General features: G+C 38.9%; 6 protein-coding genes and 1 long non-coding RNA gene across 19 annotated transcripts; 4 read left to right on the top strand and 3 right to left on the bottom strand.

The window, feature by feature from the left end:
* Positions 1 to 30,072: 30,072 nt before the first annotated feature.
* smim19 (small integral membrane protein 19) lies at positions 30,073 to 33,073 on the bottom strand. Its single transcript, XM_077235828.1, has 3 exons — positions 32,825 to 33,073; positions 32,498 to 32,622; positions 30,073 to 30,637 (listed from the first exon to the last, which is right to left on the bottom strand). Exons 1-3 carry the CDS (start codon positions 32,953 to 32,955, stop codon positions 30,576 to 30,578), a joined length of 318 nt encoding a protein of 105 aa, XP_077091943.1. The 5' UTR covers positions 32,956 to 33,073; the 3' UTR covers positions 30,073 to 30,575.
* A 419-nt stretch (positions 33,074 to 33,492) lies between these two features.
* Positions 33,493 to 36,771, top strand: LOC143744373 (uncharacterized). Its single transcript, XM_077235827.1, has 5 exons — positions 33,493 to 33,620; positions 33,866 to 34,021; positions 34,154 to 34,253; positions 35,204 to 35,334; positions 35,481 to 36,771. Exons 1-5 carry the CDS (start codon positions 33,567 to 33,569, stop codon positions 35,772 to 35,774), a joined length of 735 nt encoding a protein of 244 aa, XP_077091942.1. The 5' UTR covers positions 33,493 to 33,566; the 3' UTR covers positions 35,775 to 36,771.
* A 146-nt stretch (positions 36,772 to 36,917) lies between these two features.
* On the bottom strand, positions 36,918 to 43,239 carry LOC143744370 (uncharacterized). Of its 5 annotated transcripts, XM_077235824.1 has the most exons (9): positions 43,199 to 43,239; positions 42,284 to 42,415; positions 41,581 to 41,676; positions 41,133 to 41,216; positions 40,998 to 41,054; positions 40,830 to 40,910; positions 40,248 to 40,346; positions 39,869 to 40,153; positions 36,918 to 37,096 (listed from the first exon to the last, which is right to left on the bottom strand). In XM_077235824.1, exons 3-9 carry the CDS (start codon positions 41,674 to 41,676, stop codon positions 37,070 to 37,072), a joined length of 729 nt encoding a protein of 242 aa, XP_077091939.1. In that variant the 5' UTR covers positions 42,284 to 42,415; positions 43,199 to 43,239; the 3' UTR covers positions 36,918 to 37,069. The 5 variants fall into 5 exon arrangements, with proteins under 5 accessions (XP_077091939.1, XP_077091936.1, XP_077091938.1 ...); XM_077235821.1 differs by lacking the exon at positions 42,284 to 42,415 and having other exon boundaries at positions 36,918 to 37,460; positions 39,733 to 40,153; XM_077235823.1 differs by lacking the exon at positions 42,284 to 42,415.
* A 1,875-nt stretch (positions 43,240 to 45,114) lies between these two features.
* On the top strand, positions 45,115 to 59,264 carry ppp2r2cb (protein phosphatase 2, regulatory subunit B, gamma b). Its single transcript, XM_077235808.1, has 10 exons — positions 45,115 to 45,530; positions 45,961 to 46,059; positions 47,109 to 47,206; positions 47,742 to 47,883; positions 47,979 to 48,091; positions 48,162 to 48,339; positions 51,920 to 52,084; positions 52,589 to 52,758; positions 54,739 to 54,830; positions 54,943 to 59,264. The coding sequence occupies exons 2-10, from the start codon at positions 46,002 to 46,004 to the stop codon at positions 55,268 to 55,270; spliced, it is 1,344 nt and encodes a 447-aa protein (XP_077091923.1). The 5' UTR covers positions 45,115 to 45,530; positions 45,961 to 46,001; the 3' UTR covers positions 55,271 to 59,264.
* ctbp1 (C-terminal binding protein 1) lies at positions 58,744 to 94,376 on the bottom strand. Of its 9 annotated transcripts, XM_077235799.1 has the most exons (11): positions 94,323 to 94,361; positions 79,708 to 80,126; positions 76,141 to 76,295; positions 69,117 to 69,261; positions 68,818 to 69,024; positions 65,771 to 65,985; positions 65,563 to 65,693; positions 64,357 to 64,484; positions 64,072 to 64,186; positions 61,627 to 61,677; positions 58,744 to 60,028 (listed from the first exon to the last, which is right to left on the bottom strand). In XM_077235799.1, the coding sequence occupies exons 2-11, from the start codon at positions 79,745 to 79,747 to the stop codon at positions 59,842 to 59,844; spliced, it is 1,374 nt and encodes a 457-aa protein (XP_077091914.1). In that variant the 5' UTR covers positions 79,748 to 80,126; positions 94,323 to 94,361; the 3' UTR covers positions 58,744 to 59,841. The 9 variants fall into 9 exon arrangements, with proteins under 9 accessions (XP_077091914.1, XP_077091915.1, XP_077091918.1 ...); XM_077235800.1 differs by lacking the exon at positions 79,708 to 80,126 and having other exon boundaries at positions 94,323 to 94,369; XM_077235803.1 differs by lacking the exon at positions 61,627 to 61,677 and having other exon boundaries at positions 94,323 to 94,365.
* Positions 94,377 to 99,431: 5,055 nt separating this feature from the next.
* Positions 99,432 to 112,558, top strand: maea (macrophage erythroblast attacher, E3 ubiquitin ligase). Its single transcript, XM_077235809.1, has 9 exons — positions 99,432 to 99,798; positions 102,910 to 103,092; positions 103,181 to 103,384; positions 103,462 to 103,584; positions 106,355 to 106,431; positions 106,563 to 106,671; positions 106,807 to 106,940; positions 107,154 to 107,349; positions 110,930 to 112,558. The coding sequence occupies exons 1-9, from the start codon at positions 99,730 to 99,732 to the stop codon at positions 111,023 to 111,025; spliced, it is 1,191 nt and encodes a 396-aa protein (XP_077091924.1). The 5' UTR covers positions 99,432 to 99,729; the 3' UTR covers positions 111,026 to 112,558.
* Positions 112,559 to 127,466: 14,908 nt separating this feature from the next.
* Positions 127,467 to 130,463, top strand: LOC143744203 (uncharacterized). The gene is made up of 3 exons (XR_013205804.1): positions 127,467 to 128,399; positions 128,489 to 128,626; positions 128,740 to 130,463. It is a non-coding gene; the product is annotated as an uncharacterized LOC143744203 (long non-coding RNA).
* The last annotated feature ends 13,716 nt before the right edge of the window (positions 130,464 to 144,179 follow it).

Raw genomic sequence — 144,179 nt, 5'->3', positions numbered from 1 at the left:
TTCCTACAAACATTTATTTTCTCAATCAATGACGATTGGATATGCACCAAGATAAGCAAGTAACAATGAATCCTGATGATAATTGAATGAGTGTGAATCGATTTCCTCTCATCAACATGTCAATCATCTGGTAGGACTTGCCATCGATACATCGACATGGCTTAAATACTCAGATCTCAGTGATTCTGTTTCTTGTCTTCTCTCCCTCTTTTTCAGATTCTCTCTTTCAAGCGTTCACCTCCACAAAGGCTAGAAAATCGACTACTATGTTCTCAGTGCAGTTTAAAAGGTCAGATGCGGCCCTGCACATGAGCTGATAAGGTAAAACAGCCTCATGTAGAAATCCTGAATGAGAACCAACGGCCTGCACAGTCAGAGCTTTCAGAGGCCTTGCTTTACCAAAGTCTTTTATAGCTTAGAAATTTCTTAATATTTATTTTTTAAATACATTTTAAAATACATTAACATGTTTTGTTATTCATGAAGTAGGCTATGTTGTCGCTGTGGGGCAGAAATAAATATTTCGTCTTTTTCTCTTTTTGTTTTCATAAATCATTACTATTAGTCACCCTTAACATCTGTCTGTGGGTTTCACAAATATTTAGCCAATGGAAAGTGTTAAAAGGAACTTGTAACTTGTAACTCCATTGGATCCTCAAACTGTCAATCAAACCTCCACGAAGTTCCACGCGCAGTTTCTGCTGGTTTGCAATGCAATGGTAAATAAAGAACTGGTTCTCTTAATAAGTATTATGAGGTATTATTATACGTTATTATAGTAACATGCATTTCTCATAGCTTCTCGTCTCCGAATATATAAGAATTTCTAGCTTTTTTTAAACTTGCCTTAGAAACAAAGATTACTGTGTGCGTCTTGAGACAAAGCAATGACACTGATATATTTTAAGAAATGTCAGTACAAGTTGCTTTTAGTTAAAACAGCTCAAACATGCATTAGTCTGTGACTAGAGGTTTAAGTCTCGTCTGTGAAACCAGGATAGATATGCTTTAGTATGTTAGTTAACATTTCAAAATAAGTGTACTCTAGAGATTATAAAAACGAAAAAAAAAACGAACCGGATTGGTGCTTGCTACGCGGAGCTGCGACCGCGAATGCCCAGAGCTCCCCTCAGCTAAAACGGCAGTTATGGGGGCATCGACATAAAGAGCGTTTTTGAGCCTCTTAACAGACACAAAATGCAATTAAAATGTCTGTCCAACATGAACAGGGACCCTACATGTGAACAATATGCGTTTAGCAACTTAGCCATTGTTTCAACTCACCTAAATAGTCTTTTAGACGGCGAGCTGTAGTCTCGCGCTGCAGTCCCGTGCTGTAGCCGGAAAAGGTAAACAATGTCCAGGTGGGAGGAGCGTTGATCATGTGCGACGAGTCTTCGTACATGGAATGGCATTTTTCTTCAAACGGCCCCGCTGTGTTGAGTGTGTGTAGTCATCCTTGTCAAAGTGTTCACTGCAAATGCGGTAATCTTTAGCGCGTAGTACTTCTACGGGAGTTTGCACATCAAGTTGAAATACAACTAGCCACAAACTGCAGAATCTCGAGGTCATGGAAAGGAAGACGATGAAAATATAAGCTCTTATATTTTCGCATTCTGTTGTCACAATTCGGAAAGGCACAAACACAAACCATTTCTTCTTCACTTGTAATCAACTCTGATCATAACTCGTCGCACATGATCAACGCTCCTCCCACCTGGACATTGTCTACCTTTTCTGGCTACAGCACGGGACTGCAGCGCGAGACTACAGCTTGCCGTCTAAAATACTATTTAGGTGAGTTGAAACAATGGCTAAGTTGCTAAACGCATATTGTTCACATGTAGGGTCCCTGTTCATGTTGGACAGACATTTTAATTGCATTTTGTGTCTGTTAAGAGGCTCAAAAACGCTCTTTATGTCGATGCCTCCATAGCTGCCGTTTTAGCTGAGTGGGAGTTCTGGGCATTCGCGGTCGCAGCTCCGCGTAGCAAGCACCAATCCGGTTCGTTTTTTTTTCTATAGTCAGTACTCACAAAGGTCTAACGATCAAGATTAACTTAAAAATTGCCCGGAGTTCTCCTTTAAGTGGCCTTTCATTAGCTGCAAATGCAGTTTTTAAAACTATACTTTTAAGATTTGAAGAACACTACAAATGCACATCAAATACATTAAGCACACTTCTTTTTAGCAATGGTATAAAGATATGTTTAGGCTACTTGAGAATAAAAAAAAACATTAATAAGATATTAGTTTTTTAATTTAGAAAAATAAAATAAAAATGTTTAAAATAAGAAAAAAAAATTTGCATTGTTTATTTTTCTGAAAGTTTCTTCTTGTTGAACAAGAAGTTTGAAAACTTTAGAAATCAGTTTCTTTTCTTTGTGTTGTTTCTTTCTTGCATGGACCCATTTACCTTTTGTTCGATTTCTCTGTTTCTGGAGATTGATTGACTGATTGCAAAGGATCCACGGCAGACAAACACAAGTGCCATCTATCTGTGCGTGCAAAGTTTTTATGCTAAATCCAATATTTCATGGTAAATAACAGTGAAAAGTGAAGCACTTTGTGATGACAATGATGATCAATGTCATCCCACAGTTTAGGACGGATTTAATCGATTTTTAGCAATGGAAGAAAATATGCATAATGATAGATTATGCTTAAGTGTCTCAAGTTTCGAATTGATCAATCAAACCTGAATCTGATCATTATATCTAGCCAGACTCCCATGGGATGTTTTACATGCATGAAATACTAGTCTAAGATAAGAGTGTTTTATCAGAAATGCTGGCCAAAATGCACCTCAGGCACGTCTAGCTAGCTGTTCCCTATGACTGTGGGCTATGCTCTTTTAGTTTGTTGAACTTTCCTCATTTAATGTAACAAGTTAGAACAGTTTTGTTTTGTCTTTCATGACATAAAGAAGACGACAAGGAATGTTTGGGTTACGCTCTAAGCCTGAGTGGCTGTTTGAAGGTTTTTTTAAGCATACATAACCACAGTCTGAGCTGTGCGGATTAGCTTAGCCTAGCCAATGTGAGCTGCGTAACAGAGCGATAGGGCTGGAGTGCAGGAGAGCAGGGAGTGGCTTCAGTGTTGAACACACACATAAACACATGCTGTGGCCCGGGCCCTGAAATCTCTCCTCTCCCGCTGCGTGTCATGTGATCCGGGCTCAGGGAACCAACCAGCTAAAGAAATGTGGTCTCTCGCGCCCAGCCAGGAAACCTTTTGTGACCATACAAGGCACTTCCTTCCCCAACTCTTGTCTTCCTGTTGGCTATGTATGGAGTTTCCTGCCCTTTCACTCCCTCCCTTTCACTCTCTTTTTCTCGTCCTCAATACTGGCTGTCTGCCCTGGTAAACTGGCTGAGTGAAATCTTTTTTTCTCTCTCTACGGCAGTTGCCTTTTTTCTGTGTGTGGAAAGCAGGCCAGAGGTTTCTGATTACTGATTGCTGCTGTGTGAAGGAATGGCGGGCGGGCGTGTGTGTGTGTGTGTGTGTGTGTGTGTGTGTGTGTGTGTGTGTGTGTGTGTGTGTGTGTGTGTGTGTGTGTGTGTGTGTGTGTGTGTGTGTGTGTGTGTGTGTGTGTGTGTGTGTGTGTGTGTGTGTGTGTGTGTGTGTGGTTGTATACATGAATGTTATCTTAACGCCTTGTGAGAACAGGGTGTGCGGGTTTAGATCAGACATATGTTGATGTACTGTATATGTTAAGAACTGAACCAAGAACAGTCTTAAAAGTTTAAGAAAATGTAAAAGTTGAAAAAATCCAACATACAAAAAAAACTCCCCTCCGATTTTCCTTACCGTAATGCAAAAAAAAAAAATCTCATTCTCATTACTTTATAGACAAATATTTTTTTTTCTTTAATTTTTCAATAATTTATAAACCATACTAGAAGTTGTTGCACTGCTTTTAGCACTGTAAAGCCTGAAATATGAAATGATAAGTTTTGATAGTTTTTAAATGGAACAGTTTATTGAAACTTTTGACAAAATATTTAAAAAAAAAAACATTTTTTGATATATTGATTTTGATACATGTTTGGTACATCTGGCTTGTATGGCTCATACAGTATATGATATAGTGAGAATATGGAGCTCATAATCCAGGAGGGAAAAAATACTTTATTTTATTCTTATGCCCAAACTGAGCAGAAATATGCAATTTATTGCAGATGCCATTTATATGGCCACAAATATGAAATTCTATAGCTTGTAATGTAAATCAATTACATCTTTATAACAGTATAGCAGACTATTTACATAAAATGCATATAAATATCGATTCTCACTCTATATCTTTCAATAATATGTCAATATTTGAATGCTTAGTTTTATGATCAAAACTATTTTTTTTTTTTTTTTTGTAGGGGGCAAAACATATATAATGCAATGCAATACAATGATGATTGAGAGACAAACAAATGAACGTTCCTCAAAAGCCCTACGGATCATATTTGATACTCACATTTTAACATGACTTTTCTAAAAAAAAAAAAAAAAAAAAAAAAAGATGTATGGATAATCATGTAAATCTAATTCGCTTCTGTCCAGAGAGGGTTCATATTGAAACATTACTAACAATATAAAAGTTTTTCTTATGTTTGCTTTATAAAAATCAGTAAAGATTTCACAGCAAAAAGACCGTTTTTACAATGAGGGCAACACTAAAAGGCCTTTTACTTGCCAAAAAAAAAAAAACGTGTAAACAATAAATCAGATGACAGAAGGCATGTAGTAGAGGTTGTGTGCAACAGGTTTTTCAGCAAAGTTGATAATTAGGAGGCCTTGGAAATGTATCAAATATCATGCATGTTTCATAGGGCTAAGCTGATTACAGTGTTGTATATGTATTGCATTACAGTCTTTTTAGATTTGTATTTTTAGATTTGCATAAAAGCAGTACAATCAATACTAATATGATTTATAAACACTTTAAAATAATGCCACATGTCACAATTTCCCTCCGACCAAATAGGACTATCCTCACGTATGGCCTAGAAGACACACAATTACATCATATGTCCTAACGTGCACTTTCCTGCACCAACGGCTGTACTAATCCATTACTACCACAACCCCCATCTGAGCTACTGACATCATGGCCCGCTGAGCTCTGGACCAATGGCGTTAGGAGATTTAACAGTGACATCACAGACAGGATGAAACTGAATCCTTTGGCCTTGTGTGAAAAGATTAAGTGCAACAAAATACAATTCTTTAGTTATTTATCGATTTCTTATAATTATTATTTTATTATTATTAGATTCATTTAAGTATAAACTTTGTCTCCTATATATTTCCCCCTATAAAGGGCCTAAAAATAACAATAAAATGCAATTTCTGACACAGTAAAAGTGTGGAGCTACTGTTATATTACAAGACTCTCCATATAATCTCATTGCTGTCTAGGAAAAACAACAGAGAACTTAAAGAGATCCCATTGTGTTTTTTTTCTTTCCTATGGGAATACTTTCAACTGCTATGTGACCAATATAAATATATTTACTGAAACAACATAATACGTAATAATCCAGATCATTTCCTGAAAAATAGAAAACTAAAAATGTATTGTTCTATGACACACTAATCAAAATAAAGACTATTTTTTGCATTACTGTACTTTTTTAAGGTTACGTGTCATATGCCTTCCCTTAAAATGATCTGCTGCGCTCGAAATGTGACAGACGCAGTATGGCTGCATACCTGGCATAAATGCAAATGTGGAGTTTGCCTTTTTGTTTATTCGACTCATATCAAAGCATTATCTGCAGAGTAGCTAAACACATCGAGGCTCTGGAGGAAATCAGCTACCAACTCTAGTTCCTGTTGTAATAGGCCTGTTTTAAGTCGACCAATAGATCCCTTAAAACTACCGTTATTTTCAGATTTCAAATGATAAACAAGTTGAAAATTGCTAATAATTCACATTTAAAATACACTTTAGGAATAAATAATCACTATAAGTACATTAGGCTACATTCACACTGTCAGTCCAAATCCTGTTATTTGTGTATCCCACTGGAATCTGATCTAAATTACTGACTGACTGTCCACGTTGTGTAGCGCAACTGTTCAGATCCGATTTGTGTGTCCGTGCGGCTTTTTCGTTTTCCGGAATATCTGCATTGGTTTCTATTGCAATGACATTGCGTTGGTAGGTATAGGCCTACACGAAAAACAACAACAGCTGCAACATGGAGTGGTTTGCAATACAGATGTTGTCTTATTTACAACATGACGTCGTCTCCGCTGGTCTCAAAGCATGTCTCCTATATTGTCATTTTCTTCACGACCGTCTCTTACAACAACACAACCTTGTTTCAGCAACTTCTTTCAGCATGTTTCCTATAACTGACGTTTATAGGAAACGTTTACGTTTTAAATGGCGTGAGAAAGTTACATAAACCACGCGAAAATAAAATCAGGGCTGCGTTTCGCAAAAGCATCGTAGGCCTAAGTAGAAGTAGAAGCATTGCCACCATTGGTCTCTACGATCAGCTTATCTCACAATGCTTTTGAGAAACGCAGCCAAGAGCAGTCAGACTGAAACGGATTTCCAGAAATGTGATTTGAATAGGATTTCAAACAACATATGAATGTAGCTCAAAACTGTTTTGTAAAATAAAATGTATTTCATGTGATTTTTTTGTTGTTGTTGTTGTTGTTGTTTGTTGCCGTTCACACATGCTAAATCTGATCGGATTTCAATTGGTATAGGCACAAATTTGATTCTGACTGACATGTAGCCTTAGAGTATTCACAAACCAACTTGTTGAATAACTGTTAACAAGCTCCCACTAGAGGTTAGGAAGTAAAACAGCAACTGAGGGCTTATGTCAAAGTTAAAGGGATAATTCACCCAAAAATTAACATTTAGTCATTTATTCAACCTCATGTTGTTCCAAACCTGTATGAGTTTCTTTCTTCTGTTGAACACAAAAGATGATATGTGACCCTGGATCACAAAACCAGTCTTAAGTAGCACGGGTATATTTGTGGGAATAGCCAACAATACATTGTATGGGTCAAAGTTATCAATTTTTCTTTTATGCCAAAAATCATTAGGATATTAAGTAAAGATCATGTTCCATGAAGATATTTTGTAAATTTCCTACCGTAAATGTATAAAACATTTATTTTTGTGAGTGAATGCAGCACAATCGCGAACATAAATGGACAACTTTAAAGGCGATTTTCTCAATGTTTCAATGTATATCCTAACAAACCATACATCAATGGAAAGCTTAATTATTCAGCTTTCATGTGATGTATAGATCTCAATTTCACAAAAATGACCCATATGACTGGTTTTGTCATCCAGGGTCACATATTTTAAATAATGTTGGTAAGCAGATAGTTGCTGGTAGCCATTTACTTCCATAGTATTTTTTTCCTACTATGGAAGTCAATGCGTGCTGTCAACTGTCTGCTCTCCAATATATATTATTGTAAATTATATATTAAATTATACTCATCTCACACATCGTTGATCTGCATTCAGAGGTTGTTGTTTTTTTTTGTTGTTTTTTTTGCAACAGGATTATTTTCTATGCTATAATGAATTTCTATAATATAGAAAAATATGATGTATCGTACCTTTCAATTAATGTGGAAGCAAAATGACTACACATAAAAAAATTCAAACAATAAAAACGTATACATGTTATCTTTGCAAGCACAGTTTATGTAGTTTAATCAGTCTTTCTTTTTATAATATAATTAGCCTTAAACAAACAATTCAGTTCTTATTTACAGTGATTAAAGATTATTAAACGATTATTGAAACATGATTGCACAACCACCAAATAGATGGCAATGTGCTCTAAGTATGTAAATCGCCATTGAACAAAAGAAGAAGAAAGTAGTATAGAGTGCTTTTCTTAGTGTCTGTTTCCATGGTGACTCGTCGACTGTTGAGAATGTCTTGTGTGTTAACCGTTAACATACTCTGAGTTGGATGAACCTACTCCCGGACGCGGTTTTGGAACCAGCACACCTCGAGTAAGCAAGGTTTGGTTTAATCAAGCAGGAGTTCAGGATATGTTTGACGGTAAGATAACCTTGCTCTCTGGAACACAGCTGAACTCTGCAAGAAGGTAATATATCTCCAAGAACAGGACTGGGCACCACTATATACTAAAAAATGAAGCACTCACCTTTATTGATCTTGTTTAAAATATGTTTATATGTTAGGTGAACTCTGACTGAGTGTAGTCTTGACTCTATATGAGATTTTTCAGTGTCTGTTTGTGATGGGATGTGCTCGCGGCTCCTGCTGATATGCAGTGTGACCTTCAGGTAAACACCGCGGCTGTCCATGCTAGCACTTCCATAGGAATCTGGCACACATCCACAACGCTCCTCTGCTTTTCCTTCCCTCTCTCTCTCTCTCTTTCTCTCTAAAACACACATGCAGATCCACATACAAGCAAAGAGCAGATGTGGCCATATAAATTATATATTCAGTGTGCAATTTGTTGTGTGAACCTTTCCAGATCTGCTTAAATGCACATCCAGAACATGGTCGTTACACCCAACCCAAAGAGAAGATCCGGATGATTTTTTTTTAATGCACGACATCAGTTAACCCAACATTATAATGCATTACAAATAATGTAAGATACATAAATAGATTACTTTTTACAAGTACTAGTAAAGTCGTGCATTATTTTTAGATCTACAACCAAATATCGGAGTTACTTTTTCAAATAAGTAACGCAAGTTGTTTTCCCATTTATTGACTGACAGCTCTCTTGTCCCCATGTTGAGGGAAACCGTGAGTAAGTACAGAGGTGTTGTGTGTAAACATGATGATTAGTTCTGGACTAAATGTGAACATGCATTTACTCATCTCACTTGCACAAAAACAGAGGAATGTAAACTCAAAATATAACGCAAACCTCCAATAGTTAAATATGTTAAAGAATAAAAAATATACTATCCCCCGGTTTCACAGACCAGGCATAAGTCTAGTCTGTTTTAACTGAAACAAACTTACACTGACATATCTTAAAATATGTCACTGCCATTGTTTTGTTGAACTTTAATCAAACTAAGGCCTAAGCCTGGCTTAATCTAAGCCCTGTCAGTGAAACCAGGCTTTATGTATTTAATCTCACTTTATTACCCAATGTCTTTGCTGCTGATTATCCAGTTCAGCCATATTAATAAGTAAAAATTGTTTTAGATAAACTTCACATTTGTGTTTCAGTTTTTGTTTTTATTGCTGAAATAAATGTTGAACTTTCTTCTTCTGTGTCCTATTCTTCTGTGATCCAGAACTGCAGCACAGCTGAAGGTTTGTTTGAGCGGCGCCCTCTACTGTACAGATGTAATTTTGCATTTCCTTCAGCCTGAGGCTTATTCATTTCACTTTTGGTGTGAAAAAGCCTTTACATTTGCCGAAAATAGAACATTTTATTCTTTTTGTTAAAAGACAAACAAGCAAGCTCCGCCCAGGTATGAAAAAAGTAACTCAAAAGTAACTTAACAATTACTTTCCATAAAAAGGAAACAGTAACACAATTACTTTTTAGGGAGTAATTCAATACGAGAATGTAACGAGTTACTTTTAAAAGTAGTTTTCCCCAACACTAGTTTTAAATGACAGTATAATATAATATAGTGCAGTGGTTTGATAGATATATTACATAGACATATTTTTCATTGATTGATTCATCATTCCTTTAAAAACATGAAAATGTAATTGCGATCATCTTTTTTTGTGTGTGATTATTGTCCTGACCAATTGCTCCAATGAACACGTCATCACAGAAGAGATGTTATTGTGTAGAGGAGTTCATTTATAACAGATAATTCATTTATAATTAACACAGCAATATTCCATAAAAAAATATGAATAGACCATTTTGATTTCATAGCGACTTTTAAATCCTTTAATTTAATATCATCAAATAAGTTGATGAAACTTAAAAAACTTAAAACACACACTGAATGTAAACGAGATTAATTTTATGTAACCAAAATTAAGCTTTAGTTCAGCCATTTATATGAAACTATTTACAAATTGCGCATCAAACAAACGCTCAAACAGCTCTGGTGCTCGCCTTCCAATCCCTTTGATTTGATGTTTTCTTACACAGATATTGTGAAGTATTACTCCATTAATTCAAGAAAGTGTACACACACACACACATACGCTCGCTCTCAGAGAAAGCAGTGAGTTCTCTCATACGGCTGCCTGTCTCACAGCAATTACATGATGTGCGGTAATTGCCGGTCTTTCATGCATCCTCTTCAGACATACTTCAAAGAGATCTGAACACATCCACAGCCGCAATTAGCGAGCGCAGCACAAGCCCCAGAGAAGCAGCTCGGTCGCCGCAACCATCCCATTGTTCTCCATCTCCCCTCTCAATACACACTCACGGTCTGCAGGGGGACACCTGCGCTCCTGCAAACATCCTGGTCAGACAAAGCTCAGATCATCTCAACCTAATCTTCTCTCAACTAGCATGGTTACTCTTACGTGTAACATGATGGTAGCCTACAAATTGTAACATTATTTTAGAACATGTAATGGATGTGTGGTTGAAATTCCCCATACCTGACTTATGAACTTTAGGTTCACCCCTTATGAACACTATCACTTGGGAATAATGTCTCTAGTGCTCCACTAACCTGCTGCGCAGCCGACAGACAGACTCCAGACAATGCCTTTCACTATGCTTTAATCACGGCCGGGAGGATCTCGGATCAATTTTAGAGAGAATCTCCTCGACAGTTTTTATAGAATAGGAGCATGGCAAAGGTGACATGAATCATTACATAATTTTTCTCCAATATGATTGGTTCTTCATATGTATAATTCTCTGTTACTAGGTAATAGCACATTTTGATACCTTGATACTTCAGCTTGTTGCTATACGGAAATGAGGTTATGTATATATATATCACAACTAGACAGCTGCACCCATTTTATTCAAAGACAGAGCCATTGTTTGTTTAATTAAGCTACTTTTTAATTAAAAAAGAAACTTGGTTTTGTTTTTCCCTCTGCTGTTGTACCGAAAACACACCGAACCATTACTTCAAAACCGAGTTACGTAACGATTCCGAACCGTCATTTATTGTACCATTACACCCCTAGTAATGTAAAGTCCCGTTACATGTTAAATTCACGCAAATTTTTATTGTGTTACTTCAAATATGCAATAAATGTTACTTTTCTATTTAGTTGATTTATTTACTGACAAAACCAATTGAAAGCCCAACGCTATCTCACAACCAATTCGTATGAATTCGTACGAATTAGCCACCTCGTAAAATTCGTACCAATTGCCGTGAGAACGGGTTGGAAAGCCTCTCCCTTTACCCTGATGGCAGAAAGAAAAATGTACTTTAAAATGTAATGTATCACATTCCCTAAACTTAAAAATATAACATTATTAAATAGATTCATAGTGTTTAAGGCGCTTTCTTATTAGAAGTTTCCTGGAGTGGAGTTTTGTGTGTTGTTTTTTCAAGCTTTTGTATACTTTCATGTCTAGGTTGTCCAATTCACAGTTCAGCTTTATTCAAGGAGTGCAATAGTCAACACTATAAGAAGAACGCTATAAAATAACTTCAAGGTTCTTTATAAAAGCTGAAACATTAAAGAAAACCTTCCTGCCTTTATCCCATTTGTACAGGTTCAAAATGGCACAGCTGAAGGTTAAACATAGATGATGTTTGTTGAGCGGTGTTTGTGTATTGCTACAAACACAATGAATCATCACAGACGGGCGCACAAAAGTCTCCACAGCAACTCATATGAAGCTTTCAGCAGGTATGACTGATAGTTCTGCGTAATAGTCTCAACCCTGATATTCTACACCAAACAAACATACACAGTACATCCACAGATGTCCAAATGACTGACAGCTGATGATGGCCCCAGAAAACGACCCGCCTGTCATGACCACATCTGGCTCAAAGCATCGCAGCGCCATCCAGACAGACCACATGGTAACACACGGCTCTGCTGACACCTACAGTAAATGTTAGGGGGGAACCTTCAATTCTTCATTCACTGAGATGCTGCAGTTCTGCTTGAAAAATAATGTGAAGCTATGGCCTGGGATATATATCTGAACTGGATAATGAGATTCATCTGGTCTTCAAAAAAAGAACAATTATTAGTTGTAATTATTGGTTGTTCAAACTGAAAATTAGTGATCTGAACAAACCCCTGAGCATTAAACTTTGACGCATAACAAAATCAGGTCCAGCTCCTCCAGAGTTTGTACCGAACCAGCAATGTCACAAGTAAAATGTTAAATTTACATTATATTTTCTTTTGTTACTTTCTCATTAAACTTTGACGCATAACTAAATCAGGTCCGGCTCCACTTGAGTTTGGCACAACCCAAGGAAAGGGAAAATGCAAATCCACTTCGTGGGAATAATTCAATGAATACATTTGAAATTGGTAGAAATAATATATAAAGTATTATAAATAATAACATACAGTATTATTATTTAAATATATTTTAACAACCAGATATCAACACACTCTGATGAGGAAAGTAGCACTTACATAAAAAATTATACTTCTATAATAACATAGATTTGCGTAGAACAAAGTGAAATGTTGCCTGAAATGACGTCTGATTAACAGAAAAATGAGAACTGAACAGACTGTGAATTCTGCAATTCTGCAACAGCAATTTCAAATGTTTTCACCCTTCATACCCACTAAAAACTCCTGCACTCTAATAATAACACATCCAAAGTGTCAAACGTCTCCCTGCAATTTAAAAGAACTCTGAACAGAACGTCTATTCTTATTGAGACCGAATCTTCATTTTGTCAGAAAACATCATGAACTATGTGAATCATTTGTCAGGAGGGAAAGGAATGACTTTGAGGAAAACAGCAGCGACACAGCAGAGCAGTCAGTGGGTTTGCACTTTAATCCGAAAATCACTAAAGATGGACAGATGGAGAAATGGACTTTGAGAAGCGCCGCTGTACTCGCACCCGATGCAGCCTCTTAACACACATTTAGTTCAAAGTACATGCTCAAACGACCAATCGTGATAGCAAATGTTATGAGCGCTGTGAACGGTTTTAAAACACAAGCTGATAGTACAGCAGGTAACAGCGCTTAAAAAGCAGCACGGGGGGAGTGTGTTGTGTGCTATTATAAACCTGTCAATGAGAGTGTGTTATATAAGCCGTCAAGCAGCCGTGCAGGCACAGCAACAGTAGCCTTCTGAGAACATCAGAAATGGAGTGTGTAGAGAAACAGACAGAAACGCCTGGCCCCTGTCTATCTGACCACAGTCTAAGCCCAGCCTAAACCAGCGGGCTCCAGGGAGAAGTGAGACAGGAAGTGTAAAATAACAAGAGCCTCTTGTAAAGACCCCGGTCCAAAGGGCTACACCACAGTTTTGGAATATATATAGATGTATTATTTAAATTAAGCCGGTTAGTAGTAAAGTGGTATTATTTTCTTGTAGAAGAGGCAGCTTGGAAACACTTCACTTTAAACTTGCCACAACAGTATGAATTGGTTACATATTTTAGAGGAGAGTCCCTTGTGAAAAAGAAGTGTACAAATTGAATGTGCACTTAGTGTAATACAAATCTTAAAAGATTTCGTAACAGTTTATTTTTGTTACACGTTACAGGTACTGTGGTAAGAATTATACATTTGTTTAATTACACCCAACTACCTAAACCAAACACCAATCCTAATCTTAATCCTATACATGGACATTATGTACTTCATCATTACAAATGTGTAATTACAAATATTTTAAAATACATGACATGCAAGTTTTCGGTAATGCTTCATTTTACAGTCCTGTTTCCCATGTACATACTTATTATAGTAATCACAATAACTCGGTAATAACTGGGTAGTAACTAGGTACTAACCCTGAAACTACCCCTAAACATAACCTTAACCCATGTACTTACCTTATATTACCCAGTACTCTCTAGGTAAGTACACTGTAAGTACTGTAAAATGAAGCGTTTCCCAAGTTTCAATAGAAATGACATTACTAAAGTATATTTTAGTTTATCATAAATGCTTGTCAGTACATTCGGCAGTATAATTATAAATATAAGTATATAAGAATATAAGAAATTATAAAAAATTACATGTACCTACTTAAGTGGGTCAAAAAAGGACTCTTAAGTTCAATTAATTGCATTTTATATAAATTTAAACTATAAACATTTTATTTATTTGTAAATAACATTCGATTAAGTGTCCGAAAACATGGCATTCAGTTCGCATTTAAAGGGATAGTTCACCCAAAAATGTAAATTCTGTCAGTATTTACTCACCCTCATGTTGTTCGAACCCCGTAAGACCTTCGTTCATCTTCGGAACACGAATTAAGATATTTTTGATGAAATCTGAGAACTGGATCATTCCTCCATAGGCTTCTTCAGGGATTGAAACTTGCAGGCCTCGAAAAGTTATTAAAGACATCGTTAAATAGTCCAAGTGACTACAGTGGCTCAATCTTAAGTTTATCAAACGACGAGAATACTTTTTGTGCACAAAAACAAACAAAAATAACGACTTTATTTCAACTATTCATTTACCTTCTCTGTGGGCCTCGAGTCAGTTAGCGTAGTGTGATCGCGTAGTGCTACGTCACACGTAGGCTCACTATTGGCTGGTCATGTGGGTGATGCGTGTGACGTACAACAACAGAAGGTTACGCTGTTAAACTAGTGAACTGACTCGAGGCACACAGAGAAGGAAATGAATAGTTGAAATAAAGTCGTAATTTTTGTGTGTTTTTTGCGCACCAAAAATATTCTCGTCGTTTGATAAACTTAAGATTGAGCCACTGTAGTCACTTGGACTATTTTAACGATGTCTTTAATAACTTTTCGGGCAACAAGTTTCAATCCCTTAGAAGCCTATGGAGGAGTGATCCAGCTCTCAGATTTCATAAAAAATATCTTAATTCGTGTTCCGAAGATGAACGAAGGGTGAATAAATACTGACAGAATTTACATTTTTGGGTGAACTAACCCTCTAAGTGTATTCTTTAAAAGAATACTATTTCATAATAAGTAGGCTACTCTTTTTAAAAGTTTGCTGAATTGTACTTTTTTCACATGGCAGTGGGGCAAGTTGTCACACAGAATGTTGTGTGTTTTAGCCAAACATCAACTTACATAAAGTTTATGGCATTGATTTTGAATGAAGTTTTCCGACATTTTCAAAATTTTTGTGAATTCTGCCCTTAAAATGTATACAATATTGTCATGTTTTTGTAAAAGCAGTTGGGTAAACAAGTAAACAATAAAATCAATGAAATATTTTGAATAATGGGTCAATTATGTTATATTATTAAATAGAATTGTTGGGCTTACTTTCACAAAAGGTCAACATGTGTCCAATAATCTGTTGCAGTAATGGTAGAAATGTTTTTAAAAAATGTCAAGAATTGAAGTAACATTCCTATACAGAAATATATCTTTTTTAACTATACTTACCCTCAATTTAAAAAAAAAAAAAGGAGTTTGTCGAAACTGTGACTAAAGGCTAATTATATGCTTTGTTTGTGAGATAATCATACAGACATTTCTAAGAAACCAAATTCCAAATGATTATAATAGAACCAGGCATGTTGTACCAAAACATTTTCCAAGAATTCCATGAATTCCCTTCAAAAATAAGGCCTATGTTTCCATACGGATGTGTTTATTCGTCTTCTTCTTCTCTCTCTCTCTCTCTCTCTCTCTCTCTCTCTCTCTCTCTCTCTCTCTCTCTCTCTCTCTCTCTCTTTACAATCACACACAATTCATCTCCAAAGTAGGGCAGAAGTTTATATGTAACATTTAAATAGATAGATGTACTGTAAAACACACACATCTGCTGTCCAAAAGCAATAAATGAGCGCTAGAGTCGAAGAAGTCACTCAGAGCACCATAAATATACTGAGATAATCAGCTAGCAGAAAACCAAAATCAATGGTTTCCAATTCTGGAAATCTTGGCTCTGCGAATCTGATGTTATTAAGTCTGTCTGTCTGTCTGTCTGAAAAAACATGAATTGCAAAAAAGGTTATAGTCTTTAAACTTGTGCAACCGAAAAACAAGTTGTTTTCAAAAGAGACGGCGTTACGTAACACGTTTTAACACGTCTTTTTATTGTTCTAGACAAGTGTTGTGAAAATGGAGTGTTTACATCCTCGATGGCGTGTGTTCATGTGTGTGCGGGGCAGCAGGCAGATAGTTTAGCTCAGCCAGAGTTTAAGAGGCTGGTAATTATGGTTAACCACACACACCCCTCACACTCATATTTATAGAGCGCCATCAGCACGGCCCTGTTTTTTACCGCAAGGGGAATTTTCACCAGATTCCTTCAGTTTTTCTCCTCAAAGTGAAACAAAAGTTATTTCAAAAGCTATGTTTGGTGAATTCCATCTGTATGTAGGGCAGCGCAGTCAAAGAAAAGTACATTGGTATGGCTTTGTGTGTGATCCATGATAGCACACATTCAAGATTTGATGCGCTTGTTTACATATGAAAGATGTCACTTTCAAATGTCAGATGTTAGAACGACAGATCATTGCATGACATTCTATTATTTAGAATGTATGTGAACTGTCTTGTTGGGCTCCGACACATTTCACAGCCATGCTTCAATTGACTTTAGTTTGAGTCCTGATTTAAGGTTCTCTCTTTTTTTAAAAGAAATTAATACTTAATGCCAGTCGAGACAGTAACAATGTTACAAAAGATTAGTTTGTTTTTAAATTTATCTTGTCCTTTTTATACTTTCTATTAATCAAAGTATCGTGAAAAAATATGCATCACAGTTTCCATAAAAATATGAAGCAGCACAAATGTTTTAAACATTGATAATAATTAGAAATGCTTCTTGAGCATTATGGTAATGAGGATGAAATTTCAGCTTTGCCATCACATCAGGAAATAAATTATATTTTAAGTATAAATTGTATTAATATTTAACTATTATTTAAAAAACGCAGCCTTGGTAAGCGCTTCTTATATGTAGAAAAAAATCTTACCGACCCCAAACTTCTGAACAGTAGTGTTTTTGCAATGGGTTTTTCCACATTTTTATCCACTTATTTATTCTTTTAAAGCTTTTAAAAATACTTTTAAAAGTTTAAAATACTTTGCTGTAACAATTCTTTAAATACATGAATAATCTTTTGCTGTTGTTTGGAACTCATCAGGACGCATCAGTATTTGAACACATGCGATTCTCAATACTTCTGAAATACTTCCGTTTAGGACACTGTTTCCCCCTTTTTTTAGCACTGATCAATTGCATTCATCTGTGCATGTGGGACCTTTAAGATGTTCATCAGATGTTTGTAGACAAATATGCCACTTAAAATAGAACATGATGCTTTCCAGATGATGCATTCTTTCACAGATGCCTTGGCAAACGAATGTCTGCTTACTGGGAAAGACAAATTAAAGTCAAAGAACAGCAATGAGTGGGTCCAAGTCAAAACTTCACCAAGTGACTCAGGTCATCTCCTACTCCTTCCCTCATGGCCTCGTTAAAGATTGTGGTTCACATCCTCATTCCTGCCCCCAGACCGAGAAACCAAGTCAGTTCACAGCGTAAACAGCTGAGTGACTGAAAGCACGTTGAGGACCAGGGATGTGCCCTGAGGACAGGATCAATTGTCAAGAAGAGTTGGCTTGAGCTAAACCGTACCGACAGGCCTCATCAAAGAAACATGGCCGTCAGAGTGGCTCTAAATCAAAGTGTGGGCCAAACTGAAAAGTGCCAAGACTGTCCACCCGATCCCCAACCTGCCCTCAACACATTCAGTGGAGTGAAAAACCCTCAAAGACCCTTTTTTTTTACTTTTTTCTCATTCGCCATTTCCAGAAAACAGGTGGAACTGTACAGGAAGTGGACCAACATTTGCTTTTTAATGAGGCACTACAGCTTGTAAAGGCTTCTTAATGGAAGAAAGCTGAATATCAGAAACTGCAACATGTGCACCACAAATGAGGGAAGTGTAAAACATAACTGCAGGATATCCGGATTTGTATGTTAGGGGGTGTGGTGGAAGGGGTTTACCTTTAGATGTGGTCCTTCACTGAGCCATTCAAGTGACATATGCTGCAACTATTGGCAGCAGATATTATTATCACATATGGCATTAGATATAGTACGGGTCTTTTGTTGGCGAAGTGCCCATTCCACCCCAGTAAATCTGGTGGTCTTGGCACTGATACCACTAAAAAAAACACATAAATGTGGCCTTGGCTTGGATCTGCAAACTCAAAAGGTCTCATCCACTAAAGATTTCATACAAAAGTTCTTACTTATGTGCACAGAAAATAATTTGCATTAGCAGTGTATGAACATACATTTGTTATTAATCTCCTTCTAATGTTGATAAATTCAGATTCTAAATTACAGTGTTCACAAAGTTTGTAATTACCATAACACACACCCAAACATGTCCATATAAGGGTTTTCCTTTTCCTCTCTTGAACAGTCATCAGTCTTGAACTCTGTTCATATGTATGCATTATACCAGGGGTATTCAATTAAAGTTCCAAGAGTTCCTGTCTCTATTTTTCCTTCCTAGCGGTAGTCCGACAAAAACTTTTTTTGGAACAGTTATACATTTCCATCGGGGCAGTATTGAAGCTTTTTTAAAGCTTCCATAGGGAAGCCATAGTACTTTGTAAAATGAAAAAAAATCTCAAACAATCAAAATAGTCATCAAAGAAGAGTATTTTCAGCCCCAAGAGCCAAAGCAGTGATGTCTTAGAATTTTTACCAATATTTACCAAAAATATTTCTCCCAACTGGATATGGATATATAGGTTAGATCAGATGTTTTTTCAGGCTTTTTTTTAATTTTTTTTATTTTTTATTTTTTTACATTAAGACACCAACGTGAAGGCCTTGGGACTGAGAAAACATAATGGGGTACAGAGTTTACCTCTTAAAAAAGTATGGACCATTTTTAGTACAGCCAGTTACATTGGTGCCGTGACCCGAATGAAATGAGGTTGACCATTTACTGGTTGACCTAATCCCATACTGGTTGACCTGGTCAACTGCAGAGCGTTGCGAGTGGGACCAGTCGGGAGTGTAGTTTAGAGGGTGAGTTTATTAGAGGCCAGCTTGTAAGAGCAGTTCGACTTTACAAGAGGCACATTAGAACAGTGTTTCTCAACTCAAGTCTTCGGGACCTACCTCCCAGAATGTTTTAAATGTCTTCCTATTCAGCACTCTAGGAAGCTGATAAGTTGAACCAGATGTTTTAATTATTGAAACATCTAAAACGTTATGGAAGGTGGGTCCTCAGGACTGGCGTTAAGAAACACTGACTAGAGCATGTCCACCTCCCACGCCAGTTGATGCTGGCCTGAATCCCAGTCACATACATTTGGCTTGGTATTTTTCTGGATATTGGAGGTCTGTACAACTAGTACTAGTGGCTTTCTTATGTAATTATGCAGAGAACCTACTTTTGAAAAGTGATACAGTTTGATATACACTAGTGCCATGACCTTTTCCTCACCTGCAACTGCCATTAAGTATACCATATATACACTGAACAAAATTATAAACGCAACACTTTTGTTTTTGCCCCCATTTTTCATGAGCTGAACTCAAAGATCTAAGACTTTTTCTATGTACACAAAAGGCCTATTTCTCTCAAATATTGTTCACAAATCTGTCTAAATCTATGTTAGTGAGCACTTCTTCTTTGCCGAGATAATCCATCCACGTCACAGGTGTGGCATATTAAGATGCTGATTAGACAGCATGATTATTGCACAGATGTGCCTTAGGCTGGCCACAATAAAAGGCCACTCTAAAATGTGCAGTTTTATCACACAGCACAATGCCACAGATGTCGCAAGTTTTGAGGGAGCATGGAATTGGCATTCTGACTGCAGGAATGTCCACTAGAGCTGGTGCCCGTAAATGCATGTTCATTTCTCTACCATAAGCCGTCTCCAAAGGCGTTTCAGAGAATTTGGCAGTACATCCAACCGGCCTCACAACCGCAGACCACGTGTAACCACACCAGCCCAGGACCTCCACATCCACCATCTTCACCTCCAAGATCGTCTGAGACCAGCGGCCCGGACAGCTGATGCGACAATAGGTTTGCATAACCAAATAATATCTGCACAAACTGCCAGAAACCGTCTCAGGGAAGCTCATCTGCATTCTCGACCTGACTGCAGTTCGTCGTCGTAACCGACTTGAGTGGGCAAATGCTCACATTCGATGGCGTCTGGAACTTTGTAGAGGTGTTCTCTTCATGGATGAATCCTGGTTTTCACTGTACAGGGCAGATGGCAGACAGCGTGTATGGCATCGTGTGGGTGACCGTTTGCTGATGTCAACGTTGTGGATCGAGTGGCCCATGGTGGCGGTGGGGATATGGTAAGGGCAGGCGTATGTTATGGACAACGAACACAGGTGCATTTTATTGATGGCATTTTGAATGCACAGCGATACCGTGATGAGATCCTGAGGCCCATTTTTGTGCCATTTATCCACGACCATCACCTCATGTTGCAGCATGATAATGCATGGTCCCATGTTGCAAGGATCTGTACACAATTCCTGGAAGCTGAAAACATCCCAGTTCTTGAATGGCCAGCATATCAGCGTCTATCACAGGCGTTTAAAGTCTGTTTAGAAAGAACGGTGTCGTCTTAGCGGCCCCTAATTTAATAACAAATGATCATTTAGACGGAAGTGAATCAATCAAAACTAACTTTAGCTGGAAAAATCATTATTCAAGAACCACTATGAAACCAAACCAATCTCTGTTACCTTAAATTATATGTTTATCTCTGTAAAGCTGCTTTGAAACAATCTACATTGTTAAAAGCACAATATAAATGAAGATGACTTGACTTGACTTGACATACTCACCGAACATGTCACCCATTGAGCATGTTTGGGATGCTCTGGATCGGCGTATACGACAGCGTGTTCCAGGTCCTGCCAATATCCAGCAACTTCTCACAGCCATTAAGGAGGAGTGAACCAACATTCCACAGGCCACAATCAACAACCTGATCAACTCTCTGCGAAGAAGATGTGTTGCACTGCGTGAGGCAAATGGTGGTCACACCAGATACTGACTGGTTTTTGGAGCCCCCCACCCCCCACCCCCCAACCCCCATCCGGACCCCCCAATACAGTAAAACTGCACATTTTAGAGTGGCCTTTTATTGTGGCCAGCCTAAGGCACACCTGTGCAATAATCATGCTGTCTATTCAGCATTTTGATATGCCACACCTGTGAGGTGGTTGGATTATCTTGGCAAAGGAGAAGTGTTCACTAACACAGATTAACACGGATATGTGAACAATATTTGAGAGAAATAGGCCTTTTGTGTACATAGAAAAAGTCTTAGATCTTTGAGTTCAGCTCATGAAAAATGGGGGCAAAAACAAAAGTGTTGCATTTATAATTTTGTATTTAAGATGGACTTTACCCTCTCTGACCATCAGCAGAACCACAAAACCAATTTACAAAAAGCTACTTGCCACTGACGGAAAATTTCCAGTGACAAGTTTGAAAATGTCAACCAAATGTAGTTTCCCTGTCCTGGTACACCTCTGAAACTATCAGATGATTGATTTCGGGGACTGAAAGCCATATGACCACATGACCACCCATCTCTCATCAACTACATCAGTGCCCACAGAAAGAGAAAAGTTTCTTGCTCTTCCTGATATGATTGCAGCTGAGAGAGGTTTATAGCACTGTCCAATGAAATACTTGAGGTTAGAAGAGTAAGCACAGATACCACTAACAACAAACAGACAAGAGGCAGTCTGTCTGTGTCAATACAGTGGACACCACACTTCTGAAAGTAAAGGAGAGAGAGTTCAAACCAAAACTATGGTTAGATGGGACGAAAGGAAAAACAGAGAAAAAATAGTCCTGAGAAGCACTGATGGAGCGAATTATAAGAATCTGCTGAATCTGCATATATTTTTGTTGTTGTTGTGTTATATTCATTTATTTAATTGTCAAAAAGATAGAAAAGACTCAATGTACAATTTTATTTAATTATAATATATAAAAATAATGTTTAATTTAATTTAATTTAATTTGCACTAATTTAATTACCTTTTCGGCATATTCACAGATAGAAAAAACAGGAAAGAAAATGAAGGACTTGATTGGTCAATGATGATGTGAGCAAAACTTGAACTTTACTTAAATGAGCAGCATGCTGCAAGCAATAACCAGTACGCCACAGGTCCAACAGTGGCGTCAGTCATTTAAGGTGTTATATTTACGTTTTATATTTATATTTTTATATTTTTATATTTATTTGTTTAAGTGGTAAAATATTTCATAGTATCATCTCTAGGGTGACAAAAATGTCTGGCTTTTCATCAGATCAAACCGTCCTAAGTTTGTCCTTCTTGTGTCCATTTCACAACTGAGGCAAATATTGACTGAGCTGTCCTCTTGGCTTGCCATAAGCGACGCTGGGTTTTCAATTCTCCTCTTGTTGTTTATTGCAGAAAGCGTGAGGTGAAATGGAGCCTGCGGCCGGGCCATGGCTCACGTCCACACGGAGGTCCATACGTGTGATGACGGGCCCCGTGGATACAGTCTGTGTGGGGCCAGAGAGGAGGTTCAGCCTGGGTCCTTTGTGTTTGTTGTTCAGGTCTTGGCTCCACGAAGGCTGGTGGTCAGACAGAACTCTGGGTCATACCTGGGCTGTTCTCTGCCAATGACCGGAGCTGTCTGCCCCTGCACAGAAGCCCCCGAGGAGCTCTTCTTAAGACAGACCTGAAACCACACACATGACTAATAGCTTCGAGCTTTAGGAGGCTCTGTGGAACTTTGGTGTGAAGACCAGTTGACCTCAGGGAGAAGATGAGATCTGTAGACGCTTTCTCAATCATTTATTTTACAAAAAATCAGACTGTCCCCAAGCAAGGCTCCAAAATGGGCCTCATACACTCTCAATATCTGACAAACCTGACGCTGAAATCCTTATAAAACGCAGGGGATACCACAAGGACACGCACGAGACTACGGCTTCTTTTTTTGTTCAACTCTGTTGGTTTAAAGGGTCTCTGTGTTTGAAAAAAAAAGCAAAACATGGAAACAAGACAGTTGAAAAGGTCTGTGTTCCTCTTTTGATCCTCCAGCTCTGCGAGAAGAAAAAGAAAGCGACCACCAGTCAGCCTCGTTTCCAATCCTCACAGATTAGAGTTCCCTGTTTTAAATGTCTTATTATTCCAGTCTCTTTGTCCCAGTCCCCCTTCCCTAATTAGCGCCTGTTCTCTTTCATTCCCAGTCTTGTCTTGTTTCCACCTGTGACATAAAGAGAAAGTGTAAAAAAAAGAGGAAAGAATGGTGGAATGAAGATGAGAAAGGCAAAGCGCTTGGCCCCACAACGCTAGAGCGGAGGGGAGGATGAAGGAGCTTGTCATGTCTCATCTGCGCTTGGATCCAGAGACTCGCAGCATGGAAACACACACAGACTTGCGCTTCTGTGCAACGCGGTTGCCTTTGAAAGAAGAAAGCGATGTGGAGAAATGAAACGGGGAGGCAGAGAGAAGCACAGGTTTCAGTGCAGTGTTGGGTATTTCACTGTGACCCATATTTGTCCCTGCGTATAATTCAAACACAGAGGTGTCCTAATGAGTCTCAACTTTCTGGTAGGGCATCTGAAATATTTAAAGCACAGCAGCTTTAAAGTCAACATAAAATCAAAATTGACTCTGTTTACTTCCTTAATATATGTTTCTTTTGTTGTTGTGCACCATTCATTCTCGCAATTTATTCCAAATACTTTTTTTTAATAATAATAATAATAATAATAAATCAGAAATGCCTGTCATTACAGCTGACACCACCTAACCCTTGTATTTTTCTACAGCTTCCCTCCAAATACCTTTTAGAGAGCACTTTTCACAGTCCAATCATTTAATAATTTTTTCTTGTAGTAAGTCCTGTTTCAGACAAAAATATACCATATTGCAAAACCTTGGTCTGCTATATTTTCACTAACAACCATTTAGTCACTGTCTAAAGTCATTGTGTGTTCGTACGATTTGCAACACTCCACTGAGGGTTACACTTAAAGATTAGATGATCAATAAGTTATGACAACTTCTGTTTTTACATAACTAATCAAAATATGTTAAGCAATTTTCAACTTTTGTAAGTTAAACAAGATTCGACTCATTTTTGAAAGTCAGTTTAATGTAATAGGTTGAAATAACTTAAACATCCAAGTTGATTGTACTTTAAAATGTAAGGCAGCAACTTTTGTTTCACAGTGTAAGTTAGCATAAAGGACATTTATGCTTTTTTTTCTAAAAAAAATATTTACATACAAAATCAAAACTCAGAAATCACTAATTCTCATGAGATCAGGTTAATAATGCAGCCTTTCTATCCAAAACTTGCATATACTACCATAATTTAATGCCAGTTAATGTGAAGGTTTACAATAATAGCAAATTAATTTTAGACATGGTGAACAGTAAAATTACATGAATTTGTGTATATTTCAATGTAAGACAAATCCTTTCCAAAGACAGAAATAAATGATTAAATAACTCACTGTGTGATCATTCAAATAATAATTCAAATGTGTTGGTCAGGAGTTGGTTTATATGCAGTGTTGAGAAAACAAGCATAACACCAAATTGATAGGAAATGTATGAGTATAAAAATGAGTTTATGTTATACTGCCATTTGTCTTCTTTAAAGTGTGAAACCTGTGTGGGGTAATTTTTTACCCGCACGTGAAATTCCCAATCCGCATGGAATTTTTGTTGAAATGACTAAATGTGACCGGGCTGCACCTTTTCAGTGCAGTTTACTTCTTTTTTTTACACCAGTAAATGGCGGCAAATGACTTTCTTCATGGGTGAGGCAATGAATCATTAACTATCTGATTAATGAAAAATACTGATTAATTCATCAACTTAACAGCTGACAGTATTTATGAGAGAGTCATTGAATCATTCATCCAATCGATTTGTTCAGAACCATTGCTTCATTCAGGAACGCCACTACTGTGTATAGCAATTATGCTGTGGGCTCTTGTGGAACTATTTTCATTGGCTGAGCAAAACTATCTGTCAATATTGTGTCTAAAACGTATGTTTTCAATGTGAATTTTTAGTTTATTGAACTGTTGTATAAACGCAGTCTTACTGTTATATTTACAGTTTTGTACTGATAAGGTTTCCGATTAAATTGTGCAATATAAATTTAGATTTGACTGTCAAGAACTGCTATGACACGGTTGAAGATCCAAATCCAGCTTTATTGGGGCAATCCAGAATCATAATCCATAAAACAGGCAATAGATCAAAACCCAGGGCAGATAAACCAAAGAGACCACAGGGCTGATAAACATAGGGAAATCTGGGAAACTGGGCAGAAAGTCAAAACCAAAACACAGGCCACCAGAGGGAGAGACACTTACAAGACTTCACAACGAATGAGTCAAAACACAGGCCTTAAAGGAGCCGTATGTAAGATTGTGGCCAAAACTGGTACTGCAATCACTTTCAAATTACTGTAGAGCGGTGTATCCCCTCCCCCTCCTCCCTGACTCGAGGTTGCCAGATAGGCTGCAGGATCCAGCAGGAACGTATACAGGCTGCTACAAGAAGCTTTTTCTATTAATTATGTTTATGCTTCAAATGAGAGATGTTTTGCAAAGTAATTATATATCGCAAAAATGTACTAATGGCGATTAGCCAAATATAATCGTAAAGATGTACGCTTGTATGTGACAGTAAATTGTTAGATCAGTAGCTAGTCTAACCTGTAACAGCAGGTATCTGTCACTAACGTAAGTACAAGCACAAGCCTCTGTCACTGTGTGTAACCGATATCAAAGATACAGCTATTCATTTAGCTGACACTATAAGTGAAAGCGACCAGCTGTATTTTTTTACTTACCCTGCAGTACCAGCCCGTTCTCATTCTTTGGCGTCATACATGTGACGCTTTGTACATTTCGTTGAAATCTTACGCACATGGCATCCTTTAGCATCTATATGAGACGCAGAACCCATGGCGTCATACAGGTGATGCTCGTCTAAATCCAACGCACATGGCATCGTTTAGCGTGAATATGAGACGCAGATCCAAAGGCGTCACAACCGTAACCCTACCCCAGACCGAAACCTACCCATAACAGTGCGTGTTATATTGACGCTAACGGATGCCATGTGCGTAAGATTTCGGCGAAATGTCATATGGCGTCACCTATATGACGCCAAAGGATGAGAATGCGTTAGCAGTACACGTCCATAACGCTACAATATCTGATGTGAAAGATTACATGTCATTCTATTATTTTTAGCTGTAGAACTTCCATGATAAACAACAATTGGCGTGCTAATGTTGTTTTCCTCAGCGTCTCAGCATAATAACAGAGAAACGGGCTCTGATAATGCATTGCTAATGTTAGCAATGACGACTCGCCGTTTTTATTACACAAACCATTCCTTACCTTTTCAAGTCGATGACCCACCTCCTCCATATGAGCTAACGTAACGTTACTTTGCATGAACATGCATAACTTTGTTCGACTGTCATGAATATTTGAAATGTCCATTTACATCAAGTACAAGTTAGCCAAACATAGATGAATCTTAGTTACCTGTCCAGATATTCTACTCCGTTTTCAGCCTTCTTCATCTTTCAAAGGCATCTCCTATACAGATCCTTGTTTTATTTCGGACTTTGTCACGAAGTATTTCGGATTCATATTGAGGTTTTTTTTGGTTTCGCAACGTTAGACATTTTTTTATCCGATTCCGACACGTTTGTAGCTGCAGCTGTGGTAACTAGAGCAGAGCTGGCAACCCGGATGCCGCAACACTACTGACTTCGTGATAGGTAGATAGGTGGAGGGTGGCGCATCAGACCAAAACACAACATGACAACATCAAAATCAGTTGAGGGCTGCAACTTCACTTTTTAAATGACAATACAAAATACAAAAATGACACGGGACAGCCACATTAAATAATAATCTCACCGTCTGTACCGAGTAACAGGTCAGAAAGCTGCATAATGCATTCACTGCGGTTTCATAAACTGTTATTTCAAATCAAATGTTGCTGACTCACAGCATTTATAAATGTTTGTACTATTCATAAGCATGTTGTATAAGCAGATCACAACCTCCTTGAGTCATGCCTTTAAATAAAGTGATTCTGTTTAACACTGACCGGTTTGTGGGGCCTTGTGGCAGTGGGCCAGTGTAACTGGGTGTAAAAACCCAAAGAGAGAGAGGGAGTCAGGCCGTGGCACTGACATTCCTGGCTGTTTTTGCCAGCCGCTGGCCTGGGGCCAGAGCATGCGGTCAGGCCATGTTTACATCTGTCTGGGCTTCAAGCAGCCACAGGTCTCAGAACAGCGCAGTGGATCGAGACAGGGCAGGGAACGACAGCCAGACAGTAAACATCAACCATACGCCGATGAACGTGTTGAAATCCAGCGGCCATGGACGTTGCTCCTCAACTTTTCTGGTTTATTTTTCCTCTGGTTTATTGATTATTTTTTCTGGTTTGAGCTTGCAAACAGATGCAGAACGAATGTGTAAGATTTGTGTTGATGCATGTCATGCGTTAATACCTGGAATTCAGTTGTCTGTGTGTTCGTTAAACAATGGAAGGGGTGGGACCGGGGAAAAAAAGAGGAAAGAGAGAGACAGAAGGAAGGATAATGTGTTATTTGTGTGTTAAAGCAACAGTTCACCAAAAAAAGAAAATTCTACAATTACTTACCCTCATGTTGTTCCGAATCCATATGAAACACAAAAAGAGGAATTTGCAGAATCTTCACACAACTCTTTTATATGTTTTTATGTTTGTCAAGATTTTAAAAAGCCCCATAAAATAGTCCATATGACTATTATTCACATCAAATATGGTGCCTTTTGACATTAATGACACCAATAATCACCACTGGTTCTTGCATGTTTTGTAACATTACATAGTTTTTGATTTTGGGGAAAGACTTTCAGATTTTCATTTTGTTTCTTCACAGATTTCAGAAGTATCTTCTTGGAACATAGCGCAAGTCATATGTTAAGATTCTTTTTGGAGCTTGACGGAAATGGAAAAAAGCTGCATGTAGATTCTTCAAAAATTCTCTTTTTTGTTTAACAACAGCATACGGTTTGCTATGACTCTCAGGGTTTAGGATAAAAGGGAAAGCAGATATAAAATAAAATTAGAATTATTGGAGGTTGAAAAATGATTAAAAAAAAAGTTTGTTCATCTTATTTCCATAGAGACCTGAGGGAAAGCGCAAGAGGAAGCGGAGGGAGGGGGGGGGGGGGGGGGGCAGATGACTAAGATGAGGCGAGGCATCATTTCTTTAGCTTTCTGTGATTCATCTGGGGAAATGATGCCACAGTGGATCAGAAGCCAGAGAATGATAGAAGAGCGGCATGAAGGAAAAAAAATAAACGATTAGAACAAAGCCGCAAACACAAAAGCGAGACTGTCCAAGATTGTGATTCTCTCTCACACCTTTTAACTTTTATTTCTCACTCCATGTTTTTCATTTCTCACTTCTGTGTCACTTGGACTTATTTCTTGCACTTTGTTCACTCAGTGTTTTTTGAAACAAGAAAAAAAACTATATTTTAACACTTGAGTGGTACTTATCCATACAAGAGTTGCCAACATGATGTTTTGGTGTGTGTCACAGTATATTATATATATGTTGCCAAGGTGTTATGGAGGCTCTGTGTCTATTCTGCTCTTAACAGTAGCAAGTGTGTTAAATCTAAAGAACCTTTTCCCGCTGTAGATCATGCGCTCGGCCATCTTTAGAATTTTGTCTTTGAACTTCCGTTTTTGCAGTGGCTCTGTATATTTCTATGGCATCGCTGTCGAAGAGTAATTAGCTGGTGAAGTAGATTTACTTATTGTGAGAGTTAACAAAAGTAATCACAAGCATTGTCATTTTTGAAGAGGATGTCATAAATGCTAGTAGACCGGGAAGATTTTAAAATTTGTGGTTCATCCATAAATCCGTAAGATCTTGCCTTCATGCCGTGGGAATAAAAACCGGAACGCAACCAGTGCAGCGCTGAAAAGGGGCGGAGCTAAGTTCTATAAACAATGGAAAGGTTCCAGAGATGTTAAAGGTTCTTCATGGAACATAGGTCCAGATAAGTGAAGTTCACAACGTGATGAGCAGCTCACCTTGCTCTGGCATCAGCTGTTTTGGCCAACAGCGACACCTGCAGGTAAAGTTACAGCGTGATGCCTCGTCTCTCTTGCCTCCCCTGAGCCCATTGACTTTTTAACTGACACCCTAATTGAGATTGGGTAATTGAGAATGAATGTGGGAAAGTCATATGAGAGGAGGCAATGCCTCCATCGCGCTATGATTGGAAGTGATTGGTAATGAATGATGATTGGATATGATTCAATAAATCCTGCCTTTTGTTTTCGTGCGCGTTCTGCATTCGCGTATCAGTCTGAATGAACAAAAATAAACGCGTTAAGGGGACGACTAATTAAAAAGGAAGTAAACAGCTCAGCCACTAAGATATCACAGCTTTATATAACGTCAAAATCAAACTTGAAATGGCCTGAAAACATGATCATCAGCTGTTGAACTGTGTTTTTTTTAGTGAGTAATCCGCTTGGGGAAATTAAAGATACATCTCCGTGTCTGTGACCAGTGTTTACTGAGCTTGATGACTGATGATCCGAAAATAAGTTCATTATTATTAAGGACAGATGAACATCAGTTCACAAATAAATATTGTTTAAATTGTTACCGACTTTAGTTATTATTTTGGAATAAATGTAAAAATGCTTTAAACACTAAATTGAACAGTTTTTTACTCATTTTTTAATAAATAGAACATTAATAACATTGTTAATGTAAAAATACAAAATAGATTTGTATTTGTTTTTTTTTTATGTAATGTTTATTTAACCAGGAAAATGTGACAACTTTAAGTGTAAAATTTAAAAAATTTGCTTTTTTTTTATAAATAAAGAACAGAGGACTTTTCCTCCTCTTTTCAGAACATCGCTGAATTTACACGAAATTAACTCATTAACTTACATTTGTTTAATGTTAAAATCTTTATTTTTGGCAGATTATTCTTTATACAGATCAGCCCAAAACAACTGACATGCATGTACACTAGCAGTAGAGGGCAATATAATACAGTACTGGAGAAAAAGGTACCTTAGCATGCACAACAAAATCAGTTTACAATATTTTCAACAGCTTTACATGGTCAACATTAAATAGCATTTTGTAACAATGATTTTGAGGCGAGTTAAAATGTTGATCTTAATGTTTGGGTGCGGATGACAAACAGTGATCAACATTACGGCACAGAGATGAAAACATGTGAAACATTGAGATATTAGAAGCAATTTCACTTCCAACACCAGAGGCCAAGTTCTTAAACTAACTGTCACTTCTTCTGAATGTTTGAGAGGTAATGAAGAAAAAGAAAGGCTCTTCAAATCAAAAATACCATTCAACAATCCCTTCTCTCTGTGACCCGTTCTGCATTTCTGCACCACATGCGGGTGAAGAGCGCCTCCTCTGGTGACTTCACTCCATCGACAGCTGCACACTGTCCGACTGCGAATGCTGCTGCTGGTCATATTTACGAGCTGGGAAAACAACATACAACAGGGATTTGAAAATATAACCTTGCAAAACTACGATGACAACCTATTCTCTTCAAGACTGAGTTCATCCTTACATAAGGATGCTGAAGACTAATCTATTAAAAATCTGGATTTTTCAATAGTTTAGGAAATGTTTTTGCAGATCGACTTTCGGGCATAGTTCTCATAATACTCACAATTATGACCAAAAAAAAACGTATGCAGCATGTAGATAATTTTAGCATGATCACATTTGTACATCAGAACAATCAACACATCACAGACTTATCGAAATGTTTAGCTTTCCATTAAAACACATGTACATTGACTGATAGAAAATATACAAATATGTCAAAATGGTCAAGATTGATTTTTAGGAATAAATATAAGATTTTTGATGGAGATTGAGGACCTTTTAAGTTGTTCTTAAAACAAGGTGAAGTTGGAGATGTGCACACCGAAGACTAAGAAAAGAGATGATACTGAATATCAATTTAATGAGAAGTGTTTGTGTTGTTACATAGAAATAAATGTACATGTGTTCAGTTAAAGGCACAATATGTAAGATTTTTGGATTCAAATATCCAAAAAAACATTTAAACAATATTTTGTTGACTTCTGTAGGCTACTTACATTAACAATGTTAAAATCCAGAGAAATCAGCTATTCTAACCAGTGTAACGGCCTGTGTCATTGCGTCGCCTGTCAATGAAGTCATATCTGTGTTACCCTCGATTTACGTAGAAACCAATGAAACACCAAGGACGCTTTAATATATTATGCGTTTTATTAGAAAAGTGAGCAACTGTTTGGATGGATACTTTTATCTATTGAAAACTAATATTACTATAATGATATAGTTCAACACGGAAGTCTTATTGTTTGAATCTCTTGTTTTATTGATTTACCGCGAGTGGCGTGTTTGTACCATGCCTCAGCTACTCTGTCAAGTGGCTAACATAACATAATCAGAAAGAGCTTTATTTGTAGTAAAAATAATACAGCATTTTCTCCACCATACAATATATTTTCAAATGAATTGCATTCCATTTAGAAATACAAGTCATCCAGATTTTATTAATATGAAATTTTAATATAAAATCTAGTTTATTGCAGTTTGCAACAAGTGTCTCATACCAGCCACCGAGCAAACACACAGAATAACATTATAAAATAACTTTCACACACTCAAATGTATTTTAGGAGGAGGTGGATGTTAAACTTTAACTTTAATGGTAATTGTAATCATAAAATATGCGTAAACAACAAAGCGAAAGGAGTGGCAGTGGCATATAAGCATAATAAAAACAGAAATGTTAATGTCCAAGGCTCTCGACTCCGCCTTACTTCATAGCACAGTTATGTTAATAAAACTTTAATACATTAGCTCACCAATGAACACGATTTCTGCCTGAGTCCCATCGGACTGCTTTCCATCGGCTGTGGAGGTGAAGACGACAACTCCCATGATTCCACGCTTATTCACGGCATCATCAAGCTACGCCTTTGTTATTGTTTTGAAAAAGCGACTTCTAGTGGCAAAACTTACATATTGTGCCTTTAACATGTAATACAAATAATGATGATAATGGGGGGAAAAACATGTAGCCAACATAATGATAAACAAATGAAAATTTTTGCAACAAATGCAATTTAATGCAGCATTAGCTGAACTGTGAGAGTACTAGACTTTTTTTATTAGTCCTATTAAAGTGGTGAATAATGAATAATATTCAAATATGTATTTTAAGAAAAATAACTAGAGCAACTGCATGTTGCCAGAAACTATAGCGATTACATACCATGGCAACTTTACGAAAGGACAAGATACATAATTATACAGAGAAAATGAGCCCAACCCACCCAATGAATACATTTCCAGTTGTTGTCTCAGCCGGACTTTCTGCAGACTGTCGTAGAAGTTTGGCTCTGGTGAACTGCCGACTGCTGGTGGAAGCGTGAATATACGCATTATCTTCCTCTTATTTCTTAAAAATAAAAAAAATAAAAAATTAATAATAAAAGAAAGATAAAAAGAGAGAGATATTCTTATTTTAGAGACGTATCGCGCTTTGTTGTAAAATATTTCATCGAGACAGCTTTGACGTGTCATTGTGATCATGTTCACAGGTCAATATATTTGCATGATCGTGCGATAATGAATATGAAAAATAATAAATGGAGACTTACTTTCTGGCGTACATAAGCAGGGCGAAACTGACCAAAATAACCAGCAGGTAAACATTAGTTGCCTCATTCCAGGCTTCATGTACTGAATAATCCAGAGATTCCTCATCTGCCATCGCCCCGTACCCAGGCATAATCACGCGTTTATTAAAATGCAAAATATATTTATATATATATGATATCAAATTGATTGTATCTTATCAGAAAACAGCGACCCCAACAATAACATGTATTTCCGGATAAGCAGAGAGCAGTGCAGAGTAAAGTTCAAAATAAAAGTCCCTGTGCAACTGTTTGACAGGATTTCGACTTTTATCACTAGCTAATCAAACACTGGTCATCGTCTTTATAAATGATCACAGAACATATCGTCAGGACTTCAGTGGTAGTTGGAGAATTAGTTGGTAGTGGCGGAAAATTCAGTTACATAAATAATAGAGCCTGGATCACAATATTATTCTAGTTATAATAATAATTTAATAATAATAACTCTCTTGCTCTTCACGCGCACAGAAATACACTTTTACTTTGACACTGTTTTATGTACTCAGTATCATTACTATGCTTTGCTTCATTTCCTTACGTGAAGCAGGAAGTAAAATGTAAGTCCATAGAATGTTTTCATTAGTCGATCTGCAATGAGGCGTGTCAGAACAAGACTCGCTGATTGGCTACCCATGAGAACACGTGACTGTCTTTCCCCAAAATAAACAATGAGAGCACCATTACATGATAAAGTTTAACAATGTCGTTACGAGGCGCTTTTAAGCTTATTCACCACTCTAATTTTGGGATAATGGTAAGTTTTTTTTCATAAATTAATGAGTTTTCTGAACTGTGACGTAACCAAATATTGTTTTAAAGCTTCAATAATTGTACGCAAACATACCTGCACCTTTATGTCTTTCTGTAATTGCTTGTAATCATAAACACATTTAACGTTATCACTCTGTAGTTGCTGAGCTTGGAAAATGACTTCTTCAAGTTTATTATTATTAGGAATTAATGGATGCAACTATATTAACCAAGCCCTGTCCTTTGCAGTGCTCGGTTTCGCCAGCAAGCAGAGTGTGTGTGAAAATAGCAGCTCCTCACACACGACACAGCAGCAGTTCAGAGGACATCAGTCGCTATCCAGTGCCAAACAAGAAGAACCTGCCATTTGATATTGTGGAACTGATGGAGGAGGTTGAACAGAAGGTTTGGCATCAAATTCACGTTTAAAGGGAGAGCCGATCATCATTTACTCGCCCTAATGACATTTCAAAACCATATGGCTCCCCATGAAGCACAAAATATGATGAAATTTGTGTTTCTTGTGTTCATATACAGGGAGGGTTTTTGCCCAATGTCTTCAAGGTTCTTGCCCATCGTCCTGATGAATTTCGGGCTTTCTTCTCTTATTATAATGCCCTCATGAACAAGGAAAATGGTACGACCTATTATTATTGCTTCATAGTAGCAAGTAGCTCCTTTTTTATTTAAGTAATCCACATCTATTCAGCATATACACTGCCGTTCAAAAGTTTGGGGTCGGTAAGATTTTTAATGTTTTTAAAAGAAGTCTCTTCTGCTAACCAATGCAGCATTTATTTGATTAAAAATACAAAACAAACCCAGTAATATTGTGAAATATTAGTTCAATGTAAAACAGCTGTTTTCTATGTGAATATACAGTAAAGTGTAATTTATTCTTGTGATCAAAACTGAATTTTCAGCATCATTACTCCAGTCTTCAGTGATCCTTCAGAAATCATTCTAATATGATGATTTTATGCTCAAGAAACATTTCTCATTATTATCAATGTTGAAAACAGTTATTTAAATTTTATTTTAGGATTCTTTGATGAATAGAAAGTTAAAAAGAACAGCATTTATCTGAAATAGAATCTTTTGTAACATTACACACTACCGTTCAAAACTTTGGGGTCAGTAAGTATTTTTATTTTATTTTTGGGGGGAAATAAATAAAATAAATCAATACTTTTATTCATGAAGAAGGAATTAAATTGATCAAAAGTGACAGTAAAGACAATTATAATGTTACAAAAGATTCTATTTCAAATAAATGCTGTTGTTTTTAACTTTCTGTTCATCAAATATATATATGTGTATATTTCTTTTTTAATTAGGTTTGAACCGGCGCAAGATTGGGATTTACTTGAGTAAATAGTGTTGCATATAGGAAATTAATTCTGGAAAGTTGTCATGTCCTGTAGTTAAACATGCCATATCATCCATCTAAAAAAAGTTTTTAACAGATTTCGGTAGTTCTTTCATCAATATAACTGGAAACCACATGGAATAATTGTATGATAAAACAAACATTTGTCACAGGCACAGTGAAAATTCAGGATGTGTTTTATGGTACTTTTGTAACAGGTGGCCTGTCGAAAGCGGATCGGGAACTGATCGTTGTTGCGACCAGTGCTCACAATCACTGCTTGTATTGTGTGGTATCCCACAGTGCATTGCACCGCATCTATTCCAAAAAACCCATGCTGGCTGATCAGGTACCTAAAATTTGAACAAAACCAAGTAAAACTGTCAGTGTCCTTTTTCTAAGAATCCTATAAATAATATGTAATGATGTTGAAAACTGAAAAGTGAGAATTGGTAGGCTTATAATGGATTTTACTGGTACTGTCCTGACCCACAGGTTGCAGTTAATTACAGGGTTGCCGATCTGACCTCCCGTGAGAAAGCCATGCTGGACTTTGCTCTGACCGTCTGCAGGAGTGAAACAATAACTGAAGAACATTTTAGCACCCTGGAGGCTCATGGTTTTGACCGAGAGGATATTTGGGACATTTCTGCCATTGCTGCCTTCTTCGCCCTGTCTAACCGCATGGCCCACCTGACTGACATGAGACCTAACACAGAGTTTTACAACATGGGTCGAGTGCCGAGAGACAAAGCAAAAGCCTCTGATGGGCAGGTCAAGGGCGAATAGACTCATATCAGACTTTGGATCAAAGATATAATATTTTACAACATTAAAAAAAAAAACTGTAAAATAATCATTAAGATTGTTAAAATCAGGAAAGAAAACATGTTTCACCCTAAGTGGCTTCTCTTACACTTTCACTGATTTATGCACAATTTTGAGTTTTATTAGTCACATTTATTTCAGTGTTAGTCCTCACAATGATATGGAAACTCTTTTCCGACACATAAATAAAAACGGTAAATGCTCGCAATTCTTGCTATTTCATGTTTATATCTCACAATTCAGACTTTATTTCTCACAATAAATATAAACTCGCAGTTTTGAGGAAAAAAAATCTGATTAGCGAGATATAAACTCGCAATTGCAAGTAGAAAAAGTCACAATTACTTTTTTTATTTGATGGCGGAAACATACTGTACATTAAAAAAGTCCTTGTTTATTTAAATTGGTTAGGCTTTGGTTGATCATTTATTAAAAGGAGAGAGAAGATCTGAATATCCAGTTCCACAAATGCATTCACAAAACATACAGTTGTGAGGACAACGTTTGGAAGGAATTAGCGTGAATGGCTGTCTTATACAGATAATCATCTCATCTATAATGTAGTTCTGTGACCATTTTTACTGCCTTTATTATCTGGGTTACTCTTTATTTCGATAATCCACTTTAAACATTATACTAACTATAAGTAACTTTGCAACTACGTGTCAACTAGCTCTCATTAGAGTATTAGTTCGGGTTAGTAGAATTAGTTGACGTAGTTGTAAAGTTACTTATAGTTAGTAGAATTTTTAAAGTGGACTATCGAAATAATATGACTATCGAAATAATAAAATGTGAATCCTGTTAGTATGTTCTTAAAATAATTCTAGAAGTTAATAAATAATCCATTTATATCTTGATTATATCTCCATTATATCTTGATAAACTGCACAAAAACGTACTTTTTACTTTGTCTATGTACACGTTAAAATCAAATTAAATTTGTTTATAAATATAATGAAAGCTCAAGACTCATACATGTTTCTCATCAATGTGTCGTATATCTTTTACTACACTTTTTACTACACTAAAATTAATTTACTACACAAGAATTTCACTGCAGTCTTGTCTGAGACCATAAGACAAAACCCAGTCCATCATGTGTTTGTTTGTCAAAAATAATTTATTTACATTGTAATATTACAATTATTTACAAATGGTTTACAAACTTATAAATATAAGTTTTGGTTTTCCATTCACCATATTTCAATGCCATAAATAGTGTAAACATCAAATTTCTCCTTTTGTGTCTGAGTTCATCTTCTGGCCTGTAAATCTTCGTACTGTAATTGTAAAACACACTGTATCAAAACCGTGCAGTACAGCAATTACAATAGAGTTGCAAGCAAAAAAGTTTATTCATATGATTTTAATAGTTGTAAACCATTATAAAAGAATGTGTTTATGCAGCAGTGTAATCATAAAAAAGAGGCAGACATGGGAGCTCAGCAACTGTATAGTCAACAGAACAGCGCGAGGACAACAACACAACACAAAAGCCATCGACTGCCGATCGCATGATTCATTACATACCGTAACAGAATGTGCTATAACGTCACAGAGAAAAGACATTGTTGGAATCACTTTCAGAACTTTTTTTTCCAGCTGATGAACGACAAAAACATTGACAGCCAATCAGAATTCACCCTGCAGTGTTTCCCCTACCATTGTTTTGGGGGGGCGCCCCGCCCCCCCAAAACGACCCCCCGCCCCCCCTAAAATGCTGACGAAATCCAGTCATAAAAAAGGAATTTAGTGTATAACGCGGAATTTCACGGAATTTGTAAATTTGAGGAAAAAATAGAAAGCAGTTCAGTACACTTGAAATCAAATCGCGATGTAGACTAGTGTGTGTGAATATTAAAACACAAAGACTATTTAAATACGAATCCTGCATGTTCTGTGTGAATGAATGGTGCCGCCGACGCGCAGTTTCATTTACCACACACACACACACACACACACTGAAGCACGTGTGACGCTTGCGCTATTTTTTGGCCTATATGAAGACACAAACGCATGAACTTCCTCTCCAGGCTCTAGATCCACTCTGAAAGTCACTTCGTAATAGGGTTGGGAACCGAGAACCGGTTCTTATGCAGAACCGGTAGTGTTTTTGGTTCTGATGCGATGTGTGGACGAAGTGCTGGGAGCTTATCCTTTAATAGCGACGTCTCACCACATAAATATTAAAATTGTAATGAATGCACTGTCCCTCGCGCTATTCGTATAACAAGTTAAAAAAAATTGCGTCAGATATCAACGCAGAGAGAGAGAATAAGACAGTAGAGCTGCACCATTAATCTTTAAACGATCTCGATTCAAACACCCACGCGATCTTATTCCTAAATGACAAAAACTTCACACCGGGACATTCAAATCTGTTTGCGCTGTCGCTGACATGAAACATCTAACGTTAGCTTTACTTTCTGTCTTTTCAACAACACAGTATCGATATTTCTGTGTTAAAAATATTCAAATGATCACAGAAGTACTGAGATAAAAGTTTATAGTTCGAGAATAAACACTGATGTTAAAACAGTTAATCACCTTTTGAAAGTCGCTTCAAATAACGAAAATTCGCTTCAGAATTTACAAAATGTATATAATGAGCGATTACATCATGAATGCCTTTTTTCAAAACGTGTTTTTGTCTTATCCTGAATCACTACGGTAAGGCTGTAATAAGCGTTTAGACTCAGACTACTTTACACTGGTCGGTTCGGCACTGCTGCGGAGTAGCCCAGTGCCTGCGTGACTCACTCGCGTCATTGACATAAACATAGAGAAGTAGCTCCGGCTACAATGTTCTTCCGCAAGACGCATGCATTTCTGTTTATTAACTGCTAGAGCACTTTAATCCAGTAAGGAAACAAGTGAAGTTTCACAGAAATCAATCATTCAAACCGATTTTAAAAATATTATGTTTCACCTGTCTGGATCTTACATGTGTGTTCAAGCATATTCTACCCCTTCTGAGAGGGTATTCCACTGCTGGATATACAATAAGATATAGGAGAGGTCCCAAATTATCCTTGAGAATGCAACATTTTTTATTTTCCTTCAGAAAAAAATATTGCTAAATAATATGTTGCATTTGTTGACATTGCCAGTCTGTTAAACTCATTTGACAAGTAGGGCCTATCAGAAATAAAACACAAAAAGGATTGTGTATTTTCCCCGTACTACTATTTGTATTAGTTTTAATAATTTTTATTGAATGGGAACCGGAACCGGAATCGTTTGGCGGAACCGGAATCGGAACCGAAAAATTTCTTACGATTCCCAACCATAGACAGTATGTTCCCAACCCTACTTCGTGATCATTTAACCGCTTCATTTGAGAACAACTATCATCATGACATAAACACACAGAAACTCAAAAGGTCTTCACGGCAACCCGTCAAAATAAAAGTTCGGTTTAACTTGACAGAAATATATTACTGTTGTACATTAGAATTTAGATATGTCCCAATGTAATAATACACTAACACTAATCCAAATAAATTATCATCAAAACTGAAATTTTTAAGGAATAATCCATGTTTTAATTTTAACAGTAAAGCTCATTGTGCAGCAAGTTATTTGACAAAAAGTTTATTTAATTTCACATGATTAAAATTGATGATAAATGATACAATTTTTGTTTTATGTCTTCATTTTATTACCAGAAAAAACACAACACAGAATTAGTGTTAGTGTGAATTAGCGCAGAATTAATTAGTGTGACATTTTTTTCATATATTTTAAAAAAAAGTATTGTTTAATGATTCATAATACATGATTTCAATTAATTAGACATGCTTTTTGATTGCAAAAAAATTACACCACGTATCCGTAACACGCCCGCTCCGCAACACTAGCAGTACACCCCCCCCCCCCCCCCCCCCCCCCTAAAAAAGAATCCTAGGGGAAACACTGCCCTGCTTTAAAGAGCTTGAGCATTTGAAGCGGGAGACGACAAACCTTCAGCGTGCTTGTGTGTTGGTGTGGGCACTTATATAGTTATCATTCTTGGTGTGAACGGGCCTTTTCTCAAAAACGCTCATAATTACCTCGTATGCTGGTGGAGGCGCCCTTGTGACTGGACTGTTGTTTAGTTGAAGTGCGGCTGAGACTTGGTCGTAGGTTGGTGGAGGTGTACTTGGTACTGGACTGTAGTTTGGGGGAGATGCATTGGAAAATGGACCACACATTGGCACAAGTGCTTCTGCTCTTGACATCATGTACAGGACTGAACCAACAGGCTGTGCCATTGCAGACGAGTCCGGCTGGCCCATTAGCACAATGTGGTTGACAGGCAAATCTGTATTCAAATAACTGACCGTGACAGGTCTTGACTAAAAGAGAACAAACATCACATTTATTATACATCTATTTCATCTTATTCGGTTTTTCTCAAGATTAATGTTTTAAGCTTTTGATGGTGTTTACCTTTGGTTTGCAACAACACGGACAGAAGGTTGCGGCAACAGCAAGAGAGAAGATGGAGGTCAGAATATCACATGATAATAGGAGAAAGCAGGACACACCCTGATTGAATAATAAAGACACAGTGATTATAATCGAAAATATGAATACAGTATGAATCAAAAACCACCCAGCAAACAAATTTAGGTTCTGGGAACGTTCTGGGAACGTTAGTTTTTGGTTCCCAGAACGTTCCTAGAACTTTCCCTTAACGTTAGGGGAACGCTCCCGGAACGATTTCCTTACGTTATAAAAATGCCTAAAAATAACCTACATGGAACGTTCATATAACGTTCTTGTTTGGTTCCCAAAAAAATAACCTCATGGGACCATTCGGGAACGTTAGGGGAACGTTCTGTGTTTGCTGGGCAGTTGTCATATCTGAACAGTACAAAGGGTGGATTAGAGTACTGCTTTGTTACACTGTTGTATACTATATCAGAGACACAATATATAAACAATTTCATCTAAGTTTGGAAAAACGAGAATTTACAGTAAATCATTTTAATTGAGACACCCATACAGATACTGTATGTAACCACTTACCCAAATGATATGAAAGTGAGAGTGTAGGGAGAAAGCAGCAACTGCAAAATTCACACAGCTGAGTATTTGGGAGTATTTTACCTATAAAGACAACGATAAATAAATAAAATTAATGCCAATTTATTAAAAAGGTGTGCTACTTCTCAAGGCAGTAAAGTTGACACTTACCAGACGTGGTTTACGTGTGTGTGCAGCCAAGACTGTTAGAGCTCCAATTAAAATGAACTGCAGAATAGAAATGGAACAAAATTCAGTATTTATTCATTGCATAATGTTGTACTGATATTAAAATGATTGACTTACAACAATTGGTGACCAGAGAAGAAAAGGCCTATCATTCCAGATTGTCAAACCAAGTCCTAATATACCTATCAAGATTTCCAACATCTGTGATAGAAAAACATTAGATATAATACCTTTTAATTCATACACACTAAACACAGGCGAGGCAAGGACTTTATTTAACTTTACTTTTACTTTATTTAACCAAAAAAAAAAGCTTAACACAGGAGAGGGTAAAACGCAACAGCTTTACTAACAAACATGAATGTAATAGTTGACAGAGAACTGAGGGCATTAAATACAAAGGTAAAGGAAGATTTAAACAAGATAATGATGACATGCAAGGAAACAAACTAGCACAGGAACCCCGGGAACAAAGAAAAACTCGAACTAAACATAGGAAAATAAGAACATACGAACTAAGAGTAACAAAAAAAAAAACAAGCAGAATGTGAAAAGTGTGTTTTACCCCCAAAGCCATTGGCTGGATTTCCAGGAACTGGGAGACGTCATACTGCTGCTGGTAGACTTCAGTGCTCATCATCACATCAGTGGGTTTTGGCATCTTTAAACAGAGAGAGAGTATCTTTACACATCTTCTCTTTCTAATAAGCCAAAGCCTAGTTCCTAGAAACCAAACGTCTCTGATCACGCTTTCGTTCCTAAAGCTGGGAATCAAGATTTACCTGAAGAGTTGCTTTCCAACAATGTGAAAGAGTCACGAATGTTGACGCGTACAACATTATTCTGTCAATCACACTGACAGCCTTTACTTAACCAGTTTCACGTGTTAAAAGAGTGATGGTCTGAATACCAGCACAGTTGTGATTTAGCCACACTGTTTTTACTTTTATTAAACAGCTCAACAAGTTGATTAAATTGAATATAGACCATCTGCATGTTTAACTTTGGATGCATCTATGACCCAGCCAGGGGTTACCAGATTTGAACTTATTTTACATTAAACCTTGAAAACTTCAAAAGTGTGTTTTGAGTTTTTTGACAATCCAGAGGGCCAAAAGTGCCCATAGTTAATCCAGGGTCAATGCCACAAGTCTAGGTTGGTGCTGGCCCATCCAAACAACACTACAAGAATATACTAATGCTCTGGCTAAATAAACCCTGGCAAAAGAGCCTAGCATATAGTTTATAAAGCGTACATTATTTCGCACCTGTAACGAATCTGCTCGGCTCTCGACAGATAAGATGACATTGACTGAAGTGTATGGCACCTCCGCTGATCAGTGCACGTAATTCATTCACATTGTGCGGATTTGACTCACTTTCTGAGTGATTATTTCTTTCTGCAAAATAAATGGATGACAGGGAAATTAAACCAAAGACTTCCAGTAACAAGCTACTTTTTCGGATGATTAGCAAGTAGCACAACGGTCACAGTTTTAATGTCATATATCATAAATAACAACTCTCAGCTCTCTCTTCATTCTAGCGTATCGGTTCTTCCTAAATGAACTTCTCTCTGTTTTACAAAGCATGGAAAGTCTGATTCATCATAGTGGGTCGGTTCGTCCTAAACAGTCCTCACTCTCAATTGTAACTTTGGAAAATCTAATTAGTTCTGGAAAATCGGTTCGTTCAGACAATTTGTTCTTGTAAATTAACAGATTACAAAAAGATGAATTGATTTGAGTCTCTACATGACATTTAAGGTTTGTTTATAGCCAAATATCACACAGTTAATCAGGAACATTTTTTGTAGTTTACACTTTATTTACACGGGAGTTTACAGTTTAAACAACTACTTTGCCTATATTTTGCTTTGAAAGCAGTTCCAATAAAAGCTGAATCAAATCGAGAACCCCTTACTCTAAGCAACACACAGTAGTGGTGTTTTGTTCCTGAATAAATCAGTATTGATAAAGTAATCACAAAGTAAATGATTCAATAAAAGATGTAGGCTAAACATTGTTGTACCTCACATCTCCAGTTCCTCTGCCAACCCAACACAGTCTTTACAACTATTGAGAATAGTGCTCATATATCATTCTAAAGCCCCTTAAGCAGTATGTAAAGGAAACATTTCTGAGCAAAATAATTAATAAAATTGAGATGCTTGCATGCCTTACCTAATGTTGGTGCTGCTCTTGTCTTTGATATCCCAATTGTCATTTTCATTATCATTCAGAAGGCTTATATCTGTGTGAAAACAGACTCCTCCCTCTCTCCCTCCAGGCAGAGAGTGTAAGTGAAACTCATGCTGCAAACATGCCAGAAACCCAGAAATAGCACAGCACAACACAACAAATATATTTAACATGTTTTTCTCTAAGCTTTTTTTCTCACATCAATTACAATATATCAGTATGCCATCAGTACACCACACCGTTTAATCTGTTGTCATTTTGAAGCATTACAGGATGTTGCAAAAGATCAAAATCTGTAAAAGCAGCACGTTAACAAAAAATATATATGCTATCTTTGCAGGTCAGGAAGTGAATTAAGCTCGGTCTACTTTTATCTTCTCAAACACTGAACTTCACTCTCTCATCAATACCTGATGCTCTCTGGCCTTTGCAGCCCCAAAGACAGAACTCAGCTAATGACATTCAATTCAAGCAGTCTTCATTATTAATCATGGACAGGATATGAAATGCTTAATACACTGAGAAAACAAAACGTGCAAAAAATTTAACTTTTAGGGGAAAACAGCTTGTCACTTGGGCAGTCCAAAGGACAACTTTGTACCTGATTTACCCGCAAAAGTTCATAGTAGTACAGTGTCTAGTTTAGTCATTAAACTCTAGATAGCGCAGACTGATAGGTCATTTACATGCAATCTGCAAGCAATCACATCATTAAACTGATTGGTGATCCTGCAGCCAATGAGATTACTTACTTAACATTTAAATGGTCTGATTCAGTGTTGTGCTGTAGGATAGTCTTTTAGATTTACTCTGAAACCCTCCACCTTCCCCAGCTCCACCTGCCAAGATATATATATATTCAAGTAGCAGCAGCAGCATGCCTAAGGCACTAACCAGATTGGATTTAAACTGTATCGACTGAAGACCCAAGTTTGGTTTGAAGACCAAAAACGTACCAAGCATGATGTTCTCTCGCCATTCCTGGTGTCTAACACACACTCACAGCAATCAGTGCTCGGTCTTATGGCTGTCAGAGCAGAAATGAAATCTGAATCTATCCGTTTGTTTTTCGGTCGTCTCCGGTCGTGTTCATTTGTAAATTGCGTGAGCTTATTTCATCAATCAGATCAAAAGATCTGAAAAGGTCCATACATTTACCAACCCATAGACCCCTTGAAGAAATCAGGACAGAAGTGGTCGAAAGTGGACAAAAGGGATGGATTAAAACCCCAGGTGTAAACGGGAATGTTTCTCGCTCGTCTACTTTGATCTGATCCGATCTGATTGACCAAAACACATTTTAATACCAGCTGTAAACGGGGCCTTACATGCTCACAGCAGCATGTCTGTGTATCTATTAGCAGTAGCAAGTCCATACAGTACTTGCTGTGCAGCAACATCAAAGTCTAGTCCGATTAACATTGACACATTAACATTGACACACGCGAAAATTTCGAGAGTCGTCATGATTGAAATAAATGCACCTTTTGGAGGTATATAAGATACAGAGTTGTCCTTTTAAGAGTACTGCCCCAGTGACAAACTGTTGTACCACTAAAGGTAAAAGTTTTGCACTTTTTTCTGCCAGTGCATCATGTACGGTTTCTCAAATCTTTATGTAACCATTGCAATGCCTCATGTTTCCTGCCAGACTCGTGCTGTGCTCTCACAGACAGATGCGGTTACCAGGCAACCGCTCTTGTAGCTGTATCAGTGTGATGCTGTAGTGGGGGGATGCTGCTCTCTGTGATGCTGATCTGCTCTCCCATTGGCTACAACTCCCTGACCAGTGGCCTGATTGGACAAGTGCGTGTCACTCAGCATCTTTGTGTCTCCCACTCTGTGATATGCTTCGGAGGAGGAGTCTATGCAGCAGAATAGGCAGAATGTTTACCCCTCCCTCATTCTTTTGCACAAACATCAGTATGCCTACGCACAAATCCAGCTGTCATATGTTTACTTCTGATTTCAGGAAAACCCAACAGGAGTGAATTGACCGAAAGGGTCCTCTGGGTGTAGATGCGTCCCAACTGAGCCAAGAGATTCCTCATGTGTTTTTTCTTCAGCATTTTTTGTGGAGTTCACATCCTGTAGAGTGTCATCAGTCTCTTCGCATGGACTTACCCCTCGTTTATCCCATGACGCTTTGCAGCAGACCTCGATGCTGATGGATGAAAAATGGATGGTGTGTTGCTCATTCCTCAAACACACACACACCTTCACAGACACCTTTTGTACACACCAACTCAGCAATGGAACTGAATGAATATATCAGCATCTGAACGCGACTGCTAGCACAGCGATGTGACAGAAGGTAAGAGTGTTTTTTCTATGAACGTCTTGTTTTTCATTGCAATTGTCATGCTTGCTTTGCTGTCTGAATGTTTACAAGCAAAAGTGAGCCATGCGATCCTCTTTAATCACCCTAAACTACATCTCAGAGGCCTTTTAAAGCTTTTAGACCAGATGGGGATGTTTATGTGTGGCAGATCTGGGATTCCCTCCCCCACCCCCCTCCCCTCTGATAATCTGTTGTTTATATTGGTGCAAAACAAGATTACATCAAGCACATCAAAACCATCGTGTAGATCTTGTGGTTTATCTCTGCTTGGCTCATGTGACCTGCATTGAATATCAGCCACTGGAACATCTCTCTCTGGCAGACATTAAAACACCGGTAGCATTTTCTAACCATTCCACTCATGCTTTTTTAACGCTAATCATGAAACTCCTCCTCTTTGCAGGATTGGTAGAGCTGCAGCCCCGCCCTTGGTTCCGTCCCAGAATGCTGAGCCCGGTTCTCTGTTCAGACCTCGCAGCCTTGGAGCCAGAGTACACTGAGGGTACACACACACACACACACACCACAAACTCTCGTGGATCTACAGTACCAGTCAAAATTTAAGACACACTGATGTTTCTTGTAAAGGCTTTGCTGAAATACTTGAAATAGTTTTGTTGACATAGATAAATGTCTTTATATGACGCAATCAACAAGTAGTAACAACTTCAATACTGTTTTAAAGCACCTTGTGAAGTCTTTGAGAGAACGAGTATGCATCAGTGTTTTTTTAGTATCATTGAGATACTATTATAGTTTTTATTAATAGTTTAAATTATTTACATATTTTCTGTTTTCATTTTAGTAATTTTGTTATTTTTCATTTTTATTAGGTTATATATATATATATATATATATATATATATATATATATATATATATATATATATATATATATATATATATATATAATGTATACATAAGTCTTTATAGATTTTATTAATTTTCATTTCAGTTTTAGAGTTTTATATTACATCAAGAATGAAAATTAGAAATGTTTCTTTGGCAACTAGTTGAAATAAAATAATTGTAAGGTTTTTTAACATTGTATTGTATTTCAGTTAACTTTTATTTCACGTAACACATTCATTTTTTGTAATAACCCTGGTGTGCAGAACATAATTTCCATATTTCCATTTGTGTTTCCATTTGTGTTATTTCATAGTTTTGATGACTTCCCCATTATTTCAAAATGTGGGAATTAGTCATAACAAAAAGTGTCCAAACTTTTGATGAGTACTTTAACTAGACAGAGACCCTTTTCGACCTTTGTATTGGTTTTTACACATCGAATGTGCACACCTTGACATAAAAAATGTTTGGATCTGTATTCAAATACAAATATTACATTAGTTTACTTTGGCAAAGCAAGGTTTGACTCAGGCACGTCTAATATTGACTGAGCAGATCTGCAGTTTTATTGACAGCACATTACAATAAATAGAGGCCTGTGGATTTACAAAAAAAAAGTGATTCCTTTCTCAGATCAACCAAAAGAGTATTTTGATTCACATACAAATTATTTCTTTTTCAATCGTGTCTGTGTTTCAGCGGATGTCATCTCTACGGTGGAGTTCAACCAGACTGGAGAGTTCTTGGCCACGGGTGATAAGGGTGGGAGGGTTGTCATCTTTCAGAGAGAACCACAGGTGAGAGATATCTCTGACAAACACTCTTTTCGCTCAGTTCTGCCAGCAGCAAAGGTCATACATTGTATCTGGCCCACACACATCAAGCTGGTTTTAGTGTGAGTTGTGGCTTGCTGTGCGTGGCCTTTGTTTGGTTTTACTTTGACGCTGCCAGAACTGAGCCATATGTGCCACAGTTGGCCCAGATGAGGCCCGGATATATATGCTATTGCCAGCCACACTCAGGTTGAGTATGTGGGCCAGAAGAATGTGGGAGATGTGGGCCACAACTGGGCCAGATGTAATTTGCTATCTGAGGTATATTAGCAGATTTGAGAGTTTACGTAAGAATTATTTTATGAATGATTTAAGCAAAAATTCATTCCCCTCATGTTTTAAGAATGAGGCTCAATACATTTTTAATATGCATAGCTTGTTTACTTTTTTGGGTTAACTTTTTATATACAGATGCCCTAAAAGCTAACAGACAATTAACTCATAATTCCTTTATGCTAAAAACAGTTTGTTATCTTGTCCCGCTACCTCTCTCTTTTAGGGCGAATATAATGTTTATAGTACATTTCAGAGTCATGAGCCTGAGTTTGATTACCTGAAAAGTTTGGAGATTGAAGAGAAAATCAATAAGATTCGCTGGCTGCCTCCACACAACCCCGCCCACTTCCTCCTCTCCACCAATGGTAATCGCTAAAACTCTTGATTGCATTAAATCATACAATGCCAAAGCACAGGGATGAATCATTAATAATAACATACCTTTTTTGATTCTTGTCAGATAAGACCGTAAAGCTGTGGAAGGTGAGTGAGAGAGACAAGCGAGCAGAAGGGTATAATCTCAGAGACGAGGAAGGCAGACTGAAGGACCTCTCAACAGTCACCACTCTACAGGTGTGTGGCATTTCTCAGTTCTTCTTTTCTGTTTCTTCTCATTGCCTGATGTGAGTTTCTGCTGGTGCAGGTCCCTGTCCTGCGGCCGATGGATCTGCTGGTGGAGGCGACCCCACGCCGTGTTTTTGCTAACGCACATGCATATCACATCAACTCCATCAGTGTTAACAGCGACTGTGAGACGTACCTGTCTGCTGATGACCTGAGAATTAACCTGTGGCATCTCAGCATCACGGACCGCAGCTTCAGTATCCTCATCATTTTACCGTGAGAGAGAGCTGCAAAGAGATATGGATAAAACTAGATTTGAAAGGTGCTAAGGTGCTTTGAGTGGCTTTTAGCATGTTGCTGAGCACTAAACAACATGGTGATCAATCTTTTTAGCAGATTTAGCACATCAGCTGTGCGTGAGTTTCAAATTAAAGGTGACCTATTATGCCCTTTTACGAAGTCTTGATTTTGTTTTTGGGGTGTACTAGCATATGCTTTCATGCTTAATTGTTAAAAAAAACATTATTTTTCACATATTTTACATTATTACAGCTCCTCTTTTCCCAGTCTAACCCGAATGTGTTGTTTAGTTTCTGTTTTGATGAAACTCCTCCTTCTGAAATGTGGTGTGATTGGTTAGCTGGCCCAGTGCGTTGAGATTGGCACCGCTTGGCGGAGAAGTGAGTGTTCGGGAAATGTCACGTCCCTTACCATAACCGCGAGTTTCATCTGATTAGGTGTAAATATAAAGGATGGCGGCAATTTCAAACCTGGTTCAGACCCTGACAATGTTAACAAACAAGAGGAGCATCCAAAACAGATTTCATGCACAAGAGGAGCATCCAAAACAGATTTCATGCACAAGAGGAGCATCCAAAACAGATTTCATGCACTTTGCAAGCACAGATTTCACAGGACGTTTCAGAGTAGTATGCTTTTTTTGTTGTAATTACATTACTTATAATACAAGCAGTAATCGATCACAAAACCAAGGTTAATTTTCCTTAGGGGAAGTGAACAGTCTTACAAAAGCTACAGTAAACACTATATCAACACTAATATTGGATTGCAGGCGAGCGGAGACAAAGCTTTGCCCTTTGTTTACATTGTTGTTGCAACAACAAAAAACTTATAATTGGAACTGTTAATAGAAAAGGCAACTACAAATAATAAGACATACTTACAAGTTGTGATCCACAAACAACAGATTGTCCAGACAAAGTGGAAAATTTATGTTTTGTGTAAATGTATCTGTTTGGTCCCTTAAAGGTACAATATGCAAGGATTTTTCGCCACCAGGGGTCGCTAACCTCTTACAATAACAAAGGCGTATACTGATGACGTATATTCCACATTAAGCTGAATTATGGATCTTGTCGTCAAGCTGATGGATCTTTTATGGATGAGTGAATACATTAATGTTTTTAACATGACTGTGGTATGAAGCAGGGCGCGATTGCTAGAAGTATACCAGCGCCACACGCAACGCGAGTCCTGCGGATATAAAAGAATAAGGACATTTCATTCTACCGAACTACACGCAAATGCTGAATTAATACTCACACAGGACAGTTTATTATGCCTGGTTCAGATTACACGATTTTAGCCCGATTTTGGCACGATCCGTTTGACGTAGGGTGTCGTGGGGATTCGTAAACGACAACGGGCGTCGGCACGCAAGATTCGATCGTATCATCTCGTATAGTGTGTCATAGTGGGCGACAAGCTACAAAAAAGACTAGCATGTTCAATTTTTTTTACGGTCGTCCACGACGGGTTCCATCACATGTATGAGGTTGACCAATAGGAGCACAGAAGCTTTGCCGTACACAACTTTCAAATGACGAAACGAAAGAGAGACGATGGTGCTATTAGGTGGAGTTATGACATGGAGGAAAGGCTCGTAAAAAAAATTTTTTTACCTCAAGTTCTCTTTGGAGGATTGACAGCCCATACTGTCCTCTTCGAGCAATCCAGGAACGTGTCCATTGTCGGGTTTTCTTTCTTTTTTTCAAGTTTTTCTGAACACAGGACAGCCAATACAACACTCAACGCTTCATCCATTGTTTGTTTACGTTCGTTTCCGGAAGTCACTCGCTAGTGTCGCATTCTCAATGACATCACACGCGTCGTTAAAGACGGCACGCGATGACTGGTCAGGAAGCAACGTGTAGTCTGACATTTTTCTTGTCCACGACACGACAAGATTTTAGGAGTCAAAGTCGCGTAATCTGACACAGTGACTATAGTAACAGACAAAAAAAATCGTGTAATCTGAACCAGGCATTAGACGAATCAAACTTGAGGTAATGCAGCGCTGTTTCACTTGCTCTAACAGTTACACTATCACACTAAACGGCATTTGAGTGTGTTGAATGTTGTTAGTTAGGTTGTGTGTTGGCTGTATGAGACTAAGTACGTTAAGCTAGATCAACATTAGAATAACATACAGATCATCTTCTAACATTTCATCATGTTGAACTAAATAACATAGATTCGTTTTATGTACATTTGCTCACCTGTCTAAAAGTACATGCAACACTCGCATCTCTGTCAAGTCTATGTCTAGGCATACGAGGTCAAACCTGGCGGAAACCGAGGGTAACGCGGATATGACATCATTGACTGTGGACTCCTCACCCCTGCTGACACGCCCCGTTTCCTTGGTTAAAATTGAAATTTTCTCACGATTTACAAATTGTTTGAAACATTTGGGATATTGTAAGTAATCAACTAAACAAAAAATATAACATTGGCCTAGTGGTTTTTTGGTACATAATGTACCTTTAACTAGATGAAGCAAAACTATAGGCAAAGTAAAAAGCAATTTTTTTTTACTTTGCCTATAGTTTTGCTTCACTTAAATCAAAAAGATTCCCATCAAATCTGAATCAAAGACTGTATCACAGAATCAACCTTTGCATCTCTAAACAGCACACAGAAGTGGTATTAGGTTCCTGAATAAATCAATAGTGTTAAACTAATCGCTTGAGTGAATGATTCAATAACTTATTTAAGCCCCTTTCACACAGCACGTTGATCCCGGGAAATTGCCGGGAAATTGCCAGAACACCTTCTGTGTGAACGCAAACACGTCCCGGGATTGATGCAACATTGCCGTGTTCAGTCCCGGAACGCGCGCTGTGTGAACAAAAGCCGTAATCAATGCCGTGTCGTAATGATGGCGCTGAAGCCGGGATCGTTCGCCAGCGTGAAACGGTACGTAATGCGCTAGCTTATGATCGAATCAGCGAAAAAAATTAACAAGTGTGGTTTCAAGAGAGAGAAATCGCAACTCCTAAGCAAACTATAGACGCTGCTGAGACATTACATGTCACATCGATGTCACGTGATTTTTACGGGTTGTGTGTGTGAAATCACTGGCAGTGTGAATGAACCAATGTCAAATGAACCCGGTTCAAATCCCAGGTCACTTTATCCGTGTATTTTCCGGAATCTCTGTGTGAAAGGGGCTTTAAAGAGTCACTTGACACTCTAGGCTAAACAGTTTTGTACCTCACATCTCTAGTTCCTCTGCCAACCCTCCACCAACCCATTAACGTTACAGAACAAATGGTGCAAGTGAATAAATTACAAACTAGTTAGCTACAGTTACAAAACAGTTAGCTACAAACTAGCTAGTAGTTACATGTCGTAGCCTCTTTGTGTTCCAGTTTAAGCAAGAACCTGCAAACGGGTGGCGCAACCCTACAGAAATCCAGAAGAAAGCTTTTTGTTTCTGACTTTTTGTTAATAGTTACTGTTAGAAATGTTGTTATGAATTAGTGATGATATAAAACCTCAGTTTGTCAGGGTTCCTCAGTGAGTTTCTGTCAGATATTGTAGATTTAAAGCCGGAAAACATGGAGGACCTCAGTGAGGTGATCACAGTGGCAGAGTTTCACCCTGACCACTGCCACCTGCTGGCCTTCAGCAGCAGCACAGGAACCACACGCCTCTGTGACATGAGAGCTCGCGCGCTCTGCGACCAGCATGCCAAATGTAAGCCACGCACATGCATATAATGGAAAACCATACTGCCAAGTACAAAATTCTTCTGAATGTTCTGATTTTGTTGGTCTTGAAACAACATTCCTGTCAACCATAACCTGTAACTACCCCTGAAATCATCAATTCCTTCAGGCCTAAACCTAAAATCTTAGTGGTTAGCAGTAATGTTGTTCCAAAGACTTAAGTTCAATTTAATTTAATCTAAAAAAAAAAAAACACTTTTAATAGGCTAGTGAATTAGTAAATATGTCCCTATTATATTCACTAATTCACTAGCCTATGAAAAGTGTTTTTTTTTTTTTTTAGATTAAATTGAATTGAACTTCCTGAAGATATCCTGAAGCACTTAAACTTTCAGATTTGAAACTCAATTTGCCATTGTCCATATTTAATGTAGGGTCAGGTGATACTTGTTTACATTCAAATGGTTGTTAATGTCATAATGCTTTGAATTAAATGAAGTGCTTTTATATCTGTGTGCTCACTCCATTACAGTGTATGAAGAGGCAGTGGATCCAGCCCGCCGCTCGTTCTTCTCAGAGATTGTTTCCTCTGTGTCAGATGTGAAGTTCAGTCACAGCGGCCGCTACCTGCTGACTAGAGATTATCTCACTGCTAAAGTCTGGGACCTCAACATGGAAAATAAACCTGTGGAAACATACCAGGTCTCTCACCTATTCACTCACTCAAACATATACACAAACTCACACAGTGTTTTAGCTAGAAGGGATCCAAGCCTCTCAGTGCATGAAGTGGCCTCACTAACCCAAAAGTAGCATAGAAATATTGTTTTGGACATATACAATGATAGTACCATACCAGTGGTTTTCAATTTTGAAACTTCCTCACGTAAAAGAAATAGTAAGTGTGATATTATAAAGAGAAAATGTTGTTTGCTACATTAAACTGACTTTTATAGTTATTGCAATAAAGCCCAACATTTTTTTTACTTTGTGTTAAATTTACAGTTTTGTCTGTTGTCTACCCTATGTTAGGAGTATATTATTATTATTATTAAGAAAATATATAATTAAGTAATTGTTATAATGAATCAACTGTTTTTAGCTGAGACTGAAACTAAAACTATTAAACATTGTTTTCTTTAATTAAATAAATCTGAAATAAAATAAAATATAAACATTAGATGAAAAGGTTAAAATTAAAACCCTTTTTAATAAATGAAAAGTAAAAATGTTGCCTTGGCAACTGATTAAAATAAAATTTCAGTTGAAGTTGAAGTTAAAGTACTAAAATGATTCAAACAAAAACGGAAATAAAATTAAAGCTGAATAGAAAAAACTAATAAAAATGAAAAAAGCACTTAAAATTACTCAAACTTATTCAAAAGAACACTGAAAATATATATATATAATAAAAATTGAATTCAAAATATGATATTATTATTAAAATATAAATATATAATTATTATATAAATATATGCACATTTGTCTTTAGAAAGTAGAATGAAAACGTAATAAGGTAAAATTAAGTAAAGTAACCATGGAGGACTAATAATATATAAACACCAAGGCTGTGTCCGAAATCGCCCCCTATTCCCTCATTCACTATTCCCTACATTACTCCACTAATATAGTTCACTTGAAGGAGTGAATGAAGATGAGTGAGTGAATTCGGACGCTGAGTGCGCCAAGTGGGCTGCTGCTTTTGCATTGTTTGTGTTTGCTGTTTAATAATCATTTAAAACATCTTAAACTCTTTCATGGAAACTATGTATGAACCTTAATGAAAAAATGTAATCAATTAAAAATGAATTTATACCTGTATGATATTACGCGGTAGCCACCTTGGACCAGCGGTTTGGAAAATGGATGAATCAGCTGCTGGCGCCATCTTCTGGTCAGATGCGTGAATTCATTCGGTGCGCGAGCTATTACGGCTATTCCCTAGCCATTGAGCGCACAAAGGTTGTACAATCGTTATTGCGGTGCATTGTGGGATTGAATGAGTGCACTTGATAGCGTCCACTATGGTTTTGGACACCACTACAAATGGCTGTACCCTGCTGACAATTACATTGTTAACTACACGGCACAAGCTGATTGGTTTCTGTCGCATCTGCAGCCGATGAGCTTGCTGATCGACATGGAAATAGTTGGTCAGTGTTTGCTGTGGCAGTTTGCAGCACTTTCAGAGTACTTCTGAAACCCTCCATCTTCCCCAGCTCCACCTGTATAGATCTGCTACGGGTTATATCATAAATGCTATTTGTGCAGCAACAGTATGTCTTACATGCTACTGCTAATAGATACACAGACACGCTGCTGTAAGCAAGTCTCTGTATTTGCTCTGACCAGACCAAATACATTAACATTGTCATATCCATTACCGTACAAAAGAGTTGTCATGATAGAAATAGATCTTCAGGAAAAGGAGATGGCAGCTCCATCAAACATCTTGATGTAGTTGAACAAAAAGCACCTCAATGGTGAGACCTTTAAAAATCCTTTTAATTCTCTATTGAAGAAAAGCCAAAACCAAAATGGTTTTATTTAATTACAGATTATGTTTTTAACCTACAGTATAAAGCAACATTCCTGTCCTATATCATGACTTCACAGCATTATCATGAGCGCTTAACTTTTTTTGTACAGAATTCTCTGTCTCATTTTTGCTTGTCTTTTTAGGTCCACGACTACTTGCGAACCAAACTGTGCTCTTTGTATAAAAGCGATTGTATTTTTGACAAGTTTGAATGTGCTTGGAATGGAACGGACAGGTGAGGCCCTAACCATAACCTTTACAACACCACCTTTGACCTCTGAAATATAACTCGAGTGGATCCACATGCTGTGCATCTGTTCCCTCTCAATCCCTCTCTTCCTCCGCAGCGTGATAATGACGGGGGCTTACAACAACTACTTCCGAATGTTTGACCGGGCGAGCCGGCGTGACGTGACTCTGGAGGCCAGTCGTGAGATGTGTAAGCGGCGCGCCGTCCTGCAGCCGAGGCGCGTGTGTGTGGGGAAGAAACGGAAAGAGACGGACGTCAGCGTGGACAGTCTGGACTTCAGGAAGAAAATCCTCCATACCGCCTGGCATCCCAAAGAAAACATCATCGCCATCGCTGCCAGCAACAACCTCTACATTTTCCAGGACAGACTGACGGCCAACGGACATCACAACACACCGGAAATACAAAGTGCGCCTCCCAAATGACGCACCCAAATCTGACTTTGTAATGTTACACAGTCTTGTGGCACAAAACACGTCCAAGATCCAGTCCTTTTTATTGCCCTTTATTATCACATTTCCCATTTGCATTCAGTGTCACCAGTATCAGAACAATCTCGAAAAACTATTACGAATACAACCCTAACAATTGAATAATAGAAACTATAACTGTGGTTTTGAATGAAAATGTATCGCTCAGATTCAGTGCTATTGCATGGCATGCAGTATGAACACTCGGGTTAGATAATGTTCAGCTACCCTGAAACATACAGATCGCACATGCATGTTTACAAAGCTGCTTGCTCATCATGAACAGGGCTTATTTAACAATAATGATTGTAAGCGAATCAGAGCCTTGACAATGCTTTACAACGCTCTGCACTGCTTGTATAGAATTTCGTGTCTGTTCCTTCTTCTCAGGCTTGAGTTTTCTTCAGTTTTCTTTGGTTTGACAAAACTGCTCAGGGACTCTCTAAGGCCTCTTCCTATGTTCAATGGCAAAACTCACAAAAACGAAATCCAGAACAAGCAGAGGACAGGATGTAGGAATTATGGAGGTCTGCTAAGAGACATTGCTGGAAGGAAAACAGCATGTGGAGGGATCAGTTTCAATGCTGAGTCATCACCACCCCCACCTCAATGTGTAATGAGCATTCCCAATTCAACGCTTTTGAACACACACTTACTGGTTGGATGATTTTATTTAATGTGTTGAAGAAACAGCTCAGCCAAAAATGAAAAAGAAATTCTCACCCTCATGTCATTCCAAATCTGTTTGATTTTCTTCCTGAGGAGAAATTCAGCGGGATGTTCATGCTGCTCTATTTTCCCCACAATATGAAAAAAACAACCCGGCAATTCGTTTGAATTTTACGAGGTGGCTAATTCGTACGAATTCATACGATCTCACTCGTATGAATTCGTACGTTTTTTGCTAAATCATACATATTTTACGAGTTGCCCAATTCGTATGAATTTGAATGAATTAACTACCCCTGACCCCGCCCCTAAACCCATTACTGGGGTTTAGACAAAACGTACGAATTCGTACGAGTGAGGTCATACAAATTCGTACATATTAGCCAGCTTTTACTCACTCGTACGAATTGATCGTGAGATAGCGTTGGAAAAAACACACAGTAGTTCTACGGTATCTTGCAAGGTCATTGCGATTCTGCGTTTTCAAAATTGGCACAGTTAAGAGACATGCAAGGACCAATGTAGTTTGCCGCTGTTGGCGTCAAACATAGCAAGCTTGAAAATGTGTACATGTTTTTTAATGGTGCAGTGACCGTTTTCAGCGAACTTAAGCCCTATTCTGACAGGATTAGTTTAACATGAAGAGGTGGGGTAAAGTAATTATCAGCAGAGCTTCTCTGTGATTTTAGTCCCGTCAGAATGTGCATCACAGAAATCATTACGGACAATGTCAGTAAAGATTAGGCCGACTTTTACCTACTGTAAAAAGGTCTGGAAAAATTACCTCAGGTTATACTAATCCCGTGAGAATAGACCCGCTGTAAATATGTACGTACATTTTCATTCATTTCCTGTTTTAAAGTAGTTTTCCACGGTTTTTCAAATATGGAGGCGCTTGAAAATCCATTCAGTTGTGTTCTAGGCGGTGGGACAAGTCTGTGGCAAAACTCAAGTGTTTCCCACACCATTCAGATCAAAAGAAGGTCGAAAGCACTTGTTAGAGGCACGAAACTTCTTTTAGCGTTAGGTAAGTGCCTATTACCAACATAATCCAATTTTTGAATTTAATTAATACCTCATTCGACTGGACTTAACTGTTTTATATATATAAATATATAATTTATTATATGTGTTTGCGCACATGATATCAGGAAGCATAATAATACACACATGATGACAGGAAGTTGACGGCAGTGTGTAAATCGAGTTACCCCTCCCACTTCTGCTATCTCTCATCCCGTGTGAATTGGCCATTAATATAACAGAAGTCATGTGGTAAAATGATATTACTCCATCTAGCCTTGTAAACCTGATCCCGTTCGAAAAGAGCTATAAACAACTTAAAGGGGTTAATCGTCACTGACAAAAAGTCTGTTCTTATTGAATAGGCTTGACATGAGTCAAATACTGCTTAGCTTGAGTAGGAAATACTTCTTAGCAAACTTGTCGACTTGTATTGTTTTGTATTGTATTGATTTTCAACCTTCATTCTGACCCTCTGTCTGAAAGTATCCCTTTTTTGAAGGGCGTCTCCTTTAAGGCTTGTGAGTAAACGGCAACTGTGTGTTAAATTCATTATCAAGATAAAACCGTAATTTACAGAAAGCATTATGAAATCGTTTACTTATGGTTTTTCAATGCAGCTGCTGTCAGATCCAATCCAGCTGACTGCTTCATCTGCCAACAAAAGTGTGTTTGCGAACTCTCCATTACTCTGCCTCGTTTACAAAACAAGATGCAGTCAAATTCTCTTAACAAACATATAATCCTGCGACGCGATCCAGGACGCCATTAAAAATAAACCATCCACTTGTCTGTCTCTGGGATCTTTCTGAATTTATAAAGAAATGAGCAAATGAGCTGTTTAGACTGGACGCGTCAAAGCGAACGATCCTTTACTCTTTTACTTACTCTTCCTTTAGTCCTCTTGTCAGTAGACAAGAGTGTGGAGTGAAGTCAGCGAGCATATTTACTGTAGACAGCGTCAGTGATTATAATGGGTTCGATTTGATTTTTTACACAATGCTAGCATTCGGCGGGCCCTATGGTGCAGTGATGTGTAACTATTCGTCGATGTCTTGCACTCATAGACAGTCATATGCAAATGCATTTGCCTGTGTGATGTCACAAGTCCTCCAAATATCAAAAAGCACCGTTTTTGGAGCTTGACTAAATAAATGCTTTGTTTATAATGAGGACGTTTTAAGCTCTGAAACTTGCCAGATGTTTTAATGGTTCACTGATCTCTTAGATGTCAAAAGATCAAGGCAAATTTAATTTCTCATGTCATGACCCCTTTAAATTTTGGTCTGTTCCATACACTACACTAAAACCAATGGTAACATAAAATGGTTTTTTTATTATTATTCAGTGAAGCCTTTCTGGAGCTTGGTATTCCCAGGTGAACATTCTTCAAAACTAGTTTGGAAATACACGAGAGTGAGCAAAGAATAACAGAAAATTTGGGTGAAGGACTCCTTTAATACCGATTCTTCAGAGCAAGCTAATTTACAGCTTTGAGGTAAGATCACAATTCCCCTGTATACAAACTATTTGCAGCATGATGCCTGGTTGGTACCTTTTGTCTGCATTATTGATATGATGTGATGACCAATGTCCACAAGAGGGCGTTCACAGTGATTGTGTTGTTTATATTCGGAAATGGTTTTAAATACATAGGAGAACTGAACCTCCACTATTTCTGTTGTCCTGGCATATCTTTATGCATGGAAGTGCGATAAACTCACAGAAATGTTGTCTTGTCGCTTAACTCTGACTTTTATTTCATTTAAAATAATTCATACAAATGCATACAGTCACAAACATTTCTTTTTGGACTCTGTTTAACAAAAAATATTAATATCTCATAGTATATATAGTATGTATATTGCTAGCCTACCACTTTACCAGGAAGGAAACTATGTAGGCGATAGAGAGCTGCAACTATCCCGGCATCCTCAAAAACAAAAACAAACAAAAAAAAACACACGGTACAATCAAGTCACACACAAACAGGCAAGCATTACGCCAGCTTTGCACAAGACAAATTTGTTTTTGTTTTGTTTTGTTTTTTACTTTTTGTTCACAATCTGAACATTTTTCTGTTTCCTTTTTTAACCTTTAACACATAAGGTAATACATGCTCCAAAAATAAAAACATACTGAGTGTAGTTCTTTAATGTACTGTACTTAGTTTTGACTACAAAAAGACAAATGGGTACAAAAACAATGCACTATGTGGTTTAATTTAAAAGGAAGGAAGGAAGGAAGGAAGGAAGGGGGGAAATACATTTTCCTGAGAGGGTGTGCAAATCCCGCCTCTTTCGGGGCTTTTAAAATCAAACGAGTGAAAGTAATATGCTTTTTATCGCATCTTTTATCAGGTGGTGAGATGCCTCCTGTAAAGCGGTTTCAGGTTTTTTTTATTATTTTTTTATCATCTACAAACCATTAATCGTGTCCTAAAAACTGTACACAAACAGGTTACATTCATGTAATAGCTACTGTTGTTTTAACAATGAAACCCATTAGACAGACAAAAGAAATAACAGATAAAAGATCGCCCACTGCACTTGGACAGACTACAATCTAAAACAGCAGGATTTTGCATCAGGGAGAAGTTAACTTTGTTTGAAATCCACACGGTTTTCTCTTTTTTTTGTTGTTGTTTTTTCCCCCCACTAGTACTTCAAAGAGCGCAGTCCACCAGCATCGGTCAAAGAGTTGGCTACTTTGGAGTCGTGGTTGTTTTTAGTGGCTGGTTCTGAGCCCGGGAGCCTGTTTCCGCTGCTCTTCTTTGGGGTAAAGAAGGACCAGGAGAGTTCTATAGTGGTACGGAGAGCCTTTGTAGAGGGGGGCTACAACTGTTCGTTGGGGTGCTGCTCTCTATCGGGTTCGGGTTTTCCGGTTTGGCCGGGTGAGGGGGCGTGTGGAGGGTGGGCTACGGTGGGCAAGCTGTGGGTTATGGGCACGGCACTTGGCATGATGCCCTCCACTGGTGGTGGTAGACCCCCTGAAGCGAGGCTCACTATGCCCGGGGGGTACCTGCGGAAGGGGAATAATGTTAAAACCTATTAAACACCTGCAATAGAGCAACTGTCCCAGCAGTGAAGCCCTCCATGTCTCTATGAAACTACTGTGTGTGCATAATGGTTGATTAAAACAAATCTGATTGAATGGGCCAAGTTTAAATGTACATACATCATGTGCTACACTCCCATTAAAATTTTTAGAGTCAGTGAGATCTCTTTTTTTTTTTTTTTAAAGAAATGTATAGCTTTATTTAGTAGGGATGCATTAACCTTATCAAAAGTCACAGTAAAGACGGTAATAATGTTACAAAATATTTCTGTAAAAAAAAAAAAAATGGAATTCATCAAAAGAATCCTGGAAATATTCAGCTTTACAGTCACAGTAATAAATGACATATGAAAATATATTAAAATAGAAAATAGTCATTTTAAATTGTAATAATATTTCACAATATTAATGTTTTTACTGAATTTACAAAAATATACAGACTTTTGCATGCACACGAGAAACGTTTCACATGAGCATGGTCATAATTTCCGGTTTATGTATACTATAACCTATTTCCTTTGTGCGTCACTGCCATCTTACTCTGAAGTAAAAGAGAGCATGGATGTGCATGAAATAACAGAGATCAGTTTGCTCAATATTTGACTTTCGTTAGGGCAGTATCTACAATACCAAAGCCTTATGTCTGCTTTGGGGGCCGAGAAACTGCGCTGCGAAATGGGCTGATGCCACAATATGCGGCTCAGTGTGCATCGTCCTATATGCTAAGTTTAATGGTTCATAATTTCATTTTGATTTTTGATTTCATTAGGGCAAAATATTTATATTGCCCCATAAAAACTTTAACGGCCAATTAAAAAATTATTGCACAATAGTTTCCCATGCACACGTGAAAGTCTGTATAATTTTATATTTTTGCAAAGGTCCCTTTAGGGGCTCTGTATATTACAAAAAGATTGGATTATTATTTTTAATAATCTTTTTTTTTTATTGGAAGTTTGTCATATAATTTTGCTGTTCTATAAAAGCATTAAGCAGCTCGAGGCCGTGTGTTATAGTGATTTTATAATGGCACGGAAACACTAAAACTGTGTTTTTCAAGGATTGTTTGTCTTAAAAGCCATGGAAAAGTAATGGAAATTTCACTAGTGAATATATATTCTAGTTATACTTTAGTAATCAGGGCTTGACATTAACTTTTTTGCTCACCAGTCACTGTGGCTGGTGGTTTTACAAAGTGACCAGCTTAAAAAAACTGACATATAAATATTTTTAATATTACTTATAATATGGCAGCAGGTATATAAGGCTGCTGTCACTTTAAGACCTGACATACTGATTCATTATATTGTTACACATGCGTTTTCTTTCTCAACTTGAATACTCGCCAAGACCGGCATTTTGACATTATTTTGTGTGTACTTGACTGTTTAGACGCAACAAGCAGCAAAAAAGATCTCAATTTAGTGCTGAGTGCGGCTTTATGTGCGTGCACTTTGGGTGTGAGAACACAATATGCGGGAATGAGTACAATGCACCAACAATATTCATCCGGAGCAAATGAAATGAGTGAATGATGGGAGGCGGGTTTGTGTGTAACTCACTGTTGGAGAGATGAGAGAGAGAGAAAGCTCAGCTGATAGGGTGTATCTATTCTGTTGAAAATGAGTATTGGAAGTGTTATTCATATTCATATTTCAGCATCGATATGTATCGAAAAATAGATATTTTTGACAAAACTACATTGCACTTATTTTATTATTTCAGATGCCTTTTCGAAAGGCTACAATTGAAAAATTTACATATTATATATAAAATTCAACCTGCCAAAGTGACTAGTAGGAGTGACTGCGTTACACGCCACCGCTGAAATCGACCCGCATTTGGCGGGTTGGCGGTTGTTAATGTCAAGCCCTGCTAGTAATGTTTGATTCATGAGCAAATCATTCATTTGAATCGGTTCTTTTCAATGAATAAGTCATACAGATTAACATATTGGTCTGAATGATTCATTGGCAAATCAGTCTTAATCGAAATGATTTCAACAATCCTTATCAAGTACTCACAAATGACTGGAAAGGTCACAGAAATTCACCGCTAAAAAACTGTGGGAACCCTTTACGTACCCTGTCCGTCAGTTTCAAAATGTAATAACTTAGATTGTAATAACTTAGTCAGTAGATATTAAACAATTCTTGTTTTTGATCATTATGAGTTTTTTTTCCTGCAAAATATGTGCATTTTATATAAGCAATTCTGTGTCTCATCTCATTTGCTGCCATTAAAAAGTGTTATGTATATATCATAATTAATACTGGCTCTCTAGATCCTAATGGAAAATGAACCCACTTTAGTCAACCACTAATTATTTTCCCCACACACTTGGCTTGGGCGTCATGACATCTTGATGAAAGATTGTGAAGACTTTTCTTATAACATGCACTTATGTGCAATAAGACCAGGAACACATATTAAGAAGTCCAAAATGGTCTATTTTGACATCATATTAATTTAAACCACAGTAAAAGCAATCTTGCATTGCCAGTTGTGCATTATTGTTTTACAGCACCATCTACAGTGCTTAGCATAAGTGAACGCACCCATGCTAAAGTTGACTAAAAACAGGAATAAATAATCATCTTTTGAAAATTGATCTTAATGCCTTCATTTAAAAAACCTTTAAGGACACCAATTTTCTTTGTGAATTGAAAGACTGGAAAACTGGAAGACCATTTGAACTCACTCTCGTGCACTATCAAGATGAAGGTCTCACCTCCCTCATCCTAATCTACATCTCTTTCCCTCGACCCTCACTCCCTCCCACTCGTGGTGAGATCTCCCAAACTCACACAAGAATCTAAATGGTTTAATGTAAATGATTATCATCGAGTTTTATACATGTTTGGTATTATTTGAAATGTCTCAGTGCGACTGGTACAAATGTCTCATTCCCAAAGAGGTAAACCAAAAGGTAATAAAGCTCTTAAGAGTTTAGAAATATCTTCCACACAGAAGGGTGAGTCTCTGAGTTAACACCTTCCGACCATTTGTCTGAATGCAATTTTCACTGCTAGCAAATGGTTACCCGCAAGGTAAATTTCCACTGTGAACCCATATTTACATTTAAAATGAGGTCTGTCTATATAATGAAATGCAACGAGAGCTCGCGGCCTTTTTCTGTATCTGACATCGGCCCGTGAGGTCGAGAGCCGAGTCTCTCGGCCTCCCGCATTTCTAATGTCGGGTAAAACATTTTTCCTCTTTGTTCTAGACGAGCATTTGATGTTTTGCATTGGTTATCTTTGAATTGATTATGAAATTGTAATGATACATTTACCAGACATATTAAATTGTTAAATTTGATTATTCTAATTGACTTTGACATTATTTTCATTCAAGAGTTTAAAAGAATAGTAAAACATTCGCTCACATTTAATGACGCACAGATATCATATAAAACCCTTTTAATTTATGGAGTCAGATGAAATAACAAGTAAATACATATGGCAAAATGTATTGAATTTAACCAAAAATTAACCAAAAAAAAACTTTGCCACTGTTTTATTTCAGTTAGGCTAATAGCTGGTTTGATTTGCATTGAGAGATGATCTTATGGAAAGTGCCCCATGCCAATCTCTAGATATGGTGAAGGGAATGTGATGATGTGGGGCTTTTTTAATTCCAAAGGCCAAGGGAACTTTATCAGGATGCATAATATCCTGGATCCATGAAATAACTGGCTTTTAAAAATAAAAATCTGCCTGCCTCTACGGGAATTTAACATAGGGGTGTCCTGACTTATGCACCCTGTATGTTAAGGAAGAAAATGTATTTATTTACGATACATCATTCATTCACAAAGAAAATTGGTGTCCTTAAAGGTTGGATTTTTCCTCATTTTTTTAATAAAGGCATTAAGATCAATTTCCAAAAGATGATTTTTCATTCCTCTTTTTAGTCAACTTTAGCATGGGTGTGTTAACTTATGCTAGGCACTGTAGATGCTGCATTCAGTTAAGAGGAATGAGTTTCTCAATGGTTTGTTGTACCTATAGGTGCCATTGAGTTCTGGATGAACAACAGCCTGTTCCATGCCGGCCCAGTGCGTGGTCTGTGTGAGGAACTCTTTGTTCACGCAGTTCTTCAGGCTGTCTGGAATGCGACCTGGAAGAGGAAAACAGCTTCATTACAGGGAAACCCAGAGTAATTGATCACAGCACATCAGCACAGCTACAACTAAAGAACGGTTTTCACTGGAATGTTGAAAGAGATCAGACACCCAGGGCTCTCAAATCATTTGACTGAGGCATTAAAAAGAGGTATTGATAGCGTACCGGTAATAGCTCGCCGGATCTCCCGCGCCGCCTCCTCCCGCATCTCAATGGAGGCCTGCTCGCTGTACCAGGCCGCGTGAGGGGTGCAGATCAGGTTGGGGGCGTCTTTAAGAGGACCTTGGCTGAAACTGTCACACACACATGCAGCTGTATAAGTCTGAGGGAAAATGACCTCAGTATAATAAGGACTTTTCACGATGAGACCAAGGAATTTTCCAGCTCTTTGTGATTACTGGATAAGGAAACAATCATTTTATATAGGTTGCACTCACAAAGAGCAAAATCTAGCCAATTAAATATTTCAGAGCTGAAAACTAAACCAAACTGAACTAAAATGTTCATGCCTTTTTAGATTTTATATTACAATGACTTTTCTAGAGCTGGAAATCCTGGAAACAGCCTGAGGTTTGATCCAGGGTTATTATCATTCCCTGAAACACTCTTGCTAACTGAGATAAAGCTAAAATATTTAAACACACACACACAAAAAATATTATATATATATGCACCAAAATTACTAACTGGAAATTCTATAACTTAATACAATAACTATAAATGCTATAACTAAAACTGAATTCAACCTAAATAGTAATATAAAAATTAATAAAAATAACAAAAAGCACATAACAAAATGACTAAAAATTAAACCGGACTTACAATGAAAACTGAAAATATAAAAATAAAAGCTAATATAAAACATTAATAATAACTCTAATACTAAAATAACACTAGACTTCACACTTGGTATGAGAGCAATTTGACCTCATTTGCTAAAGTGTTGTCTGGTTGTCTAATAAACATGGCATTGTATACTACGGATATTATTGTTGGGTCTATGAATTGTTTTAGCTCCACTTTTGTAAGTGACTTTGGATAAAAGTGTTTCCTAAATGTTAAATATAAAAGTAAGAGTAAATTTTAAAATGAATCACTATTGATGACGTGTAAATTCCAGCATTTCTCATTGCTATCATCTCATTGACTCCTTAGAAACTGTCTTCAGGAAGCAGCTCGCATTCTTTACATCCCTTGAATGCCTTTGCAGTAAACAAGAGGCATGTCAGTGCGGTTTGTAGCCGAATAATACAATGCATAAAAAAGAAGCCCTACAGAGTCCGGGGGTGGAATAGGAATGGGGTTTGGAGCAAGCAATCGAACCGAATGTCAAAACAACAAAATACTTCAACATCACATGTTGTTGTTCACCTGAAGGGCTCTGTCTCATGGACGTCCAGCGCTGCTCCCCGTATTCTGCCCTCTTTCAGAGCCTGGGCCAAAGCCTTCTCATCCACCAGACCACCACGCGCAGTGTTCACTAGGAAGGCGCCTTGACGCATCTACAATCAACACAAAAGAGTGGTCGTACACAAACGTGGCGGCAGTGCGCGTGTGCTCTGGTGTTTGTGAGTAGCACCTGTTTGATGGTGAAGTCGTTGATGAGATGGTGGTTGTGCTCATTGAGACTGCAGTGTAAGGTGACGCAGTCGCTGTGGAAGAGCAGGTCCTGTAGGGTGTTGACTCTCTGCAGCCCCAGGGCTCGCTCCATCCCGTCAGACAGGTACGGGTCGTAGAACATCACGTTGAAACCAAACGCTTTGGCCCTCAGCGCCACCGCCTGTCCAACACGACCTGAGAGCAGGCATATCACTTCAGCCATGAATGAAGAGCCATATAATAATTATTTTATAGTACCTGACAAAACAGGCTCTATTAAAATGGTGTGTTTGCTTCCAACAGGCCACAGTATGCCAAAAGTATTTCCAGCTTCTTTGAAAAGATAAAATACACAGAAATATGGTGTAGTAATATACAGTAAAATATTATATATGTGAAATATTACGATTTAAAATGTTTTGTATTTGAATATATTTTAAAATGTAATTTATTCCTGTGACGCAAAGCTGAATTTTCCGCATCATTATTTCAGAAATCATTCTAATATGATGATTTGCTGCTCAAGAAACGTTTCTTATTATTATCAATGTGTAAAACTGTTTTTGTGGAAACTGTGATGAAAAAAAAATCTGAATTCTTTGATGAATAAAAAGTTCAAAAGAACAGCATTTATCTTTTGTAACATTATAAATACTGTCATCGTTAATCAATTTAATGGGTTTTGGAAAAAAAATGTGTGTGTGTGTAGGTTTGTTAAGTAGTTTGCCAGGTCTTCTAAGGTAAATTGAAAACCTACTTAAAAGAGGTTGTTCCACATTTTTAAGCAAGTCACATTTCTCATGCAATCTGAGAAGGAAGAAAGATCTTCCTGGAGATGAAAAGCATGAAATGGTGCAATGTCGTGCAAAAGGCATAAAGGTATTTGAAGGTATTTGAAGCCGCCGGTGTCTCTGGAGTCTCAAAAAAGCTCACTGAGATGATACAGACGGAGAAATAAATAATAAAGTTGTCCCGCAATCCTTCTGGCAGGATCATTTTATTAAGCAAAATATCTCACCATTCACTGATGCGTCCAGGTCGCACTCACTCACCATTATGATTTTGGTCTAAAGCGCACTCATGTTCTCATGTTTTGCCGCAGGACAGAAATTGCGAGTACATTTTCTGTCATCTTTGCAGGACTGTGATATGAAGAGTGTGCAAAGTTACATTTTAGCAACAGTGTGAAAGTGAATAGCACATAACAGGCACAATACCGGTATAAACATGAATATGCGTCACATGACTAAACTTACGTCATCGTGTTTAAATACCTCCGTTTTGACAGTCCACACTACAACGCGAAAACGGCGCTTTCAAATTTATCCACTTTGGAGAGCGTTTTCAAAAAGCTTCGTTTTCATTAATAAAAATATGTGTGGACGGAAGGCCAAAAAGATGCGTTTTCAAACGAAAACGTGTTGGTGTGGACAAGGCCTCAGTCCTGTAGAGTTCAGCTCCAACCCTAATCAAACACACATGAACAAGCTCAACAAGGTGTGAAAGGTTGCTAGAAAGCTACAGACAGGTGAACTTTTATCAGGGTAGGAGCTGAACTCTGCAGGACTGACGTTCTCCACCTCTGGTCTATAGATGGATGGATGTCTGGATGGTCGGTGACTGGTTTCTTTGGTTCCAACCAGACCTCGACGTCAGCAAGGAGCTGGCGGTGATGATTTGGGCTGGCATATTGGGAAGTGAGATGGAAGGTCCCTTTAAGGTCCTTGAGGGTGTCAAAATGACTTCAGCAAGATATGTGGAGTTCATAACTGACCATTTTCTGCTGTGGTATAAAAAAGAAGGATAATGCCTTCTGAAATAAAAGGATTTTCATGCAGGCAAACGTACTTTCCCATGCTGCAAAAAAAAACACACCACAGCAATAAAACATTTTTTAAATCGATTTCTACACCCACTGTAAACGTTTCTTAACAATACTGTCTGATTGATTTCAGTTATCTAAAAAAGAAATGGAGAAATAAAACCAACAAACACTGTCTTTGAAAAATTTAAATCTGAATGTCTATTGTGCTAAAATGACAGAAATGTCACTTACATAATAATTTGGAACACAGTGTATATATATATAATTAATACATATACATATATATGTGTGTGTGTGTGTGTGTGTGTGTGTGTGTGTGTGTGTGTGTGTGTGTGTGTGTGTGTGTGTGTGTGTGTGTGTGTGTGTGTGTGTGTGTGTGAGAATGTGTGTGTGTGTGTGTGTGTCTATGTGTTTTTTGAGTGTGTTTGTGTGTGTGTGTGTGTGTGTGTGTGTGCAATTTTCTAATTAATACATATATATATACATATACATATATATATGTGTGTGTGTGTGTGTTTGTGTGAGAATGTGTGTGTGTGTGTGTGTGTGTGTGTGTGTGTGTGTGTGTGTGTGTGTGTGTGTGTGTGTCTGTGTGTGTGTGTGTTTTTTGAGTGTGTTTGTGTGTGTCGGTGTGTGTGTGTGTGTGTGTGTGTGTGTGTGTGTGTGTGTGTGTGTGTGTGTGTGTGTGTGTGTGTGTGTGTGTGTGTGTGTGTGTGTGTGTGTGTGTGTGTGTGTGTGTGTGTGTGTGTGTGTGCAATTTTCTAAAATAAAAATTTATGAAACAATATATATATTTCTAAAAATAAAACTTCTTAAAAAAATCCTTATTATTGAGCCCTGAAATGAACACAACAGAATCTTTAACTCTCTTTTTGGTCTGTGAAGTAATCAATGCTTATTACTTCTGGATGGAGAGAAATGCATATCGCATAGTCTCCACACATTACCGTTTCCTGTTATCTTTATAGCCACCGGTGGAGCCTTCATCAGAATGTTGAATGTTTACTTTGCCTGCAGCAGTCTATTCATATTTACCCACCCCTACACTGCACATAAAACCAAAACAAACCACCGCTGTTACTTTATATCTCCTTCAGAAGATCTCTTTCTGTCTCAGTGGGCTTTTCCTGGCCAGAATACATAGCAAAGTGGATCAGACTTCATGTGTAGAGTCAAAAGTCTGGCTATGTGAGACAACACACCTAGACCAATGATCCCCAGCGTCTCTCCTCTGATGCGGGCCGCCCCAGACGCGACCTCTCGGATCTGCTCCACGCTCTGGACCCGCGTGCCCTCCCTGAGAGCCTGGTGCAGCCAGGTGGTGCGTCGGTACAGGTTCAGGATGTGACACATGGTGGAGTCTGACGTCTCCTCTACTGAAGCTGCTGGCATGTTGCAGACTGCTATACCTGCGGATGTGGAAGGGTTACGGTGAGGCTCTTCATACAGCAAACACGCACACATACATTGTTGTTTAATGGAAAACCTTCTTAACCATTACCTAAGTCTCCAGCAGACTTTATGTCGATATTATCAAAGCCGCTCCCAATGCGGACAATTATACGAAGTGCTTTGAACTTTTCCAGGTCCTCCCTCATCAGCGTGATTGTGTGGTACATGAGGGCACCCACTGCTTCATTTAACACCTGAGACAATATACAGAAACTAGTCAGTCTGTGCAAAGAAGATACACACAAGTACAACAGCTGCAAAACTCAAAAAACAAGTCGAAAACAAAGAGTCGAAATGAAAGTGCAGTGATTGATTTGACATTTTACAGTTGACTTGATTTGAAGAGACAAAAGATTCCTTGATCAATCACAAACGTACTTATTTGATTAGTAACATAGAAATAGTGCAGAACCTAAAGGCCTGGTTTCACAGACAAGGCTTAGATAAAGCCAGGATTAGGCCTTAGTTCAATAAGGACATTTAACTGTTTCCCAGCCATTGACGGAAACTTCTGGCTTTCCGTGGTTTCACTGTTATACATTAGGGGGCGCTATTACACATCTTCTGAAAGAGTACTGAATCTCCTGATCAAAACACAGGTGAAGAAGAAGCAGAAACAAGCGATAGCATCAGATGCATATGTAAAATAACGTGATCATCAACATTAAACTGAAAAAATCAAAACTGCCTAATGTTATTGAATAAAATGTCGACCCAGGACAAGCTATAGGACTGTGAAGCTTAAATGAGTAGTTCACTTTTTAAAAAACAAAATGAACGAATCTTTTTTCGAGTCATTTCGTTCATTCAACGAACGAAATGATTCGAAAAAAGATTTGTTCATTTTGATGAACGAGTTCGAACAGGAGAGTCACGAACGTGCATCACAGAACAGAGCAAGGCGAGCATTTGTGCTTGTAAAACTTTTTTTTATTTATTTATGTTTGAAATGACCGATCGTTACGCAAGATAAGACCCTGATGCATCGTCTGGTGTCGTTTAAAGCCTTTTGAAGCTGCACTGAAACTGTCATTTGGACCTTGGACCGTTTGGTACCCAGTGAAGTCCATTATATGGAGAAAACGACTCCTTTAAGTGTTGATGGACTCGATCTACTCCATCTGTGTTTTGATCATTGTGAATCTGATTCAGACCTAGTCTTTGAAAAAAATGGGATTTTCTCAGCTTTTTGCTCAAAATGTAGCTTTTTTATATAACATACCCATATTCAATTGTTGATCAAAAAGAATGCATTTAGCTAGAATTAAACTTCTTTTATTTAAAAGCAGAGAGTCTGTTCTTTCTTTTGATATATTGCATGTTCACATATTCATACAACAAAGTATTCTGAAGTATCCATGAAACATTTGTGAAAATTAGCAAAAATGCTGGCGGAGAAAGAGTTAAGTAGCTTTTATAAACGTGCCTTAGGAAAAAAAACATAAATTCAGACTAGATAGCCGACCCCTGAACTATTTTGTATTTCTCAAGAACAATATTTTATTTTTAATATTTTCAAATGCACACAATGCAAGTCATTTGAAGGTTGAATGAAATTGGCTCAAGCCTGCAATGCTGTGCATATTAATACTCATTATTAAAATGCACAGCATAGCAGACTTGAGCCAATTTCACACAGGCCAAGAAGATTAAGCTATGAAATGAAATTAATTTCAAGCAGGTTCTACACCTTCATATGGGTAAACATTAAACTAGATGAATTGAAGTCATTACAAAAGAAAAAAAAATTCAATCAAAAATGCGTCAAACATAATATAATGTAACGCATGTAATTACACAATGTGTGATCAGACCTTTAAATGGCAATTGAATAATCTGTCATATCAATGCAGCCATTTAAAGATCTGATCACACATTGTGTAATTACATACATTACATTATGTTTGACACATTTTTATTTGAACAATTCAGAAACAACAATACATTATTTGAATTGTAGAATACGTTACATCATGGTGGTATTAAATGTACTGAATTTAACTCATGCTGATCGGTATAAATTCAGGTGTGTACCATTGCAAAAACACTACCGAGATGTAAAAATACTTTACAATGAATAAATAAAATGGAAGATGAATAAAACGTGGTTATAAGGTTAAAGTAATGACAGTAATGTGTTTCATTTATGGTAATGAGAATGAGGGGATGCGTTTCATTGTCATCAGATAATATGTGCTTCAGTGATCATGCTTTTATGTTATTCTGATAAGGAAAACCTGATGAAGACTCTTTGAGGATAGTATACGCACACACTCTACGCCTGCAACATGCTTCACTGTTAATATGACTCAACATGAGTTTCGTCTCTGCTGATGACCAAAAACAAGAGCTACACTGTACAACTTCACCAACAAAGGGTTCGTGATGATTAATCAGTTTACTTGAAAACACTTGACAATCTAATAAACCATCAACTTCTGGAGTAGCACAGCATAAGCAGATTTAACACATCATGGGCCCTATTTTAACAATCTAAGCGCATGGTCTAAAGCGCACGGCTCAAGTGCACTTAGGCCGTGTCCGAATCCACTTTTGCTAGTTTAACGACGGGAAAATGGTCGGCGCACCCGGCCATGTGCGTTACCCCCATGTTTTGGGGGTAACGTGCAAATCAGAGTGTAATCTCCCGTTCCCTTTAAAAGCCAGCTGCTGCGCATCCCTGTGTGTGTAATAATCAGAGTGTATGTGCGTTGTGCACCCGCCTATAGGCTCATATTACTAACACGCTCTTTAAATAACAAAAAAATATTGCGCCACTGACCAACTGAAACCTGATCTAGAGTCAATGCCGCAATATTTTTTTGTCTATTTCAGTTGCCTCAAAACAGGAAAGCGTCAACAATGTGCTTGAACACACCTAGTTTTCAGACCATGGGCGCACAGATGGGCGCATATGCATTTGCTATTTAAACAACGCGGCGCAGGACGTGAAAACGAGAACCGCGTCAAGCAATCAGTGTTGTTCACGAGCAACAACAGAATGAGATTTTTACAGCCATTTTGTACATTTTAGTGCACAATATTCATGTCACTTTATCACCTGCTAATTGATTTAGCATCTTATCAGAATTTTTTTCTCCATATGAAGAGACTGTACAGTTTCTGTCCATTCAGCAGTGGGCGATTAAATAAGTCAAATAAGGAGGCTGTTTGCAGGTTTGTGGGAAGGGGCAGAAGCGAGTGCCATCTGTCTGTGCAGGCCTGGGGAGTGTTCTCAGAGAATCAACCTGGCAGCCGCCCAGAACCACACAAAACATGCCAAAATCAGCACTTCAGCAGAAAACAAATGCGGCCCTGGCTACATGAAATGTCTGAATGAGCATAAACGCATTTAGAGGGAGCAAATATTTATATGACATGGAATTAAGGGAATTGTGTTGAGAGGGAATGATTTATGGATGGCCTTTCGTGTGTAGCCAGTTGAATGAATGGAGCAAATGAATTTCATTTAGGTTCACGGGTAGTGTGAAAGAGAAAAGCATTACTGACAGCAGCAAACCAGGTTTCCTCTGTGTACGAACACATTATCAAACGGTGCACTTGCTCTTGCTCCAGCCAGTTGTATTTGATATTTTTCAGCATTTATTAATCTAGGTGTTCTACATGATGTAATACATTTCTCAAGTTGTATATTTTAACATTAAGTAATGTCGTATGAGCAAACATGAATTAAGAATGAATTATAGTATATTTAAATATACAATATATTCTAAATATAAACAAAAATATTCTAGTATACACTACCAGTGTTTGTAAAAATGATCAAAAAAGTATTTATTCCTGTGATGCAAAGCTGAATTTTCAGCATCATTACTCCAGCCTCAATGTCACATGATCCTACAGAAATCATTCTGATATGATGATTTGCTGTTCAGACGGTTGTGCTGCTTCATATTTCTGTGGAAACTGTGATACTTGTTTTTCAAAATTCTTTGATGAATGGAACATTTAAAAAACTGAATTTATTTAAAATTAAAATCTTTTTTTACATTAAAAAAATGTATTCACTGTCCATTTTGATCAATTCAATGCATTAAATATTAACTTAAAAACAGAGAAGCAAAAACTTTTTCAAATGTTAATATATTCCCTAGATAAATAAATGCTGTAAAAATTGTTGTTCATTGTTAGTTCATGAAATATAATCAAACCTTATTTTAATGTATTACCGAATTTAATTTAGAGGTGCACATTTCTTTCTGAGACACGACACTGGAGTCATTGACACTGCGGTTCATTGCTGAGAAACATGTCAAACACCGTTCGTAATGATTGACAAAGAGCAACGTGTTCTTTCACAATGAAACAACACAACATGACAGATCTGGCTTTAACAAATGCTAAAGAAAATGATTGATCAATGGGCCAGCAAGTAAGACTGAGAATGAAATAAATAAATCACAGGAAGTACAGCTGGTAGGATGGCTGTGAGATTTCATCACGCTACCCAGTGAACTCATCTAATGAATCATTCGACTCATTTCTGGAAAAAACGCTCACAGACTCATGAATATCACCCCCCTTTGTGCAATCTACTTTTTTAGCCTGTGAGATGAAGTGCTTTTTCCATGTAACAAAGCCAAAGACGCTCCATCATATCGAGGCAGTAGTTTCTATGATAAACTGCAAAACCATTCTCAAACATACATAACATGATATATTAATCTGTATGAACCAGTGATGAAAATATACCTCTCCACACAGTAATAAATACACATGAACAGCATTCACAATACATTTTACTTCTGTGACGTGACATTCCTTAGTGAAATAGTGAGAATTAATGGCATGTTTTTTTGTTTTTTTTACTGTCCATCTTCCAAATTCTTAATTTGTGGCCAGGATTTAACTAAAGTGATGCAACTAATCTTTAAATCATGGCCACGATCTACTAAAACGAGGGAATTCATTTGTAATTCGTCTTAATTCAGAGCCCTGTTTTGAACTGTGATGCTTGTATTTTTCGTTTACATTTCGTTTGCAGACACTCTCATCCAAATCAATTTAAAACAAGAATAATACAACAATAAGTTCTGTGACAACTCTCTGAGTGTTTGGCATTGGTAATGAATATGACAATGTTGATATGTTTGGTTGCTGCTGCACATTAGCATGCATAGCAGATCTATACAGGTGGAGCTGGGGAAGGTGGAGGGTTTCAGAAAGTGCACTGCAAACTGCTACTCAGGTGCTAACCAAGTATTTAAAGGTTGAGCAACGAGCTCATTGGCTACTGATTAGGGATGGGAACCGAAACCCGGTATTAAACAGGCACCACGGCTAAATTATGAAAGACTGCAGTATTGATAAGCTCCGACGTTATCAGTTCTGCCGTCGGTATTGGAGAAACTAAGAAAATATTTACTATTCATTACTGCCATTTAGACGTTATCTTGAAACGTTATCTCACCAGCCCTTTCTATATGCGATAATATTAAGATGTGTGTCTATTATGCATTTTTTGAAATTTGCAATCCAGAAGAGAGATCTCTCTCACGGAGCTACAGTGCGCAAAACACGAAAAAACTGCTTTAGTGAGTGACGATGAAGGAGAGAGATAAACAAAAGTTTAGTCTGGTTGTGCTTTAGAGCTGTGAGATTAATGTAATTTTATATACTTTTATTTAGATTTTGTGTATGATTACAATGATTACAATTTTTTTTTTGGGGGGGGGGGGGGGGTAAAACTATTTAAAACTAGCCGCATTCCATCTAGCGCACCTTCCTTTGAATTCCTTCACAGTGGTGTGCCTTCATTCCTCCCTAAAAGCCTAAACTTAACGTCGGAATCAGCAAAATTGGTGATTTTTGTAAAATGCAGTCTAATGCTGCCAAATTGCGGGACTATTTTGGTAATAAAATGGTTATTAAAAGCACAATAATCAGCGCAAGAGACACTTACCCTAGGAGGCTTTCTGTGTGTGTGCTCCAAAACGGGCCGCAATTTACAAGCAAATTATACGTTGGGCTTCGGGTCCACAACGATCAAATACACATAGAAATGCGTCAACATGACCGGCTTTGGTGTATTCACTTAAACACAGTCGTTTCTGTCTTAAGGGGAGGTAAACAGTAGAGAGAAAATATGACGTGTATCAGTATATTAGATCCGTGCATTTGGTCTTAAAGTGACAGCAGTTTAATAAATAGTCTAATAAACCTTGGCTGCCGCTTGTGCCATTAATGTTAATCAAACAATAAAAGAGAGAAAATCACTCACTGCTTTTGAATGAATAACTTTAGCCTTAAGCGCACTGCTTATTTTTATTTGTTACACTGTGTTTAATTGTCCGTTTGATTGTACTTTGTTCTTGTTCTTATTGTATGTTATCTGCATATAAAACACAAGAAATGCCTGCAGACTGGTGCATTTACAAATCAATGTTTTATATTCAATTTTTTTGTTCAAACATTTCTGTTTCTTTTGCTATAGATTTTTACGATATCACTTTACAATAAGGTTTCATTAGTTATCATTATTTAAATGAACTACGAATGAACTGCACTTCTACTACAGCATTTATTAATCTTAGTTAATGTTAATTTCAACATTTACTCATACATTATTAAAATCAAAAGTTGTATTTGTTAACATTAGTTAATGCACTGGGAACTAACATTTTAATTAACTAACATTAATTTAAAATACTGTAACAAATATATTGCTTATTGATAGCTCATGTTAATACATTAACTAATGTTAAAAAATGAGACCTTATTGTAAAGTGTTACCATATTTATTTTACACTTCAGTTCATGAAACAATGTTAATTCTTTAGAAAAATATAACAAAAAGAACGGATACAGTTTAAGTTCCGGATCGATAAGCAGTATCGGTATGAGTATGATATCTGATGATATATGATATATGATATGATATAGCAGTATCGGTATGAGTCATACCATTAATAGAACCTTAACAATACCCATCCCTACTACTAATACAGCAGGAACCAATCAGCTGTGCCCTATGGAGAACGATGTGATTACAAGCAGCCATCTAGAGTTACTGTACCAAAGTAAGTGCCATTAAGTGCTACTTGTACAGTTACCTTCTCGTGGATCTCCTGTGTGGACTGGGCATCACAGAAGGCCACGGTGGCCACGTCCTTCAGGATGGGCATCTCCACAGTACAGTCCCGCCCATCCAGCAGTGCCACCAGAGGACGAGGGTGCATGGGCCCATTCATTATGGGAGGCCTGATGCCTGTAGAGAGTAATAAATCACATATGTTACATGTCCTCAGTTTGTGTTCAGGTGTGTTTATTTGGTCTGCATAAGCAAAGTGGATTCACTGTTCTAAAATCAATCATTCCGAATGATTTGGCTCGAAGATAAACACAAATATTGAATGCCAAGTTTCAGATTCTAAAAATAAAGTAACTCACAAACACAGTGTATTAGCAGTTGATTCCTGTTTTTAGTGCTCAATATTAAAAATGTGTTTCATGTTTTGCAGCTGCTGTTCAGTGACACAGATGGCTGTTTTATATCCACTTGTAAAAGACACATCAAAAGGACTAATGCTGCTATTTTACTGAGAACAAGACTTTTTTTACATTTAAATGTCCATGGCTTACGATAAACATTGATGATGTCAGTATCAATCAGTTAAATATATTTATATTTCCGTTCCTCTGCGCTGATGACCAGTTGCACTGAAGAACATTTATCCAAAAAAATGGCTATATGATATTAAGAATTAACTAGGCTGTGATATACATACTCAACCAGACACTTGATATCAAACACTATATAAGAGAACTGACTGATGATGATGACATCATGATGAAATACACAAGTGCTCATGTGAAATCAGCTTTAAAGGAAAAACAACGAATGAATGATCTTCATGTCACTGCAGCTGATTTAACAGATGATGAAGAGTAATAAAGACATGAACACCTGCATGTCTGATTTTCTCTTCATATATGCTGGCCATACCTGATCGATTTTTGAGCCAAATTCCCATTACAGACCCTTCTACCATATAAAAAACCACTCCAAAACTCCCATGAAGCACTGCGATTAATGTAATCCAGTCAGATTTGAACCATTTGGAATAAACTTCAAATATATATTGAATTGTACATTATCACTGACAATTAAATCTATTGTTTTATACTTAACCACTGTTTTTTTTTACTATAACAGCATTCTCAATGCTATATGGGAATGCAGTTCATTCACACATACAAAAGCACATGATCTTGTATCTGATTTTCACATATTTTTACTCTCAGTAAATATTTGAAATGTTGATTCATCTCAGAGCTGGTTGGTTGGGTCAAATCCCTAAAAATACAATAAATGGGAAAAACACTTCCAGGACCAAGGCTGCTGAAAAAGTGGGCCGTCACTGCTGCGCCGTATTGACATTGGCCACAAGTCTGCTGCTTGGCTTCATTCTGCCTAGTGTCAGTGAAAAAACATCTACCAACAGACAGATAATCAATTTATATATGCATACTACCGTTCAAAAGCTCGGGGTTGGTAAGATTTTTGAAAGAAGTCTCTCTTACGCTCACCAAGGCTGTATTTTTCATTAAAAATACGGTAATATTGCGAAATAAACTGTTTTCTATTGTAATATATTTAAAAAATAACAATAATAATTTATTCCTGTGATCAAAGCTGAATTTTCAGCATCATTACTCCAGTCTTCAGTGTCACATGATCCTTCAGAAATCATTCTGATATGATGATTTACTGCTCAGGAAACATTTCTTATTATATTTTTGTGGAGACCGTGGTTATTTTTTCAGGATTCTTTGATGAATAGAAAGTTCAAAAGAACACAATTATTTACAATAAAAATTATAGGTAACATTAATGCCCTTACTGACAATTTCGATCGATCCTTGCTGAATAAAAGTCCTAATTTCTTTCAAAAACCTCAATGACCCCAATCTTTTGAACAATAGTGTGTTTATATATATTTAAGATTGAAGCTTGTATCTTTCAAATGTAGGATATTTAGTAATTTTTTAATGATACAGTGACAAAAGTATAGTATGTACACCTGTGACCTCACCCAGCCTGGCAAGTGCAGACATGGTGTAATCATGTCCAAAAGACACACCCACACACACACACACACACACAATACACACATTTATGCACAATCAAGACCTAGTTTACCTCTGTGAAAAGATCCCTTGCGTTCACCCATCCGTTTCCACGCAGAACCAGCTGTTTTCTCCATTTGTAACGAAGTTGAACTTTTACAACCGTAAATTATGTGTTAGTGACATCTAAACTATCCCAGCAGGATCCAGTTATCCAGTAACACAGCCAACTGTTATCTCCCTTTTCTGATAGGACAAACTGCCAACAACATGCAATAGATGCTTCCCAGCACACATACAAAGCACACAGCCCTGGGCTCAAATGCTACGATCAAGAAAAGCATGACATATTTTGCTCATAAGAACAATGTTTGACTTTCTCCGTCTTTGAATGTAACTAGGTAAATCAAGAATCCTGCGTTGGGAAAAAAAACTCATGGTAGTTTCTCGCGTCACACCGTTCTGTCAAAATCCCTCGGCGCTCTTTCAGATTGCCCTGCCCCGAGGGCAAGCTGGATCTGTTTGAATTAGCTAGTTCATAGCAACAAGAACCAACAAGGTCAGTCACACATAGCGTCTAAAGACCTCAACTGCCCACGGGCGATAATTTAAGCTGACATCCCCCCCTTTGTTGTCTTCTGGTGAAAATGAAAGCCAATTTCAAAACCTTCCCAACCTCACGTTCACGGTGTGAAAAGAACAAAACCTGTTTTTAATGACACTCTTTTGCTTGTCACATGTGTGAGCTGGGGTGAATCTTGTTTTTTTGTAATATGTGGAAAGCCAATGCATTGTTCTCATCCAAGATTTCCTGGAAATGTTCACTTGAAAATGTTAATAATTTTTAATTCTGTATTTAACATTCATTACCCAATGTTCCAAATCAATCAACCTAAAAATATGATCCAAAAAAAAAAAGTATTCTCTTGTACCGTCAGATCAGGAATATCGCCCAAACAAATATGACAGAATTGTTTATTTTAAACAACGGCATAACTATTTCAATGAAATCCTGAAAAACTCTAATCTTCCTAAGGCTAATTACTGCCGTTTTTGGACTCTTCTAAAATGAGAATTTCTATCGAAGAGAGCAAAATTAGGAAGTAAGTCAAGGCCGGAACTGGAAGCCACATTTCCACTGCACAATGTGCGGGAGGGCCATAGGAGAGAGAGAGTCATGTCCTTGCCAACCCCTCAAATTTTCCAAATGGGATAGTGTGTTGTTGTTTTTTTAAACCTTTGGAGCACGGGGAGATTTATGCAGTTAATAAAGCGAGCCATCAGAGGTCCGTAGCTCCGGCTCTCGGATTAATATTGTCTTTTGCAACAGAAAGCAGAAAGCAAGCAATTGTACGTGGATGAATGGCTGAGATGAAAGATAATAGGAAAGAGGGAAAAACGGAGCAGAGAGGAGGGGAGGAGGAAAGGAAGAGGGGGAGGGGAAGCCAGAATACTGTACGACAGCCGAACGAACGCTCAAATATTGGCACAGATATCCGTACAACACTTTCACGTGTGTCCCCATGCAGAAAGGAAAGGTAAACGTTTACCTAAAGGCAAGCCTTTGTTCAGCAAATGTGAGCTTCCCATCTCAGGATCCGCCGGAAAAACGAGCGTGTCTCCTCAGCAAGGCATTCACCAAAATCCTCAGCATATGGCGGCTACTTCAATTTTCTTATTCTTTCTTTTCTGTGAGTAGCTAGCTTAAACACACACACGCACACGCTCCCACCCCTCCTTGTCTTTCTCTTTTTCTCCAACTCCCTCTCTCCCCCCCCGCTCCCTCACTTTCTATTTCGACTCTCTCTCTTGGACAAACAGGCATGCACACACAGAATGCAAGTGCCACTGCATTTATGGGAGTGGGAGAGTGAGAGAGAGAGAGAGGAACGAGTGAGAGGTGGCTACAAGAAAGACTGAAGAGGAATGGGGTGGAGCCTGGGCTCTCACAAAATTGATCTTTTGTTTCCTGAGAGGGGGCAAAAAGAAAAAAAGATTAATGGAAAATTGTGCAAGAAACAACATGAAGGGATGGAAATTTGGGTGTGTGTTTCCTATTGTTAAAAATGTTGTTTATAATTACCTTTTAGAATAAATTAAAAAAAAGTACTAACATTTTTGGTCACATCCAATTGTAGATGAATTCTGTACTGTCACATTTTTGCCTTTGTTTCACTTTCATTTTCATTAAGCACATTTAGGGGCTGTGTACATGAAACCGTTTTCAACTAAAAACGTAACACTTTTTATGCGTTTTGGCCGTTAATTTACACGACAACAGCGTTTTTGGTGCCTGAAATTGAAAACCGGTTTCAAAGTGCTAGTTTTAGAAAACGGTCTCCGTGTAAACAACAAAAACGCGAATCTCTGAAGACAATGACGTCATGCACATGCGTATTACGTGTTCAGTCTATTGTTTCATCGCCATCTACTGGTCTGCCAGCAGAATGCAGCGTTTTTAGTCATTTTCACGGATCCGTGTGAATAGGGATTGTTTTGACAATGGTGTCGTCTAATGCGGACAACTCAAAGGAAAAACGTAATGCGTTTTAAGGATATCGTTGTCGTGTAAACGTAGCCTCAGTTTACTTGTCTGTGTTCCTATGTTCCAGCCACCATTAGTTGTCAAGGTTACTAAGTATAGGCCTACTACTAATTAGAGCACACCTGTTTCGTATGTGGTCAGCACAAATGTGTGGGAAAAAAATGTAAATGTTGTTTTTAATAGACTATTCTACGGTGGCTGAAAGAGCTCAAAGCCCTGCCACTGAAGAAAACTGAAAAAAATATCATGAAAATAGAATAAAAACACCAGCAAATTAAGAAAACATCGTCATCAGTTTGACAACACATGTACTGCAAATACACACAACCTAACCAAATATAGAAACAAGCTGCAAATACTCACAACGCAACCAAATGCAGAGGCACACTGCAAATACTCACAACTCAACCAAATACAGAAACACACTGCAAATACTCACAACCCAACCAATACAGAAATAAGCTGCAAATACTCACAACCCAACCAATACAGAAATAAGCTGCAAATAGTTCACAACTCAAACAAATACAGAAACGCGCTGCAAATACTCACAACTCAACCAAATACAGAGGCACGTTACAAATACTCACAACGCAACCAAATACAGAAACACGCTGCAAATACTCACAACGCAACCAAATACAGAAACACGCAGCAAATACTCACAACTCACACAATTACAGAAACATGCAAATACAGAAACACACTGCAAATACTCACAACCCAACCAATACAGAAATAAGCTGCAAATAGTTCACAACTCAACCTAATACAGAGGCACGCTACAAATACTCACAACTCAAGCAATTACGGAAACATGCAAATACAGAAACACACTGCAAATACTCACAACCCAACCAAATACAGAAATAAGCTGCAAATAGTTCACAACTCAACCTAATACAGAGGCACGCTGCAAATACTCACAACTCAACCAAACACAGAAAAGCGGTGCAAATCCTCACAAGGCACATACGACCAGGATGTTAACACAAAAAACGTCTCGGTTAAATATGGTAACCCTCGTTCCCTGAGGGAGGGAACGGAGACGTAGGTCATGAGTGACCAATAGGAATCTCGCTAGAGAGGCCAATATACTTCGAGTGAAACTAAAACAAGCCAATACACATTGGCGTGCAATCATTTGCAACAGCTGTGCAGCCTCGCAGCGCGGGTATTTAACAAGCAGCTGGTGCGATTGCACACTAGTTTTTTGCTGAGGAGCCAAGCCTGATAAAGCTGGCCGCCCCGACGGGCGGCAGCAGATGTGGCGACGGGACCTACGTCTCCGTTCCCTCCCTCAGGGAACGAGGGTTACCATATGTAACCGAGACGTTCCCTATCGGTCAGTCACTACAACGTAGGTCATGACTGACCAATAGGAATCCCTACCAAAGCGCCACAGCTGCTGCACCCCATCCAGCGCCCCCATGCAAGCCTCTACACCTTCTTGCCTGGAAGGACGATAGGCGGAGGCTTACACAGAGTGAGTCTGACACTGTTGTTCCGTGATAACCCATACAGTGAGATATTGGATAACACTGGGAAAGCGTGCCCTTTCTGTTTAGGAAGGAACGCTGCGGAAGCCACTTCTTCAAAGAGTTATGTGGAAATGCATATGGACTAGCCCGAAGGCTGTACTGCATATGAAATAATGGGTGACTTAGCCCAAGGGAAAGACATGGGCTTCCGATAGGAGCAGCCATGGAATATACACATATGGGATCCCCGTAGGGTCACACATATGGAACCCAGCCCAGATCCAGTTCTCAAGGATTCAGCGGATAAGGGCCTAGTGCCGGACGCTCCGCCAAGTCCGGGCCGAGGGGTTATGGAGGACTCGACAGGTTTTACTCTGGAGCAATAAGGGTGCACAGTAGGGTGCAGCAAGACGACAGAGCCAGACCTCTCGGTGCTTCTACCCGTCTAAGGTGAGAACACAGGAGGAGACCGGCTCTACACGTAGGCTATAGTATCTAGCGAACGTGTTAGGTGTCGCCCAGCCCGCAGCTCTACAAATATCTGTTAGCGAGGAGCCACGTGCCAGTGCCCAGGAGGATGCAACGCCTCTCGTGGAGTGTGCATGCAACCTGAGCGGGTAGGGCACGCCTTGTGCATGGTAAGCCAAGGCGATGGCATCCACTATCCAGTGGGCCATCCTCTGCTTGGAGACAGCCTTTCCCTTCTGCTGGCCTCCGTAACAGACAAAGAGCTGGTCTGAGGTCCTGACGCTTTGAGTTCTGTCCACGTACATACGCAGAGCGCGAACGGGACAGAGCAAAGCCAGGGCTGGGTCTGCCTCCTCCAAAGGCAGCGCTTGCAGGTTCACTACCTGGTCTTTGAAGGGAGTGGTAGGAACCTTGGGCACATAGCCAGGCCGGGATCTTAGTACCACGTGGCTGTCACCCGGCCCGAACTCTAGGCACGATTCGTCGACCGAAAATGCGTGCAGGTCTCCTACCCTCTTGACAGAGGCCAGTGCAACCAGCAGCAAAGTCTTCATGGAAAGAAGCTTTAAGTCTACTGACTGCAGAGGCTCAAAGGGAACATCCTGAAGTGCTCGAAGCACCAGGGAAAGATCCCAAGAGGGTATGGAGGGGGGTCGAGAAGGATTTAATCGTCTCGCCCCCCTAAGAAACCTGACGACCAAGTCGTGCTTTCCAACTGCTTTGCCATCTATGTGGTCGTGATAAGCTGAAATAGCAGCAGCATGTACTTTGAGGGTGGAGGGAGACAGTCTACGCTCCAACCCCTGCTGCAAGAAGGAAAGCACAGACCCTATCGGACATCTTCGGGGGTCTTCTCGGCGAGAAGAACACCACTCGACGAACAGGTTCCACTTCAGGGCGTAAACACGTCTCGTGGACGGCGCCCGTGCTGAAGTGATGGTGTTAAGTACCTCAGGGGGTAAGTCACCTAAAACCTCCGCGTCCCGTCCAGGGACCAGACATGGAGTTTCCAGAGGTCTGGACGCGGGTGCCATAGGGTGCCCCGTCTCTGAGTCAGAAGGTCCTTCCTCAGAGGAATGGGCCAGGGAGGGACTGTCACAAGGAGCATGAGTTCTGGGAACCAAGTCCGGGTGGGCCAATAGGGAGCCACCAGAAGGACCTGCTCCTCGTCCTCCCTGACTTTGCACAGTGTCTGCGCAAGTAGGCTCACTGGGGGAAACGCATATTTGCGAAGGCCCCGGGGCCAGCTGTGTGCCAGTGCGTCCGTGCCGAGTGTTCCCTCGGTCAGGGAGTAAAACAGCTGGCAGTGGGAGGTCTCTGAGGAGGCAAACAGGTCTACCTGAGCCTCCCCAAACTCTCTCCAGATCAGCTGAACCGCCTGGGGGTGGAGTCGCCATTCTCCCGGGAGCACAGCTCGTGATAGCTCGTCGGCCACACGGTTGAGCAAGCCGGGGACATACATGGCTCGAAACGACCTCAGATGCTTCTGACTCCAGAGGAGGAGATGGCGGGCGAGTTGCGACATGCGACGGGAGCGTAGACCACCTTGACGGTTGATGTACGCAACGGTCGCAGTGTTGTCCGTACGGACCAGCACGTCCCTGCCCTGTAGCCGTCTTTTCAAGCGGGTCAGGGCGAGATGTACTGCTAGCAACTCGAGGCAGTTGATGTGCCAATGCAGTTGAGGGTCCGTCCACACCCCTGACACTGCATGCCCGTTGTACGTGGCACCCCAGCCGGTGGCAGAGGCATCTGTGAATACCACAGCATGCCTGGACACCTGTTCCAAGGGGACTCCTGCCCGCAGGAACGAGGGGTCTGACCACGGGCTGAAGGTCTGGCGGCACTCCGGTGTGATTGACACCCGGTGAGTGCCATGATGCCACACCCATCTCGGGACTCGGCCGTGAAGCCAGTGCTGAAGCGGTCTCATATGTAGCAGGCCGAGCGGGGTTACTGCTGATGCTGCAGCCATATGCCCCAGGAGCCTCTGAAAGAGTTTCAGTGGGACCGCTGTCCTGCCCTTGAACGTGTTCAAGCAGTTCAGCACCGACTGAGCACGCTGCTCTGTGAGGCGCGCTGTCTGGGCGACCGAATCCAACTCCATACCGAGAAAAGAGATCTTCTGCACAGGGGAGAGTTTGCTCTTTTCCCAGTTGACCTGAAGACCCAACTGGCTGAGGTGCCTGAGCACTAGGTCCCTGTGTTCGCATAGCTGATCTCGAGAGTGTGCTAGTATGAGCCAGTCGTCGAGATAGTTGAGGATGCGAACGCCCTGTTCTCTCATGGGAACAAGGGCCCCCTCCGTGACTTTCGTGAAGACACGGGGGGACAGGGACAGCCCGAAGGGTAGGACTTTGTACTGATATGCTCGACCCTCGAACGCAAAGCGCAGAAATGGCCTGTGTCGAGGAAGAATCGAGACATGAAAGTACGCGTCCTTCAGGTCGATCGCTGCAAACCAATCTTGGGGACGGATGCATTCGAAAATGCGTCTCTGCGGGAGCATTTTGAACGGTAGCTTGTGGAGACTCCGATTCAAAACTCGCAGATCCAAGATCGGTCGTAACCCACCACCTTTCTTGGGTACAATGAAGTAGGGACTGTAGTGCCCTGACCTCATATCGGCTGGAGGGACCGGCTCTATCGCATCCTTCGCCAGTAGGACTGCGATCTCCGCACGCAAGACATGGGCATCGGCTGCTATCACTGTAGTGGAGTGGATGGCCCGAAACTTGGGGGGACGCCGGGCGAACTGAATCGCATTGCTGAGCCTGATGGTTCGAATGAGCCAGCGAGACGGCCTGGGGAGCGCTAACCAGGCTCGCAGAGACCGTACAAGTGGGACCAAAGGAACCGTAGGCGTACCCGGAGTGGGGCAGCGAGGTGGAACACAGGGACGCGGCTCGGGAGGCTCTCTCTGGGAGGCGGCCCGTAGCGGGGTCTGTGTGTGCTGTGCAGCACTTACCTGATTCCACGGGGCAGGAGGTGCGGGAGGCGGCTCAGTGGCGTTCTCGGACCGTACGCAGCTGCCGGCTGGCGATAGAAGAGGTGGATGAGAGTGGTAAGGATTCCGACCCCCCACTGCTCTCCGGGCCCTCTTCGGACCCAGTGATGATAGAAACTGCTCTTTTATTGAAAATTTGGGTACCGCTGGTTTTAAGGCCAGCGGCGGAACACAAACAAAACGAAACAAAGGATTTTCCACCCGGCCCTCTTCCGGGGGAGGGAGCGATGCAGTCATCCTCTCCTGGAGAGCAGTCCCTTCCACCTCTGGCTCGCCCGTCCTAGGGCCGCTTACCTTTGGCTTTGCCGCCCCTCTTGGCGGGGGCCTGGACGGGCGGAGCGCCCTTCCTGCGACTGGCTCCACGGTGCCGCTTGGATGGAGGCTGCTGCTGCGGCGCGGGAGCAGGGGCAGACGCAGGCGGACGCCCACGGCGACGAGCAGACCGAGGAGCCGCGGGCGGTGGGGTGGAGGCAGCAGCTGACCGCCGCGGCAGGATGTGTTTAATGGCCTCAGTCTGCTTCTGCACAGCCGAGAACTGCTGGGCGAAGTTCTCGACCGCGTCGCCGAAGAGGCCGGTCTGGGACACGGGGGAGTTAAGGAACCTGATCTTGTCGGTCTCCCGCATGTCAGCCAGACACAGCCAGAGGTGGCGTTCCTGGACCACTAGTGTGGACATCGCACGACCCACTGACCGCGCAGTGACCTTCGTCGCACGAAGCGCGAGGTCAGTTGCGGTACAAAGTTCTTGGAGAACTCGTGGATCATGACCACCCTCGTGCAGGTCCTTCAGTGCCTTGGCCTGATGAACCTGCAACAACGCCATAGCGTGCATGGCAGAGGCAGCTTCCCCACAGGCCTTGTAAGCCTTGCCGGTCAGGTCCGACGAGTACTTACAGGCCCGGGAAGGAAGACACGGTTCTCCACGCCAAGTGGAGTTAGGGCACAGTTGCATAGCAACGGCCCGTTCCACTGGCGGGATACGCGCGTATCCCTTAGCTGCCTCGCCATCAAGGGTGGTGAGGGAGGAGGAGCCACCGAGACGGTTTCTGGCAGTAAAAGGTGCCGTCCACGTCCCTGTGAGCTCCTCATGCACTTCCGGGAAGAAAGGCACTGGGGTGGGTTGCTGAGAACCAGCGCGCGCCACCCCGAGATACCAATCGTCCAACCTCGAGGGCTCGGGACACGGTGGAGGGTTCCACACGAGCCCAATCCTGTTGGCGGCCCGGGAAAGCATGGCCATCATCTCCGGGTCCGACTCAGGCACCTCTGACACACCTGAAGGAGGCAGCGGCTCCGAGCCGTCGTCCGCGGAGAGGTCTGACCCACCCTCCGATGCAGCGATCGACATCTGGTCGTCGAAGGGAGCGCCGAACGAAACGACTGGTACACATCTCGAGGATGGTCCAGAACGTTCCGTTGGCAGCTCAACTGGTTGCGGAGCATGAGAGGAGTGAGGGTTCCTAGGGGGTTGGTTCCCCGAAGGAAGCGCGCTCACTGTAATCCTCAGGTCACCCGTGTCACTGCCCGTAGCAACCCGCGAAGGGGGGTTGGAACGAGGTGCAGGCACGGGGACTCCGCCCCTTTGCAGGAACGTGAGTCTCGACCTCAGCTCCGAGATGGTCATCTTCCCACAATGGGTACATGACTCATCCACGAACGCTGCCTGTGCGTGTTCGAGGCCCAGACACACAAGGCAGCGATCGTGACCATCCCGCGACCCCAGGTAACGACCGCATCCAGAAACACACAGATAGAATGTCATCTTGAAAAAGACGCAAACTATCTGTGTAAGCTCTTTTAGAGACTGCTCTCCTTGGTGCTGAAGCACGCAGGGGAACGGTCACGGCGAACACAGACAGGAATGTGCACCTGTCTGTGCGCGATTCTCTCTCGCTGGTCTTACCAGCCGTGAAAACGGCCGTTGAGCGCTTTAATCGCGCACCTTACCAGCCGTAAAAACGGCCGTTGAGCGCTTTAACCGCGCACCTTACCAGCCATGAAAACAGCTTTTTTGTTTGCTCAGTTTTAAAACAACAAACAAAGAAGAGAGAGAGAGAAGAGAAAAAGACCGCTCGCGCTGCTGTGCCGTCACGCCCGCACCAAAGTGGAGAGATCCAGAAGAGGCTTGCTTTCAAATTCACTCTGTTCAGCATAAGAAGTGCTTGGCTCCGAAGCAAAAAGCTAGTGTGCAATCGCACCAGCTGCTTGTTAAATACCCGCGCTGCGAGGCTGCACAGCTGTTGCAAATGATTGCACGCCAATGTGTATTGTCTTGTTTTAGTTTCACTCTAAGTAGATTGGCCTCTCTAGCGAGATTCCTATTGGTCAGTCATGACCTACGTTGTAGTGACTGACCGATAGGGAACTCACCTATCAGGTCATTGACGACACCACTGATGAATAGACACTAAACAATAAGCATGTCCCAGCCAGGTTCGTCACTTGTTGGGGTCCCCTTGAAACATTTCTGTTGTGGTTTGTGCCATTTGCAGCGTATTTCTGTATACGGTTGAGTTGTGAGTACTTGCAGTGCGTTTCTGTATTTGGTTGTGTTATGAGTACTTGCAGGACGTGTTGTCAGTCAAACTGATGAAGATGTTTTCATAATTTGCTGGTGTATTTTCTATTTGCATGTGTTTCCTTCAGTTGCAGCGCGAGGAGCTCTCTCAGTCACCTTACTTTTCACCACTTTTACCATGTTTTTAAACGTTTTTCTAACCGTTTACTTAATGAGTCATTTGCTCAATGGTAGAACAGATACTGTTAAGGGTCTCCTTCGGCTACAACATGCATAATTTGTCAGCTGATTCATTTAGATAAACTCACAATCCTCATCAAAGCTATGATCAGTTGACACTGGCCACATAACCTAAGATTCAGTACTAAGCAAATTTGTCAAAGTGTGTTTGCATATATCATATGCATGCTGCTGATTACCAAATACCTCAGTTTGTAACTTAAGACTGGAGTAATGATGCTGAAAACACAATATTGCTGTTTTTCCTGTATTTTTTATCAAACAAATGCAGTCTTGGTGAGCATAAGAGACTTCTTTTGGTATTCTGTGAACAAAAAAAAATTTAATGTTAATAAAGATGCTTCTCCTTTAAGTGGAGACCACTTCCTTTCTAGTATCCTTATGCTATCATGCAAAAGTTAGTGTTCATTTAGTGGCTCATGACATGAGATAAAGGATTTGATAACAAACAAAGCTAGTAATAGCAATTTTACCACAATAGTCTAATTTTTAAAAGTAACACATATAATGCTCAGATATAAAGAATCTCAAAAGTTACTGCTGAAATTCGATCCCAAAACATTTTACATTATACATAACTATGTTAAGAATTTTCATACATTAGATAGCCTACTATGTAGTTATAACTAAGTTCATACTTTAGATACTATGTAGTTCTAATGTTAAGAATATTGACTTTAGATACTATTCATAACTAATGAATGATAATCCTGGAATCAGTGCAAAAACAGCTTTACATTATGAAACACTTTAGTCATTACATCATTATTACTCTGGAAATGTGTGGCAAAACTCCTCAAAAGTACAACGCTCCCATTAAAATCAACCAAACTGCCTACACTGGAAGCAATCGCTTGCTTTTGCAGAGTAGATTATAGTTTTCGGCTCAGTCTGGGAATTTATTAATTACACCAGGCATAAACCAGCTGTATAAACGGTCACGATGAATCTCTCCAAAAAAACAAAAACAAAAAAACACCACATGATCCAGCCCTATAGTGGCTACTGGCTATACTTTCAAACAATGTTTATTTGAACGTTATCCCAGATTAATATCTTGCCTCAAAGACATCCACTGCAAGTGCATTACTGCACAACATATTTAATTATTACAAGCTGTATAAGCTCTATATATCATCTGATAATCACAGAATTGTCCTTAACTATTTGTACTGAGCCCTAAACTTTCTGATTCAAACTGATTCACATAAAGGTTTTCCTTAACATGAACTGTTAAAACATACCATCCTCTTCTCATGTATTTAATGAATCGCTGAGTTTTCACAAACATTTATCAGTTAACTCACACTCCACCTTAAGGCTATGTATGTACTGTATGTTGTGTGGCAGGTACTGTATTTTATTGCTGCTATAGGCCTCTGCCACAGTATGTTAATAACAAGGCAGTCTGGGAACACAGACATACTGTATCTTGCGTGTGTGCGCTCCAGTGGAGAAGTCAGACAGATTGGCACTCATGCAGAAGAGCCCCATTCTTTGTGAATTCATTAGCTCTGGTCAGGACCTCAGGGGACCGTTGGTTTTGGCAAGTGTAGCACAAAGTATGCGTCACGTATGCGATCCGAGCACTTTGGCCACATTGAATAAGCTGGCTAATCATGCCTGTGCCATAAAACGGCCACTCATGCATTGATCCAGTAGGAAAATGTATGGAAAATCCATGATTTGTTCACGTAAAGTCAGGTTTAACTCACTTCCAATTAACCATTAAACTAAAGTAACTAGTTTTATTACTTCATAATATAACATTCCAGAAACCAAGCGACAGAAAAATGCTATCTAACGAGTTATAACATACCCTAAAATCTGTAGTAACACTTATCGTCACACCTTACAAATTCGTGGTACAACTTGTTCTCTAAACAACCCTTGGTAACACTTTACAATAAGGTTTCATTTGATAACATTAGTCATATATTATCTTACATAAACTAACCATGAGCAATACATTTAACTGTAATTGTTCTTTGTACACGTTAGGTAATAAAAAAATGTTCATTGTTTGTTCATTTTACTTAGTGTATTAACTAATGTTAACAAATACAACTTTTGATTTAAAAAATGTATTAGCAAATGTTGAGATTAACATTAACAAAGATTAATAAATGCTGTAGAAGTGAGGTTCAATATTAGTTCATGTTAACTAATGTAACCTTATTGTAAAGTGCTACCCTATACTTTAAAGTCACCATTAAATCTAAATGGATTTTTTATGGAATATTCCAGTATTTATTGTAAATGATTTATCCATGCACATCATTATGTTTTATTTATTTATGTGCCTAGTAATCTTTAATCAGAATAACTTCCCCTCCCTCTTGCAATATCATCTCTTCTCTTCTCTGATGACGTGTTTACTGGCGTGAGGGCGGGACAACCTGTCACTCACATGAGATTCACCAATAGCAAACCACAACCATCCAATCAATTTCCCAAGGACAAAATCAAGCCCCGCACTACATTTGTTCTTGTTTGAGAAGACATTTCACTCAGATATACATCACAATAGGGAAGAAAAAACTAGCGCAACTTCTGTTTCATGCCCACTTTAATGTGATTTAAGAAAGTCAAAATCTTCTTTATAAATAGCTGGTCAATTTTCCAAATAGATTTTCCCTAAAACCAACTGGGCATATTTTCTTCTTGTAAAAGAGTGTAAGGACAGAACAAGGTGAAAACCATCTCAACAACAAACCGCACATCCACCACAGTCAAATCAATTCTGAGCCACGTTAAGAGGACAGCTGGGAAAAGAACCTGTCAGAGGACACAATCTATGATGAATGAGGAATATCGCAACTGGCACCGGTGAAATCCTCAAAAACCTATTGAAAAAGACAATAAAAGAGGGAAAAATAGAGGTGGGGAGAGGAAAAGAGCATAAGAAAGATGCCCCTGAGAAAGATTAAGCTGCCTCAGACACACACAAGAGGCAGCAGCCTCTTCCCTGCCAGCACACACACACACACCAACACACACACACACTGCAGCATGGCGAATGGGTAAACTCCCTCACATAGCCTATCTTGAAGGGAAGAGTGTGCACGGATAACATTTCCCTAAATAAATTCAGCGTGACTGAACGCATCCTATTAAACTTGGCTGCAATCGGGGAGTGCAGAAGCAAGAGAATTTTATTAAAACACCCGCTGAGACCTAACAGTCCATTATTAGATCAAAGTCTATTAACAGATTGTATCTATGGAATATCTACATGGTGAATGCCAGAGAACAGGCCAGATTCGATCAAGATTATTCTCTGTCTTGGAGTCTTGGCGCAGCTTGTGCTGTGATTCCAGTCAAACAACAGACAAAATGTCTACAAGATCCTATGAAAGCACTCGATGTTCCACTCTGCTCTGCAACTACAGACAAAACAGACACGAAACATATGACCAAAGTAGACAGCACACATCATAACCACTTGGTAAATAAAAAATATACATAAATATATGACATTAAATCAAATTACAAATTAAATACACCGAAAACTGATTAGCAATGAAATTAGACTACTGGCACTGACTGAAGTGTAGGTGACATTAAGGACCGGATTTACTAAACAGGTCAAATTAGAATGTGAGCGCAATAACAAAAAAGTGCTGATGGGAGTGGAAAGTTCTGTGCGTGATCTACTGACGACGCGCAAATTAAAGAACACAGATGCAGCCGGATCATTTCCATAATGACCAACACAATCTACCAAGAGCAGCGAAAATTAGCATCTGGTTTAAGATGTGCTTTTTTGGGGGGCGTTAAATAATGGCGCAAACACCAGTAAATTGACGAGCGCAAACCTTAGTATGATTACCTTACTTGATTAATTTAAATATTCTCTCCTCCCATACATTTTGCGTCTGAAAGGGAAACTCCTTAAAATGCATATGCAATAAGTTCAGCCACAAAAAAAAAAAAACCCTGCCCAAGCCTTTTCAGCGTTAATTTTTCACTGTGTGTCTTTAGTAAATCCGGACAGTAGCAGAAAAAGGGTTTGCACTGGAGCAAGCTGTAAGTAAATCTGCCCCTAAATACTTTGAGGAAGTTGATATGTGGTGTGACAAGCTAAATTTCCTCTAAATCTATTGTAAAAAGAAAAAGAAAATTGTATTTCATGTATAATTATTATTCATGCCATTTTTATGACCTCATGTTAATTGGGACTATATGAAGCAAAACTCATTTGTCACACCACAGGGTGGTAAAAAATAGAATGATTAAAAGTTGTGAACAACATTACAGCGTCGAAATTACTGGCGTTCTCTTATGCATCGTATTACGGAGGCCCTAAGGGGACATGGTGGTGGGAAAAAATATGAGATGGGAGGAAAAATAATAAGTCAATGCTTTTTTTCCGTATTGGCTAAGTATCATTTTGACTTAAAATCTTGATTTTTAAATAAAGGTTGAATACTGAGGCATTTTTTTCAAAACTAAACAATATTAATTAAAAAATATTAACGAATTTATGAAAATAAATACGGTGGAACTAACTATTATTAATAATGAAGATGAATGAGCTGCAGTTTAGACATTCAGGGATGTAAATGTCAAGCAAATTCACAACCCAATTCGATTTTTAGAAATGAACTTAAGTTTAACATGTGCAGGATGAGGATGATGATGATGCATCAGCCAATGTGTTATTATAGGAAATAAATAGTTTATTTGCTAATTTATTGGTAATAGAACAAAATGTAAAAATGATAAAAGAGGACACTACTGGCCCCCAACCTGGGGTAAGAAGCTAAACTTTTACAGAATATATAAATTACTTTTGAAATCATTCTTATTAATGTTTTTTTAAGTGTCATTATTCTATTTAATATTGAATTTTGACAATTTATTTGAATAATTGAGTAACCAATGACAGACCAAGCAGAATCCCAGTAAGAGAGATGAATCTGAAAGGTAAAATTATTCTGTACAGGCATGTGCATATTTACATATTTAATTGCCTGTGTGATTGAAGATAAGTCATAATAGAAACACTATGAAATATGAATGCAAATTTAGTGATGTCACTCAGCAAAAACTATATAAGTTTTAATGAAAGCGAAGATGTCTGAAATGTACAACTAATTCATGTAAATACTGAATAATAATCCTATTAATTACAAAAATTATTCAAATTAAAAATAATAACACTTAGGGGCCTTCTGTGCCCATTCTGCGGGGGTCATCTTACCCCAAGGGTCTAATTTTATCTTTTTACTTAAAAATAAAAACAAAAATCTTTACTCCACAAATCCACATGTTAATAAATGTTATATTCAACATAATAAAATGTCATAGATCACTATTATCCAGAGACACAAAATTAGATCAATTAAACTCAAAACTGTTTTGACTGACTAAATCTCACAAAATGTTGATATTAAAATGAAATTACAAAAATAAGCAAAGCGATTTCGGGGGACTTTCAATCCTTCAAGTTATAAAAGATATACAAATTCAATTGCAGTATCAAAGATCATATATTCATTCAATTCGCATATTTAAGGCATTTTTTACATCTCCAACACTAAATCCCTTATAAAACCCTTAAAGTTTTATAGATATTGTTGTGTTTTTATTTACCACGTCCTAATTCCAGCTTCAGTGTCTCACTTGTTGCCGCTGTTTAAAGGGAATAATTATTCATTTAAAATATCAAGTGACTGTGAACACTTACTCAAAGTAACCCGAACTCTGCCACAGTGTTGACAACTAAGTGCCCTTAAATGCAAGTCAAGTGTGTTAGCTAAGAAAGCCCCTCAAAAGCCAGTCCACAGGCGATTCATCTGCCTGACATAAGAAGCGCAAATGAAAAAAAGGCTCTATCAGCGCGGTTTGCCAAGCACACGCACCCAGGCCAGCTCAAAGAGAAAAGCAAAACAATCACAAACCTTGCATCACCCGCATTGAAGGCTAAAGTCCCTGAATGTGCTCGGGATTCGGGTAAAACGTGTTACGAAAGTGTGACCAATCAGGGCCGTGAGACCGGTGAGGCAGCCAATCAGGGCAGGATGCGCTTGGATGGGAACCAATCATATCGAGACTCATTGCTCCAGCGGACACCGAAGGGGTGGGGGAGGGTTCACTCGCATGCTCGTGCAGAAAAAAAAAAAGAAATGTGAGCGGTGAGCGCGATGTGGGGTGAAAGTGAGAGTTGGAGGAGGTGAAGGGTGAGGAAAGGGAAACACTTTTATAAAATAGCAGATCGAACTGAATACATGATTAATGAGACAATAATCAATACACGACCCACACCTTTTCCTACCATTAGTTAAAATAGCAACATTTCCATTTTGAAATAATTAAATATGAGGGGGTAGAAAACCAAGAAAAAAGTGATGGAAAAATGTTTTGTTTGCATTTTTTATCTCCTTATGTCACTAGTAGCCAGACTCAATGTATTTTTTTCAACACATCCCATAATTTTTTTAATATCGGCCTCTACCAAATGGTTGACATGTCACTTAATGGTAAAAAAAATGGTACCGGAATCCATATTGCCATACTTTTTCATTGCCCATCATAATTTATGATCAAAACCTTTTCTAATCTTGACAAACACATTGTCAGAAAGGTCTGAGTCTCAAGGTTCCATATTTTGTGACAGAAGTGATATTTGGACAGAAATTGATTAAGTGTTACAGCAGAATGCATACAATTAAATTCAATGGAATTTATGTCATCTTTGGTATTACACCTAAACTAAATCTCATGGGAACTTCAAGTTTTGTGATATCAACTTCAAATGTGGAACACAACTTGGTTAGATATATGGCTTTGATTTTATAGTAATTTTATAGTAAAAAAATATTTTGTAAAATATATATTTTATATAAAAGAAAAAATATTAAGTGCAGTATATTTGATTTAATTTAAATTTAAAACTTCCATAACTTTCTCATACTTTAATTTTTTGAAGTGCTTTTACTTCAGCAATAATCTGCTGACTGTTTTCTTTAAAACAAGACCAAACGTAGTTCTTTATTCCAAAGCATTCTTGAATTACAACCAAGTTTTAATAGTGCATTGTAATGTCCATTTAAAAAAGGGGGGTGACAGTTTACCGTTATGTGCCAAATCAACCGTTTGGTTGAGCATGTTTTTGAAAAATTATTAAAAACATACTTAAGTTTTTTCATGGAACCAAGTAACATAATTTTGTAAAGTTAGGGCTCTTATAGTGTAATATGTAAAAAAAATATGCTTAGCTTGCAAAATTTCACCAAAAACAGTTCACATGGTTGGGGTGATTTATTTGTTTCTGACATCCATGTTAGAAGAAGTGTTGTGACAAGTGCTGTTGATTGAAACTGTGACACCTAGTGGATTTTTTTTTTTTGGCATAACATACCTCAACCAGATGGTAGAGATGGCTCAATCAGTTTGAGTTAAGTTAGGTACTCCTCTCAATAAAATATAGTGACTCAAAATGTGCTCAACCATTTGGTTGAGAAGTCAGTTAAAGGGTTAAAGGTACAATATGTAAGATTGTTGTAATAAAATGTTCAAAAACTACTTGCACAGTGTGATATGTTTCATGCAGTTGTGTACTTAAATTATCCCAAAAGTTCCCAAGGTTTTGTAAATCCAGATAAATTTCAGTTTTTAATAATGGCTCGTCCCTTGTCATTGTCGTATATCAGTTACGTAACATCCGCGCTATCATTGGTTTCTGCTTAGATACCTAATTAGCGGCCGTTTCAATCGCTGTTGTGTCGTTCAGTCATCATAGTTCACAATTATTGATTGCGAGTACAGAAAAAAAACATAAACGTAGATCAACTGAGGCAAGCAGGCTTTGGGACAAAAACGGATAAATAAAACAAGGATCAATATCGGCGTGGCGTTTTTGAGATGGAGAGAGCTTGGCGACAAACTTGGACTTGATCTGTCCACAGAGACTCCGCTCTCGCATGTGTTTTAATAGAAAGGTTAGCAAATCTATATATTATTTATTGTATACATGCAATTTTAAACTGTAAAATTAAATACAGCCTATGTGTTGCACAAAAATATTTAGCCCTTACTTGCAAATACCGTGGGTTTGTTTTCCGCAGCATTAACCCACCATATCATTTGACAAATAGTCACATATCAGTAACAGGCTAAAATAACATTACACTTCACGTTCCTTGCAGATAATTCATCACGATGACATAAAATAGTGTTATCAAATGTTCAGGTAATACAAAAACTAATTTATTAGCTGATATATAATTTATATGATTTGTGAATTCCACACATCTCTGCATGGTGAAAACGACATCTCCCATCGTTCCACTCTCCTTCATAACATCATCAAGCTTCGTCTTTGTTATTGTTTTAAAAATGCGCCCTCTGGCGGCGAAATAATTACAGATAGTACCTTTAAGTGATAATGTAATATACAGCTTTTATAGATGTACCCCCTTAAACCCAGCCGTACTCAGAACATAACTCATATATAATTAAATATTACAGGCCTACTGACATTTCTAAATTTTTATAAGATTTCACATGTATGTGTAGGCCTAAATTTTGTCTGCATTGTCAGCTACAGTATTTAAAAAATAAAATGAAATTGAAAAACATCTGCATAATCAAAGCTATAAGGTCTTGACAACTCACTTACAATGAGGTCAGTAAGGTGCTTGTGAGTTTTATACTTTTCCATGCTTATATTTTCTATGTCAGAAAACTTTTTAATTTCTTTTGTGACACGTTTTGTCCTCGGTTTTGTACATAAGGCTGACATGAAATGGAAGTTTCGAAGTTTCTTTTTTTCAATATTGTGAAGTATATCCAACGGAAAAGGCCTCACAAATGGGCGGGACTTGATTTTGTCCATGGGAAATTTATTGGATTGTTGTGGTTTGCTATTGTTGTGATGTCATGTGAGTGACAGGTTGTCCCGCCCTCACGGCAGTAAACAGTTGCAAGAGGGAGGAAAAGTTATTTTGATTAAAGAGGGTACACAAATTAAAAAATAAAATAAGAATGTGCACGGATAAATCATTAATAATAAATAATAAATACTAGTCAATTTTGATTTTATGGTGACTTTATCAGTGAGGTGTTTCAGCTTGATATGTTTGTTCTCACACCAATATTTAAAGCTGCATTCCGTAACTTTTTTGGGTAAAAAATTATCCAAAATAAATATTTTAGCAAGTACATACCAAGCCAGTGATCAAGACTTTCTGCTTGCCTTAGCTCGATTCAAAACAGTGGTGGATTTCCGCGGGAAATTCGAGCAAGTCGTTGCGTCATTACGTCACATCTTTACACATAAATAAGGTGTCTTGGCTACTCGGCTATATTGCGTGTGAAGATGTTGGAGGTGGAGATTTATAGCCTTTTCTCACGGCACTTGATATAATTAACTTATTAATGGCGGATCCAGACAGGCTTAAACGACAATCACCAGGAACAACTGGAGATTCACCCGTTGTAAAATGGAAAAGACTGTTTGGAAGCGATGGTTAAATAAATTTAAAATATTAGTATTTGTCTCGCCTATCGTTTTCGATTCATCCACTGGGGTTATGTTTCCTTCATGTTTCTTTAGCGTGGTTTTTGACGGGTCAACTTTTGTTACTATCCTGCATGCACTCACAGAGATGGAGTAAATAGTCAAGTCGTCTTCATTTAAATAGCGCTTTTAACAATATAGATTGTTTCAAAGCAGATTTAGAATGATAATAGGAAATTAAAGTAACAGAGATTGTTTTGGCTTTACAGCAGCTCTAGAATAAAGTTGTTGCCCAGCTAAAGTTAAGTAAAGTGCAATCCGGCCGCTCATTTGCTCTCAAATAATGAGAGAATTCTTATTTTTGGGTAGAGGATCCTACAGGAGAAATCTGTCATCAATTAATATCATGCCGTTCCAAACCAATAAGACTTCTGTTCATCTTCGAAGCATGAACGAAGATATTTTTAAGCAAGTTTAAGCTTCCGTTTTTTTCATATATTATACACTGTTATGCAATTACTCTCGAAATAATTAGCCTAATATATCATACATTTTGGTTAAGCGCGATCTGCTGTGACATCACAATCAAGTTGAATTGTGGGATATAGAGCTGCTTGAAGTGTACATCGCAGTAAATTCGTTCCCTCGGTCAAAATTGCAGGTACAAGGGTCTGTCCAAACTTGTGGAACACACTTCAAAATGGCGGCAGGTATTCCCCCGAGGGAAAGTGCTTAGCCATGTGTCTATTCCTATAGCATTTATCTAGAGACCTGAATATCACGCGAATACGTCTCTAATAGTGGAGTGGAACGAATGCCATTGGGTGTTTCTCAAACGGAGGGCTGCATTCTACGAAGGCTGCATATCTCGGCTGCCACGTCATCAAACGTCGCTAAAGGCCATCTAAATTTGAAGGATCCTTGGAAGACAGTCTTCGTTTCGCATCCTTCATTCAGACTGTTTTGAAGGATGCATCGGATGTATCCTTCGTGGCCTTAAATGCACCCACAATCCTTTGCACACATTCCAATTCACAAGAATAAACGGATGGAAAACGAGTCAGTACTGAGCTCATCTCAGTTTATTATGAAATGTAACATGAAAGCATAGATGTTTTTTTTCTCGGACATTTCAGGACATGAAAGCATAGATGTTATTTTTTGTTTTGCTGTAAATTAATCACTAACACTAAACTGACAATAATGTAGGCTAAGCCACTGGGAGACTGCAGACGGCTGTCATTCACTGTATTGCATTAATAGAAAGCAAGTTAATATAAAGATTTGTAATACAAAGTATTTTTCCAAAATTAGGTTTTAATAGTAGCCTATTTTCGTGCCATGACCGTGGGGGCTCGGAAACATGAGTGACGTAGCCATTCAATCTGTAAACAATAGGCTCTTCTCTTTCTATACCTTCTCATTCTAGTGTTTAATCGCTGAGGACGACACTAGCCTACAAGCCTCAGAAGGACTGTAGCCTACTCGGAAGGGCGCAGTCTCGGTAGGATGCAGCCTTCCATTTAAGAAAAACCCATGATGTCATTGACGACAGCGCAACCGTCAAACACGTCTGTCGAGCGCGTGTTTACATAGAAAAATAATGGAAAAGTAGCGTAGTGGAATGGGAAAACCGCGTTCTGTGTGAACGGCCCCTTATAACGATACAAGGGTGAGGAAATAATGACAATTTTCATTGTTTGGATGAACTCACTAACACTTTCAGGACACATTTATGCACCGCCACACTAGGAGGCAGTAATGTCCAGTCTAGTTTCAAATCGCCGCAGTGAAGACCAACGCCGAGAAGAAGACGAACAAACGCTCCACAGTTTCCCCAAAGCAAGATGGCGGTGCAGGAGACAGCAGCTCAACTCTCTATGGCCCTGAAGGTGCAAGAATATCCAACTTTAAAGGTCTGTCAAGCCTTTCCTCTCAATACTCTAATCGTGCAACTGGATATATTATCTATAGTGCTATATGACATTCATAACCTATCATCAAAACGGGAATGATCGATCAGATGAAAGTAACGTTATGTGGCTGCATTTAGACAGTTAACTGGTTAAGTTAGCTCTAGGGCTAGGCAACTTAGCAAAACAAGTCTCACACAAATACATCTTACCGGAGTGATCGCAAACAGTCGAGCTGTGACATCGGCTGTGTACAGGTATAAACCGATGGATCTATAAAGGAGAGCAATAAGTCGAATAATGTCATCGCTGATCCGCGACACTCTTGCGTTCCGACAGTCTTGTTTTATTAGGCAGGCGCAGTATTATCCCATCACAGGTTTGTCCACTAGTGCAACCAATGCAGATTGACGAGAACCATTAGCGAGGTGGATAGTGACACGAATCGTAATCGGTTGTTTAGCTATTTTGTAACCGAGTACTGATGAGATCATTTCGTTTTGAACGCTGTCGTCTGAAAATATGATCTAGACACAGCAGTATATTCGTGTCTCTAGATAAATGCTTGAGGAATAGACACATGCCAATGGTGACCAGAGCTCGGTATGCAAGCGATTTATGCACCGTATTAGGATCATATTGCATTGTGTTGCGTTGATCAGTGGCAGATCCTAGCAGGTTATAGCTCAGGTGTTGATTCTCGATGAGGGGCTTATTATTTAATGGTTGGCACACAGCACCTTTGTTCTCTGCGTCACAGGGTTTTCCCGATTGATAGCGTCGATTTGTCTGAATCCTTGCGTTAATCGATTCCTTTTATTGTTTAATGATGAGTTGAATGCTTTGTGACGTGATTTGCTTTATTGATCTCCTGTAAAATGACGCCTGTTTATGTACACGCACACTGAATGTCAATAATATATGGTCTTCACTGCTGTGTCAAGGGCATGTTGCATCTGAGCTTGTCTTGCAGCATTTGGGAATGATTTCCAGTGCCACCTTAATCATTGCATCATGATCTAACCATGTAAACTAGTCACTATTTTTTTTTTCGAGTGCAAAAGCTTAAGACACATTGGTTGAAGAATGAATGAACTAGCTCTTTTTGTAAGGCACTGATTCTTGTAATATTTTAGAGGGTCAAAGATCATTCAAATGAACACATATTCAAACAAGTAAATTGTGTAACAGAATATAAGCTCTAAATGGATACATGTATATTTTTTGACAGTTGTAATGTAAGGTTTTAGTTATGAGTTTAAGTTATTGGCATAATTGAACAGTAGTATATCTTCTGTTGTTTGATAAAGAAATCAATATCTTAAAATTGTTAATTGAAATGTAAGATGATTTATGAATCATTAAAGCGAAACAAAATAAAAAAACGGCATCAGGCTCACGTCATGTAGCCTAGCCTCCCTCTCTCATTCGGCACAAATCCAACTTGTTTCCATATTCGCGAAGTATTTGAATGCTAAACTATTATATATTATGTAAACTAGGGTTTGTTCTTCACTTGTGTTTGTGACAGTTGTAATGTCAGGTTTTGAAGTCCCCATGAAATCAAAATGGAAGTTTTTTGGCTTTTAGTATAAATATGTTAGACTTAGCCTACTGTTATCTATTTGGAGCTAGTGTGCTCCAAAACAATGACACAATTCACAAAAGACATAAGCATTTAAAACTTAGTCTCTCACTTCCGCCAATACAGATCAATGATTTTGATGACATCACTCTGCACTTCAGCTTCTCATCAGATTTTCTGTCCAATCAAATGCTCTCTAGAATTTGAAGCTCCACCCCCTACATTATAAATAGATGCTGAAGCTGGGGCTAAAATCGGTCACTTGTTCACACATTTACTATTTTCTGCATGATGAGTGACACACAGTGCACTATATAGGGGAGGGGGAACGATTCAGACTGTGTAAATGAAGTCTGGTTTCACGTTAGTGTCACTGAGCCGCCGTAGCTCGCACACAGTCTGCTCCGGTCCAGAGATACGAGAGCACAGATCGGATCATATACTCCAGTTGGCGCAGACCACAAAACGTTTAGGACCCATTTGAATTCTGTACAGAATGCGATATTTTAAAGCGATATGGAGGAGATTAGGAGGAGAAACAGTTCGAGATTAGAAGGAAACTTTGGCTTTACCGAACTCAACGCTCTGGCCGAGCTTTGATATAAACAAAACTATTGGCTATTTTAAAAAGGGGAGGGGCTGCTCTATGCCCCGCCCTGTCTTCCTGTTTCAGCGGAAATTACGTAAAAACTGCGCGATTCAATGCACTTCAGTGAGCCTTTAATTATGGGTTTAAGACAGTTATAGGCATGCATCAATGAACTATAGTTTATATTCTATTGTTTGATAATGAAATAAATCCATATCTTAAAATTGTTTATTGAAATGAAATATTTGATTCTATATAATTTTGTTTTTGGCTTGGTTGTGTGCTGATTTATGCATCAGTGCTTTTTTCAGTAGTTTGCATATATTCTGGCCTGCATTGAGGAACTTATACTTCTCACTGCCAAAAATTAGGTTGCACCTTGTAATCCAACAAAGGTTATAGCTTCAAAAAATAGCATTGACCCATGTAGAGAGTTGTTCTACTCTAAAACATCTGTATGTGAACACATACAGCACTGCACATGTTGCCCTGGTTGTAAGTTGACAGATGGCCTGATCAAAATAAACTGGCGGATCCTGAGAGATAAGGAAGTTTTATATATCTCTGCCTCTTCCAGAGCTGTTTATTCTGGCCTAATGATCATGTCCATCTTTATGATCTTTCTCTCAAATGGAACTACTTACTACTTATTTAGCTAATGCTGAATCTTACGATTCAAGAATATTTGCTTACAAAGGATCCACTGGACATTTCAATGCTTAAATCACAGGATATAAATGATGACTAGAATGTAATTTATTGGCTGAACTAAACCTTTAGTGATTTGAGAGAGAGAGAAATGTAATGATGTATGAGGTGCTTTTTGAATTATTGTCGTGAATATTAATATTACCAAGCAACATACAAAGATGTTGTTGTTGTATTAGCTAACCGAAATTGTGCTTACTAATGAAATTCTGTTGTTTATTTACTTCAACAGGTTCCTTATGAAACCTTGAACAAACGCTTCCGAGCAGCTCAAAAGAATATAGACCGGGAGACCAGTCACGTGACAATGGTGGTGGCAGAGCTGGAGAAAACGCTCAGTAACTTTCCAGTGGTGGATACCGTAGTCTCTCTCCTGGATGGGGTGGTTGAGAAGCTCAGCGCACTCAAGAGAAAGGTATGCTAATGCTTCATGTTGAATCAGTTCAGTTTTACTGCATTTGTTCCATTCACACTAAAGAGTGAAAGGGTTTCTTATCCGATAGGCAGCTGAGTCTATCCAAGCAGAAGATGAGAGCGCCAAGTTATGCAAGCGACGCATAGAGCACCTTAAGGAACATAGCAGCGACCAGCCGGCCAGCGCCAACGTTTGGAAGAAGAAGCGCATGGACCGCATGATGGTGGAACACTTATTACGATGTGGCTATTACAACACCGCAGTCAAGCTAGCCAGACAAAGTGGGATTGAGGTGCGTCTCCACTTTTCCTGTGCCTCGTGTAAGAGGTTTGAGCTGGTTCTCATATTGGCTGTGTTTTGTCTTTGTAGGATTTGGTGAACATAGAAATGTTTCTTACTGCAAAAGAGGTTGAAGAATCTCTTGAACGTCAGGAAACGGCTACCTGTCTGGCTTGGTGCCACGATAACAAGTCTCGCTTACGGAAAATGAAAGTAAGATGCTGGCTTCGTTTTTCTCCCAGTTGCTGTATTCAAACATTTACTTGCGTTTTAACAAGTTCTGCACGATTAATCATATCGCAGTCGCGATGTCGAGCCTATGCGATTATATGACGCAAAATGCTGCGATTTTATGAAATATATAAGTGCTTGGGTGGACATCATGTTTACCCATTTTCTACACCGCTAATAAAAAGAAGACCAGTCAGTTTCAGTTTAGGCAGTGGCACGTATGGCCACGTCGTGGCTTTTTCCGGTGTGCAGCGCGGAGAGCAGGTAAAGATGGATGCCGAGCAGACAGACACTGAACTGGTGGCCAGAAAAAAATTCTACCTGTTATAGGGCTGTCACTTTTTATTCGATATTCGAATATGCATTCGAACATGACGTGAAATATCCGTATTCGAACTATAAATAAACTATCCGGTTTTAAAGTGCCATGTTTAGCGCATTTTTTACAGTCTATGATTAGACCGTTTCTGTTTTTTATTATTGTTTGCCATCTCATCCAGGAGCAGGCGCTCTAAACGTATTGTAGCGTAAGCCCGTGACCAAATCAAGCGAATAACAGCCTCCCTGTTTTGAAAATGGAAGATAACGCACAGAACGACAGCCCGAGCGGAGAATTACGACCTCAACTCATCTAAAAAGTGGAGTCTGGAAATATTTTGGGTTCTACAGCTACACCGTATACCACTTCTCTCAACATTGACGCGCAAATCTGTGTGTGCCAGGCACGTGTGCTTGCACTGAGCGCGTGTTCTCCACCGCGGGGAACATCGCCAATAAAAAGAGAGCTGCACTTGACCCAGATCAAGTTGATAAATTGGTGTTTCTAGCAAACAATATTAAGAAATGAATTGAAATAAGAAATGAGGCTAGGCTATAGGCCTTACTCCTGCTGTTTAAGCCGTCACGTTATTGTTTGTGCCGTGCTGTTCCGATGCAGTTTTTTTTCCATGTAGCTTAGTGGCACTTTATATGGATTAAATTGATAACCTGCTGTTTAAAACATTAAGTAAAAAAAAATGTTTTCAGACAGGCCTGAGTCCTGTTTATGACTGTCAGACTGTTAATAAATTTGTGATTGAATCTCCGTTACGGTGTTTTTTTTGGGGGGGGTCTCGTAGAAATTAGAATATATTCGAATACATTACTTGATATTCGATAACCGTTCGAATTTGATTTTTCTCAAAAGTGACAGCCCTAACCTGTTATATGGCGATATTTTGACTATAATATAACCGACACTGAGCAGAGAGAGCAGGGCTGCCAACTCTCACTCATTCAGCGTGAGACTCACGCAATTGACACTTTTCACACGCTCTCACACCACACATCCATTTCCTCACGCAGAGAAAAATCACGAAGCAAAGAGGACACTGACACCGACAGACAAGACCGAGCAGGTGACTTATCTGTTTTGATATGAAACTAATTCTCAGCTCTCAGGTTCTGTCAATTTTATTACGAAATTCAAACAATAGCGTTTTGGCGCTTGTAAATGTGACATGATTGTGAACAGAACTTCTCTTAGCATACTCTTTACTACAAGTTAATAGTAAATAAACACGAATGAACAATAGGTGTGTTGAAAGATACAGTACAACTCACCAAAATGTTTATGCCTCATACATAATATCGATCAATCAGAGTTTTTTTTTTTCACCTGCAAGAGGTCTATAAAACAGTTGGAGAACAACGTCACATAATGTTACATTAACCTCAGGAAAGCCATTTGATAGCACGTTAGTTGGCTAGACAAATTATATAGAGAGAGGAGTATTTTGCTAAATATGTGCACTATATTAAATTATTTTTTACTGATCATTAAAATATTGTAAGGTTGTTATTATAGCCTAGTAAAAGCCACATTATATTTATTTTGAGTTGTTATTTTTAACCTTTAATAATAATACCAGCTGACAGGGCTCTCTGTATGTTTACAGCATTAGGCTGGCGAGATATATATATATATTTTTTTTCTTGAGACAAATTAACATGCATCTACTTTTAGGCTACCTAATATTTATCAAATTAATCGATATTGAATCAAAATCAGAATCAAATCACAAGATTTGAATTGAAAACGTGAAATTTGTGTCGAGCAATAGTAGCCAACTAGTCATTGTACATTGTTGTAACATGTTGTCTCTAAACTTAACAAAATTCTGTTTAGTTACCAAATGTTTTGACAATCACAATACACTTACACCAAACATGATCCACAGACTGAGTTTAGACAAAGCATATTATGTTACATCCTGCTTAAATGTCCCTGCTTGTCTGGACAGAATGTCTTATTTTCAGGAGCATACAAATGTTCTTATTTATTGTTCTATTTTTTAATACTATTGTACTTTTGAGACAATAACAGGTTTGCAGTATTGCAAAGTTGTCATTATTTAATTTAGTAAAAAATATCATTTTAACTAGAAAACACTGCATTTAGTTGTTGTTGCTAGTTTGAGTTGAGAAATACACATTTCAGCATTATCACTAATCTGTGTGTGCATTTTCCTTGAGAACCAAGCAAGTTGACTCATGAAACCATTTGTTTATTATATCGCAATATTGACCACAATAATCGCCATATGTCATTTTCCCCAAATTGTGCAGCCCTAGTTTTAACCGTCATTACGGAGCCACAGTATGTTTCGTGGTTATATTCCTTGCAGTCTGTGTTTTGTCACGTAGCCTGAAGGCGATGCAGTTTGAAAGCTAAAGTTTATCCAGTTTTATTGAAATATGTTCTTGTTCCCAGAGCTGTTTGGAGTTCAGTTTAAGGATCCAGGAATTTATTGAACTCATTCGACAAAACAAACGAATGGACGCAGTAAGGTATGAGATAAATACTAGGACTTGTCGGCTAGAGTGCCATTTTAACTGAATTAGCGTAATTTATTGTTAAACATGAATATAGATCATAAGTATTTGTTTATGATATTAAATAAAAATGAATCTCATTTTAGACATGCACGCAAACACTTCAGCCAAGCAGAAGGAGGGCAGTTGGATGAGGTACGGCAAGTGATGGGCATGTTGGCGTTTCCCTCAGATACGCACATCTCGCCATATAAGGTAAATTACATTTCTGCACCTATATTATATGAAACTGTTCTGATATTGATGGTTTATTGTTTCTGAATATGCAGCAACAGCAGGTACAAGTTCAGTGGTCTGGTCTGCAACATTTTTTTTCGTCTTTCCTCCCAGGATCTTTTGGATCCAGCTCGCTGGAAAATGCTGATCCAGCAATTCAGATATGACAACTACAGATTACACCAGCTGGGGAACAACTCTGTGTTTACCATTACCCTGCAGGCAGGGCTGTCCGCCATCAAAACCCCGTATCCTCTCTGCAGTAACGTTCATCATCCTTAGGGTTTTCAGGTTGCATGTCCAGCAAGGTCATTTATTCAACTGATTCTGAGTAATGGGCCATTTTAACACAGTATTTTTGGCTAGATGACAATAGAAAGGTCATTGTTTTTAAGTGACTGTAAATGGTACTCTGTTGGTTTATTTCCGAATAGTTGTTGACCTTAATTCCTAGTTTACAGGCAGTGTTATAAAGAGGATGGCACTTCCAAAAACCCAGACTGCCCTGTCTGCAGTAAGTCGCTGAACAAATTGGCTCAACCTCTTCCCATGGCCCACTGTGCAAACTCAAGGCTGGTGTGCAAAATCTCTGGCGAGGTCATGAATGAGAACAACCCACCCATGATGCTCCCTAATGGCTATGTTTATGGATACAATGTGAGTTTTGAAGCTAGTTTTGTGTCATTTTCCTATTCAGTGTATATATATGCTATAATTGTTGTATGCCAGGGCTGCACAATGAATCCAAATTAAACCGATATTCAAAACGCGATTATCAAATTTCAAAGACTGTGATTTAATTAAATATCTGCGCTGCGTGTTTCAGGGTAAAGCGCGGCACTGCGTTCTTACCGGTGTTTGCTGCATCTCAGGGCGGATTGGTTCACAGTAAACGCTGTTCCACAAGAAAATTATCTCTGCATCTGCTCTGAGTTTGGGTTACTTAAAACATTTAAGCATTGACATTTGTGACCCGTCACAGAAACCAGGGACACAAGTCGGCAGCACAACTTTCGCGCAAAATGAGAAAGAAGAGGTTTTTTTTCAAAATTGGTGGTTTTCAATTTTTTGCAGAATCTGTTAATTGAAATCATGAAGAAGCCTCTCAATGTTTGAGATAGCAGTATTGGTATATTTAAAAGCTTACATTTTGAGGTTGAAATCGGCTTGTTTTCGGAGATTCTAGCGTGTAGTAGGGGCGTGGCGTGTCATTGTCTGTGTGTATTTCCATACTGAATAACCCGGCGCTTTTGCCCCCGCCCTCCAAGTGAACCGCATGGCTACTTATTATGCTGTGCTCTGGCCGGCTCTATCTGATATCAAAATTCAATGAAGATGGATGCCGCAAAGATTGTCGCAGACAAAATGAACCGTGGCAGTTACACCGAAAATGTTTTCGCCGCACTTCGTGGGCTCGGGAAACTGAACCGGAGGTATTGGCGCGGCGCGCGCGCCCTCAGTGCTTGAATACGGCGGCTCGGCTCGCTGACAGCGGTGGCTGGCTGTTTCATATGTGACGTCCCGATTGCTTTGAATGGGGAACGTTTTGTGAACAGGGAACAGAGTTAATGGACTGGCAACAATCTCCATAGAACATGAACTGGCACAGAGAATCGAAATAGAGGATGCAGTTAAGACCTTTGCTGCGATGAAGGCCTGCCGTGCGCGTTTCTGAAATGTAAGTTAAGCTTCATTTGCTCTTTAGTCGTTATCTAAGATGCTGAACCTGCTGATGATATAATGTGCTTGCGGACATTTCATTTGTGTGTGTATACGCACATAAGAAAGTGGTGTAAATAGATTTGCAACAGTAATTTGAGGAGGTGAAATGTGATTATTTGGAAACTTCCTGTCATGACTGCTTAAAGAAAAATGCCAGCAGGCATTTGCCTCCTGCATAAACTTTAATATTGTTGACATTTTGGGCACACGAGCGTTGCGCACTATTTGCGTTATATGTAGGTAGACATGTGCCGGTATTCGGTAATGCGATAAATCGCGGTAATGAATATGCACGATATTGTTATCGCGGGGACTTCGAAATACTGTGAAAAATAATAGATCCGAATTTAGATTTTTAGAACGCGCATCAGCTTATTTTCCATCAACCGCTTAAAAAACAATGCGTATATGCTGCGCAAAACACATGTGCACTTTGATGTAAACAATCCCCACATCACATGTATAAGCACTGTATGCATGCAGTGTGCACTCTAGTCTAATGTAAACAATCCTCACATGGAGAAGAAGCACGGCGGAAGGAGGAACGCTGCCGACTATTTATCCCCCGCATGGCTGCCAACTCTCACGCATTCAGCTTGAGACTCACGCAATTGACACTTTCACACGGTCTCGCGCCACACATCCATTTTCTCACCCAGAGAAAAATCGCAGAGCAAAGAGGACACTGACACCGACAGACTAGACAGAGCAGGTTACTTTTGATATGAAAAAAATATCAGCTCTCAGGTTTTATAATGAAATTCAGACAATAAATACTGTTTTGGTGCTTGTAAATGTGACGTGACAGATCGCGCGCCTCAGATCAAGTAAACCGATCATCTGTTACTTTTTATTAAAGATACAGTACAACCCACCGAAAGGTATACGTACTTTCGATCAATCAGTGTTTTTCAACCACGGAAAGAGGTCAATAACACTGCAGGAGAACAATTATGTCACAGAACGTTACATTTACCTCAGGAAAGCCATTTAATGTTAGTTGACTATAAGAAAATAGCTAAAGAGAGGAGTATTTTGCTAAATATGTGCACTATATTATTTTAATATATGTTTACTTGTCATTATATAATTGTTAATATAATGAAAATTACGGCATATTACATTTTTATATTTATATTATTATTATATTTATATTGTATGCATTATATTTAATTTCTCTCTGTATGTTTACAGCATTATGTGAGATATATTTTTTCTTGAGAAACATTTAATTAGGTTAAACACCTAATATTTATCCAAATGAGTCAATATTGAATCAAGATTGAAATTAAATCCAAGAATTTAATTGAAATCATGAAAATTGTGTTAAGCAATAATACAAACAGTAGCCTCAGTAACCATGTAAACATTATAACATGTTGTCACTAAAAAATAAAATTAATGTTTTGACAATCACAATTACACATTGTGATGCAAGTTTTTTTTTAGATACCCCCAATCCGTCTGTTTCTCTTGTGCAATTAAAATATCGTGATAATACCGTATACCGTGATAAAAGCTCAATCAATTAATCGCAGCATGAAAATTTGATACCGGCACATGCCTATATGTAGGCATATGGCTTATTGGTCTTTGTGTGTTGTTGCTGGTTTTGCGTTATATGTATATGGCATATTGGTCTTTTGTGTGTTGTTGCTGGTGCGTTGCAAATAGAGGGGCAGCACAATTATTTTTCGCCTAGTGTGGCAGAAGTGCACTCATTCGAAGTGCATAAAAAGCTGTAAAGCACAGGGGGGAGCTTTACAGGGGGTATGGCTTATCTAAATGAGATGTAAATGAGCCCTATTGTCACTCCCAGCAGCAGAGACAGGTGAGAACTGCACAATCTTTAGAGGTCGTTTTCTCATCTTTGAGTTTTTTTAAGTGCCTAGCTTCAAATGGCCACAACTTCTCCAAATATTATCAGATTTCCACATGTTACACATCGTTGGAAAGCTTGGAGAGTACACTTTCAGAATCTATGAATAACTTAAAATGCCCCAGAACCGACTTGTGTCCCTAGTTTCCGTGACCGGTCACATTTATGCATTTAGGAATACAACATGTGCCAGTCATCTTCCTATACTTGAAATGAGAAACACTTCAAGAAGCTTCAAGGCCTTCCTGCGTTTTTCCGTCAAGTACTAAAAGTTTGGTGGTTTAACATTTCAAAATGAAATTAAAAGAAATTAAGACCATAAATATTAGTTTTGTAATTTTACTATTGTAATGTAAAATAAAATTATATTTTATCATTTATATAATATATACAGTGAGATATTACTTTAGTAATTGTATTTAGTTTTTTGGAGAAGTAATAATATAAATATAATTTTTTTTAAAGTTGGTCCTACAAAATAATCGTGCACCCCTACAAACAAGCACCTGGATATTATAAATTTTCTTGGGGAATATCACGATTAGATTTTATTTCCCCAAATTGTGCAGCCCAATACTATGCCATTAGCAATGCTGAATATATAGTGATTAACATTTTCTTTCCTCTGGTTTTCAGTCTCTCTTGTCCATTCGTCAAGATGACAAGGTGGTATGCCCCAGGACCAAAGAGGTTTTCAACTTTTCCCAGGCCGAGAAGGTTTATATTATGTGATGCGAGCTCCACTAAACCTCTGGAACGTTACTTTGAGGAGCCATCATAGGCTGGGTGAATCTCATGTTGACATCATTTGTCCAAGGGTGTCAATCCTGCGGCCCTTGTTCCATGCAAGTGAAATTCATTGACAATATGCCCTTGTCCTCTACTGGACCTTTTCTGAACTGATTGTTCAGAATCAACAATGGAGTTGTTCTGCGCGAAACAGACTAAAGTGACGAGGGAGTTTTTTTGTGTGTGTGGTGTTTTTAAAATGGTTGATAGTCTGGCAGTTATTTAACTTTTCAATAGTGTAAAACAAAACAACACGACTCCATATCAATTTATCTCAAAGGAGCTTCTGCCTTGTAGTGTGTTAAAATGAATAATTCATTTGTTTGTTGAACAAGGGCACTCATTTAGGTCATTATTTTTAGATAGATTGTGAGTAGGTAGTTGTAGAGAACACTCTGATGCCTTGCTTTTGCACCTGTGAAATCTGTGACATGCATTTATGTTAATATGAAATTTTGACTGACATCCTCAGTTTTTGAGGCAACATGTTAAAAAAGCTGTAGCATTTATAGCAATACTGCTCTGCTCTGATGTACAGACTGGAAAGACACGACAGTGGTCTTTGGTGTCAGGCTTTTGTTAAAGAATCACATTAGTTTACACAGTGCATACTATACGGACTTCTTATATCATCATCATTCATCAAATAAAACCTTCTGTGTATGACCAAAGTCCTTTAAGGACAAGTATGCAAGCTTGAATTCTGATGGAAATGCTTACATTTGGAGGAGTCTTTTTTTATTATTATTATTATTATTATTATTAACATAGTATGTTGTGTTATACAAAACAATATCATAAGGTGTTGTTAACTTCATGCTGCATTTAGTGCCGTTTTGTGACCTAAAGGATCAATTGTAAAATAGTAAAGCAGTTTTTTTGTATTTCAGGGTAGATTCAAATCTTGCACAGTTTATTACATAGACTGAAGTTTGTTGGGTTTTTTTTCCCCCCATCATCAAAATTTGCAGTCTATCCATCCTTGATACCCTCATTTTGTGATGTATATGTCTTATATACATGTCTTATGTGAGGTTTCTTCTGCTGCAAAACGAATTAATATGGATCTTTTCAAATATATAGTCTAGTTTTACATTTGTCTTACATTAGAATTTCCAATTCGTTATAAGCAACGTATGTATATACAGTCGTTTTGAGCACAATTTGCAAAGCAGGATATTGGTAAATGAAGGTTTTGATAATGTTCCCCATGCACACAACCCCAGAAAGTCTCAGGTTTCACAGGATCAACAGCAGGTAACCAATGGAGGGAGGGATGTCATTGAAAGGCCCTCTGATATTTTAGTTTCACTTTAATGTGCACCAACATCCCTTCCTGTTGGAAATAATTCTCCAAGTATGTGTTTTACTGTAATTGTAGAAAGACTTGCTTAGGAACTGCGCATGCATGTGTATTTTGGTAGGGTAGATGGGTTGTTCGTGTCGAATTGCCAATAAAGATTTGATTTGACTTTATATTGTCATTGTCTGCCTGAAAAAAGAGGTTGTACTCCCAATGTGGAAAACGAAGATTTAGATATAGACACACCTATAGGATACCATGAAGCTGGTTTAGGTGGATAGCCAGCTATGTTTCAGTTTAGTTTGCGCCAACCCTGGGTTTTAGGCACCATGAAAGTGGTTTGGCTTTTAGCAGTGTTCATCGCCATAGTAACGGCTAACCTGGTCCGGGGCAGGTTATGTTCCAGGTAAGAGGTTGCAAACAGAACTTGGACCAATCAGCTGTGAGCAAAGTGACACATGTCTGATGCGATAAAGTCACTCCACCTGTTTCTACTCCAAATTAAAGGTCACTAAATAGCAAATGATTTTTAAAGGCAAAATTGACTGGCTTTTATTAATACTTATTTAGAATAAAAATTTTCTATGATTTAGATAGCCTATTATTTATATAATTATTATATCCTTAATCGATCGCACATGTACAATTTTAGTTTATCAATTATTATTATGCACAGTTTATGTTTGTGTAAATTAGTTTAAATTCTTAATATTTTTCAATATTGTAATATTCTGCAAAAGAGAGAAGTGAATCGCGCTGCTTCTCTCACAAGAAATGAATCACAGTTTCACTCTTTCTCAGCATGTGATTGGCTGTTCGCTACTGATGTCACACCTAAACTTCTAAACTCAGGATCAAAGCCTGAGTTGACAGAGAAAGTTGATGATCAGCATCATGGTACCAACAAGGCCTGGTTGGATTGGTTTGGTTTTGTCAACTCGAAACTAATCCTGTAACCCTGAGTTTGTTCAACTACCATCATGGTACAGGCCCCTTGTCTCTTATCTCGTCTTCAATCTCACGTTACTTGTAATACATTACCCCCAATATTGCACCGGTTGATGTTGTGAAGCAATAATCTTCTGTTATAATTTGTTTGTGTTTATCAGATAATGTACGGCTGGGAATTGATTATTCATGAACTCAAATTTTCCCATCACTTTGCCGCCTCTTTCCTGTTTCCATATTCAGTCAAGCCAGGGGAACCCAACGCTGTGTCATCTCCACTATAATAATTGCTGTTGGAAAATAATAAGAGTTTGCTTAAATCATGTTGCTTAAATCATGCAAGTGACTTAGGTCTAACTTAAAACAGTTTTGGATATGTAGTAGAATGTGAAGTAGCAGGTTTTCTTTTCCCCATTGACTTCAATTCCTCTATAGCTGAAGAGTTCATAATACAAAGAGATTGTTCAGTCATTAGATCTTACCACATCTGTAGGCTTACACAGATGTAAATAACAAAGCAGAGGCCTGTACCATGATGGTAGTTGAACAAACTCAGGGTTACAGGATTAGTTTAGAGTTGACAAAACCAAACCAATCCAACCAGGCTTTGTTGGTACCATGATGCTGATCATCAACTTTCTCTGTCTAGTCAGGCCTTGATCCTGAGTTTAGGAGTTTAAGTGTGACATCAGTAGCGAACAGCCAATCACACATTGAGAAAGAGTGAAACTGAGATTAATTTCTCGCGAGAGAAGCAGCGAAATTCACTTATTAAATAAAAGTATTAAAATAGTAAGAATTTAAACAAATTTACACAGCAAGAAGAAAACAGCTGTATATGAAAGAGGACAACTAAAAGAAAAAGTCTCGCTAATGTATATCAGTGCAAGTAAAATAAGTTATTTTATACAGCTGATAAAGGTATAGAGAGAATTGAACATTTAAGCTCACATGTAGTCATTTTATAGCTTCATCTATTGATGCTAAAGCGTATTTATATTACCTTTATATATGTATTCATTTAAACTGCGTAATAATAATTGATGAACTTAAATTTTACATGTGTGATTGATAAAGGGTATAATAATTACATAAATAATATCTAATTCATACAAATTTATCACTAAACCCAGACGATTTTGTCTTTAAAAATCATTTGCTATGTAGTGACCTTTAATTTGGAGTAGAAACAGGTGTAGTGACTTTATCGCATCAGACATGTGTCACTTTGCTCACAGCTGATGGTCCAAGTTCAGTTTGCAACCTCTTACCTAGAACATGACCAGCCCCGGACCAGGTTAGCCGTGGAGCGTAAGTTACTGTGGCGATGAACACTGCTAAAAGCCAAACCACTTTCATGGTCCCTAAAACCCAGGGTTGACGCAAACTAAACTGAAACATAGCTGGCTATCCACCTAAACCAGCTTCATGGTATAGGCCCCAGGTTTCACTTTGCCTCACAAACATTCATTCAGTGAATCCAAAATCCACACACAACTGCCATTTGAACTATATTGTTTTGTGACAGAGAAAAACACAATCTCCACAATCTGTTGTATACCAAATCTTTATTAAAAATCACCAAAAATTCAGATCAATCACCTCGGTGAGAGTATTTTCAAGGATGCATCAGAATTAAGAGTCTGTAAGATTATTATACGCTTTCTCTCTTTGCGTTTATTGAGCTAAATTAAGTGTTTTGTGTTTAAATAGGTATCTAGCCTATAGGCGTACGTGGCAATAGCCGTGTAATAATCGGGATATAATGTACACACAGTCGGTTGATATCACGAAATAAACCGTTCAGGCCAGGGTGATACAAGATTGTAACGTTAAGTTACCTGATCAACCTGTCGGTATTCAGATTTCAGAATGAGCGCTTTGACATTTGCGGTATTTGAGGTCAGTCCGGCGATGACGTTCGCATATTCTAATGAAGTCTTCAAGATAAACCACTTATTGTTTTAATTAAACTAGGAATATTTACATGCTCATGAAAGTTTGCATTGTAATGGGGAGATATAACACGCGGACTGGTTGAGGAATGTTTACTCATCACGGTTATTGCCATGGCGCTATTCTATAGGTCGGACATCCGGAACTTTTACTCCTATAATGCACTGCGCGCGCATAGCAACACGGCGAAGGGTAAAACAAACAAGCGCTCGCCATTAAGCAACCCTCTGGGGTCCTTCGTTTCAGAGTCACACTCAGGACCTTCGGGTCCAAATGGGCCGGAAGGGTGGGATTCATATTTATTAAAAGAAAATCATAATTTTTTTTTTACTTGTTTTTTATAATATTTTTTTCTTTTCTTTTTTGGTGTTTTGAGAATTTTATGATTTATAATTAATATTTAAGCAATAAATATGACCCATTTCCCCACAGTTTGCCCCCCATTGAATATAATAGAAAATTATTTTAAAAAAAAATATTTTGTTTTATTTTTTTTAAAGCTGTATTTCATATTAGAGTCAAGCCTAGACCTCATGAAAGCAATTTTTGAAATGAGATGGATGCCATCTGGTGGAAAAAACTGAGCATTTTAAAAATGCAAAACGCATAGGTAATCTGAATTTATTGGTTTGTTTATGTATAAAAGTGTGTTTGTGTGTGTGTGTGGATGTGTCTTTTTTGCACTCTTGATGTTTTATAGATTCACCCCTTCACTGTTGTGTACTTTTTTTCTGGATCGTGGCTGATTTGTAGATTGTACGCACAAAAAAACTCGGTATTTTCACATTTTTGCCAATTTGCCATTGATTTCCTGTCCGGGTCCATTTGGACCCGAAGGTCCTGAGTGTGACAATTTTTTTTACAACCACTTAGATTATTCAAATCCTGTCTCCAATTTTTTTGGATGTTCATATACCAAGTACCAAAAAAGTCACCAAATTTCAGACCATTCCGATGAAGCTATGATTTTTAAAAAAATATATTTAAATGCGTCGGGTCCATTTGGACCGAAGGACCCCAGAGGAAAGCGGAAGATAAACACGCGCTGAGAATCATGCCTAAAAACTATACATTTATGCAGTTAGCCTTTATTGGCATTTTTGAAAAAACTGTGTCCCTCACTGACATTGTACAAGCTGTGCCACTGACAGACTGAGCTCATTACAGCCACTTTGTAACACAGTGCTTTTGGATGAACAGTTTTTTGTTTTTTTAATGAATAAAAAATCGATTACATAGTTAATGTAAGCGATGCTTGATGGGTATTTAAACATGACTGCAAGTGTAGGACACATGGTATGTACACATGGTGTTCATACCAAGGGATATGATGAGGTAATTGTATATGTCTGGATACTCGAGCCTGGGCCATGCTTTTGTGTTGTTCTCCCAGGACTCACCTGGATGCCGATAGGGACAAGATTGTAATGCTAAACCTACAAGCGACAGCTTTCTGTGGTACCTGGTCAATGCAGGCGCTAGGAGACTGTCTATATATTGATAAGATATTCTGTAATAGAAGAAGAAGATCTGTATTCATATAGCTGCTAGCGCCTTTCACAGACATGTAACGTTAGCTAACGTTAGTCCCAAAGCGCTTTACATGAGTGTTTTATTACATTCACGTCTCACCACCGACATACATTCGCATACACAGATATCATTAATACAAAGTAGTCCGTTAGTATCCATAACTGACATTATCCACAGCAAAACTTCTGTGAATAGATACCTTTTTGATTTGCCTCGTGCTTTGCCTTCGGTTTGTTTTACCCATAGGGTTTTACCCTTCAAACACGGCGGCAGCTTGTTGCTATGCAGGTCACATGATTTGTGACGTAACGCCGACCAAGAGAATCCGCTGTTCGGATGCTGACAGTATGGAATGCTCTATTATGAGGTCATGACAGACTGTTTTAAGAGCTTTCACACATTATTTCATTATCGCTTGATAGGAGTTAACAAATGCAAGGCAGGAGGTAACTGCGAGAAAATATCAGTGAACAGTGAGTGAATATCTGTCTGAACGAGTAGGCTACGGCAATTCGATAGTTCTCATAAAAGACCAGAAATTCAGTTTGACACGATCAAACAGCTCACAAGAATTGTACAAATTCTTAGTACTTTGTTGAATAACATCTCTGAATAGTTTTCATAAACGATCAGAGATGTCTTTTGACAAGAACTCATCATCATCTTCTTCATCATCAACATTATCCGTTACGGATGAATTGACCTGTTGCTTAGACACTTCTCCGGAATCATTTGATGAGGAAGATATCGCCTGTAGAATACAATGGATTATGAAGCGCCAACTTCTGCTGGACAAAATCTCGGACCTTGAGTACAGAGGCCAAAAGCGCCAGGGGGAGTTTCAATCTCTGCTGGAGCGATTCAACAATATACGTAAGTATTCTTTATTTATTTATTCATTTAGTAAAAACCGAGGAATAGATTTTGGTCCTCTGTAGTGGATTTTGTGAATTTCTCATACATCATGGATGTCTGGATGTCCTGTAAAGAGCAAATTCAGGGCTTTTCTGAGATACCAAATGTTTGGAAGTTTCACAATGACAACTGCCTCTTCTTGGACTTTACAAATCACTGAAATTAATTTAGTGATCAAATTTAACACTATGAGAATATTTTGTAATTATCATTTAAATCTGACAAATTTTTGAATTGGTTGACATAAATAAACATCTCAGGAAAATGTTATGGGGTTTCAAATCAAAATATGACTTTCTGTTACGAAACAAGACATCAATTTCATACATTATGTCCACTAGGGGACACCAGGACTTAAATCAGGCATTTTGGGAGTCAACTGGCAACTGTGTTTTATTCCTTTTTAGGTGCTATAGAAAATGTGCAAATCATTATATGTGAAGATATAGGATGTGAATTACTATTCTTATAAGTGCATTACAAAATCATGCTAAAATGCACATATATTTAGACAATTCTAACTGGCCTTATGCGAGTCCAATTATGGTACAATGTTGCCTTGAGGCAACACAGTATTTAAACATTTAAAACATTTCATGATAGATAATGTAAAGGTCTTGAAAATACTAATTTACTTACCAGTGAAGGTGACTCATATTGTGGGTGATTAACTGGACAAAAATTAGTGAAAAATACACTTTTCATTGGGGAAAATATGGAGCCATGTGACCTGTGCACATGTGCTGAAACAAGACACAAAATGGACCCCTGTGGGTCATGTGACCACTTTTTTGCACTTTCATTGATTAGTATTTGAGGTCTTCTCCCCTGAGGTATGTTTGACCAATACATGGGTGACTCAATTTATTATAAATAAACTAAAATAGACAGTGTTGCGTGAAGACAACACTGTACCATAGAGGGTTAAAGGCACACTATGTAAGATTTTTGGATTAAAATATCGAAAAACCACTAAAACAAAGTTATATATTATGTTGACTTGTGTACTTACATTATCCCAAATGTTACCAAGAATGTTTAAATCCAGAGAAATAAGCCTTTTTTAGCCAGTGCTGCCTCTCAATTCACCTACTTATACTACGCCCTAAAAGTATGTACTTTTTTTGTGAAGAAAAAGTACATACTTTTGAGTGTGTAGAAGAATATAGACAAGCGTTGGGACATACAATTGCGTCTTTAACGGTTGCTCTCTGTCGCATCCTGTCACAGTAAACTGGCCTGTCCATAGGCGTCGATTTCGGTGGCAACGGTGGGTAATAATAATTAAATATAATTGGACGCTGTGCAACAATTAAGGATTAAGAATGGTTGCATTCTGATGCTGGAGTGGACATAACTACCGATGTGTGCCTGTGCCGTGATTGTGTGTGTGTGTGCGTGTGTATGTGGCTGTGAGAGTGCGTGCGTGCGAGACAGAGAGAGGGAGACTGTGAGAGTACTCGATATACATCCTGATTTGTACATTTCTTGATATGCCGCGCTTGTGCGTAACGTTTACTGTTAATTACGTATTAGCCTAAACAATAAATCAGGTAATCTGGCTTTCAACTCAGTGCCTAGCCTCTTTAAGACATCACCGCACGTCACTGATAAGTTTGTACCCAGCACTTCTGAAAATACACTTCCGAATGCGTCTCTGTCCCCACCACATTTCAAACCAAACTGACGCCCGTGGGCCTGTCCATCATCTTGTCGCAGTTAAAATCCTCCACATTTTATTTCATTTAATTTCCTACCGAATCGGAGAGAAATGCAGAGCTTTCCTCATATTAATGCATAATGATGCATTTAAAAGTCAATGGCCAAACGGATCTTTATGAAAGCCCACATTGTTATTGCAGATGAAATATAACACGGATTACATTAAATGTCTATATATATTTTTATCAGTTTAAACTTTGATTAGTCACTCAAACCGTTATCTGAACCTCTTACCGTCAGTTGCGCATATCCGCCATGTTTTGTAGTTTTTTAACACTTGTTACTCGTGTTTGTAGTTCCTCCTCCAAAGCACAATGGGTTGTGGGCCATATTAGAAATATAATTGAAGAGAAATTGAGGGGAACTAGTAGACCATCCGGGGACTTCTGGTATACTCTTTTCAACATACTATACTTTGGGACACACTTATTTTAATCTAAAAAAATCCAGGTTTGCTATGCTTGTTTGTAGGACTGCACCATTTGGTGGTTACAATATTTTGCAACATGAATAGTTGAATTTTACGACTGCAAAATTACAATACTAATATTTAATTATTCAACTTTTTGAAGGAGAACCAAATTGCTCTGAGATGCTGCAAACAGTGTCAGATAACAAGCTGCTCGCGTGTCAAATAACTTGAAAAACAGTGCTGCGCTTTATTCTGAAACACGCAGCGCATATATTTATAAATAGCAGCCATTGATATATATTAATCGCACTAAGTCCTTTCAGGATTTACTGTGTAATTTCAATTAATCATGTCGCCTTGACTCATATATTGATGTATTTTTTCATTTCATTTTATTGAACATAACTGTTAACAATTCATATGTGTTACTCCTTACAGAGAAATCGCTAGCATGGGAAATAGAGAAAGTACAAAACTCTATGGTCAGCAAGGAGCAGCTGGAGGGCTTGCAGAAGACTTTCGATGAGTTCCAGACTATAATGCAGCACAACCTAAGCCGCCTGCGGGACACCTTTCAGAAAATGCGAGAGGTTGCTGCTAAACAGCATGCAAACATGAAAACACAAGGTAAGTTAATCTACACACCGTCATTCATAAAAAGCATATTTGAATCGCTTTGGTTGTAATGTGATTTAGGATCATCTAAAATTTCGTATCAGGGTAGCTTACAGTGTAAAATGTGTGTTTTCAGATAAACCAAGGAAAGAGGATCTGCATCCCAAGTTGGTTAAAACCATCCGGTCTCTGAAGTGCTGTCCCACAGTACCAGAAATGAAGTCGAATTCAAACGCTGTATCAGAGTGTTCATCAAACCTGATCAGTGTGTTGAATAACATCGCCAAATCAAACACCTGTAGTCCAGCCACGAGCTTGGCGTTAAAAATAACAACAGCGACCATTGAAAACCTCAACAAGGCTTTTCAAGATTACTGCAAAGCGGGAGAGGGTCTCAAGGTGCTTCCACAGAAACAGAGAAAGGTCGCTGAAGAGGTGGACAGAGACTTCGACGTTTCATCTGGGCAGCAATATGGCTCTACAGTTCAGCAGCAGGCGCCAACATTTCCTGCCAAATTGCCTAAGAGGTCAAAGACTGATGCTGTGAGCAAGCGACTTACTCTCCCTCAGCTCAAGGAGTCTGTACAGGAGGCTAGACTGGAAAGACCAGTGACAGCACTAGAAAGGACTCCAAAAGACCTCCAGAGTCCATCTACTGACGACAGGTTTCCTCCGGCCCCTGCTCTCTCCAACATTACGCGATCTGTAGAGCAGACAAAAGTTAGCATGAAGTCAATGGGAGAAACAAGAAAGGTCACGTCATTTAACAAGATGGCTCAAGAACAGCTGCAGAGCCCGGCTCCTCTTGGCATCCACCATCCTTCCCCTGTCCAATCTTTTGATCTCCCTCAGATACCGCAGTCTGTAGAGGAGAGAAAAGCTTATGTAGAGTCAATGTTGAGAACAGGGACATCATTTGAAGAGATGACTCAGATAGACCTCCAGAGTCAATCGACTCTGAACATCCATCGTCCTTCCCCTGTCAAATCTTTCGATCTCCCTCGGATCCCGCAGTTTGTAGAGGAGACAAAAGATTATGTAGATTCAATGTCGAGAACAGGGACATCATTTGAAGAGATGGCTCAGAAAGACCTCCAGAGTCAATCGACTCTGAACATCCATCGTCCTTCCCCTGTCAAATCTTCTCATCTCCCTCAGATCCTGCAGTCTGTTGAGGAGACAAAAGTTGATGCGGTGTCAGTGGAAGATCTCCAGAGCCGGTCTCCTGCCCACACCCATCCTTCCTCAATCATGAAACGGTCTCAAATTCAGACTGAAGTAAAGCCATCACTTCAAACACCTGACAAGCCAAACTCTAACAAATATGTTTCAGCAGTCTCGGGTAACACTGAAGAGCAGTACATCAAGAACAGTGAAGAGGATGATGACAAACTGTTTCACGAGAGGGTGAAAGGTCAAGCGCTCGTAATTGACATCGAAGCTCAAGAAAACAACCTCAAACATCTGGATCGATCTTTTCAGAACAACAACATCTCCTCTGAAATGTACAACCTGTGCAGAGGAAACATCAGTCAAACACTTCAGAGTGTTGATCTGCGACTCGGATGTCTTTTACAGAGATACATCAGACACGTCCAATTGAAGCAATTAGGGTTAGAGAAAGATTAATAATTTGCTCGATTATAATTTTGTGCTTTGATTAATCATCTTTACAATGTGTCATTAACTCATTGCATTTCTGAATGTTTTCACTTATTCAGGAAGACACTCAATAAAAATTTCAAGCTGACCAGAAATTTAAAGGATGGACTGGCTTTTAAAAAAGTTCATTCTCAGCTCTGTAAATTCGACCACTTCCAACAGAGCGTGAGAAAACTCTGGGACGCCAAGCAAGCTTCCACTGACGAGACGCGCAGATGGTGCATCGCACGGACGGCCCATTTATACCAGCAGGTCAGTAAGAATTAGACAAAATCGAAATCATTTAAATCTAGACTAGCTTTTTGGTAATGATGTAAAAACACATATGATGAAAAACATGCCAATAATTGAATCGTTTTCTATTTTTATCCTACCAACAGATGAATTCGATCCATGGCCTACATCTGACCGGCATATCATGTGTCCAGAGGCATGTAGCACTGCCTCTGCTGACTGTGACACCTGTGAGGTTCAGGACACATCTACAGCCGTCTCTTCCTCAGCGACCACAAACTGCTCTCAGCAGAGCCAGTCCAGCTCGTCTTCCTCGAAACAACCGGAGAGCTCTGCACAGCACGGATGCGGACAGGAATATATCAGGCAGTTTCTTGAAGATCAGTCGTTATTCATGGCCATTGTCATCCACTGTATGGGAAGGGTAATGGCCAGTTAATTACATCTGGAACATTTCAAGTTTAGTACTCGCAACTGTGAGTTTATATCATGCAATTATAACAAATGTGAGTTTATTACTCACAGTTATTACTTGCAATTCTCACTTTATCCCACACAATTATGAGTTTATATCTTGCAATACTGGAAAAAAAGGGTTGTAATTTCAAAATATTCTATTTTATTTATTGATTTATTTTATTCTGTGGTGGAAACAAGCTTCCATACTAACGTTACCCGTATACCATTTTTTTAAATTAAATATATTTATGAAATACTTTTAATTTTTATTAAATCTGAAATAAAAGTAATAAAACATCCCACAATTTTGCTCGCAGATTCTTTGCTTTTTAGAGTAAATACCAGCAAACTAAAGACTTTCTGATATGAGGTACAGGAATTTACCTTGGTTAAATTTGTACAACTCTGAGATGTAAGATGAAAAAGGGTTGTTGTTGTAATAAGATTATTTCGAGGTTATATGATTTATTCCTCGAAACTGTGTCTGATAACACATTATATGTTAAAGACAAATGGAAGCTGGAGGGAAATTTTATTATCTCAAGTGTTGATTGGATGAAAAGTTGTAAAGCACAATCTACAAGCTTAGTCATTTTGAGAGAATTATGTTGGAAGAATGTTGTTAGGTATTTTTATTACACCACACTGTTCAACCTAATTGGGATTTTTTTTTACAGTAGTGGCAACAGTGTTTGAAGTATAACAGTAACTAAATGGCAAGTTACTACTGTAACGCAACCACTCACGGTATAATACCGCATATACATTTAAGTACACATACAGTAATCATACTGGTCTTATATTATTAAAAAAAAATATTTAATGTTATTTTTTTCCTTTTAATGAGGGAAAGCATTTTAAAATGTTCACATTTTATTTTAAATATATTTATAAAATTCAGAAAATTCAACAAATCATAACATATCATTTATGTCATATAACCAAATTAAATTTAGTTTGTTTCTTTACAATATCACTCAAAAAAATAAAAAAAATAACAACCCCAGTGTATGACTTTAAGTAATTCATTAAGCACATTTTCAATAGAATGGCCAATATAATGATGTATAGTTCTTTCTTTGGAAGCACACTTTGTACTCTCGATGTAAATGATCAAATTGATCCTATCAGATTGTATAACATTTTGAAAATGGGTGGTTCTAAGGAAAAAAGGATTCTGAAATCGGATTAGATCACAAGATCCGATCTTGGTTTTGATCTGGATCAAATCGTCAGTTTATAATAATAATAAATTTTATTTATAAAGCACTTTTCATAAAAGAATCTCAAAGTGCTACAGACCACAATACAATAAAAACCACAATAAAACAATCTAAAATCAGTAACCAATAAAATACATAAAAAGAAAGGAAAAATAACAAAGGACCACTTAGGAAAGCCTGCCTGAACAAAACAGTTTTAGCTCTTTTTTAAAATTGTCCACTGACTGGGGTTTTCGCAGATGTTCAGGGAGGGAGTTCCAGATGCGAGGGGCAGCACAGCAGAAAGCTCGGTCTCCCATGGTACATAGTCTTGAGCGTGGCTGATGGAGAAGGTTTGCAGTTAGGGACCGGAGGTTACGGGTGGAAGATTGAGGGGTAAGGAGATCTTTGAGGTATTGCGGGGCATTGTTATGGATGCAAAGATGAGTAATGAGGGCGATTTTGTATTGAATTCTTGAAGTTATGGGGAGCCAGTGAAGTTTCTGAAGAATGGGAGTAATGTGTTCATATTTGCGTGCCTTCATCAGAGTTCGGGCAGCACAATTCTGAATAAATTGAAGTTTTTGAAGGTGTTTACTTGATACACCAATAAGTAAGCTGTTACAGTAATCAAGCCTGGAGGAAATTAAGGCATGGACGAGTTTCTCTGCATCAGAGAAAGTGAGAAAGGGGCGGAGTTTTGAAATGTTTTTGACATGAAAAAAACAGGTTTTATACAGATGTTTGACATGATTGGCAAAGGTCAGTTGTGGGTCAAACTTTACGCCGAGGTTGGTAACAATAGCTGAGAGGGAGATGTCTTGACCAGAGAAAGAGATAGTAGTAATAGGTGATGACTTTACCTGATGAGGGGTGCCGATTAGTATGGCTTCGGTTTTTGAGCTGTTTAACTGGAGAAAATTTTGACTCATCCATGCCTTAATCTCCTCCAGGCAGTTAGAGAGGGCTAGAGATGTAGGTGAAGCAGAAGATGAAGGGAGAGCAGATAATGATGAAAGGTCTGGAGTAGAGCATAGGTTTGAGTCAGTTCGCAGGTATAACTGAGTGTCATCAGCATAACAGTGAAAAGAGATACCGTATTGACTGATGACACGACCCAATGGCAGCATGTATAGAATGAAAAGCAAAGGACCTAGAATAGATCCTTGGGGGACACCACAAGTGACCGGGGCTGTTCTGGACCTAGCAGATCCCAAGCGAACCTGCTCTGTCCTGTCAGCGAGGTAAGAGGTAAACCAGTCCAGTGTGGAATGACGGAGACCAATGTCAGAGTGGAGACGACTTAGGAGGATATGGTGATCTACAGTATCAAAAGCCGCTGAAAGGTCAAGTAGAATGAGCAAAAGTAGTATGGCTTAGTAGTTTGTGTTGTTCAAAACTTTTTTAGTAAGTTTGGTATTCCCTTGTTCCAAAAAATCTGATTATCCTGATCCCAGCAGAAAGGTGGATTTCAAAAACATCATGTAATATACACATTTATTTATTTTTTATTTTGCTCTTAATAAGAATTCGAAGTAGACATTAGAATACCTATTACGCCTTTCAGTAAAGTAAAAAAAATAAAAAACATGAAATAATCCTCCAAACTGCTGTAATTTTAAGGGCCAAATTTACGGTATTTATTTACATTGATTATTGCTGTTATATATTTTTCTTTAAAGGGGATCTAGTATGCAAAAATCACTCTTATATTGTTTTTGACAATATGTGTCCGCAGTGTGTGTAAACAACCATCCTATTATGGTAAAAATCCATGTACTCTCTTATTTTCCCCATAATTTAGAAATGGTGTTTCAAAATCAGCAGTTCAGGAATGTATCTGCTGTGATGTCACAGTAGAACAGACGGCAGGAATGCATCTGTTGTGATGTCACAGTAGAACAGGCCCCGCCCACAATCTGCCCTATTATTTTAGCTCCTCCCCTCACTGAGCTGTACATTGTGTAGCTTTTTACTTCTAGCGATTGTATTTAGGCTTCAAAAATCCTAAATCTTGTTTTCAATTGTGAAGATTATCATGATGAATGAAATGTGTAAGCATTATAAACCATTGTTAGCCACATAGCTTATTTTTTTTAAATAATCCAAAAGCAAAGGAACATTTTTATTTGGTTTTTGTTGAGGGAACCGGGATGATGCGAACTTCTGGGTTGGTCTACAAAAAAACATCATCACTGGTGGGTGCTGCACATTGGAGTCACTTTGGTGACTTTGGGTGTTCCTGTGCACCCAGGAACCCTGCATCTTTCCTCCTTGTAACACATTATTTGCCAGTGAGAGGTATTGTCCAAGACATCTTTGAAAAGTACCCCTTATCGCACAACATCGCACAACATTGCCCTGAGGTAACAAAAAGAAAAACTGAATTTGTGAATATGTAAAATAAAAAAAGCTTCATAAAACATGCCAAATGGCTTCTCTACACCTTCATACACACACAACTATTTTTTTTATATACAATTTGTGTCAATTTAAATAAGATAATATTTAAGATAAGATAAATAATCTTGCTTTCTTCTCACACCATATGCTCCTGTGATCATGTGTCAGAAAAGAACGTCCCACCTTCTAATGGTGCTTGATAGTGACTCCCAAACCTTATTGTACTTTTCCAAACATTCTAATTGGTTGCAATCATTTAAAGAAAACTGTACTGAACATAGGGCTAATGGCTGTGCTGTAGAGGGTTAATATTAAACCTTTAAACATTTCCTGTCTCCCCCCCAGAACTCGTATATCAATTAATTATGTTTAAAATATAGATATCATTACATTAATGCAGTTTATTTGTTAATGCAGTTACTGGATTTAATTTATTTAATTTTAAAATTAAATAAACATATTTTTCATATTATTTCACTTAAATACAAAAAACCTTCCAGTAGCTGCATGCATGCAATGGCTAGTTAAGACATATAATAGATCATGCATTAAGTGTCTCTACTGTGGGGGAAGTCCCTTTTGTGGGGGGAAAAATAACATAAAATGGCATTAATGATTATTGTCGCTAGATGAACCTTAAAAAATACAGTAGGACAACTTAAAATTGCATGACAAATCATGACATAAGGCTGACAACCCACACAACGTACCAATGCATTATCCCTCATGAACAATTATAACGTCTGATGTTTGCATTCGTGCAGACCAGTATACCATTACGACATTCTTCATGAATAAACATGATTTCTGATGTTTGTATACATATATATACCAATCAGAGACAAAGTATACCAGCGCGTCACATATGCAACTATAGTCTTGAATTCAGCAATTTCATTGGCTAATGTGTTTTTTGCCGCGTTAACGCGAACAAACAGTGCGTGTTGACGCGGTCAAATTGCGTTCCATAGTGACGGGTTCTTCTGCTCGTGACTGTGACGTCACAGTCCGCCTGACGTCACCGCGTGGAACTCGGCAGCGGGGTATACAAAGCCGTGCAAACCTCGAGTCACTCCGTGGTGAGTTTTGGAGATATTGAGTTCCTCTGCTGTGGTTTCTTCTGAAAGAGAGTGAGCAAAATGGACGTAGCAGCGGAAAGAATAGGGAAGGCAGTTCTATTTGTGGTCAGGCCTGTCTATAGGTTTTGCCAAAGAAAAAAGGACAAATGCACAGCCTTCATTAACAGTCTGAAAAGACCAAAGGCAAGTACCTGGGACTGGAGGGACGAAATGATTTCCGATCGGAATCGATTCCGTCTGTACGGGCATAGGAATATAAAGCATTGGAAGAACTTGAAGAGGGCCTTGTGTGAAAAGAGGGAGAGGGCGTATCCCCCTCAAATACCTCCAAAAGTATATCGGCAGTTTTACATTGACGCTTTCGATTTGGCAAGAGATCCGTATTCAGAGAAGCCCTTGGATCTCATGACCAGGAAACATGAAATAGAGAAGGCTGTGGTGTCTGCAGATGATGAGGCTGAGCCATCTAAGATGTCTGCAATTGATTTATATTCAGGCCATTTTGAAGACAATAATGAGGCTGGGTCATCTGGGACTTCTGCTGATGATGACGATGATGAAGAAGAAGAACATTTCTCAGCAGATGATGATGATGATGAAGAATATTTCTCTGCAGATGAGTGAAAAGCTCAGCACTTCGCTCCGATGAGCAGCAATGATGAAACAACCTTCTCAAGGCTAAAGGCAGAGAGTTGGAGTAAGAGGTGAAAGACTCACTGAGTGAAGGCAAAGAATGTACGCATTTACAAAATGCATTTGTCTCAGGACACTGACGCATGCGCAACTAAACCCGCGCGCGGCCAGAGCCTGAATCTAACGGTTATTTAACTTCAACAATACTGAGCAAGATAAAATACAGCTTCAAACATGTACTGTAAGTAAAGATTTATATCACATTTTTGAATATAAAAAAATAGAAATCATTTAGTCATGTTGTTTAATCTAATCATGTTGTTTCTGTAGATCACGCAGCACAGTGACAACCACGCTCTCTACCGCCACAGATTATGATGGTCACAGACTCTGGTGTGACACCGGCTGTTCCTCCGCACCTGGGGCGAGGTGCTCAAACTCGCCTGGCTTAAAGACAAGACGCCTGAAGTGAGTAAGCCTACACTTTTGCCTTCCTGTGTTTGTATTTGTTTACTGAGTTGAATTAAAGTCACTAGGATGACTGAAGTGACGTAACGTCCGATTACGTTGTTTTTACCCAGGACGTCGCATCGATTCACCGAAAGTTGATGCCCTCTTTTGCCTGCAGATGCGTGGAGAACAACGACTTTCTGTCTTTGTCTTTTGTCAGGACAAGTGTATCGTAAATTGGTTCATTACTCGAAGCTTTCAACACGGTGTACACTAACAACATCTTGTGGTCAAAAGGTGGAAAAGCTACCTTTCCCATTTAAAATTTTTTTTTGTTGTAATAAATCACTTTGTGCTATGAAAACCACAAAGCAATAAAAATCATCAGTGTCAGTGTTGATCTTTACGCAATGTATGAACAAATGAGTCTATGAATTAATTTATGAAAGAATTAATACATAGGACAAATTAACTGCTTTGTTCAAAAAATGGAGTCTTAAAACTTTAGCCATAGTCCTAAACCTATGAGTTCACAGATAAGGCTCATATAGGCATAAATAATCAAAATAAAAGAAGCCTAAGGTAATACTGAGGGCTAAGTATATTTCTTTTTTTATTTGGGCAACTACTTCCCCTGCCTTTGAGAATATTCTCTCACACGGGACTGTGGAGGCAGGAGTGCATAAAAATCCCAAGGCAAGTCAATGAAGATGCGGATAGACACCCTTCTGAGTAACGCCATCAATCATTTGTTTTCTGAAGTATTTAAAATATATCTGAATAAGTATTACATAACTATGCACTATTTAAGATACCTCATAAATACAGAAATTGACAAACAAATAAATGAATGACTGGTCAGAAGTCTTATATCTTGGTTGCTACACTGAAAAAAATGATAAATGTACGGTTTTACCCTTATAGAAAAACCCCATGAATTTCACATGTGATCCCATGTGACAACATGGAAATGTGATTTTGCACATGTGAAATATGTGGAGCACATGTGCTTTGCTCATGTTAAAGGTAATTTGCACATGGGAAACATGGTTTTGGAACATTTTCATGGTGTAATGTGTGAACCCTATGTATATTCCCATGTGAAAGTAATGGGATTGCGTGTGAAACCCATGTAAACACAATAGAAACACAGGTGAAACCTACAGGGGACATGTGAAGCCCTTGTGAAATCCCTTGTGAAATCTACATGTAGGTTTTCATGAGAAAGCCATGTAAACTTAGAAATTCGTGTGAATAATGTTACATGTTCTTACCAACAAAACACAAATTAGGACTCCATGAATGAGCTCACCCTGGACTCAAACTCCCAACCTTTGAAACTAAAGGCAATAAACTTCTTTAGCTGTGTTGGTGGTATGAAAAGAGGTGCTAGATGTGCCTGAGCATCAAGCAGGAGTCCATACAAAGGCAGATTTCAACCCAGTGTCCAATACTCTTTTTTTAAGATGCAACATGCAGATGTCTATGATTATTTGTATTTTATGGAACTATGGAATAACTTGTGTCTAAAGATGCTTTAATTTTCCATCAACTAAAATGGCTTTATATTAAAAAAATCTATTCTGGGGATAGAAACTTTATCTAATTGTGTGTGTGTGTCTATTGTGATGCCTGGTCTATGTATTCAGAATAGTCAAATATGTAAATAAGCACAGATCCTGTAGCACCAATTCATTACAGACGTTACCAGGCACTTTTCAGATAGAGCAAGTCTAGACTGTACTCTATTATACAGTGTGCCCTCTAGAAATCAATCAAAACTGCATTCTATGAATAAGACACTCATCAGTATCTTGGCATATACAGTATAAATAGTTTACCATGTTTCCCTCTCTGCTCGTCTCCTGGTGTCTTTTAATTTTTGTGCCCTGCAGGCCTTGATCTCAGTGTCTCTGATTCCTCTGTGTGAATTTTTTTAACATGGTCTGTAAGAAATGAAATTCTACTAAATTTACTTCAGTAATTACCCAACAAATGCACCCAACCGTTAAAAACCAGAATGGGTGATCTGAGAGTGCATTTATTACACTGGCTTATGACCATTTGCATTGGAGATGGTAATGAAAAAAAAGCTAATACAATATCATTTTGCCCAACTCAAACAAAATTCTGACATCCTTATCAATTACTAGCTTCACTTTGCCTTTGTCAAGGCTCTGTCTTCTCTCCCCAACAATGCCTTTTTTTCCTGTGATGTCGTCATCTCTTCCGCAGTGAAGATGGAGTCCGTCACAGTCCTGGTGAGTTTTTTGTAGCCTTCACACCTTCGGGAATATTCCACGATGGTTGGATTTTGTTAACGCAGTGACAGACTCATTCTGCAAAGATGAACAAATATTAGAATATATCCATTTAATCATATGCCCAAAAAGTCCAATTCTCAGAAGTGTGGCATTAATAAACAGGTCATAATTTTGTACATGAAGTCCAATTTTTTTAAACCTCAAGTTCTCTTCAAGTTCCTAGTGACAGCCTTGTTGTTTACTGCAGTAGTGTTTCCATTTGATGTAATGTGCTGTGAGCACACAACCTGTTTGTGTGTGTGTGTGTGTGTGTGTGTGTGTGTGTGTGTGTGTGTTAGTTCACTACATGAGTGAGACAATGGGTTTTGTGGGAAGTAGGAGGAGTGACACAAACTGTCAAAGCATGCATTAATAGTGGCAAACTAGAGCAGCATCACTAACATTCATTTTGGACAAATAAAAAGGCAACATACATGCAAGATATTAATTTGTGCCGGCTGCCCAAATATAATGAATGTAAGCAAACAATGCATGGTCCACAAATAAAATTCCTTCTCCTGACTATGTAAGAGATACCTTTATCTCTGCTGTTTGGTTAGGAAGAGGAGCTTGGTGGCTGGGTACAGACTTAGTGACCTGTATAGCATCTTTCACAGTTTGTGTGATAGTATCTGCCAGCCCTACAATCAAATTAAAAGAAGTAATTAACATCTCTTCAAAATTGCCAATTGTGTGATTTTTTTGTTTTCGTTTTATTATTATTCTCATTGTCAGAATTAGTGTTGTAACGGTACCAAAACCAGTAAAAATTCACGGTTCTCGGTACCAAAGCTTAATTTAGATTAAATGTACATATATTAAAGTGTTTATCACGGTTACAAATATGGAAACTGTACATCTGTATTAAAAATTAAAAATTTGTGAACGGCCCCCTTATGGCAACGTGACATTAGCCTAATCCAAAATATTTCCAAATGTGGCTCTTTCCTCCTTTCGTGTCAACAAGTGGATTCACAGCCACCGCATTAGCAGCGCCGCCGGTCGCCATGTCTCAGTGTTTTTATGAAGAGGACGCAACTATGCACCTTTCGGACAGCGCATCATGAACCGGATTAACCCGGTACTCGTACCTAGAAAAGCTGGTACCGTAACAGTTTAATTTTTTTAGTACCGACTTGGTACCGAAGTACAGAGTTTTTTGACAACACTAGTCAGAATATTATCATTGATAAAGGTTAAAGGTTTCTGCAAGGAGTCTCTTCTTCTTACCTTCTTGCAGTTGAAGGTTCAATCTTCTCAACCGCCTGATCTCCTTTTCCTTGTCTTTTACTCTTAGTTTGAGCTCATCTATCGTGTCATCCAGGTCATCTGTCTATCATGGCAGGAAGAGAGTGTGCACAAGAGAGAAAGAGAAAATAGAGAAAGAAGATGCTGAAAGGGATGGAGAACTGTGGCAGTATCTTGGGACATTATACAAGTCCAAAATTACAGCAAAATGGGGTACTGAACACTTTGAGAGGATAAAAAAAAAAGTTCTGCATGCTGATGGAAAACAATAATTTCCCCTAATAAATGTTGATTCTGCCATGATTTGCTAGTAAGCCACAGCATGACTTAGCCTCTCACAACAATCAGTCTGGGGGCTGTAGCTATTTTACACACGGTCTCTATTGACTCCTACAACAACAAATCCTTAGTTGTACTTCTTATAATCTGAACAAAGTGTTATATTTACCCAAAGCCGTCTAAGGAAAGCCTGGTCACTGGGGAGTTCCACTAGAGTTCCACTGGGGGGCGATCGTCCGAGTGCAAAATGAATGGGAGTCAATGGGGCTAGACGGCTAAATTTGTCTCTTTCACCCGAGTGCAGTTGAGCAGACATGGGTAGTATTTCAATTAAATGTATTTTAAATACGTATTTAAATACTTTAGTGTATTTTGTAATTTGTATTTTGCAGGTGTGGAAAAATTTAAATGTATTTTGTAACAAAATATTTTGAGGGAGTGTATTTGGAGTATTTCAAATACTTAAATACTTAAGAAAAATCACCATAGTAAATGATTTTGCCATATTTTCGGTCTGATGTTGGCAATGGCAATGTCCAGGTTAGATGCACGAAAATCACGTGACACCCTGTAGACCCTCCAAGAAGTGAATGAGTTTTGAACTCTTAAAAATGGCATTAAAGGGTTAGTTCACCCAAAAATGAAAATGATGTCATTAATGACTCACCCTCATGTCGTTCCAAGCCCGTAAGACCTCCGTTCATCTTCAGAGCACAGTTTAAGATATTTTAGATTCAGTCCGAGAGCTTTTTGTCCCTCCATTTAAAATCTATGTATGGTATACTGTCCTTGTCCAGAAAGGAAATAAAGACATCATCAAAGTAGTCCATGTGACCTCAGTGGGTTAGTTAGAATTTTTTGAAGCATCGAAAATACATTTTGTTCCAAAAATAACAAAAACGACGACTTTATTCAGCATTGTATTCTCTTCCGGTTCTGTTGTCAATCCGCGTTCATGAGTCCGCTGACGTGTTATCTGGTGCGCCCGAGCTTCGTTTACAGTCTGAGGGAGACGCACGCTGTAAAAAAAAAAAAATCTTTGCAAACATGTCTAAGGATTTCGACACCGGGAAAGACTTGCATTTTTTTTTAACCAGACATATTTATTTGAACCCGAAAACACGGACGCACCAGATAACACGTCAGCAGCGTCTTACGTCAGCAGCGTCACTGGCCTCGTGAACGCGGATTGACAACAGAACCGGAAGAGAATACAATGCTGAATAAAGTCGTCGTTTTTGTTATTTTTGGAACAAAATGTATTTTCGATGCTTCAAAAAATTCTAACTAACCCCCTGAGGTCACGTGGACTACTTTGATGATGTCTTTATTGCCTTTCTGGACAAGGACAGTATACGGTACATAGATTTTCAATGGAGGGACAGAAAACTCTCGGACTGAATCTAAAATATCTTAAACTGTGTTCTGAAGATGAACGGAGGTCTTACGGGCTTGGAGCGACATGAGGGTGAGTCATTAATGACATCATTTTCATTTTTGGGTGAACTAACCCTTTAAGGTAAAGTGTTTTGTGAAAAATATACAGTCTACACACACACATATTGCACACTGAACAGCATTATAGAGAAAATAATTGTGCCTTTAGGACCAATGCACTGTGTTGTCATTCATAAAAGGACGTCATAGGCCCTACCTATTGAAACAGCGCGTCTGTCGTAACTCCACTGAAATCTCCATGCTAAATAAGTAAAGCGTTCACAATATAACGTTCACCATCTGCAATTTTTACACGTTTTTAAACGTATTGCATGAGAAATATTGATATTGATTTTGTATAAAATAATCATCAATCCTATTGTTTTTCAGTAATTGCGCACACAGCGCGATTCTACTATGGAAAAGGCACACGGGGTCAGGGCAGTTAGTCTCGTTTGTTAAACAAACCCACACATATTATGATTAATATGATTAATCATATATATTATGATTAAAATGGAATTTTGATTTTGTGACGAAAATTGTCGGTCTGTTATTTTTACACAAAAATCGCTGCAAAAGATGCTTTCCAAAATGTTTTATCATAGTTTTTGTCCAACTCCATTGACTTGTATTTGGATGTTCTGTGAGGTACGGTATTACTCCGCTGACGGAATGGGGTTGTTTGTATTATTTTAGGGATGGCTGACGCGAAACAGTCGTTCCGAAGCTTTGCGAGATCCAGAAGCGCAGATGTTTCGAAACACTGATTCGAAGCGTGATTCAAAACACCCATGTCACGTGACTATGGCCAAACGAAGCCTCGAAGTGTTTCACTAAATGTTTCATCAGGTGTGATCCGCCGAATCAGCGTTTGATTGACACGGTCGGAAACAGACCACACAATCGCGCATCTGTATAAAAGTGAAATCAACGCATATTGGCCTCGTGGGGTTTTATGAGAGGAGTTTGATTTTGAGATAGCGGATTTTTGGTGATATAGTGACATTTATAGTGCGATTTGTTTAGTTATATTTAGGCTTACATTTAAATTTACACAACACATTGACTGATAGGCTAGAGACACAGAGTATACATATAGTGACACATTAATAGATACATAGATATAAATATATATAGACAGCTAGATTAATAGATAGATAGATAGAAAGATAGATAGATACATATATAGATAGATTAAAGATAGCCTACATATATAAATACATAGATTATAGATACATTTATAGATACATGTCTAAATACATATATTATAGAGACATATTATATAAATACATATCTAAATGATAGATTGTAGATACATATATCTAATTACATAGTTAACGAGTTCGTTTGCCCATAAAATCTTTAAGATATTAGGTTAAACTTATTTGGCTTGCTGTCCGCTGGAGAGGGGCTCGATGAAGCAGCTTCAACTCGAGCTCTGATATACCCCCCAAAAGTGTTGAATAAATATTTGGGACAGCAAGTTAGAATAACGTGATCAAATACAGGATGCCTATAAGCTTAAAGTATGTTACCCCCAAAAGAGTGGAAATTGAAAACTGTATGGAGCATGGATGGACACTGCTGCGGCAGTGATATGTTTAAAGGGGCTCCTGGCTGGAACTGCGTCTCCCTACTATGCCCACCATGTGGGGCTATGAGTGGAGCTCCGGCGGGAGCTGTGTTTGAAAGAGTGTGCCTGCGTTCGTTGTGGAGTGAAACGACATGGGCTTGTGGAAATTTGACTGGGGTACATCTCACCGCTGCACTGCTGCGGCAGTGACTTTCAGATATTACTCCTGCGGGAGTATCTTGGGACTGGAGGTTTGAGTACGAGGTTGGAGAACGCCCTGCCACATCCATGACATGGAGCTCCATGGAGTTAGAAAACATGGGGCTTCCAGATGTCACAAACGGGGAAGAAGGTCCTCGTCCCTAAAGGCAAACGGGCCACCAGTATCTGAAGCGAAACTCCCTACGCAGCAAGAGGGAGCCTACGGTATACATAGGAACGCAGAACTACCATCTTTCCGACGCAGGGGGCGAAGATCACATAAAGACATAATGGCCCGTCGCGTTCGAGGGACGTACGATCCTTGGTACCTCCAGTCCTTAATTTTTTTTTTTTTCGGATAGGAGGGCCCACACTGCGATCCGAACGGGAGAGCTTCCATGGTTAAAAACATGAAGGATCACACAGCGATTCGGAAAGGGAGAGCCCCCACGGCGCCCGAACGGAAAGCTCATACTGCGATTCGACCGGGAGAGCTCCCGCTGCGTTTCGAAGGAGAGAGCCCCCCATATGTATAAATAGGGAGCTCACTCGGCAATCAAAACGGGAGAGCCCACACAGCAAGTCGAACGGGAGAGCCTATGATGCATCTGAACGGGGGAGCCCACACGGCGATTCGGATGGAAGACCCCACTCCAGGAGTGGTAGGTCACGCACATCCGAAAAGGGAGAGCTCTCACTGCATCCAGATGGGAACACGCCCTGCGGGGCTAGGTAAGCGGGGAGATGCGAATAATAGGGAGAGGCGCTCCAGACTCAGAAGGATGCTAGTGCTTGTTGTGCTTGTCTAATGTTATGTAGATCTGAACAAACGTATGTTTCGAAGGCGTGGGATGACCATCGGCCTAGCATTTTGATTTGGTGATCGGAAAGGCCCCTTTGTGCTGCTGTGGTGGCTGCACCTATTCGGAAGGAATGTGAAGAAAACTGTTTGGTTGGGATGCCAGAGCTGTTGAGGATGGATTTGAGGTTCCTTTGAAACCAATGTCTGGAGGCCGGGAGGTTATCATCATCGATGAAGAGAGGATCGAGAGAAGAGGTGATTTGGGATTTCCTCTGGTGGAGAAAAAAGTTTAAGGACTGGTATGGTTGGATAGGGGTTGGCAAATTGAAGATGAAAATCGAATGACCATGTTTCAATTGATCGGTTTTGCTTTGTTTGATGTTGAAACGTATGGTGTCAGAGTTTATTATTTGGAGGTCGGAGAACGTGGGATGGATGGATGGGTTGAAGTTTGAGTTGATGGTAAATTCTGAGACTCTGAGGAAACCAAAGAAAGCCAAATTGAACATGGCATCTAGGGTTCTTGCTTTGATGGGAGAAAAAAGACCTGAGCGGAGAGTGGTTAGACAGATGCTGAGAATGTCGATGGTTGAAGGTTGTCTAGAGTCTGGACAAGGGGGATTGGTTTTTTGTAAACCTTTGATGAGGAGAGAAATCTGGGGATTTGAAATGTTGGGGCACTGTTGGCCATGGAGTAGCTTAAAAAATAAATGAATTCTGCTGAGGTAGACTTTGATTGATGCTGGTTTAATTGAGGTGGTGTGATGGAGGTATGTGACGAAGGAGGATATTGAGAGGAGGGAAAACTCTGGAAAGACCATGTTGTGAGCTCTGTGGAATTTTTTGAAAGAACCCCAAGCTGTCCAGTATGTTTGAAGCGTTCTGGGAGAAACAGCTTGTAGGATGGTATTCATGGATAGGGTATGGAGATGACTGAGGGGATGGTCTAGAGGAATATGAGTTCTGAATAAGGTGGAACTGAAGTTGGATTGGAGTCTGCTTCCGGAGCCAATGTTCTGAATTTCTGGAAAAGAAAACGGGATAAAGCATCAGCTATTTCATTTTTGTGACCTGGAATATGTTCAGCTTTGATGATGAATTGATGACGGGCAGAGATCCAAATGAGGCGCCTTAGAAAGGGCATGATTTTTTGAGCATTGGAACGTTTTTTGTTGATACAGTAAACGGTGGCGGAATTATCACAGTGGAACAGGATGTTTTTTGTTGACCATTCGGATCCCCATAGATAGGCTGCTACTACTATGGGATATAGCTCGAACAGGGCGGTCGAATCAGCGGTTTGAGGTGTATTGGTTAGCTCAGGAGGCCAGGTTGAGGCGAACCAACGTCCTCTGTAGAAACCTCCAAAACCTTTGATGAAAAAAAGATGGATGAGGTACGGGATTGCGTGATTGTTTTGTAGAATCCAGCAGAGTGCTTCTGAAAGCATGTCAAAAATTTTGGGACTGCTTTTACAGCCGAAAGTTAGCCGCACTGCGAAGTAGTATTTTTCGTGCCAACGAATGCCGAAAAGGTGCCAGAAATCTGGATGAATTGGCATGACTTTAAAGGCCGATGTAATGTCGACCTTTGCTAGCCAGGCTCCGAAACCGGCGTTTTTTTATGAGAGATATTGCTTGGTCTATGTCGTGGTAGTGCAGTGAAAATTCGTCTAGAGGAATTAGGCTGTTGATACTGGGTTGGGAATTTCCATGGGGAGCCGAGAGATCGATGATGATTCGTTTTTTGCCTGAAAATTTTCTAGTGGCTACTCCGATAGGACTTATACGGAATAATTTGAAAGGTGGAGAATCAAAAGGGCCGATCATGAATCCTGAATCTAGTTCTTTTTTGATTAGGGTTTCCACTATATCGGGTTCGGCTGTCGTGGATTGAAGATTGTTGCAAATCAGGCTGGAATCAGGTATGCTTACCAAGCCGGGGTCAAAACCTTCTTTCAGGCCTGTAAGAAGAAACTGGGTGAAGTTTTTGTCTGGATGGTTGTGTAGTTCTCTAGCTAGTTATGAAATGATGATTGGACTAGAGAGGTACTTTTGAAATTTTTTATTGAGGTTAGCAGAGGAGCGGCGCACGGGGCAAATGGAACGGGCGTGAGCTCCGCCGCAGAAATTGCAGACATTAAGGAAGCGGCATCGTTGTCTGTTGCAACCTGAGGAATTAAAGCTGTTGCATACTTGTCTACCTGAAACTGAGGTGAATATCTGACTGCGGCCGTTCCTTGGTTGAGGGACGTAGGCGGTGGATTTTTCTTGGAAAGGGGCTGGATGGGTTGGATGATCTGGGTTGGTTTGGGGACATTCTGAAGTAGCATGAATAATGGACCTGCAGATGGCGCAAGTAAGGCTCCGAACGCCTAAGAAGACTCTGTTGTAAAGTTCGAGGTCCAGAGCTCCCCAATAAGGACACTGGTTCCAGTGGGTGACACAGGCGGCACATTTAGCTGAAAAAAGCTTATGATAGGTATAAAAATGACTACCTCCGAAAGAGAGACTGAGCTCCGCTATAATGGATAGGTAGTCGTTTAATTCCTTGCGTCTGGCTGGAAATGAAGTGCAAATTACTTCAGTATATCTAGCAAAAGCGATGCAGAATTCTGCGAGTGTGAGAACTCGTTTTAAAAGGTTGTACAGAATTTTTAAGATTGATGGTTAATGGGCCGCAATCAAACGAGCGGTGGGATTCATTGAGGGGGACGGAAGTCAGTAGAGAAGGAAGATCGATATCTGCACCTGATAGAATTAAGGACCGGAGATGGGCTGAAACTGGAGGTGGTTCCATGGCCACTGCATTAGGAGGAGCTGGAAGATGGACTGCTGTGGAGAGTGAATGGGCTGGCAAGCGGATTGTACCTGGAGAGTAGGTATGAGTGTTGGGAAAAGTAGATAAATGATGATCGGAGGGTCCCATTACTGGCTGGTGTCCAAAATGGCTGGCATGGGCTGAAGTTGGAGGAATGGGAAGGTTTGTGGGAAAGAAAGGAGAAGAAGTCCTTTGCGGAGGCAGCCTCACGCTCGGATGTGAACTGGGAAGAATATTAGGATATGATTGGAAGATAGAGGTGGGAGGAAAGGAATGGTGTGAATTGGAATGGAAGGAAAGAGGAGGGGGTGGAGGGGGGATAGCTATCGAAGGCAACCTCACGCTAGGATCCGCTCTTTGGGTAGGTTGGTTTGGGGATGATAGAAATGTAACCGTGTGCGAAGGTGGCCTGGCACAAGGGTTATTATGAAGAGGATTAGAAAAGGCTGGAGAAGCAGATGGGAGTGCTGAGAAAAGTGATTGAAAGTTTGGTTCTTGCCTGGGGAGTGGGGCTGACTGGATGAAGTTTGTTGGAGCTGGAGAAGAAGCGGAACTATTTTTTGCAGCCGCTGTTTTTGGCCGGGTGGAAATACCGGCGGACGAGGAAGTGCGAGCCGCGGCGCTGCCGGTAGCCTTTGGATCGGCGCGTTGAGATTGTGTGGGATCAGGATGCCCGGTGCTGGAACTGAAGGAACTGATGAAGAGATCGTAAAGTTGCACTTTAGACGATCTGCGGGAGAAATGGATTCCGGAACTGGAAAGGACTTGACGTAGGCTGTTGACTGAACATTTCGAAATGGGTGGACTCGGTGTTTTAGCGGCTGTTGCGTGGAGAGATGAAATCTGAGAAGACGGACGAGGCACAGTTAAAACTGGCGGTCTTGAAGGTGGAGGAGAGCGTTGTCTTTTGGAGCGTGGTTTGTATGAGCGCTGGATTTCTCGGCCAGAACGCACGTGGAGATGATCCGTGATTTCCGATCTTACACGGGGTGAGGCTGTCGGAGTCTCGGGAAGGCTCGTCAGTTCGTCGTCTGACGGGAAGAGCTGTATTTCCGGGATGTCGGACATTATTCCATGAAGCAACAATGATACTGGAACAGCTGATACTAGGGAGAGGTAAGCGGCTGCTTATATACTCTGTTTGTTGATTGAAAGATTGGATGGGCTCGCTCCTCCCTAACTTACGTTTAGGAACTTCAGATAGATTAGAGATACATATCTAGATAGATTTGGATAGATAGATAAAATGGAGGCTCCCCAGAAGAGATGCCGTACATCTGTGGTGTGGGAGCATTTCCATTTAGAAACCCCAAATAAAGTGACATGTGTGTATTGTGATCGGCAGCTCGCCTACTGCAACAATACATCATCCATGATGCGCCATTTGAGGAGCACTCATCCTGCCATTTTGCAGGGTGCAGAGGATGGCATTCCCCCTGTACCTAGGCCTGCTACTGACACTGCTGGGCCATCTAAGCAAGGTATGCATAGATGTATCCATCACCATCATCACCATCAACACCAGTAGAAACACAGGGCATTTTATGGGAACTTTTTGATACTCGTATCCATCAAACCCAGATGATGCACAATGCTACAGCTGATGCCACAGTGGAAGTGAAAAAATACATCAACGATGCGTATTTGCCCAGAACTCATGATCCACTAATTTACTTGAAAGAGAGAGCAGTAATGTTTCCTCATTTGTATGTCCTAGCTAAAAAATATCTTTGCATGCCAGCAACAAGTGTCCCTTGTGAGAGGATTTTTTCAAAGGCTGGAGAAATTACCTGTAAAAAAAGAAGTAGGCGAAGTCCTTCCACAGCAGAAAAATTTATATTTTTGAATAAAAATATGTAAAAAAGTGAGACATTGTGGCTTGATTTATTTTATTAAAATTCATTTTGCAGGACCAAAATAACATTATGCACAGGGAGGAGCCTATAGGTTACAAGATTCACATATTAGAAAAGTACAATAATAAAATCAAAGCTGCGAGCAGCATTTAGCGGTGTTCAAGCAGTTAAGGCAGTTAAGCTCAAAAGCATCAAAAGACATTAAGTTTTATGTAGCAAGCATTTAACCACTGAGATCATAGACACACACACACATATTGTTGTTGTTGTTTTCAATGCTATTGGGATGTGTCATATTGAAAATATACTTTAATGGTCTATAAGCATTTCACATATTTCTTTGTGAAGCAAGATGTGGACAGGACCTTTCAAACAAGCTATCTCTATATGATGTCTATGGTTTCATTGCTTCACGAAGCCTCGATCTGCCCATCACTATATTATTTCTGTAGTTATGCAGTCGCGGTATAGTAGGCTACGCTATCCAAACATTGGCAAAGGCGCATTATCGCCACCAACTGGGCTGGAGTGTCTATTATTCAAGCTCTCAACGGAAGAATATCCGGTTGTGAGGCGTTGGAAAAATAGGTCCACAGTTTTACAACGAATGGTAAAACACCTGTTGGAAAGCATTTTTTGCAGCGATCTTTGTGTGAGCATATCAGTGAACACCCCAGACCACTCGGTGAGTTTCACGTCTTTGTAAACTAAAGTTTATGAATGATTGTTCCAGTGCCCCTATGAAACCTTTGTGGAGGTGGGGTGGGGGGGGGGGGGGGGGGGGTATGGGGGTGCTAACACAGAAACCGAAAAATCTCGGGACAGCAGCATTTGTCCAAATTTCAATCTTAGCCATTCGATTTAATCAGAAACGATCTTAAAACAGGGCTTTAAGTGTAAAATACTGAACTTGTCCTTTAAGGCACGAGTAGAGTAACGGTGATAATATGGCTACATAGCTTATTTTTGGCCACGTTTTGCTATTAAGGGCAGCCTACCACACCATTGATGTGAACTTAGCTATACATGCCATTTACGTCAGAGGGAGCTATTTCAGGCCCTGTAGTGGTTTAGTGAAATTCCCATACTTTTTTATTTTGCTTCTTCGCCATTTTTATATTGTCTCATATTTGTGTTATTGCTACTATTTGTGTTATTGACCTTTCATTAATAAAAAAAAGACTTAAGATTATTGTGGGAGTATTTTTGTATTTTCAAAATACTAATTACTTGTATTTTATTTAAATACATTTTTCACATCAGTATTTTGTATTTTATTTTGTGACATTTTATGAGCCAGTATTTGTATTTTGTAACAAAATAGTTTTTGATGTATTTGTGCCCACCTCTGCCATTGAGAAATCTCAGATTTGAAATTAGATTTTCCAAGTTCAACATGGGTTATATGTCCAAAGTGAATGAACAAATACTTATGTCCTTTCGATTTCTTACAGGTTGAGTTGTGGATGCCCATAACACGCTAACATTCTGCTAATGGACTTTGATTGGTCACTGAAGGACTAATTACGTCCAGAGATACCGCTTGATGGTATCGTGGCATCCGATGTATTTTCGGTATGGTCTTTTAAAACAACAAAACAAAAACCCTTCTAGCACTGTGTCAGGGGTGTTGTCGATGCCTCGAGAGAAAAGAAAGTGCAGATCGCGAAAGCACCAAAGTGACTGAAGGATTGCCGTAAAGCAGTTCTCTGGTCGTACGATGTGTATGACGTCATTGCCATTTTAAAAGACTTTTTAAAGCAAATAAGTGACTCTAAAAAATCTAACACCCAGTAATCTGTAATTTCTTTGCATCTCCTTTCGAAAACAACATTCAAATTACTAGACAAAAAATTATATCCTGAGAAAAGTGGATTTTTAGGTGTATATCTCCATAGACCTCCATTCATTCTGCGCTCGTCCTGTGAGCGCCCTCATATGGAGCCAGAGTGGAACTGTTCAGGATGAACCAGTTCAGAATAGTAGTGGGAAGTTCGGATCATTTTACTGACTCGGATCTTTGAGTCTCGTTCAGCAAAATGAACGAATCTTTTTTCGAGTCATCATTCGTTCATTTCAACATAATATAATTAAAATGGCATGATAAATATCCCAACACATCTAGTACTTACGAAAATGTTGATTACATTTGTAAAAAGAATAAAAATAAACTATAGGGTAATGCAACCAAAGCCAAATTATAAGAAACCTAAATGTTTTATTAATTGATTAGTTGTTGGGTCTTAAGTTCAGACTATTGCAGTCTGATTCTGTTGGTTCACCTCACCTCCTGATCCGAGACGTTCTTTCCTTTGCAACTTCATATTTATCAGCTTAGTTCTCCTCTTGTGTCTCGAGACGTTAGTTGTCGACTCGCCAGTGTCTGACTCTGATCTGTCTGCTGGGCTGACCGTGCCGTGTGTGATACAGCAGATACATATTTCATATTCAAATAGAAATGATTATGATCTTTCGAGGCTCGAGTTCGGGTTCGGACGGGTCCGAGTCTTTCGTTCTTCCTGTCAGTCCCATATAGGCTATGCTGTCAGTACCGGAAAGAAAAATTATTAGTTCATTTTCTTCGAGTTTCGAGTTCGGGTATAAATCCTTCGTTCTTTTGTCACGTGACCGCTGGTATCTCGCATCAAATACAAAATTAGATTCGTGTTATTGACTATATTATACATTAATTAAAGTAACACCAGGTAACTTTTCAACCTTCATAATATATTTCCAAGTCTCTTGTGATGGTACATCGACTTACAATAGGTTGAATGACACTTCTGCCATAGCCTGACGGGCTCTGTAGCGTTTTTAATCGTACTTTTAAACTTCGGGTTTCGGGTAGTAACCGTCGAACAAAGAGAACTACAAAACTCGACTGCTTTACGGCATATACGTCACTTCCACCACCATCGCCACTTCCTTAAAATCGCAGGGCTGTCAAGTGTCACGCATTGAGCGTGACAGTCACTCATTTCGGTCTTTTGTCACGCTCTCCCGCCACACATTGTATTTCTCACGCTGAAAATCTATTTGTAATATATTT

Source organism: Siphateles boraxobius, unplaced genomic scaffold, assembly GCF_051911475.1.
Source record: "Siphateles boraxobius isolate OS27281-9 unplaced genomic scaffold, OSU_SipBor_1 2, whole genome shotgun sequence".
Lineage (NCBI taxonomy): Eukaryota > Metazoa > Chordata > Actinopteri > Cypriniformes > Leuciscidae > Siphateles > Siphateles boraxobius.
This window is presented reverse-complemented; position numbering and strand designations above follow the sequence as displayed.

Coding starts and splice junctions, on each gene's coding strand:
- LOC143744370 (XM_077235821.1), bottom strand. CDS start 41,676: ATGCCAAAACCCACTGATGTGATGATGAGCACTGAAGTCTACCAGCAG. Junction 41,217..41,580: donor TCCAGCCAATGGCTTTGGGG/GTAAAACACACT, acceptor TTTCTATCACAG/ATGTTGGAAATCTTGATAGG. Junction 40,911..40,997: donor ACACACGTAAACCACGTCTG/GTAAGTGTCAAC, acceptor TTGTCTTTATAG/GTAAAATACTCCCAAATACT.
- maea (XM_077235809.1), top strand. CDS start 99,730: ATGGCGGTGCAGGAGACAGCAGCTCAACTCTCTATGGCCCTGAAGGTG. Junction 106,432..106,562: donor AAACGAATGGACGCAGTAAG/GTATGAGATAAA, acceptor ATCTCATTTTAG/ACATGCACGCAAACACTTCA. Junction 107,350..110,929: donor GCTATGTTTATGGATACAAT/GTGAGTTTTGAA, acceptor TCTGGTTTTCAG/TCTCTCTTGTCCATTCGTCA.
- ctbp1 (XM_077235797.1), bottom strand. CDS start 78,294: ATGGAGAAAACAGCTGGTTCTGCGTGGAAACGGATGGGTGAACGCAAG. Junction 65,694..65,770: donor ACGACTTCACCATCAAACAG/GTGCTACTCACA, acceptor TGTTGATTGTAG/ATGCGTCAAGGCGCCTTCCT. Junction 60,029..61,626: donor TCTCTCTCATCTCTCCAACA/GTGAGTTACACA, acceptor CCCCTTCCGCAG/GTACCCCCCGGGCATAGTGA.
- ppp2r2cb (XM_077235808.1), top strand. CDS start 46,002: ATGCTGAGCCCGGTTCTCTGTTCAGACCTCGCAGCCTTGGAGCCAGAG. Junction 48,340..51,919: donor CATCACGGACCGCAGCTTCA/GTATCCTCATCA, acceptor AGTTTCTGTCAG/ATATTGTAGATTTAAAGCCG. Junction 52,759..54,738: donor AACCTGTGGAAACATACCAG/GTCTCTCACCTA, acceptor TTGTCTTTTTAG/GTCCACGACTACTTGCGAAC.
- smim19 (XM_077235828.1), bottom strand. CDS start 32,955: ATGCCTGGGTACGGGGCGATGGCAGATGAGGAATCTCTGGATTATTCA. Junction 32,623..32,824: donor CTGCTTATGTACGCCAGAAA/GTAAGTCTCCAT, acceptor TTTATTTTTAAG/AAATAAGAGGAAGATAATGC. Junction 30,638..32,497: donor ACTGGAAATGTATTCATTGG/GTGGGTTGGGCT, acceptor TTGTTTTCCCAG/CTCGTAAATATGACCAGCAG.
- LOC143744373 (XM_077235827.1), top strand. CDS start 33,567: ATGTCGTTACGAGGCGCTTTTAAGCTTATTCACCACTCTAATTTTGGG. Junction 33,621..33,865: donor ACTCTAATTTTGGGATAATG/GTAAGTTTTTTT, acceptor TGTCCTTTGCAG/TGCTCGGTTTCGCCAGCAAG. Junction 35,335..35,480: donor AACCCATGCTGGCTGATCAG/GTACCTAAAATT, acceptor CCTGACCCACAG/GTTGCAGTTAATTACAGGGT.